Source organism: Saccostrea cucullata, unplaced genomic scaffold (assembly GCF_032062105.1).
Source record: "Saccostrea cucullata isolate Sc308-1 unplaced genomic scaffold, CSIRO_AGI_Scuc_v1 ctg166, whole genome shotgun sequence".
Taxonomy (NCBI): domain Eukaryota; kingdom Metazoa; phylum Mollusca; class Bivalvia; order Ostreida; family Ostreidae; genus Saccostrea; species Saccostrea cuccullata.
In genome coordinates, this window is record NW_026927307.1 from 182,918 (window position 1) to 304,921 (window position 122,004).

Genomic DNA, 122,004 nt, shown 5'->3' on the forward strand with positions numbered 1-122,004 from the left:
GCCAAATTCAAATTTTCCTCAACATTTTTACATATCAGTCATACACCATATATAATTTATTAAAAATTTTACCTAATTATATAAGGGTTACCTCTCTTGAAACTCTTTCAGAACATATTGAACGATTTCCCATCAGTTCTGTAAATTTATATGAGTTGGCATTTAATTTTTTGGCATGTCTGAAGTAATGAAATCAAGATGATGATATTTTTTACCTTTCATTCAATTCAACTTAAAAATGATTCAAATACTTTCAAGAAGGATGGTAAACTCATCAACTGAAAATCCAAAAAAGGCAGACTTTTGGATTGTCCCAAGTTTCCAACCGTTTTATTTTACTCCAAATGTTCTTGAACTCCATTTTCTTGATTTTATGAAGCTTGCTTAGTGTGGAATTTGGCTGATTTTGCTTGATTGTATTATCTTAATGTAGAACGGTGGAATAGAGGGGGACGGCTACAAAGGGACAGCATCACGGGTCGCCAAAATATCACCGCACACTAAACACGAAATATTCGAGGGCTTGACAGTTGGTAGGGCAACGCAGGTTTGTAATTACAGCAAAGATGTCAGGATTATATAATTCACACACCATATTGCTCTTCTAAGGTCTTTCAATCAGTATGACATACATATATATAAATGTTTCGAATGATAGAACTGTACATATGTATTAGTCCTTTAATATAAAAAGTAACAATCTTGCTTTCATTTCATACTTAAATTTATTGAGAGTATTCTTATTGCTAGTACTGTAAATCACTTTTTATTCGCGAGAACTTTATTTTCGCGTAATTACGCGAGACAATGCATTCGCGAAAATTTAATTCTCACGTATAAAAGTATTCCTTACGATTATATAGATGAATAATAACTATTCGTGAAAATTATGTCTCGCTTGCAAAGAGTCAGTGACAATCTCGCGAAAATAAGGTGTCGCGAAAATTTAGTGATCTACACTAACTTATTCTTACATCTATTGAGTCAAATACATTTCTTTTTGTCTTCGTATTGTTTAAAAGTCTGGATATTTAATTTTTTTAAAAATTCCTTATATTAGACAGTATTTTATTTAAAAAAGCGTAAACTGCCCCAAGTTTTGTTATATCGGATAACATAAGTTGAAATAAGCTTCATTCCTTATAATTTAATTTCAGTGTAGACAATCAATATTTTCCGGAAAAAGGTTTCAATTTGAGCATTATTTTAAAAATAACGTCAAGCGCAGTAATATGTTTTTGACGTAAAGCATTGTGACGTAGGCAAGTTATGTTATACAAAATATTATATGTTCCTTAGAATGATTCATAATAGGAAATTAAATTATTTGTGTGTGATTTCTAGATCTTTATAGAAACCACTAATATAACAAGTATTATACTTTCCACTATCAGTTTTATCTGATGTTGTTACTTTTGATAAGTTTTGATAATGAATTTTCAAGAAAATAACCATACTGTAGAGCAAAATGCATGTATTTTAACAGAAATAATAAAGTAGATATTGCATGTGAAGACCCAGCATTCAGAAGATTTAACTGTAAGTTAACTTTTCTTGATATTATAAAACTTATTGTAGCATATATTAGTGAGAAATCAGTACCATTACTACCTTTGAATAATTAAAGATTAAGCATTTCATTTCTACAAAAACAAACAATGTAAAGGAATTTTATAAAAAACCAAGGAATTAAGCTTATTGGAAAATATCATAATGACAATGCGTTTCATATCAAATTTTTTAGCTATTTTGTATGAGAGAAACTAAATTCTACATATTTCATGACTACCTTAGAATGAAGCTAGGAGCAAATTAAGGGTCTAGGCATTTCATTACTGTTTAGGAGTAGAGCTTAGGGCCAAGGTATTTTATAATTAATTAACAAGGAGCATAGCTTACTTAGCTTAGACTTAAGGCATTTCATTACTGCTTAGGATTAAGGCATTTAATAATGTTTAGGAGGGAAGCTTAGGGCTGAGGTATTTCATTACTATCAAAGAGTGTAGGCATTTCATTACTGCCTGGTATTGAAGATAGGATCCAGGCATTTCACAACCCCTGGGGAGTATAGCTTAGAGCTAGGGCATTTCATTACTGCTTACGAGTGAAACTAGAATCAAGGCATTTCATAACCCCCTAGGAGTTAAGCTTAGGGTAAAGGCATTTCATTACTGCCTAGGAGTGAAACTAAGGATCAAAGCATTTCATTTATACCTAGGTATGAAGCTTGAGTGAAGGCATTTTATCACTACATAGTAGTGAAGCTTATGATTAAGGTATTTCAGCTCTACCCAGGTGTGAATCTTAGGATCAAGGCCTGTCATTAATGCAGAGAAGTTAAGCCTAGAGACAAGACATTTCATAACTGCCTAGAAGTGATGCTTAGGATTAAGGTATTTCATTCCTGCTTAGGAGTGAAGCTTAGGGCTAAAGTATTTTATAACTAATGAGGAGCATAGCTTAGAGTTAAGGTATTTCATTACTGCTTAGAAAAAAGACATTTAATAACTGCTTAGGAGGAAAGCTAAAGATTAAGTTATTTCATTGCTTCTCAGGACCTTTATGGTCACAACTGGCTTAAGTTGATAAAAATAGGTTATTAATATGTTCCTTCACCAAGTGCTTGGAACTTGAAGTCTTCCTGATAAGACTTAAAACTGAGACCCAATGACACAATAGGCATTGGCATTATAAAGGACCCTTACTGTCAATGGCCCTGAGTGCATTTTGAGGCCCTTCACCAGTATAAGGTTAGCACCTCTTTATAAATGAGGAATTCTCAAATGGGACATAAAACACCATTCAATTAAAAAATCATTAATTCTCCCTAGGAGTGAATCTAAGAAATCAAGGTATTTCATAACTGCCTACAGTCAAGGCATTTCATTATTATCGAGAAGTGAAGTTAGGGTCAAGGCATTTCATTACTGCCTAGGATCAGGACATTTCATTAATACCTAGAAGTGAAGTTAAGGTCAATGCATTTCATTACTGCCTAGGATCAAGGCATTTCATTAATACCTAGAAATGAAGTTAGGGTCAAGGCATTTCATTACTGCCTAGTAATGATGCTAACGATCAAGGTACAGTGTATTTCAATTCTACCCTGGTGTGAATCTTGGGAACAAGGCATTTCATAACTGCTTAGGTGTGTAGCAAGGTTCAAGGTATAGCATAACTACGGTTTAGTGAAGCTCACAGTCCAGGCATTTCATAAACACATAGTAGTTAAGCTGAGGGTCAAGGATTTTCATTATTGCCTAAGAGTGAAGCTAGGATCAAGGCATTTCATTACTGCCTAGGACTTAAGCTGAGGGTCAAAGTATTTCATTACTGCTTAAAAGTGAAACATCAGATGAAGGTTTTTCCTTATAATGTCAAGCAGCAAAATTTAGGGTCAAGACATGCATTTACAAAATTGTTTAATAATATTACAATGCAAGACAATTTTGTCCCTTTTTAGGAAAAGTTAACAACAAAAATGCCTATGAATTACTCTCATTACTCCTAATACGAGATGTTGAATTTCATTGCTTATGAGTGAAGTTAATTTATACTTCACTACGCCCTGTAGCTAAAATGACTATATGTACCTAGGCATGTTTAGTGTCTTGACATTGTTTCAGCTTAGAACACCCATGCATTTCAATGCTATCAATGAATAAAAGACTTCAAGTTTGGCATTTTGTTCCTACACAAGTTTGAAGTGCCTTCACATTTTGTTTTTCTGAAAGACAAAAAGATGAAAACATACGCATTAATCACTTCCAGTAAATGATAACAGTATTATCAGTTCTTCACTCTTTGATTATTGTTATCAGTTCAGACCTAATTTCTACAGTATTGTATTTTTCTCAAATAAATATTTCATCTTTAAAAGTATAAATCCAAGAGATTATTTTCGTAATGCTCAATATTTATCTCTTAAGTTATTAAACAACATTTTCTCCAAGATACTGTCACCCAGATTTTCTTCCAGAATGTTCGTCCATTGTTATCTTAACCCAGTTTTTCTTTTGCGACGTAAGAATTGAATCCCTGCCAATGTCCTTTTTCTGTGTTAAAAACACACACAAGCAAATACAATGATAAGATTTGTGATGTTTGATTTAAAATGTTACAAGATAACAGCATTGTCAATATTTTACTTTAATAAAGTAGATAACCAAGTTTTCATACAAGTAAATTAAAATTAAAAAAAATTCTGGTTTACTAAGTATCAAGTGACATCAATTTAAATACATAATTTCGATCTAGGAGATTTTATGTTACCAAAACAAAATCAATTAAAACTTAGATCAAACATTTGTATTATACAATTGATACGAAATTTTATATTATTTCAGCTTGCACAATCTGGAGAATTATCCAAAGATTCAGTACAGCTGTACTTGGATGCCAGCGAGCGGGCTCGTCTTCTTGTGGAGAATTTCTTTAACTTGACTCGCCCACTTTATTTTGACTACACCCACTTAGTTTGTCGGAAAGCCATCACAGGTAGAGAATTTATCTGTGGGACTGGCCCACTTTATTTTGACTTTACCCACTTAGTTTTTCAGAAAGCTGTCACAAAGAAAGTTTATTGTTGGACTTGCCCACTATATTTTGACTTTACACACTTTGTCAGAAAGTTGTCACAGGTAGGCAGTTTATCCATTGGACTTGCCCTCTATATTTTGACTCTACCCAACTTGTCAGAAAGCTGTCACAGGAGGAGAGTTTATCCATGGGGTTTACCCACTTTATTTTTACCCACTCTTTCCGAAAGCTGTCAATGGAAAAGAGTTTATCTATTGGACTTGCCCACTTCATTTTCACCATACCTATTTGTCAGAAAGCTTTCACAGGAAGAGTTATTCCATGGGACTCACCTACTATATTTTGACTTTACCCATTTTGTCAGAAAGATGTCACAGGAAGAGAGCTGTTCCCATTGGACCTGCCCACTTTATTTTGACTTTACCCACTTTGTCAGAAAGATGTCAAAGAGTTTATCCCTTGGACTTGTCCACTATATTTGATTTTACCCATTTTGTCCGAAAGCTGTCACAGGAAGAGAGAGTATTTATTGGACTTACCCTCTTAATTTTGACTTGACCTCTTTGTCAGAAATACATATATCAAAGAGTTTATGTTTTGGACTCGCCCACTTTGTTTTGACTTTACCCACTTTGTCAGAAAGTTGCCATGGGTAGGTAGTTTATCCATTGAACTTGCCCACTTTATTTTGACTTTGCCCACCTTGTCAGAAAGCTGTCACAGAAGGAGAGTTTATCCATAAATGTATCTTATTTTCAGGTACAGTTTAGTTGTATTCATTTCTTCAGACTGGGTTAAGTCATGACAAGAATTTAATCTTGATTAACAGCAAAAGCATCAAGTTTAATGCTGCATTAAGATAATCTACCAGGTAGACCTGTATGTAGGGTTGCCTTATTCTAACATATTTAACACAGGGATTAACTTGTTGTGCCAAGATAAGCAAACTCTTGTCAGATAAATTACTGAAAAATAGACCTATTATATGTAAAGCTCCGTAAATTCTTTATTGAAAATAGTAAGCGTATTTTGGACCATGATTTTAGATGATGAGGAGCGATCAGACTTGAGTCACCCTGTTCATGCAGACAACTGTCAGATACAGCCGGACGGATCCTGTCTGAGACAGTTCCCAGCGTACATCGCCAGAGACTACAGGTCCAGTCTTGTTCTATCTCCTTACTGCATTGTATCGTATTATGTAAAAAAAAAAAACTCGAATGTCTTTATCATGGTTTAAAAAGGAAAGGTAAAGATAACAATTTATCAACAGATATCTTAATATTCCTACCCACTTGTGTAGTTTAATAATCAGTTAGAAGATTCCTTTATTACTTATTTAGCTTTACGTTGATTTTTTTCTCTCTCTCTTTCTTTACAGCGCCGTCTTATATCTAAATGGAGAGGAAGACTTTCTGGGTGGGGAATTCTTTTTCGCCCATGACAATAAAACAGAACAGGTTTGTCCTGCTATGTATTTCTTTTGTTTAGTCTTTTATTATTTTTACGTATTACCTGGGTATATAGAAATATATTTGAGTGAGACTGGTTGACAGGGGATGCTCACTCCTCCATGGCACCTGATCCCACCTCTGATGATTTGGAGGTCCGTGTTTGCTCTGCTCCTGTTTTGTATTGTTTTATGGATTTTTTATCTTGAATCTTGTTCGTTATCTCCATACGTTTCATTGAGGAAGTAAAATTTTACAAATGAGAAATGTCCGAGTTATCTGTGGAAGAATTTAAATCTAGATGATAGACTGATTTTGATCACTGTTTAATGTTGATCCTAAATTCGACATCTGAGAAATGTAATCTTTGGTGCGCGTAGTATGGGATGGAATGTGGATGGATTGATTTTTTTTAAGTGGCAGATAATGCAAATTTGTGAGAAAGCCTCCATTTTTTCTACTCTGCGTTGAAAATTTATTTTTGATACATGGTTTAATAAATGTTTCATATATATAAACTGAAGACTGATTAACTAGAACACTTGTTTTTGATCGAGAGAAAGTTATTTCCTTAATCTTTTAAGTAAAGTAAAATTTTGTATAGAAGGTAACCCTTTGAAGGTTAGATATATATAGCGTCATTTTTACATTGCCTGTCATTTTCGTGAAAAATCTTTTTTCAATAGAATTAGGTCTTAAACCTGCAGAGCACACTCTTTATTTTACAAGATTACTCTTCTGAAACGAAAAGTTCGAATCCCACTGTGGGACGTTGAGACCAGTCCTTTGGATGAGACCGTTTAAACTGAGGTCCCGTGTCGCAGTAGGTGCTGGCACGAAAAAGATCCCTCCCTGCTCAATGGCCCTGAGTGCCGAGTAAAGGACAAAATTTGCAGCTCTCCATCGGCAAGTGGTGGCGTCTCCATATGAGTGAAAAATTCTCAAGAGAGACGTTAAACAATATACAATCAATCAATCTTAAACGAAAATACCGGTATATCATAATGGATGCAGACTGAAGTTACAAACATAAATGCACTAAATTCCAAAAGGGAGAAAAAAATAGTCCCTTGAATGTAAAATATTTTATTATTTCAGATTAGCGTATCCCCTAAGTGTGGTAGGATGGTAGGGTTCAATGCAGGGGATTATCACGGAGTGAAGGCAGTACGTAAAGGTCGGCGATGCGCGATAGCCATGTGGTACACAATGGATCCAAACACGCAGGAGCTAGCTCGCCTCCAGGCTCAAAAGAAAATGGCCGACCGAAGTTCTGTTCGAGGGCGAACCCGATCCAGGGAGCAAATGGACATAGAAAGTAATGGCGAGAAGGAGGATCAAAAACGTCATTCAAACAGAAATCAGCATGGGGATCATGATATTGATACAAATAAAAATAAGTTTGATGACAAAGAAATGAATAATTTCGAAGAAGAACATTCTGATGTCATTACTATTCAAGAAGAAATTGAATTGAAAGCGATTGAAAAAGAATCTGAGAGGCAAGAAGAAATTATTTCAGAAATAAAAGAGAATGAAGACCACGAAGAATTATGATATTAAATAATGAAATTAATCAGTTTTGAGTTATTTGTTAATTAGACCTGGATTCTATTTAAGAATTTCTTATAATGAACTTCATTTTTGGCTGAATTTGGGAGAAAGTTCCATGTTTACTATGACCTGTTCTATTGGCTATAAGAAGACATTTTACCTCTTTTACTTTCCAAATCTCTTAATCTTGTTAAAGGTTCAAAATCTCCTACATGTAGTAACATTTTCTCTTCCAATTTAGTCCGAACAATCTTACGTTTTCCAGGCTTTTTTTACGACTTTGATATTTTATGTGCCAGAAAATATCAAAGTCGTAAAAAAAGCTTAGAAAAATCAAATATTTCGGACTACTTCCAATGGAATGCTCTCTTTGTTCTTTGTTTTTGTTTGTTTTTTCTTTACACATTTTTAAGAAGTTATTTAGATCATCGAAGAAAAATGAATATTTCAGGAAACATGGATAGAGTGTAAATTTATCGATGTTTTTCAATATTGTAGCACGTTCTTTTGATTCCAATAACTTGATTAACTGAGAAAACGATTAAATCCAGACATCTTTGTGTTGCCTAAACGGAAAAAATAATCAAGTTAAAATATCAAGAAAATATCGGTCTGTATTTTTATGCTACATTAAAGGCTAGTAATTCGAGAGTTCTTTTTCTGTAAGACTTTTGTATACTTCCGAAGATAAAGGCCAAAGAGTCAAATTCATAATTTATACATGTATACTATTCAGAAAAGTAGGGGATATTGGATTTACAAGGACAATAAATGCAGACCTTGAGGCCAGGAAGGAAACAAATGAGAAACAGAAAAACATTAAGCAAACATTTGTCTATTTGAAACCCTGTGTTCAGTAAGAAAAGGAGAGATTCTCCAGAATATAGATCGACATCAGCACAGGGTCGCACAGTAAACTTACCACCATTGTAAAACAGTCGGTAGCGGGTAAAATCCCCTGGATTGGCCAAACAAGCTAGATTCGGCGTGACATACTCCTAACGAGAAGTTCCAGGTCCATTTGGGGAAGGTCATTCCATTCCTGTTGCAACGAAGCAAGTTCTTGGAAATTTGCAGGAGGTTCTTGACGTTGGCGTAGGCGCTGTCCAAGCATATACTAGACATGCGCGACGGGGCAAAGGTCCCGACTGAGTACGGACCAAGGTATTGTGGGTATATTATGCTGTTGGAGATAATCTGTAACATCCTAACCCTATGAAACCTGGCATCAACATCCATAAAAATGAAACAGCGGCCATAACGACGTGCAAACGGCGCAACATGGGTTGTCAAGATGTTTACCCAAAAGTGCTGCCCTGTAGCACGTCCAGCAACAACAAGCAAGTCTATTCTGCCGGCAACAGTGATGCCTTCCTACACCATTGCGGATCCACCCCCATACCAATCATTTTTAATGACGTTAACGCCATGGAAACGTTCCTTACGTCGGCGTTAAACCCTGCTGCGTCTGTTCAGGAAGTTTTCAATGAACCTCGACTCGTCTGAGAACATTACGTGGTTCCATCGGCGATTATCCCAGCGTTGAAGATGACGACGACACCTTTGAAGCCGTGTCCTAATGTGACGATCCCTCAAACAGGGAATGACACGAGGACATCAAACGTGTAAGTAACATCTCTACAGTCGATTCCTGGCGGTCTTGCTAATATTAATACTAAGCCAGTATCCCTTTGAAGTTAGACCTTATCCGACTTGCTATTAAAAACGGTTTATGTAAATGAATCTGTACTGAGCCTGCGTTGTTGACCGGATCGTGGTTTATCCTGCACAGACCCTGTAGCACGATGTCTGGACCATAATCTGCTGATAACATACTGGGAAACATTTGCCCTAGATACAGTGAACTGTCTTGAACCAACCTGTAGCATGTCAAGGGCACGTATGTAACATCTCATCCTGTGTTAGACGCGATATATGATTTCTCGTATATCGTCGGCTGAAAAACACGACTGGCCAACACTATAGTATCGGGCGAAGTAGAGTATTCACTATTTTTAGGAACATCGATTCCTTTAAAAATTCAAGTCATTTATAAGTTGGCTAGTCGTCGCCCAATCATTTATAAGTTGGCCAGTCGTCGCCCAATCGTTGTCCGCTAATGCCTTGGTCACATTTCAAGGCCGGTGGCCGTAGACCGTTGGTAATCAGTGGTAATCCGTGGTGTGAGCGATGCCCCAACATCGGTCCACATCGGCCTAGTAGTCCTTTAAGTATTAGTCACATTATCCAGGGATGGGGTATACGATGGGCAACCGATGCGTTTTTTGAAAATGGCGTTGTTGCCGGCCGGACTTACAAAGGCCTAGCGATGCAGTGGTAATCATAAAAGTTGTTCCAGGGTAGTCGGCCGATGTATATTACATCGCTCATACATTGGTGAACTTCGTTCGTACGTCGGTCGACTATGGGCCAATGTTTGTTCGAACATCGACCGATGATCGGCCAATGTATGTTGCCCACCACTCAACCCCCAGATGACCTCGGATTCAATGGACACTTGACGATGCTCGGCCATACATCGGCCAATCCTTGAAAGATATGTTGATGGGTTGCCGATGTTAAGCGATGTGGGGATCGATGGAGACAACGCTGATTTTTTACTACAATTTATTTTCTACCGATGACCCCACCGATTCGCCAAATGGCCCCAGTCACCGTCCGATTACTATAGGTGTTCGGCCGGCAACCAAGCCATTTTAATAAAAAAAAAACGCATCGGTTTCTCATATACCCCATCGCTGGATAATATGACTGATACTTAAAGCCTAGGTCACATTTAAGCCGATGGTCGGGCGACCAAATTTTTCTGGTGTTGTCTGCTGAAAGAATATGATCGGCCGAAACAAGTATCGGGCGACACGGAGCAGTCACAGTATGTCATAGGAATTCACCGATAAAGTATCAGTCATAAAGTTCGACCAAACATTGGCCCATAGTCGAAAGACGTACGAAAGAAATTCACCAACGTATGAGCGATGTAATATGCATCGGCCGATTACCCTGGAACATCGTTTTATGATTAGCAATGCATCGCTGGACCTTTGTAAGTCCGGCCGGCAACCACACCATTTTTATAAAAAAAAAAAAAACGTATTGGTTGCCCATCGTATACCCCATCGCTGGATAATGTGACTGATACTTTAAGGACTACTAGGCCGATGTGGACCGATGTTGGGGCATCGTTCACACCACGGATTACCACCGATTATCACCGGTCTACGGCCACCGGCCGGGAAATGTGACCAAGGCATAAATAACAAAAAATCTTTTTTCTTTAGAAATCAGCAATAATTTTCATAGATCTATATTCATCATGGTGTCATGAGTTTTGTTTGGAAGGCAACGTGGCAGAATTTTGTAAAATTGTGACACATTGTTAAAATTGTATGCAGAATTTTTATAGATTTGCGAAGAAAACAACAAAAGGTGCATATCTAAGCAGCAAAGAAAACTAAAGATTTCTTTATATTTTACGGATTTATTATTTATGTCATTTCCATTCAAAAAATATAATTTCAATCCATGAATCAAAATTTTGTTGTTATGTATCCTTAATAGGTTAAATTGCATAAGTCGGCCAATCGTCGCCCGATCATCGAGCTCTGAGCTAGAGTTCGATTTTACCCGTCTTCCGAAAATTTGGAAACCTTTATCTATCGAATGACGGACGACCAACTTTATAAACTGACCGCCGATGGTCGAACGATGATCGAAGATTGGTCGACGGATTGTGTCAACTGAAGAAAACGGCCACCAACGCAGAAAAAATATTATACCTTGGAACGAAAGACACAAAATTGGTCGGCCGACAAAAAGAGGTCAAAATCGGGCAAGACAACGGCAGATGAACTGCCGACTGTCACCCGAAGAATCCAATTTTCGCTCCAAAAACCGTCAGCCGGTTGTCATTTTTGGAAATGTGACTGGGGTTTAAGCAGCATTTCTATTTTCACCGTTGGTCTAGATGAACGAATACTCATTTCCTAAATTTCGACCGACCAACTACCGACTTAAGAAATGGTCGGACGATGATCGAAGGTTTGTCGAAGGTCAATTCAACAACTGCCTCAATTGAAAGAATCGGCAACTGAAGCAGAAAAAATATCATTTGGCGCGACTGACACAAAATTGGTCGGCCGACGAAAAAAGGGGTAAAAATTGCGTGCAATCCCCCCCCCCCCGACGAAAAAAAAGTCGGTCTTCGATCTTTTTTTAAATGTGACTTGTTTTTTGACTGCTTTCTCTCTGTCTAATTTTTACTTTGCTGTCTGTCACTTCTTGTTCTTGCTATTTTGTAATATTTAACTTTTTTCACTTTAAATTCCACAGAAATTGATTAAAGAGATATCTGTTGCTTTGTCCGGGAGCGACATAAACCACTGTTCTTGAAACATCAGGCTACCCCCAGCCATCTCCTTAAGTACATGTATCTACCTTTCGTTGTCCCCATCCTTCCTTTATGTGTACACCGAAAGCGGCCATGGCAAAGCCTGACAGTATCTCATGTTGGTTAACAGTCCCCTTTTATCCACAGTTTTTTTTTCGTTCATCCAGCTATCTACAGGTTTATTTCACATTTTCCCTATCACTTAATGTGTCATTGAGGAATTTCCTGAAATATTTTACTGGTTACAGAAACTGTATTACGTGTACTAAGTATCTCTCCTTCAATCTTGAATCTTTATTCCTTTACTTTTCTTCATTTCCAAACTTCAAGATTTACTTGTTTTTTTTTTTTCATTCTTGTCGAAATGATGGATGATGCTAGCTCTTATGTTCACTTGACTTCTGTGTTGTAACTATCATGTCATCCAAGAACGCTCTGCCAGGTGGTTTCCCCTACTACTACTAGTAAATGGCGTACTTCTGACTTCATCGATGGTCCTCTTAGGTCTCCTCTCTACGGATTTGACTAACATGTCCATAGCTGCCGAGAAAACTTATATGATGTATTCTATGATCAATCAAAGCATTGCCATGCTGTTGTGAAATCCTGTACCGTAAATCTCAGCTAGAGGTGGTCAGAGAAGTCTTTTAAGCCTTGTCTTCTTTGGTACATGGTATCTTTCGAGTGTCAGTTTAACAAGTTTGTGGGATACTGTCCTATAAACATTTGTTAGACTGTACATGTACCTTCCAATTCTCATTTAGACTCGTTGCTTTCCCGGATTATCTGTGTTAATACTTCTATGCCTAATAAATCCTGATACTCTGCATAGGAATATTAATATACTGATTTTCAGACATGTAACAAGACATTTTCAGAGCTAAAATTCCAAGATGTATTTTCCTACTACATTCCTGAAAGATATTGCCATGTATTGTTTTAGTATTTCTGATTTTTCTTCATTGAAATTTTAAATAAACTTCTGTTCCGTATCAACTATCTGCCAATCGTCTTCTCCTCGAAAATCTCTTGGCAGGTTCAGGAGAAGCGTTTCTTGTAATCTTTATATGGCACTACATTTGGTTCCGTTGCTGAAGCAACTCTGGCTTGCTTGATTACACCTTCCACTTCTTTTAGCTTTGGGGTAGTGATTTATATAAATAAACAAGAGGCCCATGGGCCACATCGCTCACCTGAGAAACTTTGGCCATTCCGTTCTTTACCAGATTCCCCCCTTGTAATACATATTGTGACCCCACCCTACCCCAATGATCATAACTTAAACAATTTGAAATCTACACTACCCCAGTATGCTTCCACACAAGTTTCAGCTTTTCTGGCCCAGTGGTTCTTGAGAAGAAGATTTTCAAAGATTTTTTCTATATATTTCTATGTAACACTTTGATTCCCCATTGTGGCCCCGCCCAACCCCCAGGGGTCATGATTTGAACAATTTATAATCTACACTACCCCAGGATGCTTCCACATAAGTTTCAGCTTTTCTGGCCCAGTGGTTCTTGAGAAAAAGATTTTCAAAGATTTTTCCTATATATTTCTATGTAAAACATTGATTCCTCATTGTGGCCCCGCCCTACCCCCGGGGGTCATGATTTGAACAATTTAGAATCTATACTATCCCAGGATGCTTCCACATAAGTTTCAGCTTTTCTGGCCCAGTGGTTCTTGAGAAGAAGATTTTTCCTTTATATTTCTATGTAAAAATTTGATTCCCCAACCCCCGGGGGTCATGATTTGCACAATTCATAATCTACACTACCCCAGGATGCTTCCACATAAGTTTCAGCTTTTCTGGCCCAGTGGTTCTTGAGAAGAAGATTTTCAAAGATTTTTTCTATATATCTTTATGTAAAACATTGATTCCCCATTGTGGCCCTGCCCAACCCCCGGGGGTCATGATTTGAACAATTTAGAATCTACACTACCCCAGGATGCTTCCATATAAGTTTCAGCTTTTCTGACCCAGTGGTTCTTGAGAAGAAGATTTGCAAAGATTTTTTCTATATATTTCTATGTAACACTTTGATTCCCCATTGTGGCCCCGCCCAACCCCCAGGGGTAATGATTTGAACAATTTATAATCTACACTACCCCAGGATGCTTCCACATAAGTTTCAGCTTTTCTGGCCCAGTGGTTCTTGAGAAAAAGATTTTCAAAGATTTTTCCTATATATTTCTATGTAAAACATTGATTCCTCAGTGTGGCCCCGCCCTACCCCCGGGGGTCATGATTTGAACAATTTAGAATCTATACTATCCCAGGATGCTACACATAAGTTTCAGCTTTTCTGGCCCAGTGGTTCTTGAGAAGAAGATTTTTCCTTTATATTTCTATGTAAAAATTTGATTCCCCATTGTGGCCCCGCCCTATCCCCGGGGGTCATGATTTGCACAATTTACAATCTACACTACCCCAGGATGCTTCCACATAAGTTTCAGCTTTTCTGGCCCAGTGGTTCTTGAGAAGAAGATTTTCAAAGATTTTTCCTTTATATTTCTATTTAAAACTTTTATTCCCCATTGTGGCCCCGCCCAACCCCCGGGGGTCATGATTTGAACAATTAAGCATTTACACTACCTCTGGATGCTTACACATAAGTTTCAGCTTTACTGGCCCAGTGGTTCTTGAGAAGAAGATTTTTTAATGACCCAACCCTATTTTTGTCTTTTCTTGATTATCTCCCCTTGTGAGGGGACATGGCCCTTCATTTTTACAATTTAAATTCCCCTTTACCCAAGGATGGTTTGTACCAAGTTTGGTCAAAATTGGCCCAGTGGTTCTTGAGAAGAAGTCGAAAATGTGAAAAGTTTACAGACGGACGGACAGACAGCTAGACGGACGGACGGACGACGGACAAAATGTGATCAGAAAAGCTCACTTGAGCCTTCAGCTCAGGTGAGCTAAAAAAAAATGATTCGGCTCTTCATTGGGTCACTGTGCATCTCCCTCAAATACTTCTCCACGTCCTTCTTTGAATATCGCAATGGTTTGGACCCTTTATTTCCTAGCAATCCTGATGTAAACAAGAATGGGTCTGATGTAAACCTTGTTCTTGCTCTATCCCTCCGTTTCCTTGACGCCTGTTTCTTTCCGCTTTTATTGCTATCTTAAGATGTTTCCTGATGTTAGTTCTTAAATGTGACAATGCTCTTTTCTCGTCATGGGCTGTCTTTATATACCACTTACGAAGCTACCGCAGGTCTTAATGTGCCCTTTCCTTCCCTTTATCTCATGTTATTCCTCCCCTCTTCTCTTGACTTTTCCATTTCATCCGCGCCAAACCTGTCGAGGCCTACATTATACATGTATATACAGCTCAACAAACTTTTTGAGCTCACATGGTTTTACGTACAAATTAAGGTTACATTTTTATAATAAAAATTACTATTTCGATCCTCAGAACGATGACATGGCCCTACGTTACATTACAAATATAATTTCAAGTATAAATGTCCTTTAATATTATTATCTTAAGTTTCCAAAGTGGATGTTTCAGAGGGGAATTTATCAATAAATGGTACGATGTTTCTACTATATAGGCCTCTACCATAGGTTATAATAACCTATGGTAGAGGCCTATATAGTAGAAACATCGTAATATTTACAAATAATGCAAAACGTGCTTTCTTTGATACAATGTAGGTGAAAATTTTTTAAAAATTTCTTCTTAAAGGAGAGGATTTTTTAAAATTCTTTGCTCATTTACCATACTCATCTGGGTTTTGTCGAAATGTAGCACCGAAAAGAGAAAACATTACAGAAAGAAATCATACTACAGGGTAGGATTATGAAGTATTGTTTATTTTTTTAAATAGTAATTTTTTTCTATCTAAAGGAAAATTCTTATGCATTTACAGTTTGAAACGTTAAAATTTTGGTGTGGGGTGAGTCTTTCTTGATTCTAGATTTTAGAAGGTGACTCTGAAAAATGCCACCTTATTAACATACAAAGCAGTAAAACAGATGAAAATACTATTATCACCCTGTGCTAAAGAGTCAGAACGTACAGAAAATACAAGTTACAGTAGCTGTACTGTGCCCGTATCTATGTTTCTGCAAAGAGCTACAATGTACTGCTTTCAAAAGAACGGACAAAAAGACATCTGCAATATGGCAAGAAACCTCAAAAACTCAAATGGAAATAGTTGTTATTATATCAAAGTTCTAGCAATTGATTTGTATGAATTATGTTTTGGTAAATGAAATAAAACTCAAAAAAGTAAACAAATACTTTAAAATGTATTTTGATGTCTCAATAGAACAATATTACATTATAACAATGTGACCTTAATTTGTGCAAAAAACGATGTGAGCTTAAAAAGTTTGTTGAGCTGTATATACAATTGATGTCTTAGTTTCTTTTTCCTGTCAATACCCCCTGTAAAGGTTGTATCCAGAATTGACTCAACCTCAAAGTCAAGCTGTTCCCAGTCACTTTTGTCACAGAGGAAGTTTTATGCCGAATTTGGTTAAAATTGGCCAAGTGGTTTTTAAGAAGAAGTCGAAAATGTAAATTAAAAAGGTCACATATGGTAGACAGACAGACGGATGGACAGACGGAAATGTGCACAGAGTCCATCAAGACCAACTCTCTTATGAAATACTCAGTAGTCTTTACCTTGACCCAGGCTCTTAAGCTTAAGTTGCCAACTTTCAGATATACATTATATATGTTGATATATAGCTCAACTCGTATTCATCTGGTAAATTTTAGAGTAACGGAGGGAGGTCAATTGATATCCTTATGTCGCGGGTTCGAATCCGAATGTGGGACGTCGTGACCGGTCTTATAAACCAAGCTTCCATGTCGCAGAAGATGCTGGCGACAAGATGCGGCGTCTCCATAATAGTGAAAAATTATCCGGAGGGACTTTTAACAAGAAATTACAAACAATCGATCAAGGTTATAATTTCGAGGTGTAAACAATGTTACTAAATCTCGTGCCCTTTGGGTCGTTGAGCTCAGAATCAGAGTTGCGATTGAAATTCAGTAAATTAATAGGCTCGATGGAACTTATATAATAATTTAAAAATCATAAGAAAATAACACTTGCTCAAATATGATGTTTTTAATTGAGTCATGCATGATTATCAGATACAAGACATTTATAATCATATCAGAATTATAAATTTGACATCGTTTAAATTCCCTATGAGGTAACCTAGAAAATTGTCAAATAAACGTATCCGTTTTCAGATTCTTGGTGTTATATTATATGATCTTCTATAGAAAGGGGAATGTCCTCTTTACACAAGAGCCTTGTATCATGTGTCTATCAGTCTATATAGCTTTAAGAGCTGGTCACGCGTGAATGAATACTAAGCAATACAACGTCAACCTAACAGGTACAGAATGAGATTGTCAATAATCATCACATGTAGTCTTACTTATACAGTACAAATAATTTCCATTTTACTATATCAACAAATCAACAAATATGATATACCTTTGCACTTGGTTCTAAATTAACTCAGGTTGGCATCAATGAACCGCTCGCATTTATGTCCGGTACTGGATTCCGTATTTCGTGGTAAGCTACGATAGTAAACAGAGATCGCAGCGAAATCAGTAAGCACATGTTTTCTACGTTCTATCTTTTATTAAAACTTTATTTAAGCTGGTTATTTTTTCTAGGTAAATTTTAGAGAAATTTTTAAAGCTTAATACGTAAAATGAAATTTGATATGCATGGTTTCTTTTTTTGTAATTTGTTTTCTTACATGATTGCAACAACTTACACACGTTTCAGAAAATTAGGTCAGAAGTGTGAAGCAATCACCATTCCTTTCGAAATCAACTTCGTAAAATAAGCTCAGTTTTTAAGGGTTAATTAATTATTGATATATCAATATTCAGGAGTTTTTAGATCAATATCTATCTGATATTATAAGACAATGCACGCTTCCAGCGCGCCGACCTTTAAAAAGTGGTGAAGCATTGAAATTGCTTCTGGTAAACCAACGTAGTTTTTGTTTACTTGTTCCATATCTCTGTAATGGTTTGGAATGAAAATGGCGAAAGACTGGATACTATAGAACATCGCTTGTAGCCATACAAATCCATATTCATTATATCTCGCCCAAGATATTAAACATGTGCAGTTTTAGAGTTTTAGAAAGAAATACATGTACATATCAAAATCATTTTTAATTAAAATGAAATAAATTGATAAACACTGTATATGACGCATTCTGTATAATTTTGAAACAATATTTTACCCATTTTATGAATAAAATTACGATTGTTGGAGATAAGTCAAATTATTTGATGAAAATATACGTATTTTAAATTTGCGAAATTCTTTATTCGCTAGTATTAATAGCATAAGCCTGGTCTCAGGCTGTGCATCTTGGGAGGTTTCACGTGCAAATCTAGGAAAACAAGCCATTTCTGAGAAAATATGTAGAGGAGAAGTTTTAAATAGCACAGATGCCTCCATGTTTTCATTGATAATCTTTAGAGTAAAGGTGTCGGCGAACAACTGTTTCAATTTGTACAGTCATTCATCCAGTCAGTAATATCTTAAATTCCGAACAAAACTTGTCACGACAATATCATTTTTTTTTATACACGGTTGAAAAAACCACAGTGAATGAATGAAAACTGGCTTTCCCATTAATAGCTGAAATAATTAATACTCCAATAAACAGCCCCATCCGTCATGTCTAATGGGTCTTTTTTTTAAGTCTGGTAAAATAGCCTTGTTTCGCAATTTACTTAAATGCTTAATCCACCTACGTTAAAGTAAACATCGAATTTGAAAGCCATTACAAAGAAGTTGAAGAGGTTTCAAAAGGAGGAATTATTGTCATTTGCTTACCGTGGATTAATTGATCGAATTCTGAATTATGATATTTATTTTAGATCAAAGTAAATTATTTTATTTCCGAGATCTTTGTTACGCACTAGTAAGCCGAGCCAACATAATATCTCTGGGTTGAAAGTGCACTAATTGACTTTTTGTATTTTGAAATCTGTTTTAGTAACGCGCGCTTTATTTTGGTTTTTTGTTTGACAAGGGGGATTTAACGCGATCAATTTCATAATTAACACCGGAACAGGGAGAACGCAAAGAAGTTAGAGGTTGGTTAGCCATTTCTTTTCTTTTGGTCAAAACACAGCTTTAAATTATTATTTTTCTAGCAACAATTTGGAACAACATCAAGCATCTTCGCCTTTTTATAAAAATATCCACACGGATTTGCATATAATTGATTTCAGACCCAACTATATACGGGAAAAGAAACATGCGTGAAATTGATTTCACTATCTTTGGATAGTACATAAAAGAGACATTTAACACAAACTGCCCGTGAAGCATTTCCTCTGTGTCCCCAGCCGGGTCGTTCCTCGGACCGCGGCATTGATTATTGACTCCTTTGTAATGTGAGAGTCGTTTTTATCGTGTGACATATTTGAAACCCCACAATTCTCTATTATTGGGCAAACAAAAACTGAAGCGGCGCTTGTATAACGCAGTTAAATCTATAGAAAAATAGAGGCAATATAGAAGATTAGTGTAGGTGTCCTTTTAAAACTAAAATGTAAAAAATCACGAGGTCAAATGTCACGTTTTCAAGACTATTTCGAAAATCGCTTTAAGGGATTAATGATTTAAGCGATTTAACTGAATACAAAAAAGGTAATAATAGTTTGAAATCGATTTTGAACTGTATGTTCAGACACGAGAGCAGAAAATCTGTCGCTTGTGGCAATGCATTATTTACTTTATTTGTCATTGCCATAGAGCCCGTTAGAATGCTTTGCTATTAAGCATCACCTAACGTGACACAGCAGGCATTGATGAATTTTGTATTTTGTGACTAGTTCCTGGTATGTGTTTTCTTCTTTCTTTCAGAAAACGATGAATAACAGCCCGAAAAATTGGCAGGACTACTTTGTAATGCCTGTGCGAATCTGCAACTCTCGGAGGAAACTTTCGCGTGTCATTTGCGGCACATGTCGGGGACGATTTTTGCTGGCCTGTGTGATAATAGTTGGATTGACCTACATAAACATGCTTATTTATATGCCAGTCTTCCAAGTGTTCCGGAACAAAAATATACATGCTCCGTGTCTACTTCCGGTTTTTGACATGTATGACAAATCTATCAATGATCAGTTTTGGTCACAGCAGCCTCTTCCCTGCGAGAATTGGTTAGATTTGTTTTTTGTTTCTCCTTTAGGGAATTTAACGTTGAATCAAACCGCCGTCCAATTGTCAGGACTACGTAACATCCGGTGTCATTATAGGTACATAATACGCAAATCAGAGACGAAATTTGTGTTTTCTGAAAAATTGGAATACATTTCACCCAAGTATTTGGATGGTGATTTTGTTCACGTTGAATGTTTCGACAATCAAAACAAACGAGTGTACAACAACCTTCATTTCAACGTGGACGCCAAACCGATCCTGAAATCAAGAAAACTAGTGAATGAGTCCCTGGACAAACTTAGTGTTATTGCTTTTGGTTTGGATTCTGTTTCCAGACTCATAGCCGAAAGAAAACTTCCAAAAACGATGAAATATCTTCGCCAGTCTTTAGGGGCGTATGTGTTCGCCGGACATACTCGTTTAGGAGACAGTTCCTTTCCAAATTTAAATCCATTATTAACAGGGTTGATATCTGACTACACTACTCCCGTGCCCCCTGTACACGAACTGCCTTTCATATTTAAGAATTTTTCTGATCAAGGGGCCGTCAACGTTTTTGTCGAGGACTGGTATGAAGTCGCTACATTCAAGGGTTTTACTGACCCACCTACCATGCATTATTCACAGCCTCTGATTCAAGCGATGGATCAAGTCAGGCCCTCCTATCTGGCTATTGACAAAAGTTTCCAATTCCTTCAGAGTCATAATATTCCTCTCCGGAAAGTCTCGGCCTTGTGTTTTGGAAACGAAAAAAGATACAAAATTCTTATGAATTATTATAAAAGATTTATTGAGAAATATGGAAATACTAGGAAATTTGCCTTTTCTTGGATTAATGAACTTGCCCATGATTTCTTTAACATGGTGGAATTGGCAGATGAGGATATTCTTAATCTTTTCAAATGGCTAAAAGAATCTGGGAAATTAGAGAATGCGGTTCTTCTGTTTTTTAGTGATCACGGGCCGCGTTACAGTGAGATACAGAATACCGACATTGGCCGGGTGTCAAACCTCCTACCGCTAATGTCTATTGTTCTTCCCAAACGACTGACTGAAAAATATCCGCATATAGCTCATAACATGAAAATGAATACTGAACGACTTACAACAAACCACGACGTGTTTTTAATGCTAAAAGACATATTATACGCTAATTACGAGGAACAGCCCGTGGTGAAACCTGACGAAAACGGCATGCTGCCATATGAAATCAGTTTATTTCGAGAAATTCCACCTTCTCGTAGCTGTGCAGATGCTCGAATTTCAGATGTCTTTTGTCCGTGTTACACATCTGTACGGGTGTCCAACTCCGACGAGAGAATAATTCAGTCAGCGCATATTGTTGTTGATAGAATTAACGATATTCTGAAGAAAGTTCAAACGAAGTGTGCCAAGGTTAAGTTTGTCTCTATACACCATGCTTCCTTAATATTCCCAGATATGCAGCGCGATTTATCGCAAGAGCGCGCCTTCTCATTAAGAGGTTATTTCTTGAAAGTCAAAAGTTCCACGCGTTTTCTAATAAGCTTCAGCACAGAGCCTGGCAATGCTTTATTTGAAGCACGAGTTGATTATAAAGACCCAGGAGACATTAAAATCCTAGGAAATATTCTGAGGACGAACGCGTATGGAAATCAATCGTCATGTATTGCCCACGCTGACAGGATCAGACGACTGTACTGTTACTGCATCTGAGCAGCAGCAGGCGGGAAATTACCTCGAGTAAGGAGACACGCGGAGGAATCGTCTCTGGAGTTCAGAGCCGAGGCACTTCCGGAACGGTGACCTGAACGGTTGACCTCAGATAATGTGCAGGTGAATGACCTCGGGGTCTCGAGAGATGGATATTGTGAATGTAAACACTACCTCCCCAAAGAGATATTATGACAGGGTAGTAGATATTTATTCTGTGAATACATACGCAGTGCATGGACACAATGGGAGGGTCGGGAACATTGCTGCATATGTATTCTGTCAAACAAGCCTACAAATTGATATTTTAGAATAAAAAAAAAACTGAAAATGATCTCAATTTGTGTTCATCACAGATCTAGACGTATTGATATTTTCTGATGATTTATACAAAAGGTTTGGTGTCTGCTGAATAGTCCAATATGTCTCTAATCGATGAAAAGCGAAGAAAGAAATTTTAATTTTGGAAACAAAAGCCTACAGATTGGTGCATTATTTTGAACCTCTAGCTTTTAATTAAGCCTGTGATATACTTGCAGCTTACAATATTCTGTTTCTTAAATATACATTGCCTTATGTATACAAAGTGTCGGCAAAGCTCAATATCAGTTTTCTCTATGAATGTGCTGTATATATTTTTGCTTCGTTTTATTTTTTCTATATTTTACACGTGTATTTTTTATATATATTTTGTACGTAATTAAGCTGAAGATAATTCTGTGATACAAAATTCATACATCATACTCTTGTAATCTGGTCAGTATCGCTTATAACAGTAGAGACCTAGCTTCTGTTTCCATTTAATATTTCTTGTACATGCATAATACTCTCTTTTGCTGATTCATAGTCATCGCTACATCCATTCATGTATTGTTAAGTTATATTTTATAAGTATGAACTCAATAGCTTCTTTTTCATAATTTACTTTCACACATTTTTTCTAAATATAGAAACATAAACTTTACTTTATGATGATATGTTAAATCCATTTGATAGCCATTGAATTTATTCTAGAATACTAATAATATCTTGATCGCTGGTTAGATCTAAATATATATGTATAGATCTTTTTATCTTTAAGTTCATGTACATGTACTGTACGTAATTTTTGTGCGTGCTAGATTTCATATTGTTTCAACGATTTTTTTCCTTCTCATCAACTATCAATCAATGCAACTTGTTATTCACCAATATTTTTTTAATAGTTATACATAGACTATTTATTGTTTATTTATACTTTTTTTTTTCATCCACAACCAATGCAGCTTAGTCGTGTATCGTTGCCTTTTATCAACAACTGTGAGATAAAGGGTATATTAAGTCAATTATTTGCTCTCTCTATGCACATTTTCAGCATTCTTGAATGTCGCATGATTTATCAGTTAATGTATGTTGTTCTTTTTTTTCATAATTATTTTTTAACTCTATTATTAGAGATTACAAATGAATGTACACTTTTCATTGCATGTGAAGTTGTACTGACTGAATTCAGCATTACTATTTTTATGCAATTTGTCAAGCTTTCATGATTAATGCACGTCATATGATTGCAATGCAAGAGATCTTTCCTTTGTGCCATGTGAGATCAAAATGTTGAGCCACGCGGATTTCTCCGTGAAAGGATTCTTTTTTCTATCTTTATTTTTCTCTACCCCTTTTAAGCTTACAGTTATTTTATGATATATAATTATATATATTGGATGGTTTTTGCCTTTGTAATATTCCTTCGAGGAAGTTTTTTTATGTCGTTTTAAATTTCTTTATAAGATAAGTTTGATCATGTCTGACTATTTTCTGTGCGATAATGTGTTCAAATATAACTCTTACGCTTAGGCCATAATTAACAAAAAGATTGTTTCTCTGCTCTCCCGACCGACAAATTGAAAACTTTTTTCTAACCCCCAGGAAAGAAATGTTTTTTTTTTTTGGTTCAAAATTCTGTTTTTTTATTCCATCGATATCTACTTTAACTTCATATTGTAAGTGTTTTTTACACACACACACACCCAATATCTACCTACCCATTTTTTTAATAATGCGTCGAAATAGCCGGACAATAAACAGTTTTTAGAGATGGCCCTACCGTTATGAATGTGTATTTTCAATTCTTCCGATTTCTCCGTTGCTTCATTTTTGTGTCAAGATATTTAAAAGTTAATATGCACCCCACCCCCTCCTGGTTAGAAATCGCATATAGTGTGTTATTGCCATGTTTTATATAATTTGGGAGAAAAGGAGGTTGGGGGTACCTGTAATCCGATACTTATCTGAACCTGACATCCCTAGATACTTGATGTCAAGTTGACAACATTCATCATAACGATTTTTTGTTTTCTTGATTTAAGTGCCGGTATAGACAATACCATTTATTTTTAATTTTGACACTAGCAAATTTATTTCTATCCACTTTCCCCCGATTTTTTTGCCCATAAGAGAGAGAAAAAAAAAATATTGAAACAGTTCCTTTTGTTTATAATTTATACTTTGTCAACTTTTTAAATGGATTGATGAAGTTAATTAGATCAGTTCTGTGTAAGTCCCTGTAAAAAGCCTATCTTCTCACCTGGTCTTCAATCAATGTCACAATGAACGTATTAGTAGATCGCAGGAATCAGACATCGCTGTTAATATGTAATGCATGTAATGCATGTCTTCAAAAACGTTATTGATTGGTGCGTTTCATCTTCCACGATGTTTTAAACTCGTTATATATTTAATGCATTGTGTTGAGATTCAGATCCATGGATGCAATTACACCATTTGTATTTCGAAAAAAGATTTTTTTTTTTTATATACCTATGTCTGTATTTTTGGTTCCAATATGAATAGATTTCAACTAATCGATCACTTCCACTTCAAAACATCATTTATATTTATAAAAAAAAAATCAAGTTAATGTTATATTCAAACCGGTTGTTTACGGTTGAAAATACGGATAAATCATGCTCATTATATTTTGTAAGGATTTTTTTCGCTCTTTGATGGGCAGATGGTTTTTATTACTTTTAAATCAAGTATCAATTTCAATAATATGAAAGGTGCTGCTCTTTCTATAAAATATAATTACCCGTATTTATCTTAAATATGTATGTCGTGTTTTGCCTTCTCTCAATGTGTACTGGCATTATTTTTATATTGAATAAAAACAAGACAATAAAGGAATTCTGTTATGTTGTTGTTTATTAAATTTCTGATTAATCAAACACGTAAAGAAATTAGCTGTTTGACGAAAACCAACAATGTAGACAAAGATGAAAGTTGATGTCCTTTATTCTTCTGCCTAACTTCGTTGTGGTATACTGCTTTAACTGCTATCTAAATCACACTAATTATGTTTATTTTTCATTCAGTCCTTATATAGTTTGAAAGGAAATGTATTTATATTGCATTTCTTGAATACCACCCATTGACTAGACAAAGACTCTGTTCAACTTTTCCAATCGGCACACCTCGGCTGATTCCGCTACACTCCAATTTGCGAGGCACAGCTCCGATTGGCACTTTTCCGCCATTCGACACGGAGCGAAAAAAATCTTGCTTTCTCTCGACAAATCATACTGCTATTCCGTAATAACGTATATTTGATTTTGCTTTTTCCCGACTTATTTTAAAATTTTCTGTTGGCTAGATAAAATCTTATCACTTCTCATTTTGCATCAACTGCAAAATATGGCTTTGGCATATGCTGCCACCACTATTGAAATAACGCCCAATATTGAATATATACATTTGTGGTATCTCTCCATTATATAAACATGCAGAGAGAAAATATCTTCAATTCTGTATGAAGTTTGTCAGAGGTCAGAGGTCAATACGTGACCTAATCACACGGCGCAATAATATCTACCGGTACATAAAATTATAAAATGACCTGCTCTACTTGCTTTTCATGTATAAAAAATGAACAAAATAAGCAAGTAAAATGATACTTATTTTATTTAAAATGTAAAGAAGAATTTCATACAGTTTTGGGGCTATCGATTCAACATGTGTACATAGAGAAAACTAGGGCCTAGCGTTTGTTTACATTTTTTTTCACTTTTGTCAGCTGCACAGTCTCTAACGTTCATCATTATTTTTTGGGTAGACCTTTCGTTAAATTTTCTTGATAAACTATTATTTTATCTTTAAATTCTACTCACGATAAAAGGGTAAATCTGTTGGAAAATATCATTGCAATCATGCCATGAACAGCTGCCAAACACCTCGGTGTTTTCGTAGTTCAATGTAAAGTTGTCGCCAGTGTCCATGTTAATAAGTGTTTTACGATAAGTATTCTTTAGTTACTGAAATCGTAGAATGTTTTGGATCAAATTGCAAATTAACTGGCTCGGACATTTTTATTCATCGGAAATCCATCCATCCCTTTCCGGCGACCGAAATTCCTCCAACTTTTTATCATCAAACCTCGGACGTGTTTCTTGTGAATTTTCAGCATCGATTATCAATTTTCACGAATAATTATATTCCCAAACAACAATCTGTTCACTAATACTGAGCACAAGTAGCCTTTCACAAAATATTCCCTTCGAAATAGATTCCTTAGCCTAATGAATTTGAAGCGTAACCGCCATGCAAGCCGATTGACACCTTGCGTCATTTTTCAAAATGTACGACGGACGGTTAGTGCAATAATTAAATTCGAAAATATTCAATTGTCTGTCTCAAATGTATATATAAGTAATAAATAACAAGTTTATAAACTTCAATGGGAATTGAAGTATGATTCTTCTGAGAAGGCCTTCGGCCTTCACAGGATTTGATTTCGTGAACCCACTTCAATTCCCATTGAAGTTTATAAACTTGTTATTTATTTCTTAAATGAAAAAAGTGGAGATAACAACAGTATTCAAGATCAAAAGTCCATTGAAAACAATACAGAATAGGAGCAGAGCAAACACAGATCTCTAAAACATTGATGATGGGATCAGGTGCCATGGAGGCGTGAGCATACCCTGCCGACTGGTCACGCCCGCCATGTGCTCCCTGTCATGATCGGGAAATAACGCGAAATGAAATCTGTCGTCAATTCAGTGTATAAATAATGGACTAACAATTTGTATATGAAAAACGTCAGTCAGCATTTGACTCAAGGATAAATTGTATTTGCTGACAAGGTCATTGTATCGACCATAGAACTTACGAAATGATGACTTTAAAACAATACTGTTGATATTCTTGTTTCATCAACTTGTTTGACAATAATTTACCTCGTTTTCGAAATTGTTCATACGTAGAGCAAGCTCTTGCGTATCTAATCAAATGAGATCTTATGCAGGCGATGAACGTACATTGCTGCATAAGTATGGAAAGTTGACGATAGAAAAGTTAGTCATCACGTTTATCATAGAGCTTGGTTTTTAGATAACCATTAACGTCTTTCTCGCGTAAAATATCCAAATATAAGAATGGTAATAATTACCATTGTTAATTTATAATACGTCGTTGATATATCTGATTGTCGAGTTGAAGTCACAGCAAGTGTTTTCTTCTTTTCACGCATAAGATTTTGCACAGATTTTGCTTCATATGAATACAAAAAATAGGTCTGCTAATAACTGGGCACCCGTGGGAATTCTAATAGATTGTTGGAAAACCAGGTCTCCAAAAACAACATAGATATTGTCAGTCAGAAACTCAAACATGTTTTAGATGTTAACTTTAGAGTACTTGTGTGTGCAATCAGAATGGTTTTTAACAAAATAATTTTGCAAATGACGAATGACAAAGTAAATAAATTTACGAGTTCCATTTTTATTAAAAAAGCAGCTGTGAAATATGAAAGCTATAGCTCCACCTACTCAAGAGATGTAGCCAAAGTTAAAGTTTTGTGAGCAAACAGTCAAACAGACGGACAAGGTAAAAAATATATACCCCCAGTATTCGATTACGGGGGCATAAAAACTCGTATACGGACAGAGAGACAAATAGCTTATTATAAGGTCTTCTGGTAGCTAACCACTAGAACTAAACATGTGGTCATTTGAGTTTGTTGTTAGTGGTCTGCCCCTCTGTCATTCCTGCTAGCCGTTACTGTGACGACGTGTTGGTAATAAAGCTGTCAGGTTTCCCGCCTGGTTCTATATTGGTCTGCTCCCACGCCCAGTACTGGCCTTACACTGCCGGGAATCGCCCTGTGTCGACAAAGTTCATCTAGATGTCCGTCACAACACGGGATACACAGCACGTAAGTTTACTTCTCTAATATTTCTAGTAAACATTTTTTGTCCTTAAACTTAAGGTAGCGAATTTAATCAGTATTCCCTTGAAAATTGTATAGTATAAGTACACTTTTTAGAAAGAGTTAACTTATGTTCCATGCTGTTTCATAGTAGCTACAATACCGATTCTTTGCCAGAAGTTTATGACAGTGAACTTTAGATTTCGTTCAAGTTAGTTTCAATAGCAACACTCACTGATAAAAATATTTTTAATTGTGTTATTTTAATTTTATCATCACTAGTAGGTTATATATGCTAAATAATATATCATAGAAATTATTTCTTACATATGTATGTGTACCTGCTAATTATTTACGTTCATTCAATTTACCTGCACTATTATTACGAAAAGGACAAACAGATATTTTCATGCATATCTGCATTATCACAACGAATACGATTAAGGTTATGTTAATGCATATCTGTATTATAATTTATGATTGAAAATGCATTGAACAGTCCAAGAAATTTCATCTGATAAACAACAACATCCAGTTAAAAACATATTAAGCTAAGAATATTATCTAAGTTTCATCTTCTAACGACAAGTATCTTTATGAAAGAACCCACCCTTAAATTAGGCCTCCGAAAACATCAGAGGTGGGATCAGGTGCAATGGAAGAGTAAACATCCCGCGTCTATCGCTCACACAGGCCGTGTACCCCTTATCGTGATCGGATTAAATGAATTAAGAAATCAGAAATAGTTTAAGGTAGTCCGGTCCTCAGGTTTATATAATTAGCTATTAAGTAATCGAAAATGCTCATAAAAATATCTCTGAATCCACAATGTTATGTAAATTTATCCACAGTATTTCTTTAAAGTAAAAGATGGAAGTTAATCATATTATAAAGGGGAAATTGTCAAATCTCCAATATTTTTGCAGAAAAGGCAAATTGGAATATCAGCAATGCATTTTCTAATTACAAACTGATCAACAAATAAATTTTAGGTTAAAAAACGATAGGTATCCAGGTATTCAGAAAAAAAAACTGTCATGAATTCTATACGTATGTGGTGTTTTTTTTTTTTTTTTTTTTAATCTATTTCCGTCATGTATTCTATAATACATAGGGTAAAAGGTTTTTGCTATCATTGCAACACACCACAAATCACTTCTTATTTCATATCATGCTAATAAGTATTGGTATCTTAGGCTTAATTCAAGAAAATCTTATTTCTCTAAAACTGTATTATTTTTTTCCTTTTATAGAATACAAATGTCAACTTTTATAAGACCTTTTCTATGACTTCTAAGAACCTTTAACTTATCAAGATGAATAAAATGAAAATTGTTTCATGAAAAATTTTCATTTTCAAGCTTCATTTTGATGCATTTTAAATTAAATATTAATTTTTGGAGTTATCCTTCCTGGCTGAGGATCGGATATCCTTAATATGAGTCTAAAAGACTAACAATTGATGGTTGACGTGCAAAAACTATACATATATACATATATGAACACTTAACCTCTGGAAATGGAATTTTCTTCATTTATTAAATATCTTTAAGTTTTTTGTATCCTGCAACATCTTTGCAGTATTTATTCTAGTTAGCGTTTTATTTTTTTTTTCAGGCACAATGTCTCTGGCATGCGGTAGTACATGTGTGAAATACATTTTATTCATCGCCAACTTCGTTTTCTTCGTAAGTTACTTTTCCTTCTGTTTACCGACGTCATTCCAAGTAGTCCTTGCTTTCAGGAGATAGATATTATTTACTTCTTCGTGTTTGGTCCTTCGTCTTGGAAGACTTTTGTCTTTTGGCAAGTCTGTCTTAAGAATTACTCAGGTCATTCCTGGACTTTAATCTCAGACAATAAAATGTGAAGAAACACTCAGTTGATAACCAAAACAAGCAATATGAATATATAGTTATTAAATTCTACAATAACTTTTTGGAAGCTAAAACTTTTTTATAACTGAAGGAAAATGTATCCTATTTGCATTCAATCAGCTCCTCCTAAAAGTCTCTTTCAAACTCTGAAAATGGCAGAAGATTTATATAACGTCCAGACGATAAATTATGTTTTGTCGTAGTTTGCGACTAGGGCGTCGCTCTGTCCTGTTAAGGGCAAGTCCTTTTATTGTTCGCCATGTTGTGGTCACACTATTATACCGGAGATGTGGTATTAGTTAACTCGTCAACGACAGACCGATTTACTACCACATCAATGACACATTGCATGGTTTCCATCAAAATCGCAGAACAAAACATATGGCAGACGGCATGGAGAACGAGCTTCGATGAACTCCTTTTTATGTTTTGTTTTGTTTTTATGAGGTTTTGTAAGATATAACAACAAGAGGCCCAGGGGCCACATCGCTCACCTGAGCAATTGGCTAGGAAAAAGCACATACCAGATCATATCAGAACTGAAAGTTTACTGAGAGGGGGGCGGAGGGGGGGGGGCTTGGATTTAAACCCTTCAGGGGTCATTATGTACAAACTTGAATCTAATCTATACAACCTAAGGATAATTCCCTATAAATGTCATAAGGTTTCTTTATATATTCCTATGTAAATTTTTTAAAGGTTATTTGCCCAACCCTACCCCTGGGGGTCTTGTTGTGAGTAAACTTGAATCTACACTATCTGGGGATGATTCCACAGGAGTTTCATCTTTCCTGTCTCAATGGTTCTCAAGAAGAAGAAATTTAAAGATTTTTCCTATATATTCCTTTGTAAAACTTTGATCGGCCATTTTGGCCCCACCCTACCCCTGGGTGTCATGATTTAATTGAACAAACTTGAATCTAAACTACCTGAGGATGATTCCACATAAGTTTCATTTTTCCTGGCCCAGTGGTTCTTGAGAAGAAGATGTTTAAAGATTTTTCCGTTACATTCCTATGTTAAACTTTGATCAGGCATTTTGGCCTTACCCTACCCCTGGGTGTCATGATTTGAACAAACTTGAATCTTTATAACCTGAGGATGATTCCACAAAAGTTTTATCATTCCTGGCCCAGTGTTTCTTGAGAAGAAGATTTTAAAAGATTTTTCAACTATATTCCTAAGTAAAACTTTGATCGGCAATTTTAGCCCCGCCCTACCCCAAGGGGTCATGATATGAACAAACTTGAATCTACACTACCTGTGAATGCTTCCATATAAATATGATTAATTGTGGCTTTGCTATTCTCGAGAAGAAAATTTTTAAAGAATTTTCCTATATATTTCTATATAAAACTTTGGTCGGCCATTTTGGCCCCGTCCTACCCCCAGGGGTCATGATATGAACAAACTTGAATCTACACTACCTGTGAATGCTTCCATATAAATATGATTAATTGTGGCTTTGCTATTCTAGAGAAGAAGATTTTTAAAGAATTTTCCTATATATTTTTATGTAAAACTTTGGTCGGCCATTTTGGCCCCGCCCAACCCCCGGGGGTCATGATATGAACAAACTTGGATCTACACTACCTAAGGATGCTTTCATATAAATATGATCAACTATGGCTTTGTTATTCTTGAGAAGAAGATTTTAAAAGATTTTTCCTATATATTTCTATGTAAAACTTTGGTCGGCCATTTTGGCCCCGCCCAACCCCCGGGGGTCATGATATGAACAAACTTGAATCTACACTACCTGAGGATGTTTCCCCAAAAGTTTCATCTTTCCTGGCACAGTGGTTCTTGAGAAGAAGATTTTTAAAATATACCACCATTTTTTCATTAATTCCCAATTATCTCCCCTTGATTGAGGGTGTGGCCCTTCATTTGGACAAACTTGAATCCCCTTCACCCAAGGATGCTTTGTGGCAAGTTTGGTTGAAATTGGCCCAGTGGTTCTTGAGAAGAAGTCGAAAATGTGAAAAGTTTACAACAACGACGACGACGACAACAACGACGACGACGACAACGACAGACAACGGACAAATTGTGATCAGAAAAGCTCACTTGAGCCTTTGGCTCAGGTGAGCTAAAAACCGGGAAACAAAGAGATAGGATGATTATGTCAGTTATGTTATGGTTTAACGTGTTTACACTGAAAGCAATATTGCAAACAAACTAAGTCTATAATTTAAGTTTATGTCCTTTAAGTCATGTAGAAAATTTATTAGAAAAGGCTTATTAATTACAATGAAAAACCAGAAGTCTCTGTCGAGACTGAAGCTCTACTGGTTTGTACTTATAGCAAAGGAAGAGGAAAGTACTTAAGCAGTTGGGAATTGAAACTTTACACTAGCTAAAAAGAGAATAATGATCCTTGAATAAGTTTCTTTATGTTCTTAGTGTAGTCTACTTGCATGCCACATTATATTATAATCAGACTAAAACTGTATTTGAAGTAGCATTTTGAGAGTAACAGAAATTGCTATCTTTATTAACCAAGGTAATAATGTTCATTGAAGTCAAAAACAGATATAAAGAATTATGTACCTTAGTGTAGTCTACTTGTGTGCCAAGTTATATTGAAATCAGAACAAAACTGTAGGAGGAGTAGCATTTTGAAAGAATTTCACAGAAATTTCTATTTTTAGTTACAACGCCTACACCATTCGTCGAAATCAAAAACCGATACACAGAATTATGTATCTTAGTGTAGTCTACTTGTGTGCCAAGTTATATTGAAATCAGACCAAAACTGTACGAGGAGTAGCATTTTGAAAGAATTTCACAGAAATTTCTATTTTTAGTAACAACGCCAACACCGTTCATCGAAATCAAAAACCGATATACAGAATTATGTACCTTAGTGTAGTCTACTTGTGTGCCAAGTTATATTGAAATCAGACCAAAACTGTAGGAGGAGTAGCATTTTGAAAGAATTACATAGAAATTTCTATTTTTAGTAACAACGCCAACACCGTTCGTCGAAATCAAAAACCGATATACAGAATTATGTATCTTAGTGTAGTATACCTGTGTGCCAATTTATATTGAAATCAGAACAAAACTGTAGGAGGAGTAGCATTTTGAAAGAATTTCACAGAAATTTCTATTTTTAGTAACAACGCCAACACCGTTCATCGAAATCAAAAACCGATACACAGAATTATGTATCTTAGTGTAGTCTACTTGTGTGCCAAGTTATATTGAAATCAGATCAAAACTGTAGGAGGAGTAGCATTTTGAAAGAATTTCACAGAAATTTCTAATTTTAGTAACAACGCCAACACCGTTCATCGAAATCAAAAACCGATACACAGAATTATGTATCTTAGTGTAGTCTACTTGTGTGCCAAGTTATATTGAAATCAGACCAAAATGTTTTCCCACTATTGTAGGAGGAGTAGCATTTTGAAAGAATTCCACAGAAATTTCTATTTTTAGTAACAACGCCAACACCGTTCGTCGAAATCAAAATCCGATACACAGAATTATGTATCTTAGTGTAGTCTACTTATATGCCAAGTTATATTGAAATCAGATCAAAACTGTAGGAGGAGTAGCATTTTGAAAAATTGTTTACAGACAGACAGACAGACAGACAGACGGACAGACGGACGGACGCCGGACGCATTACTATCGCATAAGCTCTTCTGGTCTCTGACCAGTAGAGCTAAAAAACAGCACAAAATCTCAAGCAAGCAAGCAACATCCTATAATGCAACCATTAACAGCTAATCAACATCAGTTGTACATGTATCAAAGCCTCCTTTGACTTTCTTTTCAGCTGATTGGTCTGGGGACGGTGGGGCTGGGGGTATGGGCGCTGATTGACGATGATAAGATCCTCATTCTGACGGAGGTGGGAGACGCCGACAATTTCGATGTGGTCTCCCTCATCCGTACGGGGGCCTTGGTCCTGATCGCCAGTGGGGGCGTGGCTGTTCTGATCGGATTCCTGGGCTGCTGCGGAGCCGTCAAAGAGAATAACTGTCTTCTGTTTGCTGTAGGTGATTTTTTTTGCATGCAGTATTTGAAGCATAGAGGTATTCATGGGCATGTTGACCTTTGATGAAATCTTAATCTATATGACTTAATCATATCAAATTTTAAATGAAGTTTGTAAATGGACAGAAATATAAATACGCTGGGAAATTATAAATTGATAGAGAAGAACAATATATTCAATGTAAAATAAGAAAATCCACTATTATGATGGTTTATTTTTTTCATTAAATATATAAAACTTGAAATTTTTTTGGTATTTAATTTAGTAAAAGTTTTCTACAGTTATATTTAATGGGGATGATATTTACTTAGCAACTCTATTGAATTCTTTTTTTCAGTACTGTGTCGTCATGGTGGTAATCCTATTTGTTCAAATAGCAGCAGTTGTTATTGCAGCAATATTTCAAAATAAAGTAAGTAAACATTTATATATCTTAGTTTTCAAGTTTTGAATTCAGACCAAATTCCACATGAATTATAAGTTGATTTTTAAGTCATGAAATATGGGAAGAGGGAACACTATTCATGCTGTAAAATTCATTGAAACAATACAAATCGGGGAAAGAGGATTAAACAAGGACCTCAAAAATCACCAGAAGGGGGGATCAGGTGCCATGGAGGAGTAAGCATTCCCTGTTTACCAGTCACACCCGCTCTTTGTCATCAAACAAACGGGAAAAGTACATAGACAATTCATTAAGATATTCAGCTAACATAGGTAACATGGTCATGTGAAGTGCTAGATATTTATGTGAATAAACGACGAGGTCCCAGATAACCGCAAATATTGTTTTTTGCTCACTAGGGCCAGCAAATTCCAGACATGCAATTACTTTTTCCGCTCGAACATAAGCTGTCGCGTGAGTTGTTATTTCGATCACCTAGCTGCGAAAGTCACAATATATGACATAGCAGATTCATGTTAGTGTTGTAGTCCTATAGTGTCTTTTAAACATAAACAAAGTTTTGAGATTTGAAGTATCTTCAAGTGTTTAAGATAATCTTAGAATGCAGCTCATAGCATTTCAGGAAGTGAAAAAAACATGAATACTGGAAGGTCATACAATTGCGATCTTGATTATTTATTATTTTATCTTTATACTGCAACATGTGGATTTATTTATAGAATATCTGTGTAAACTGTGGCGACATATGAAAATAAAACTGAAAAAGAAAATCAATGAAAAATATTAATACTTCCCCCGCTTATCAAAAATCCACGCGATCATTTTATCCCCAGGGATATTTTTGTCGATGAACCTTTTTCTGGCAGTGACAAAACACTTTCCCCTGGTTATAAAGGAAAATCAATGATTATTTTATATAATATCACTCATAATAAATAATTTCCAGATCACGGCCGACATTTTATGATAAACCAATAGAGAAAAGTTAATCAATGGCGTAACAAAAATTTGCTCACATACAAATGAATTACACAGCAGACATTTCGAAAGTGAGGGGCAATATCATATTATAAACGAATCTACTGGGTGGTGCTTAAAACTATATCTAAGTCGATTTATAAATTATTACTTGATTAACTTTCTCAACGGGAACAGTCTGCGTTCAGTGGGATGAGACAGACACTTTTTAGAACCCCCTAAGAATTTAATTAAAAAAGAATTTTGAGGACTTCTCATATAACTTTATCTTTACTCTTCATGAGCAGCTGCTGTTTTTCTAACGTATCTGCTAAAATTCAAGTCGTGTTTTAAAAGACATCGAATATGTTAACTTTTAACTTAAAAATGAATTGTTAATTCAGTATGACGAAAAATTTCATGTTTTGTTGGGGGTGTTTTATACAGCCATTAACCGTTTTGAAATAACTTCAGTAATCAAATCAACTTTAGCAAGACCCAGTTACTTATAAATCTAATTTTGTAGGTTACAGAGGATTTGAAGGTGTTTTTAAAGTCCCGCCTCAGTGCCCAGTATGAGGGCAGTATAACTACCAAAGACCCCTTCTCCCTGGGATTAGATGTGGCCCAGATTCAGGTAATATCATCCTGACCTATTTATCTCAAATTACGTGTTATATTTTTGTTATAACGAGAGACATAAATCACGTGGTGATAAGAAAAACCCAACATAAAATGGATAACAGAAATATTATATATGTACGTAGCGTATTTATTTATCATCAAATGATAATAAAGCCGGTTAAAGAAGTATGGTGTACCAGTACAATCATAACACCATGTACAATAATGTATATTATACTTCTCTCTAACATCTTACACAGAGGTCATGGTGTGAGTAGCACTTGTAAACAAGATGTGTTTGTGAGACACTGACCCTCCCCCCCCCCACCCCACTGTCTGTCAGCTTATGGTGAGAGTTGAAATTTCTCAAATGACATAATACTCCAAAGTTAAGGTCTAAAGGTCAAAAGTGTTTACTAGTATTTGTTAGTACCCGAAGGAAGGTCCCGTACGAAAGTTTGAGGCGGAATAGGCACGGCTTGGGCACGGTTAAGACACGGAATCCGCACGGGTTTTTAAAAAGCCACACGGGTTCTGCATGTCCAGGACACGGGCACGGATTCTGAGTCTGAAAGTGAGGAATCCTCGCTCACAGAAACCCGTGTTGAGGCACAGAATCCGTGTTCCAGGGAGACGGTTTTTAACTCAGGCGGGTTTTGCTTCAAAGTATTTATTTATATCTCACGGCTTTTTACTGAGCATGCTCAATCATAACTCCCTTTATTTGAAATATTAATAAATTGGAGGGATTCGTGGTCATGAGCTAAGAATGTGTCTTTTTTAGTCTAGTTAAAGGATATTAAACTAATAGATGTCAGTTGGAATTGTATTTATGTCACTCTGGGATGATTTCTTCACTTTTGAACTAAATGCAGTAAGTGTAATATAGAATAAATAAATCAATTTTTCAATTTTCATGATCTTTCTGTATTGCAATGTTGACAATGAACATGATGAAATAGTCTTTGTTTATTTGAATGACTTTAGTGGGACTTTCACTAATCCCTATATTTTTTTTGTGACATTCACTGCTAGTGAAAGTTTTATTTAAACTAAATTCTCAGATTGTGCAAACTTAGCTAGATTATATAACAATTGAGATGTACATTATCAATAAAATTTTAATTAAAAACTTAGTTGGGATTGTAACTGATAAAGTTAATATTTAACAGAACGTAAATGGACACATTCATATAAGACTTAACTTTTAGAATTCTAAAGCTAAGCATTAATGAATGTAAAGCATTGTGTAGTTAGTTTGGTTTCAGTCACCATTTTGGCATCCACAGTTACATCAGGACTTTCTCTAAGTGCCATGACCTAGATCTAGACAAATGCACAGATCCCGTGACTCCTTATATGGTATGTCACACGGCTTTTTTTGACACGGGTTTCCAGAATGCGTGTCTCCATATATGGAAAAGAAGACGGGTTTCAAGAATCCATGTCTCCATATATGGAAAAGGACACGGGTTTACAGAATCCGTGTCTCCGTATGTGGAAAAGGATACGGGTTTCAGACACGGGTTTACAGAATCCGTGAGTCCATATATGGAAACAAGCACGGCTTTCTGACACGGATTTTGTAAATTTAAATAATTCGGCCAATAATCCCATGCCGTACCGTGTGCGTGCCTCGACCACTTTTAGGCACGGCTTTCCATACTTATTTTACATAGAAGCGGGAATGCTAGAAGCACGGGTTTCTGGAAACGGAATCCGTGCCTGAGCCGTGTCTAAGCCGCCTAGACTGTTTCGTACGGGGTCTTGTCACAAGGAATACACCTGTGAAATATGAAAGCTCTATTACTAAAGATTCAAGGATTAAAGTTTTTTTAATTGGTCAAACTCTGAGGCCAAGGCCTAAGATCAAATATTTTTTATACCCAATGAAAGGTCACAGTGAATACTGTACACATGTGAAGTATGAAAGTCCTATCACCAACTACTATAATTCAAAAGTTTTGGTTATGATTAAATATCGAAAAAAAAATTGTGAAATTGTGTTGAACTCCAAGGTCAAGGTCACGAGATCGAATTTGGTGGTGCGAAGAGAAAGCTCTTGTCGCAATAAAGAGAAACGATGTGTTTTAATAACCCCCTGTCCTCACAGTACCCCTCCATAAACATGCACTATCTCACTCCCCTGAGGAATTACCCGACAGACCAGAAACATACCCACTAATGTATATAAAGATTCACAGAAGAGTATTATTCATCAGTACTATTCATTTAAAAAAAAAAAAGATGACAGCCCCCTAGCTGTATACAAACTATTTACATACTGTAAGTCTTTAACTTTTTAGTGAGCCTGAGAACGCTTGTGTCATGTTTCTTGGTTACACAGTGTAGAATAATTTTTACTTTGTAAATGGGAAGGGAGGGGGTATGATATTTTTGTTTTTACTTTGACATACAGTAGCCACGTTCTATTTTTATGTCCCAGTAATCGACTATTCGGGGATTTATAGTTTTTGCCCTGTCCGTTCGCTTGTCTGTCTTGTCTGTTTGTCCACATAAACTTTAACCTTGACCATAACATTTGAGAGGATGGGGCTATTAATAGCTTTCATATTTCACAGGTGTATCCTGGTGACAAGACTTTTCTTTGGATATCACCTAATTTGACCTCCAGACCTTGGAGTTTGACCAACTTTTACAAAACATTATCACAATTTAACCTTGGTCAAAATTTTTGAACAGTTGGTGCTAGGGCTTTCATACTCCACATGTATACTCACCGTCAATGAAAACGCAACACTCTAATTTTAGGGTGAACTATTATATACGGGATATATACTATGTACCAAACAAGTTAGGACATCTTTTACTTTACCAAATCAGTTATTTAATGGTTGAATGGTTTTCATTCCATTACCGAAAGTTGATTTTTTTTGCCCTCTTAACAGATAACATTTAAATAAAACACCCCCCTTCCGACCATTTAATCAAAACATGCTAGTCCGCCATGTACAACATACATGTACGCAGTCCGATTTCTACCATGCATTAGATTTATCAATGTCTTTATCTGAGCGAAATAAATATTCTTGGGCATTTTTAATTGCCTGTTGTTCAGATACTGCGGTCGAATTTTCTCTAACTTGGCGTAGTGTAGTAACTCTTGGACTTCCGGTCAAGAAACTGTTATTTATGCTATTGAAACACAGCCTGATGAGTCGTTAAATAGTGTACATTTGCATCTGCACTTTTGAGAACACATGAGCAATGAAAATCAGTCATTTTGAAGAAATATAGGCATCACATTAAAGAAAGAAATTTTTTTCCCGTTTAGTACAATACTTATGATAAACAGCTACAAAACCTTGAAAACCCAAAATATTGTTAAAAATTTTATTAAAAATGCAAAAATTTGATTTCCGTTAAGAGGGCTAAAAAGCAACTTCCGGTAGAGGAAAGAAATTCATTCAACTGTTAAATAACTGATTTGGCAAAGTAAAAAATGTGCTAACTTGTTTGGTACATAGTTATATCCCGTATACACTTTTCATCCTAAAATTAGAGTGTTGCGTTTTCATTGACGGTGAGTATATATTCTTTGTGACAAGACCTTTCAGTGGGTGTAAATACTTTTGACCTTGACCTTAGAGTTGAACCCGCTAAAAAAATTAAACGTACCTTGGCCATGTCTTCTGAACACATAGAACTAGGGCTTTCATACAATTTTGACCTTGACCATTGGGGTTTGACATACCATTTCGAAATTTCAACCTTCGCCAAAAGCTGCCATACGGGGGCATCAGTGTTTCACAAGCACATCTTGTTATCTACACTAACCAGATAAATTTGATAAGAATATACCATAATACATGTGTAACCGTCCATTTTCTTTCTCAATCCAAATTGCGCAACTTGAAAAAAAATCAACTACCACAATCGTTCTGGATAATATGTGAACCCAAAGATTTAATGAGGACCAAACACGACCAAAAGAGATAACAAATCGTTTAGAACCGTCTAAATTTGTTTTTCCAAACAAATATGAGTCACATCCTTTGGAGGAACACAATTTTTATGCTGTGAACGTGCAGCAAATTCCAATAGCCACAATGACCTGGATCTATTCAGGAATGCAAAAAGCAATATCCTAAACACAATTTCATTGATTACATGACAAAACTACTACCTTAACGTTCCTCATTAAAACGGTATAGAGGCGCATTGAATGGAGAGGACTTGCTATGCTGATCAGATCTATGATGTAGAAGTCTATGCTGATCAGATCTATGATGTAGAAGTCTTATCACGCCATCTAGTGGCATTGTTTTTATTGCACAAATCGGCCCTGTCCTTCTTCATTTCGCAATTACCATTGTTGTGTGACTCATTTCATATAATTAACAGGGTATACGTCCATTATTTCAATCTACAGTTAACAACAATTTGAATTAACATTGGTAATGTATTGAAAACACGGCGCTCAGTTATAATTACTTTGCGTTGAATAAATCTAAGAGAAGCAAATCAAAGAAATAATAAAAAAGTTAAGTTCCACGTTCTAGCAAAATTAATACCCAAGTATTTATTTAAAATGCGAGGAATGTGGGTAACAATATTTATGACAAAATAATAATTAAAACCGAACTCCTTCCCCATGCTCCTCCAACAACGAAATAGTAAACACTCGTACTTAGTATCTCTTTCTTGCCCTTCTTCCGGGGCCAATCACAATGTTACCTCAATATAATAATCATATATATGCACTGTTGTTTTTTTAATCATTAAAAATGCCGTTTCAATTTGATGATAATTTTCACATCAGTTTTTTTTATCCAATACGATTTTCAAATACTCCTTATTTCAGTTTGAATGCTGTGGAATTGACAATTACATGGACTTCCTGTCGGCTACAAAATGGCAGGACCAGAAGAACGCCTCCACGATTATCCCCCTTACATGCTGCAGGTTTTCTAACAAGGACGCTTACTACTCGGATTATAACGGTCTCATTCTAGAAGACCCCTCGTGTGAAACGTCCCCCTCCGACCAGAATTCAAACTTCAGAAAGGCAAGCAAACTCTTGTTATTCAAAGTAGCTACTCAATTTCAGCATGTAACTTTTTTGTTTGTAAGAACGTGATTTTGAGTAATAAGCGAGCTATCGCTGGCTAAAATGTCATTTTCGCGTTTATTTGTATCGTTTGTGCTCTAATAGAAATTTTGAGATAATTGGACCTGAAACTATGTTTCATAATTTTTCTTTGAATATTAGAGAGATTTTTCATCTCCTGATTTTTAATAAAACGCTGGTGATGTATGCTGCTCTTTTGTTCACGAACATCTGCACATGTATATGATTGTACTAAGATTTTGAAAGCAAGAATATTTTCCAAAAATATTCGTTATTAAGACATGTTCAGTTGAAGTACATTGCCTTTGACAATAATTTCTTTTTTTGTAGGGTTGTTGGGATGCCATTCTGGAGTATGCTAATGACAAAGCAATCTACGTTATCGCTATTGGAGTAGCTATTGGTGTCGTTGAGGTAATGGAATTTGTGTCTTATGGATTCCTGAACAAATATCTTTGTTTATTAGCAAAATCAAAAATGATTAAACTTGACCAACTTAAATCCTGCAGGGGTCGAATTACTTTTTGAAAATACAAAGAGACAGCAAAAACGTGAAGTGTGACATTTTTATGTTCCACGTAAGGCTCTAAAAATTAGCAAAAAATGCTGCTTATAAAAACAAACATCAGATTCCTGGATGACTTTACCGATTGATTGAAACTACTTTTTGTTCTTGATGAATTCTGTTTCATAAAAGATGAAGAGAGCTAGAGGATGACAAAATTTTACTGATATATTGTTCTTTCAGTTTTTCTCTACTCTTTATTTTATAGGTGCTTTGCGTAGTAGTGGCGTCCTGTCTCATCCAAGCCATTCGGAAATCTGATGAAGAATCGTCACAATAACACGTGACAGGGCCATTCGGAATACTCTAACAATAATATTGAATATTCGGAGTATTCCTATCCACTGTGGTCACCCAGTATCCTGATTGATTTCAAAAACACTTTTATTGGAGATGAACTTGTCCCATCATCGCCATTATTTATATCATAGTATATAATATTTTAAAATGTTGTAAATGTGCACCTTTATTACTGTAGATTATGTACATGTAACGTTATTCATTTTCATAAGTTCTCATATCTGAATAATATTTTATAAATAAAAATATTTATTTACTTTACATTTCTTTGTTATCTTCTTTCTTCTCTTGTGAATTTCAATGAAATGCATGCATAATGAACACGGTTTAAAATAGTTTATAAATGAATGAAGTATACGGCTATATAACTTCAAATTATAAAAAAAATATTGAATTTAATTCTGTTGGATGCCAAATTTGCATCTAAAACCTCTAATCAAATAGTGAAAAAAATCCAGTTTAAGGCAACAATTTTACCTGCATTGCAGTCCTGAATATTATATGTATGCTCATCTGAGTAGAAGACGGGTTCAGGTGAAATAATTTTTCATAAAAAATAATATCAATTTAAAGTTTCAATCTATATTTAGTCAAATGTAGGAAAATTCGCTACACAGAAGGTCATTTCAAGGTGAATATAACGAAGTATTTTTCTACAATGTTGGATTACAGGCAATCAGAAAGCTAGGAATTATTCTGGTGTGCTTAGATCGAAATAATTAATTTAATTCCAGAAAGATGCACACAAAATAGTTACATGTAGCAACTATTTTTTGCGCAGTGTTTTATTTATTTTTTTATATATATATGTTATTTTGTTTCTTTTAACAAGATAAACCTATAAAAATTTTAAATAATTTGTTATAAGAAATTAAAGGATTGCTAAAGCGTTGTCTTCGTGTATAAATATACATAATGAGAAAGTGGTTATCTTATTTATGATGTTTGAATTGCATGGATAAAATGTAAGTAAAACAACATTCATCTCTCCCAAGGAAACAATAGAGCCATTGACGCTTTTATGAAGCTCACCAACCCTTTCAATTCAGTTTTTTACATGTATCTTACATTCACGTTTTTTAAAATAAAATTTACCCTTTGATTTTAATGAACTTTAAATGCAGTTCTCAGCAATACATGTCACCATTCATCCCCCACATTATGCGGTATTGAATAATGCAAAAGGTGAAAATGGTATTGACAAAACTCTTTAAAGGCTGCCCATTGAAGCGATAACACAAATATTTCTGTGGCTTTGAGAAGCAAACAACCATTTAATCTTCTCGGTTTATACGGAACCCCGTTTCTGACATTCTGAAAACAAGTTAGTAAATACTAGTAAGTTAAATGTACATGTACCATCAATTTTAAATTAGTTTTTCAACACTAACGAGAGAGAGAGAGAGAGAATCTTATTATAAAATTTATTGATGGCATTGTTTCAATAAGTACATGAACTTGTTAAACCCCGTACATCCTTGTTATGGTCAGATCGCATCCGTGTAGCAATAGAATACATCTCTATACTTCACTCACATTTTAATATTAAAGTAGCAATGAGAAATTTGTTCAGGCAACCTGTGTTAAACATTACAGTTGTTGCAAGGAAAAAATCTTTCTAGAACATAAGACAGTTTTCAATTTGTTAAACTTTAACAATGTATAAATTTTTGCAAATTGTGTTTTGTTTTGTTGGTTTGTTTTTTTTTTTATTTCTTTTTAATTTTTACCATGTAAAGGATGCTAGAACACTTCTTAAAAAAACAAATTAAAAAACATAACTTTATCATTGATCAAAGTTTACTTTAGATCCGAGAGTCTGAAACATATGTAATTTACTTTTAATGAAAATTAACGTTATTTATTTGATTCAAACATATCACATTGATTATTTTTTTTATTTTAAAAACACATGAATATGGCTGTGGACGTATTGTTACCAAATATTTTTCAATTGATTATAACATAAAATACAAGAGGCCCATGGGCCTTATAGGTCACCTGAGCATTATTCAACAACTTTCCAGTGATTGAATTTGATCCATGTTTTAAGCCAGATGCTATAGCATTTACAATTTGGTCATCATAACTATACACTTAGCAGTTCCTTAGTTTGGTTACTTAATACCCATAGGCAGGGTAGGGGAACAAAAAATGCATTTCAACAAATCAGTAATATTCAGCAATAATGAGTAGTGCCGCTACCACACATGAACCCTTGACTCTTAGGCCTAGATCCACACATTGTACAATTTATGGAAAGGCATTCATGCTTTTCAAAAATATTTGATTAATACCAAGGAGCACATTTCAAACAATTCATTCATTTTCAGTATAAAAGTACAGCCCCCCTCTCTATGGTACAACTGACCGTGGGGCCTTGAAATTTACAATTCTTGAAGATTAGGGCCCTTGCTCATAACTATATAGGTAGTTCATCTGCTTAAAACCTAGGTGCAAAGAAGAAAATATTCAAAGATTTAATGTTTTTTCACTATACATGTATAATCAATATAGCCCCCCCTAACACCAGAACCCCTGACCCTGGGGCCATAATATTCAAAATTTTGGTAGAGGCACTCTTGCTCATCATAACTATATACTTAGTTAGTTTATATAAAATCTAGGAGCAGAGAAGAAGATTTTCAAAGAATTCATGTATTTTCACCATATAATCAATAGAGCCCCGCCCTAACACCAGAACCCCTGACCCTGGGGCCATAACATTCACAATTTTGGAAGAGGCACTCTTGCTCATCATAACTATGTACTTACTTAGTTTATTTAATACCCAGGAGCAAAGAAGAAGATTTTCAAAGAATTCATGTATTTTCTCTATATAATCAATTGAGTCCCGCCCTAACACAAGAAACCCTGACCCTGGGGCCATAAAATTCACAATTTTGGTAGAGGCACCCTTGCTCATCATAACTATGTACTTAGTTAGTTTATTTAATACCCAGGAGCAAAGAAGAAGATTTTCAAAGAATTCATGTATTTTCTCTATATAATCAATAGTGCCCCGCCCTAACACAAGAACCCCTGACCCTGGGGCCATAAAATTCACAATTTTGGTAGAGGCACTCATGCTCATCATAACTATGTACTTAATTAGTTTATTTAATACCCGGGAGCAGAGAAGAAGATTTTCAAAGAAATAATGCATTTTCACTATATACTTATTTAGCCCCACCCTAGCACAAGTACCCCTGACCCCAGGGCCATGAATTTCACAATTTTGGTAAAGGACTCAATGCTGATTACAATCATGCAAACAGTTTGATTGCTTGATGTCCAGGAGTAAAGAAGAAGATTTTTAAAGATTGCATTAATTTTAGTGCTTTTGGCCCCACCCCCAGGCCCCAGGGGGGTAGGGATCATGAAATTCACAATTTTGTTCCCCTTCACCCATAGATGCTTTGTGCCAAATTTGGTTGAAATTGGTTCAGTGGTTGCAGTGAAGAAGCTGAAAATGTTCAAATGTTAACACACGACGCACGACGACAGACGAAAACAGATGGCAATAGGTCACCTGAGTTTACTCAGGTGACCTAATAATACAATACTAAAATGACTTCGTGAATTCTAAAGATTCAATTAATGATTTTTTTCATACAAGTAGCATATTTCTAAAATTAAAATCAAAATAAAAAAAGGACATCCCTATAGTTTTAGTTTTCAATCAGTAAAGAATAGAAAAAACATTAGAGTTTAAATTAACTTGCTTGCCAGATGCAGAAAACAAGAATAATACAAACATAAACTTATTACAACATTTTTTTTAATATAACGTTTAAATTGAATTTATACTTGCAAAGAAAAAGCAACAAACCTTTTGGATAGAGCTATTAATCCAAGAGCTACAACTCTCAGAGGAAATATATGAGTGATCTTCCGGGAAAATGAATTAGAGGTTGCAACTTTTTTTTCTTTTTCATATACTAGACTCGCAATTAAAAAAAATACATATTTCAAATCTACACAATTTAATTTCAACTTCTGGGAGTTTTGGTGCAGAATCTGAAATAATTTTTGAATCTGATGGAGTTCCGCATTGACATCATTTACAATGTATGTAGTCTTGAGAGACCAAGTCCTCCGATTCTGTTAGAACTCTGACAGGCCTCAGTTATATGTCAGCACGTTCCTTGATTTCCCCGACCTGTTTTTATGTTCTTATGAAGCAGAATTTATTGAAACTTCTACACGAGAAGACATCTCTAACCATGGCCATACATTCACCATTAAGATCAATTGGTTGTAGTATATGAATAAATGGAGATAACGAACAACATTCAAGCTAAAAAGTCTATTAAAGGATAAAACATTTTGGAGCAGAGCTAACATGGACCATTAAAACAACAGAGGTGGGATCTGGTGACATGGAGGAGTGAGCATCCCCTACTGACAGGTCACAACCGCTGTGTCCTCCTTGTCATGATCAGAACGGGAGAATCCGTTGACAATTCAGTGTGTAAATATTACTGGTAATCACTCAGCATTTGACTTAATGAAAGATTGCACTTGCTGACAAGATCATTGTTCGACTACAGGACTTATAAAAATAATGACTTAAAACGAGACTGCTGATATTCTTGTTTCACTATCTTTTTTGTCAATAACTTGCCCTGTTTTAGAAATTGTTTAATATGTTAGTAGAACATACTCTTGTTTATCCTATGTTTAACCCTTTATAATTTAATTTTACTTGTAACACGCCATTTCATTGGATAAAAGATTTTATCCATTTTGTATAACATAAGTTGCCTACGTCACAATGAGTTACGTCAAAAAACGTATCACTCCGCTTGACGTTCCTTTTAAAATTTAATCAATGTGAAGCCTTATTCTGGGGAGAAATTTATCTCATTGTCTGCACTGAAATTAAATTATAAGGAATGAAGCTTATTTCAACTTATATTACACGATATAACAAAACTTGGGGCAGTTTACGCTTTTTATAAACCGCTTCGCGGTTTATAAAGCGTAAACTGCCCCAAGTTATGTTATATCGTAAAATATATAGAGAATAACACTTACCCTTTTCCATATCACATCCTGTATCAGCCCGAGACACCAATATCAGCCCTCGGGCCTTCGGCCCTCTGGCTGATATTGGTCGAGGGCTGATACAGGATGTGATGTGGAAAAGGGTATGTATTAATATGTTTATTACCTACTTAGTAATAAAATACAGCATACATTAAGTTGAGAAGAAAATAAGTAAATAATCATGTATATGGTCTATTGTCTCATACCGTTTAGGTCTGTTTCTACTTCTATTTCAATGCACTAGATCCGTAATTTGACATTAATCTAACTTACTAAGGGTGTGATATTTGACGTCACAATAGCCGTATCAGCCATGCAAGGCTGATATGGATTTGCGGGGCTGATATAGGTTATCAAGCCCTGCAAATCCATATCAGCCCTGCAGGGCTGATACGGCTATTGTGACGTCAGCCATATCGCATATGCAAAAAACCTGTATTTATTACTAAGTGTGTAATAAAAGTTGAAATAAGCTTCATTCCTTAAATACTGTTGATATAGCTCATATGATATCATTTTCATATCACACAGTTGTGACGTCACAATTAATTTTGCGTTAGAGTGATGAAGTAAAATGAAATGGAGTCCTATATAAAAACAGTGTCAAACATTGTTCGTGGTGTAAAAAACATGGGATAAAAAGAATCTCACATGATTTGTAGTTGGGTATGATTTTTATCCAACTCGTTGTGTGTTTTTATCCCCTCGCCATGGCTCGGGGATAAAATCCACACAACTCGTTGGATAAAAATCATATCCAACTACAAATCATGTGAGATCCTATATTTATCAAATCAACTGAGAGATATAAACCCAGCATGCAGGTGATGAACCCGTAATAAGTATATATAACCCGTAATAACTATATATTTTTCAGTGTTACATAACCCTACAGGTGTTGCGAATCTAATGATACTCTGTTAAAAAGGTGACGATTGTCAATTTACAGTGTTAATTAATTACTGTACCTCAAGCCAGAATTATAGTCAAATCTAATCTTAAATACAAGAACTATGAAAATTCTTATGTATGGTATTTTACTTTCCACAAAGTAAAAACTTTTTAAAATAGATACAGGTTGTTTATTTAGTAACAGATTAAAGTTTCTCATTCATTTCTCTCATTAAAAAATTATTTGATATAAACAATATTTTCTAGGCATAATTTAAAAAAAAATATATTTTTTTGGAAACCAGGTTTTCCAACTATCTATTTGAACTCCCACGTGTACCAATTGAGCCACGTTATTAGCAGACCTATTTTTGTATTCATATGAAGCAGAATTTGTCCAAAAACTTACAAGTGAAAAGAAGAAAACACTTGCTGGCCTTCAACTCGACATTGAAATACATGTATATGGACGACGTATTCTCAATTAACAATGGTTATTGCCATTCTTAGGGCAATACGATATATCCTGGTGAGCTTGAGATAAAAGATACCACAGAGTCTGATACTTGTTTCATATTCGGATATTTTACTTGAAAACGACTTTAATTGTAATCTAACAACCACGTTTATGATAAACGTGAAATAACTTTTCAATCGTTAACTTCCCTTACTTATGCAGCAATATATATACGTTCATCACCTGCACTCGGAGTTTATATCTCTCAGTTGATTTGATACGCAAGAGCTTGCTCTACATATGAAGAATTTCTAAAACGAGGCGAATGATAGACAAGTTGATGTAAAAGAATTTCAGCGGTCTCGTTTAAAGTCATTATTCCGTAAGTTTCATAGTCGATACACTAATCCTGTCAGCAAATACAATCTTTCATTAAGTGGGATGCTGACTGGCGTATTTCATACTAATTATTAGGCAATTATTTACACATTGGATTGTCAACGGATTTTCCCGTTATTTCCCGAACATGACAAGGAGCACACGGCGGGTGTGACTAGTTGGCAGGAAATGTTCACTCCTCAATGACACCTGATCCCACCTCTGATGTTTTGGAGGTTTATTTTTGCTCTGCTCCAATCTTCTATTGTTTAATGGACTTTTGAACTTATCATAAAGCTAGGTTTTTCGATTACAAAGTCTTTTCAAGTAAAATACCCAAATATGAAACAGATATGTCAAACTCTGTGGTATATTTAATAATTCAAGCTCATCAGGATAGATCGTATCGACATAAGAATGGCAATAACCATTGTTAATGGACCATACGTCGTCGATAAGTCTAAATGTCCACGCGAGTGCATTCTTCTTTTCACAATTTTGGACAAATTCTGCTTCATGTGAATACAAAAATAGTCCTGCGAACAATAATGGAGCTGAAATTGATACTGAAAGCAACGGAAGTGATAAAATTTAACTGTGCAACATGCCCGCCGAGAGTCTTAGAATTGCAGGGAAAGTCTAGAGAGAACGTTTGGCGTCGTTTCTGACGCAAATCCGCGATGACAAATGTCGAGCTTCTCTCTTTCACGAAAAATATGGAGATAACGAACATTATTCGAGCTCAAAATTCCATAGAATACAAATCAGGAACAGAACGAACAAAGACCTCTAAAACATAAGAGGTGGGATCAGGTGCCATGGAGGAAAGAGCATCCCTTTCCGAAGGATCACTCCCGTTTGGCTCCTTGTCATGATCGCGAAATCACGGACAAATCCATTGTCAATTCAGTGTGTAAATAATAGATTAACAAGTAGTATGAAAAACGTCAGTCAGCATTTACCGGCATTGTATGATACCTTGATACGCTTCCTCTATGTGAATCAGACACTAAAATAAATCTTCTATATATTCCTTTGAATTGTTGCAGGATGCTTCCACATAAGTTTCAGCTTTTTTGGTCCAGTGGTTCATGAGATGAAGATTTTCAAAGATTTTTCCTATAGATTTCTATGTAAAACTTTGATTCTCTATAATGGCCCTGCCCTTCCCCCGGGGGTCATGATTCCTATAATTTAGAATTTACACTACCCCAGAACTTCCACTTTTTCTGGCCCAGTGGTTCTTGAGAAGAAGATTTTCAAAGATTTTTCCTATATATTTCTATATAAAACTTTGATTCCCCATTGTCGGGGGTCATTATTTGAACAATTTAGAATCTACATTATAGGATTTTTCCACATAAGTTTCAGCTTTTCTGGCCCAGTGGTTCTTGAGAAGAAATCATGATTTGAACAATTTAGAATCTACACTACACCAGAATGCTTCCACATAAGTTTGCTTTTCTGGCCCTTCTTGAGAAGAAGATTTTCAAAGAATTTTCCTATATAATATATCACACTCATTTTTCTCTAATAATAAAATATGTAGTATTTGCTGGCCATAACAAAAGTAATACCGGTATACTGTTTCCTAAAATAAAATGAAAAAAACTATAAATAATTGTTCATTTAAAGTTTGCTAAAATTGTTATATAGCAAACTTTAAATGAACAATTATTTATATTTTTTACAATACTTTTTTTTTGGCGAAGAAGTAGAGGTAGGTACAAGTATTTGTGTTTTGACAAATAAGAAATTTTAATTAAAATGACAAAAGGACAAATAAGTGTTAAAGTATTCCAGACACTCATCAACGCAATTTACCGCCCCTGCAATCAGTATTGTGCTTTTAACAGATCAATTGAGTTTTACGTCATGAAGGTTCTCTGTAGGTGAAAACTGTCACAGAAACGTCCGCCATTTTAAAATTTTCTGGGTTTTCAAAGTTGTATCCAAACGTCTCCAACCTATCTGTAACTTCTTTTGACACCTGGTGAAAAAAGTAAATTAAGACAATTGTTAAAGGTTTTTACACTGCAAAATATACGATAAGACACATGTTCCAAAATGCTCACCTTTTCATTTTGGCGTTGCTGTTTTTCATCAGATTTTAAAAGAAATTGTTTTTCATGGAAACTTTTGCCTACATACTGTTAAAACATGTCAGTGAATTTTCCGAACACGAAATACCTTAATCGTGTTTGGTGTTGATATTGAGTGAATTTCATTTGCAGTATCTATCGTTGTTCCCCAGACACCCCATCGAGCCCTGGATCCGCCTACAATACTGGATAAAGTGGATCCAAAGTGCACACCTAAAGATATCAAACACAAATACTTTAATGCTGAGAACAAGTAGAGAGAAAAAAAGAACAATTAAAGCTAAAACGCTGTGACAGAATTATTAGAGATAAGTCTCATTCTCTTAAATTATTTACCTGCTTTCATATTTTCAACATTCATATCTGAGCAAATCTTTTGAATTTGATGCACAAAACTCATCAATTGATCTAGATGTCTGTAATCCTTAACATCTTGATTATCCTACAATTATTGAAATTATTTTAAAGTACAATATAACAATCTAATTATTATAAAAATATGTTCCTCGATTCAAGGTCAAATAAAGAATATTATATCATATACACTATATGTGTATATGAATGATTTGTTTATCTTTTTGTTTTAAAACCAGAGTTGTTTTGTGTTTATTGTAATTGACTTGAACACACCAGCTGCAACTGAGGTCCTGTTCAATAAACATGAAAATTAAATGTACCTATTTGGATAGCCTGACTCTTTATGTCAACAATAACAGTTTTTTAAGATTAACAAGAGGCCCACGGGGCTTACAGGTCACCTGAGTATTGTGTTACAACTTTCAAACAATTAAATTTGGTTCGTGTTTTAAACCAGAGGCCATGAAATTCACAATTCACAATTTTGAAAGAGTCACCATTTCTCATCATAAAAATTAACTTAGCATGCTTACTCTATTTACATAATACCCAGAGGTAGATGAAAGTAACAAAGAGAAAATGCACTTCCATTTTATACCAAGTTGTGCACCTCACCCCAAAGGAACCACTGACCCAGGGGCCACAAATTTCAAAATCTTGCAAATTTTATCATAAAATGGTTGATTAATACCAAAGAGCAGATTTCAAAGCATTAATTTATTTTCAGACTATGTACCCCCCCCTCTCTGACCCAGGTGGCATAAAAAACCATTTTGCTAGATGCACCTTTCTTAATCATAGATATATATACTTGGATCATTGGCATTAAACCCAGAAGCAAAGGAAAATATTTTCAAAGAATTACTGTATTTTTACTATATAATCAACAGAGCCCCGCCCTAACAACAGAACCCCTAACCTTGGGGCCATAAAATTCACAATTTTGGAAGAGGCACTCTTGCTCATCATAACTATGTACTTAGCTAGTTTATTTAATACCCAGAAGCAGAGAAAAAGATTTTCAAAGAATAATGCATTTTCACTATATAATCAATAGAGCCCTGCCCTAACACCAGAACCCCTGACCATGGGGCCATAAAATTCTCAATTTTAGAAGAGTCACTCTAGCTCATCATAACGATGTGCTTAGTTAGTTTATTTAATAACCAGAAGCAGAGAAGAAGATTTTCGAAGAATTAATGCATTTTCACTATATGATCAATAGAGCCCCACCCTAACACCAGAACCCTGACCCTGGGTCCGTAAAATTAACAATTTTGGAAGAGGCACTCTTGCTCATCATAACTATGTATTAGCTAGTTTATTTAATACCCAGAAGCAGAGAAGAAGATTTTCAAAGAATAATGCATTTTCACTATATAATCAATAGAGCCCTGCCCTAACACCACCCTAAGAAAAAAATAGTATAGTTAACTATAGTTAACTATAGTTTACTATAGTTAACTATGGTTATAACTTTGACACTTTGAAAACTTTGATTTACTATAGTGATAACTTTGACACTTTGAAAAACTTTGACAGAAACTTTGAAGAACTTTGACGACAACTTTGACACTTTGTAAAACTTTGACACTTTGAAGAACTTTGACGAAAACTTTGACACTTTGAAAAACTTTGACAAAAACTTTGACACTTTGAAAAACTTTGACGAAAACTTTGACACTTTGAAACACTTCGGCGAAAACTTTGACACTTTGAAAAACTTTGGCGAAAACTTTGACACTTTGAAAAACTTTGGCAAAAACTTTGACACTTTGAAAAACTTTGGCAAAAACTTTGGCGAAAACTTTGACAATTTGAAAAACTTTGACACTTTGAAAAACTTTGGTGAAAACTTTGACACTTTGAAAAACTTTGATGAAAACTTTGACACTTTGATTTACTATAGTTAACTATAGTATTTTTTTGTTAGGGATGATGAAACTTTATTCCGTGATGACACTAAATTATCGAAAACTTTGACACTTTGAAAAACTTTATCGAAAACATTGATACTTTGAAAAACTTTGGCGAAAACTTTGACACTTTGAAAAACTTTGGCGAAAACTTTGACACTTTGAAAAACTTTGGCGAAAACTTTAACACTTTGAAAAACTTTGGCGAAAACTTTGACACTTTGAAAAACTTTGGCGAAAACTTTGACACTTTGAAAAACTTTGGAGAAAACTTTGACACTTTGAAAAACTTCGGCGAAAACTTTGACACTTTGATGAAAACTTTGATGAAAACTTTGACACTTTGATTTACTATAGTTAACTATTGTTAACTATAGTATTTTTTTGTTAGGGCAGAACCCCTGACCCTGGGGCCATAAAATTCTCAATTTTAGAAGAGTCGCTCTAGCTCATCATAACGATGTACTTAGTTAGTTTATTTAATAACCAGAAGCAGAGAAGAAGATTTTCGAAGAATTAATGCATTTTCACTATATGATCAATAGAGCCCCATCCTAACACCAGAACCCTGACCCTGGGTTCATAAAGTTCACAATTTTAGAGGAGGCACACTTGTTCATCATAACTATGTGCTTATTTAGTTTATTTAATACCCAGAAGCAGAGAAGAAGTTTTTCAAAGAATAAATGCATTTTCACTATATAATCAATAGAGCCCCATCCAAACACCAGAACCCCTGACCCTGGGGCCATAAAATTAACAAATCTTGAAGAGGCACTCTTGCTCATCATAACTATGTTCTTAGTTAGTTTATTTATTACCCAGATGCAGAGAAGAAGATTTTCAAAGAAATAATGCATTTTCACTACATAATCTATATAGCCCCGCCCTAGCACTAGAACCCCTGACCCTGGGGCCATGAATTTCACAATTTTGGTAGAGGACTCAATGCTCATTACATTCATGCCAACAGTTTGCCTGCTTAATGTCCAGGAGTAAAGAAGATTTTAAAGATTGCAATAATTTTAGTGGTTTTGGCCCCACCCTCAGGCCCGGGGGGGGGGGGGGGGAGGGACAATGCAATTCATAATTTTTGTTCCCTTTCACCCATAGATGCTGTATACCAAATTGGTTGAAATTGGTTTAGTGGTTTTAGAGAAGAAGCTGAAAATGTTCAAATGTTAACACACGACACACGACGCACGACGACGAACGAAAACGGATAGCAATAGGTAATCTGAGTTACTCAGGTTACCTAAAAATTCTTTAACCTCCAGCGTCATAATTTACTTAGTGTATATTCATGTTGATAGAGAAATGGTGTAAAATTGCTTTGCTGAAAAGCTATACTGAATTAAATTACTGGTACATTCATACAAGAGTCAGTAGTATTCAGTCGAAGTGATTTCCTGATACTTCTTGTGAAGCATTTCAGAACGCCTTCATTAATCATATACGGCAGTTGCTTTGAACATTATCAGATAAATAATTGATATCATAATGACGATTTGTTTTATTTTATACAGGAAAACACACCTGAGCACCGTAACACACTCCACTGATAAAGGTGTGTGACGTCACAGACGAGGATACCCGGTACACCATGTTATACGAGAACTGTAGCATCTGCAAAATCGATAAAAAGTAATTAAACTGACACAGCCTTGAAAAATGATACTAAATGATTGTAATTAGTAGAAACCTTTTATAGAAAGGGCAAACCTTTTATCTACTAGCAAAATACTGATTGATAGAAAAAATAACGAAAGATCAAGGGTAAAATAATTCTAACAAGAGTACATTTAATCATTTACAGGAATGTGCTTTGAGGAATGGAGAAAATGTCGGGATATTACTTAGTGAATGTAAATAATTACTCGATTTAACGTATGCTCATTGATACAAGTATCTTAAAGTCAAATAATTTCAAAGAATAGACTAATTATTCTAAAATTTTGCTTATAGGAACTAAATAGCAACTTTGATCTACTATCCAATATAACACTTTTCCTTCATGGTCTTTATTTTGAATTAAATAATGCTAAAAAAAAAGGTGGATTTACACTAAATGCTAAAGATCTAATTCAGTTTCTATTTCTATTTGCTTTATTTTGTTCTTATTTCAAGCAAAATCTTGTCAAACCGATTTCACCCATACGACATAAGAGTAAACTTTTGAAATAAAAATAATTTTCATCCAAATGAGGACTCCATCACTTCTACTCAGTTAAACATAGTTCAATAACTTGTGAAAATTAAGAAATGGTCTTGTCACTAAAAACATGGAACCAGCACCTTGTCCATTTTTTCAACAATCTGTAATATTTTGTCATCGATTTCAGATGTTTCATTGTCCGGATCTTCAGCGTCGTCATCGGACGACAACGAAAGAACAGCAACACCGACATCATTGACTGTTCCCTCAAACACGCTCTATACAGAGAAACGAAACAGTGACATACATATGTATGGAGAATATACATACCTAGATTTGACATAGTCATTTAGTCGGAAAGATTTTAAATTACGTTCATATACCAGGCATATTCTAAAATGAATCAAACTTTAAAAATACATTTAACAAATTATAATTTTTTTGACACTTTAACCCACAATAAAATATATAATATGTATCTAATATATGTATCGTGCTCAGCAACGAATAAGAATGTGATCTGCAGGTCCTGAGACCTAATATTCCAGTATATTTAACCTTCACAATTTTCAGGTTTAGCAGTATGTTTATAACTATTTCCTTTTTAAAACACATGCATATTTTACCTTATGATGGTCAATAAAGCTAAGAAAGGCGGTAGCTACTTCAAATGGAAACGAGTCTAGCACCAGTAACCTGTATTTCTGCTTGCAGTCTAAAAGCTGTTGGTTTTTACGTCTATTTCTGAACGTTAAAGCCACCAGTCCGCTAGAAAGGCTAGAGATCTACAACGAAGGCATCCAATTAATGCAGACATCCAAATAATTTCTTTACGGGGAACCGAAATTGAACTTATTGGCTTCGGTTGTCTCCTATTCAAAATCGGTCCAGTCAGGTCTTGAAGTGACCCTGTAGTGAGTGTTAATAGTGACAAATTAAGCAAAGTTTCGTACAAAATTGTTTCAAATTAAAGACACGTGAAGAAAGCAGTAAGAACATTATCCAAGATTGCAACTTAGAAGAAGCAACCTTGCTGATATAACCATATACTTTAGTTAGTATGCTTATCGATAATACCTAGGAACAGAAAAAAAAGTTTAGAAGAATCTTATATAGATGCATTTAATCTGATCAATAGTTTTTCTGCTTTACACCACAATTCTCTTCTCCATGGTCATATATATCACAATTTTGGAAGAGGCAACCTTGATCTTCAAAATCATGCAATTGGTTCTTTGCTCAAAGAGGTTATTGTATTATACGAAAATAAAATTTTCAGATTCGTGAGAAAAGCATCACTGATATGTATCAATTGATATTAATTTAACCGTTTAAAAGCTTAATTCTATTTCAGAAGATTTAACAGGTTTTTGGATGCATAAAACTCAAGTCAGTAATCTAAATCATTATATGGGCTAACCAAAATTTCATCAATTTTATTAAATTGGTACGAATATTAGTTTTTTTTAAAGTATGCTTCGTATATTTAATCTTTTCTTACTTACACATATGGTAAATTAAGAATATAAAGATACAAAATTATTTAAAAACGAAAACTTTTGACCATCTAAAACACTTTTTTTCTGCTAAAATTTGAAATCAAAACCATGAAAGATATATTTGTTTGGAAAATCATATTTATTTGATATACATGTATGTTTGTAGATTGCAATCCTTAATTATCAATATCAGTAACAAAATCATAGGCTAGAAAAAATTAATTTTTGAATTAAACAAGTCTTACCAGCCTTTGAAAAGTTAACGTTTATTCAAAGAGAATTGTGCAGATATTAGTATAAAAAAGTTTTATCTCTTTTATGGTCAAACTTTTAGCAACCATTTTGTATCTTGATACAACTATTTCACTATATATGAAAAATCTCAAAATAACTAATATAATTCCCCTAAAAAAGAAAGAAAAATAAAAAAAATCAACCAAAATCTTTTTAAAACACTTTTGGAAAACAGGCTTATGTTTATTATTATTCCCTGCTTAAATCTCTTTTTTTCCAGAATGAAAGCGTTGAAATCAAAACCTTGAAAGATATTCTTTGGAAAATCATATTTATTTGATATATGAAAGTTTTTGAATTTTAAAAATAATTAAATATTTTAGAAGTCGTGCAATCCTTAATTATCTTAAAAATATCAGTTCATTCAAAAACAAAATTAGCTCTTTTTATATCTTTTTTTGTCTTTTAACAAAAAATTATCATTTTTGCACTTTTAAAACTATTTCAAACATTTTAGTATCCCTTAAAATTGACCTATTAAAAGTTATTGCCTTTGCAAAAAAAGTTAAACGTTTATGTTTTTTCCAAAGAGAAAATATTTGGTGACCCCTTCAGAAAATCTTTATTGTACAAATAATTAAAAATTTTCAAAATGAGAAGTCGTAAAGACATGGGACTAAAAAAAACCTTTGCTCATAAAATTTTTATCTCTTCAAAAATTATGCTCTTTTTATATCTTTTTTGTCTTTTAACATAAATGTCTTTGCATCAGCAACCATTTTGATTTCATTCTTGTCTTAAGATTGACCCTATTAAAAGTTATTGCCCCTTTTGCGAAAAACCTTGTAATTGCTACTATATATGAAAAAATACTTTAGGCACAACTTTCTAAATAACTAATACAATTCTCTTTGAAACCTTAAACTTTAAAAATAAAGAAAAATTTAAAAAATCAATTTTTTTCCTTCAAAACCTTTTAAAGAGATAAATATTACATGAAATTTTAATGTGGTTGAATCATATTGCTTAATTCATAATTTTAAAAAATCTATGGCAGCGGTGGGATTCGAACCCACGCCTCAATGAGACTGGTGCCTAAAACCAGCGCCTTAGACCGCTCGGCCACGCTACCTTATATCACTCAAAAAATTAATTACATTTCATAAAAGATAGGCAACAAAACACTATATTTAAATAAAAAGAGATCATAGATTAATATTTTAAAAGGTAATTAAAATTCCTACTTATATAGGTCGACAAAATCTACCTGACAATTAAGGTTATTCTGTTCTGAAAATCAGGCATTGAGTAATTGAAAATGCTCACAAAGATGTCTCTAAATTCTGAAATTAAAATGCACTATATTAAATTTAATCAATGTGAAAAAGAGAATCAGGAAATGTTTCATAACTATTTTTCAAAATCAATAAATACATTTTAGAATAAATATTTTAAAAGGTAATTAAAACTTCCATTGTTTCATAATACATAGTGTATATAAAGAATACACTGTAAATCACTTCTAATTTCAAATCATGCACATAAACAAATAGGCTAGATTAAAAGAAATTTGATTTTTTTTAAAATACAAGTTTTTCTTTATTTTATGAGGTAGAAATGAACTTTTTAAATCCATTCAAAATAAAGAACATTGAATCATACGTGGAGGCATAAAATGAAAATTGTTCATGAAAAAATTTCACTTTCAAGCAACTTTTTGAATTAAATTATAAATTAAACAGTTATCCTTCCTGGCTGAGGATCGTATATCCTTAATCTTAAGTCTTATCATTCCATCTTGAGTAAACATTAATTTAAAAAAAAACAGTTTATTAATTTTCTCACAAAATTTCAAACAGGTAATAGAGGATATAAATTGAAGGATTTATTCAAATATCTTTGCATAGTTTTCTTTTATATTTTTTCAAAGTTAAAAAGTGCGGTGATGTTTAACTTATTTAAAAAAAATTCATCATTTTTTGTGAACATGGAATCGGAGAGTCTATATACTTGTATGTATACTCCAATTATAGAAAATTCTCTGATGAAATACACGTGTGTTAGTTAAAAGAGAGACGATGTTCAGATGAAGATTAGATATGAAGAAACTTAATAGTTAGGCTAGCAGAAAAAGAGAATTCCATTCCCTTAAAGATAACTCGGCGTTAATTAATTTGGATTGGAGATTTAATGCGAAGTGTAATCAATACTATACAATTATTTTGAATGACCATAAATAAAAAAAATAATTGGAGAATAAATCATAAATCTTTAGCTTGAAATAACCAAGAAGACTAATTAATAAAAATTCCAAGTGAAAATACCAGATAAAAGGACTAATTTTTTATTAAAAGGGATTGCAAAGAGATTTCAGATGTGAAATTTTTTAAAAGCCTTAGAGATTTAATAATAATTCAGACAATATCGATATGTTGTAAATGAGTCATATTATACCTGTATATTGAGAAGGAGAACACAGACACAAATTCCGCCGAAGTGTACTGTCAGGTCGTCCTTTGGTACCGAGGATCTGTAATCAAACATTGTCACGTGACTTATTCACAGTTTTTTGGGTTTTTTTTTTTTTTTACACTTGACATTTTTTTTAAATTGGGGAATAGCACACATGGCAGCTTGTTAAATTTTCTGAAAGTGTATATTAATTATAATTCATTTATAATACAATGTATGTCATGGAAGAGGTCGGATCCAGATTTTAGATGTTTCTCGAGACAAGGCCAAAATCATAAACCCAAACCTCTAAATACTTTAAAAATGTTGTATTTTAAAGGTACCCTAGCAAAAATTATGTAGTTAACTAATAATTTACTTTGGTTAACTGTGGTTAACTTTAGTAAATCAAAGTTTTCAAAGTTATCACTATAGTAAATCAAAATTTTCACCATAGTAAATCAAAGTTAACATTATAGTAAATCAAAGTTAACATTATAGTAAATCAAAGTTATCACTATAGTAAATCAAAGTTTTCATACATTGTAGTGATCACTTTAGTTACTCGTAATCAAAGTGTAAAAGGTATCAATATAGTAAATCAAAGTTTTACTATAGTTAACTATAGAAGGTATAGTAAGTTTTTGTTAGGGAAGCACCTGGAGATATAATTTGTTCAATATGGATACGGCATGTCAATCAAACAAACACATACATCAGAATAAAGGTACAGACAGGAACTCACCCCGGATAATCAAAAAACCAATCAGAATAAAGGTAAAGACAGGAACTCACCCCGGATAATCAAAAAACCAATCAGAATAAAGGTAAAGACAGGAACTCACCCCGGATAATCAAAAAACCAATCAGAGAAGGAGGGAAAAATACTGAAATTTATCAGATAGTGCAGTGCCGCAATAATCGTGATAAAACAAAGCTTGCTGGCCAGTCCGATCACACTGCAGGTGGACAGGGCGACCAACAGGATACTGGCCGCTACAGTAAGAAAGGACGGAAATGAGCACACGTCATCACTGAGCTGAGAATTGGCGGGAGTCGTTGTGTCGTTGTTTGATAAAAAAGCTGTTTTACAATCTACCTGGAAAGAAATAAAGGACGGAGATACAAGTAAAGTGGAATGAAAAACATTTCAAGTTAATGCTTGATTTTACCGAAACAACAAAAAAAATATATTATCAAGAATTATAAACATACCAGTAATATCACAGTTGAGCAAATAAAGGAAGCAACCACTCCAATCAAGAACAAGTGACCAAATATCAAAGTTAGAATGGACTTGTGATGCTGGAATAATGAAACAAACAAGTGACCAAATATCAAAGTAAGAATGGATTTGTGATGCTGGAATAATAAAGTAAATACAAGTGACCAAATATCAAAGTTAGAATGGACTTTTGATACGAAGGATATATAGATAACGAACAGTATTCAATCTCAAAGCCCATAAAACAATACAAAATAAGAGCAGAGCAAACACGGACCCCCTAAATATCAGAGATGGGATCAGGTGCCATGGAGGAGTGAGCATCCCCTGCCGACCGGTCACACCCGCCGTGTGCTCCTTGTCATGATCAGGAAATAACGGAAAAAATCCGTTGTCAATTCAGTGTATAAATAATGGACTAACAATTGGTATGAAAAACGTCAGTCAGCATTTGACTCAATGATAAATTGTATTTGCTGACAAGGTCATTGTATCGACCATAGAACTTACGAAATGATGACTTTAAACGAGACTGCTGATATTCTTGTTTCATCAACTTGCTTGTCAATAATTTACCTCGTTTCAGAAATTGTTCATACGTAGAGCATGCTCTTGCTTATCGAATCAACTGAGATATATATACTCTGTATGCAGGTGATGAAGGTATATTGCTGCATAAGTAAGGAGAAGTTGACGATAGAAAAGTTAAAGTCATCACGTTTATCATATAGTTTGGTTGTTAGATTACCATTAGCGTCTTTTTCAAGTAAAATATCCAAGTATGAAACAGAAGTGTCAGACTCTGTGGTATCTTTCATCTCAAGCTCACCAGGATATATCGTATCGACTTAGGAATGGAAATTACCATTGTTAATTGATAATACGTCGTCGATATATCTAAATGTCGAGTTGAAGGCCACAGCAAGTGTTTTCTTCTTTTCACGCATAAGATTTTGCATAAATTCTGCTTCATATGAATATAAAAATAAGTCTGCCAATAACGGAACGCAGTTTTTAAATTAAACTAAAAATGTTCCTTTCGAACGAAAAAAAAAACGAGAAAGGCGTTAAAATGTCAAAGAGGGTTAAACGGCATTTGATTCTGAATAAATGAATAAACACATATCCCAATCACCCCCAGAAGTCGAAGTGCTGAAATTCCCAGAAAAAATAAAGGAATGGGAGTTTTCTGGTAATATGCACATCTACACATTGTGTCCTAAATATCTGCAAAGTTTGACGAAATTGTGTGCAGCTTTTATGAGGAGTTGTACTGACAAACTGTTCATCTCTATATTCAAGATAGCCAAAAATATAAGTTTAAAAGTGCGGAAATTCCCAGAAAAAATAAAGGAGTCGGATTTTTCTGGTAATATGCACATCTACACATTATGTTCTAAATATCTGCAAAGTTTGACGAAATTGTGTGAAGCGGTTTATGAGTAGTTGTGCTGACAAACTGTTCATCTCTATATTAAAGTTATGGCCAAAAATCTAAGTTTAAAAATGCGGAAATGCCCAGAAAAAATTAAGGAATCGGAATTTCCTGGTAATATGCACATCTACACATTGTGTCCTAAATATCTGCAAAGTTGGACGAAATTGTGTGCAGTAGATTATGTGGAGTTGCGCTGACCAAAAAACAGGACTGACTGACCGACACTGTGACTGATTGACTGACGGACGGGTCAAAAGCATTATACCTCACGCAACTTGTTGCGTAGGATATAATAACACAGAAACCCGTGGTCCGAATATCAAAATCTAAAGTAAATAAATTCAATTTCCATTTTGTATTAAATGGGGTAACTACTACATTCTAAAACAGAAATGTATAACAACTATAAGTTGTAAAAGAATTGTTAAATTTAAGACATACTTGACAAATGTACACGTATACAGCCTTAAAAATACATTTTCCGGTTGATATGAAAAACTGTCGTTAAAAAATACAACATTTGCAAAGTTATAAATTTTGTTCTAATTTTTTTTAATTCCAGTAGTTGAAAATCTTACCTCTATTTTACTAATGACGAAATTAAAGGGGATAAAACTCAGAAGAAACAGTACTGAAATGGCTAGAAGTATGAAGTCTGAGGATGAACTGAAAAAAAGTGACACATTACACAGCTCCAGCTAATAGTGAAAGATTAATCACAACTGGTACAGGTTGAACTTATTGAATTCTGACTAGAAGCAAAAACATTTCTTTAAAAATGCTGCAGTGTGTTTCAATTTTAAGCAAGATTTTCTTACTTTCTCAGAAAATGTCATGTTTAGAATCATGTTTAGAAATTTTACCCTAACCAAATGTTATTTCATGTATATAAATTATTTTTACATGATATAATTAAAATTAAAATAAGCAATCTTCATAAAAATTAAAAATACTAAAATTCTTAGAATAACGGAACTTCTAAGAATTTATAAAGTTTCCTGTCAGACAGGTCAAAGCAACAAAGGATGCTCATATTTCCATGAATATTTACACATTGTTATGTACATATGTATATATATTTTGAAAACAAAAAAGAAACACGATTTGTATTGAAGATATGTCGAGTTTTTTATGGGGTGTAACTGACTTACATGTTAGAGATGACAGCGTTGATGTAAAAGTTAGTGAGAATAAAGCCGACACAGAGGCAAATATAGGCCACACTCAGACCTTCCTTTTTTCTGTCACATACGTGTTTAATGGAGTTCTGGTAAAAAGTCTGCATACTGGATCGCTTCCTGCAAAAATGTTGTTTTTTTGTTTAAATTTGATTTTATGTTATCACACTAAAACAAAATAAATGTAATGAAATAAGGAAACAACGAACAGCACCCAAGCCCAAAAGTCCATTAAACAATACAAATCAGATGCAGAGCAATCATGGACCTCTAAAACATCAGAAGTGGGATCAGGTGCCATTGAGGAGTGAGCATCCCCTGCCCACCGGTCACACCTGCCGCGTGCTCCTTGTCAAGACGAGAAATCCGTTGACAATTCCGTGTGTACATGTATATAATGGCCTAACAATTAATATAAAAAACGACAGTCAGCATTTGACTTAATGACAAATTGTATTTGTTTACGAGGTCATTGTATAGCCCATAAAACTCAGGTGACTTAAGATGAGATTGCTGATATTCTTGTTTCATAAACTAATTTGTCAATAAACCTCGTCTTGGAAATACTTCATACTCCGATCATGCTCTTGTGCAACGAATTAACTGAGAGATATGAACCCCGTACGCAGGTGATAAGGGTATTGAAACGGAAATTGGTTTTTGTGATTTAGTTTCGTATAAAACGTTAGACCTATGTTTTCGTCTAATTTCTTAAACACTAAAAAATATTAATTTTACAATCATTTAAGTAGTTTGTAACTGTCTATGTACTGGGACTGCACTGAGGTAATACATGCCGTGTTACAGAATCTCAGGATACCTCTCTGGTGACAAGCTTATTGAGGCTTGACTGTCTATTCTCTTGAACTTGTGATAAGACCTGAATAAGGCAAACAGTTTCGGGGAATGGGCAGTGAGTGGTCACCAATATTAGCTAATACGTAAGACGTGTATAAGACAGCAGGCTGATGGAGAGAGAGGTGGCATACCACAGAAGTGGGCGAAGTGCCAAGATGCAGCAGTACATTTAGAGTGGCAGGACCAGAGAAATTCATCGCGGAAGACACCCGTCGACCACAGTAAGTGGTTGTCCAATCAAGAAGAAACCCATTGTATTTGTACATATTTGATTATAATTCTATTTGGTCAACAAAAACCTGAGTTAACCCTAACAAAAAAATACCATAGTAAACTATAGTTAACTATAGTTTACTATAGTTAACTATAGTACCAAAGTTAAAACTTTGGAACTTTGATTTACTATGGTGAAAACTTTGGAACTTTGATTAACTATGGCGAAAACTTTGGAACTTTGAGTTACTATAGTAATAACTTTGGAACTTTGATTTACTATAGTAAAAACTTTGGAACTTTGATTTACTATTGGAATAACTTTGGAACTTTGATTTACTATGGCGAAAACTTTGGAACTTTGATTTACTATGGTGAAAACTTTGGAACTTTGATTTACTATGGCGAAAACTTTGGAACTTTGAATAACTATGTTATAAACTTCGATTTACTATGGCGAAAACTCTGGAGATTTTATTAAGTACCATAAAACCGTTGGAATTTTGATTTTTCTTCCCATTCAGTACATTTTATGAAATTTACAGAATAAGATTCATTAAAGTTTCAGAGAACGTTTTAAAAGCCCGACCTGTCCCCTAAAAGAACAAAGTACAAGAAATGAGTTTTAACGTAAAATTTGTCTCATGAACAGATAAATAAGCAATATATATTATTATTAATGGAGAAAAATATATAACATCATTTAGAATCAAAATGTTTGCTTCCTTAATTTCAGATAACATTTTTTTACTTTTGAATGTAAATATTGCATTTAAATAAATTACTTTGCCTATTTAAATTAAGATGAACAACAAAACCAGCCTAAAAACCAATACCATCCCCTTTAAACAGACTAATCATAAAAAAAAACATAATAAAACAAAATACAAACTTTAATACTTTGATTTACTATAGTAAAAACTTTGGAACTTTGATTTACTATTGGAATAACTTTGGAACTTTGATTTACTATGGCAAAAACTTTGGAACTTTGATTTACTACATTGAAAACTTTGGAACTTTGATTTACTAAGGTGAAAACTTTGGAACTTTGATTTGCTATGGTGAAAACTTTGGAACTTTGATTTACTATAGTTATAACTTTGGAACTTTGATTTACTATAGTAATAACTCTGGAACTTTGATTTACTATCGGAAAACTTTGGAACTTTCATTTACTATAGTAAACTATAGTTTACTATAGTATTTTTTGTTAGGGTTAACAGGTTAACGAACCTAAGTGTAACGCCTCGGTGATACAAACCATATCATCAAATACCAAGCTCGGCCGCGTTACACGTTACATTATATTGCTGCCCAAGTAAGGGAAGTTGACGATAGAAAAGTTAAAGTAATCTTGTTTATCATAAGGTTGGTTGTTAGATTACCAGTAACGTCTTTTTCAAGTAAACTATCCAAATATGAAACAGATGTGTCAGACTCTATAGTATCTTTTATCTCAAGCTCACCAGGATATATCGCTTTTATTTTACTGAAATGTAAATTAAATTCATCGACTGCATATCGATCGATTTTGGAAATAGTTGATAATTTATAGTGGAGAAAAATGGAGAACTTAATTAAACTAAAGCAAACTTTAATTTACAGGATTTAAAAAAAATCCGTTTTCTTTAATGATTTCAATTTTCAACGTTTGCAATGAACAAACGACTCTGTGGGTTATCTAGATGAAAGTTGAAGATAAGATAATTTTTTTTGCTTGTAAATTCCGTTGAAACAATGCAAATGGTGCACAGAAAAAGCCGACTTTCAGGAATTTCAACAAACAAACTTGTTTAAAGTCATCATTTAGCAATTTCTATGGTCGCTATGAACACCCTTTCTTCAATTACAATCTATCATTAAACGTTTTTCAATAAACAAGTAAATTGTTACATCATTTTTATCTCCCTGAGTTGTTTACGGATTTCTCCGTTTTCTCGGTCAAGACAAGGAGTATATGACAGGTGTGACTTGTCAACAGGGCATGCTTACTCCCTGATATGACAGGTGCGACTTGTCAATAGGGCATGCTTACTCCCTGATCCCACCTTTGATGTTCTTAGAAGTCCACGTTTGCTCTTCTTCCGATCTGTATTGTTTCAGTAAACTTTTGAGTTTGAGTACTATTTGTGATCTTAAAGAAAAGATTTGTAGCCCCACTGATGCTTTTGTCTATTTTTGTGTAGGCTATTATGACAAACTTTTGATGTGCATTTTGTGATTTGATTTCAAATAACCACCAACCTTTTCAATTCTCTGATTTTTATGCTCCTATCTCGTAGCTTTTGGACATCCTCTTCTAGTCGCTAAAATATTTTTAACTAAATTTATAAAATTCAAACAAACTTTTCTGATAAAAATATTCATAAGGATAAACTTGAGTAAAATTCTGTCAAAATACAATTTTTTCATAAACAATCCTTGAATCAAGCAAGCGTTTCCAATGAATCTACATTGTATAAAAGCCACGGTCTGTTTGTTTGTTTTTTCTGTTTTCTGTAGGTATAAAAGGTATGTGAAGGAATCACTTACGGATGTCAATTGGCAAATCTCACCTTTCTGTGAATTCTGCGAGCCGCTATCCCCATTTCGTAATCAGAGGCACTGAACTAAAAAAATAAATGATTTCCCATCCGCTATGTATTCTCATTAGCACCCCCTAGCTATGAATTCTCATTAGCTAATTTTCAATCAGAGCTGAGTGATTAATTTCGGAATAATTACCCTTTTGATGACGTATTTTACAGAGAAGGCTGATTCTGAGATCGTCTCTATGATGAATTCGTCATGCAGGGTTGATCTAGTAGCACCTGAGATTAGGACCTGCCTGTACAATCAATGTATATAATTATATTTTGAAAAGTCGCCGGATTAAAAAAAAAAGATTCGTGTTTAAATTAACGTTCTTCTATTCAGGATTTTTTAGAGATGCAAATGAAAGACTATCATTGTTTTCAATGATCAGGAATTATGATGGGATATATGGTATTATTGTTTACTGTTATTTTTTTTTTTGGTGCATTCTCTATATCTTACGAACGAAAATCTAATTTTAGTCAGGAAACTTAAAAGAATATCAATGTATCAAAAAAAACATACTTATTTGCAGTAAAATAATTAAATATGCAAAGGCATATTCAAGAGGGAATATGACACAAAATTAGACTTAAAGTTCATATTTAGAAGAATCAATTTCAAAAATAACATCTATGACTCTTGCATACTATTTTGATTCTCCTATTTGTTTTAAAATGTCATTTCAACCTGAATAAGCATTGTCCTTTGCGTCAGCCAATTAAAGGTCTCTGATAGCACCACTTTTTACAAGAATCTGATATGAAAACCACAGTACTTCTCTACCATTTCTATAGAAATCATGAAAGACAATATTGAATATAGAACAAATGAATCTTTTCCGTTACCCGTTCTGAGTCTGCTTTAATAGGGCTTTGGCTTTGATGACGTCATTTCCAAGAAGGTTATATTTCCAATTACGAGTCCCCAGGACAGCTGTACTGATATCCCCAGTATGGACGGCGATCTTTAGATGGACATTGGGAATCTTTACCTTCTGCTTCAGTTCTCTGAAAATTGTCAATATCTTTTGTTGTATTAACAACTTTTATTGTAAAGATAAATATACACTACCCGAAATTTTAGTATAGTTTAAAGCAAAAGTACCTAGATTTCAAGCACGCATTTGACAATGACAACACTGGTAACGATAAATTTTGTCGACTTCACTGCCAAGAAAAAGAGGATACAGCATTCTAGAATTGATGGATGAAAACGCACAGAAGCTCGCAATTTATTATCAATGAAGTCAATATAAAGTCACTCGATTGACCAATACCAATGTCATCGACAACAGATATGGAATACAGGGAAATTTTCGCCCTTGCAAACAATTTTGCCCCGTTTTAAATTCGCCCAGTTACATTTCTGTTGAAGAAATCATACTGTTTTCTTTGAATTTCGCCCCGCTTTAAATTCGCCCACCTTTAAATAGGGCAAAAATAAAACGGAGTCGAAAATTTCCCTGAATACAGTAGATATTTTTATTTAAATTGAATATGCCTCCTTAACCACTTCATTTTGTGAAAAGGTTAGCTTATACCGTATAAGAGGAAATTTTAGCGAGACGCAAATTTAGCGATTTAACCTTAAAAATCGGTAATTTTATTTTAGCGAGAAGCAATTTTAGCGAATTTGAAATGCTTACTTAAGCAGGTATAGCAACTTCAACGCAATTAATTTTTAGGATACCTAATTCTAACGATCTCAGCACCCTATAATAATGCCAAAATTAAATCCTCTACTTATACGGTATTTGATTAAGGGGGCTGGGGGTTGTGGCATTTTTAGACTATATTTATCTCCTTTAGAAGAAGAGCTCCAGATGAAGATAAAGAAAATGATAAATTTTAAAACTAAAATTTTTGAAATTTTTCTTTGCCAAATGATAGTTGACAGCTTAAGATATCATATCTAAGAAATTAAGTTAAATCTGGTGGTTAATTTGCGGTTAATTTGTTGACCCCCAGCCTCCTTAAAGATTATTCCACATACCTAAAATAATCCAGCATAGCCATGGCCATGTACACCGTCAGGATGGGGTGGTCTGCCCTTGTCTCCATCGCCCCGCAGACGACACTGTACTCACTAAGAGACCAACCCACCTCCTCCATAAAATGCTTCTGTAACAAACAGAACAACGTGTGTTCTTTTGAAATGATGACTTTAGGAGTCTGTTGATATTCTCGTTTCAGCAACATTTTTGTTTGTAACTTACCTAATTCAAAAAAGTGCAGATAAAAGCCTTAGGATATATTGCTATTTGGGGGAAGTTGGCGACTGAGTAGTTTTAAGTCAAGACGTCTAATATAAGGTTTTGTTATCGTCGCCGCGTGGCGCAGTGGTTAGAGCGTCTGCTCTAGAGTCGCGAAGTAAGGAGTTGATCCTTACGTTGCGGGTTCGAATCCCACTGTGGGACGTGGAGAACGGTCCTTCGGATGAGACCGTATAAACCGAGGCCCCGAATCGCAGTAGGTGCTGGCACGAAAAAGATCCCTCCCTGCTCAAAGGACCTGAGTGCCGGGTATAGGACAAAAAATTTGCAGCTCTCCACCGGCAAGTGGTGGCGTCTCCATGAGTGAAAAATTCTCGAGAGGGACGTTACACAATACACAATCAATCAACATATTTATCTAGTAAAATATCCATTTGAAACAGATGTTTCATATTTTGTTACTAGTACCTGGGCATATATTTTTTTAATTTAAGCCCAGTGGGTTGTACTGAGTCGTCACCTGAATAGTTCTAAGTAACCTTATATATATATGATAATGCATCGTCGAGTTGAAGGTCACAACAAGTGTTTCTACATCTCATGTATAAGGTTTTGAATAATTTCGGCTTTATGTGGATATAAAAATAGGTATGCTTACATTGGGGTCCAAAAACTATACTGTTAGTGATAAATATTGTGAATAAATGTCGCCTACTTTTCTTAGGTAGACTCCATAGGTCAGAACAAACCTCTGTACATCATCAGATCTATAAGTTTATTTCTGATATTCAAGTATCTGAAAAAAATTTTGCAACCAAAAACATATTACAAACTGCTAGCAAATACAAGCTCTTAGATATGTTTGAAAACAATTGTAGCATTATATACAGTAAAAAGGAATTTTCAAAAATGATTATCAAAACAATATGGGCAGCAGAGGAAAATCAATGTCTGTAGTTTAAATGTCTGTCTGTAGATCCTGATATGTCTTTTTTCAGTAAAATGCATACTACGTTGAACCCAAATAAATTGTGGCAGATTGCTAGAGAAGATCCCTCAACAAGATTATTAATCAATTTTTTTTATTCAGGTTTCATCGATGAAAATTGTTTGTCAAGTTTGTCAATTTTGTAATAAGGTAACAAGTAACTATAATATGCACTTGATGTTAAGCTGTTTTACACTACTAGACGACAGAGAAAATATGCTTGAGGACATTTTAGATATACGTACTTGATGTAAATGAGTATGTTTTGTTTGAGGATCAAGATCCTAAATTACAGTTATTATCTTTAATGGGGTGTGTTCAAGGCACAAGTTTTGAAAACATATCTTTTACAAAATGGAAATGTATAATGATAATCGTTGCCTCAACAGTGTATAAAAACAAAAGTCTTTTTGCCATAGACTGTCGAAACCTGTAATGTTCTAGTAGAAAATTGTACATATATAAATATGTTTTCTTTTTGCATTGTGTTGTTAGTTAGTTAATTTCCTGTTCATACAAACTCTTCATTAATTTGGAGGAAATAAAGAATATCTTATCTTATCTTATCATAGTGGGTTCCAGTAAATGTTCAACCAAGCCTCTTTCTTTACTCCTCACTAAGATATTAACAGTAGTGAAGGAGAAACTTCTAGAGTACTGTGCAACAAATTGTTTGATATATTCAAGAAGTGGTGTAAATCAGATGTGGATACTTAAAAAATTCCAAGGAACTTTTGGACAATTTGAAATCACAAGATTTTACCAAAAGCAACAGCTTAAAAAATTACGACTTTTCAACTTTATACACCATTCCCCTTGAAAAATTAAAGTCTAGGCTTTTTTATATCATTAACAGCTGCTTTTTCCATAAAAATGGAAGTCGAAAATTTACTGACATTGTCATTGGTCATTTGCAAAATTATTTTGTTAAAAAACATTCTGATTCTCCACACAAGTACTCTGAAGATGCTTGAGTTTCTGATTGACAATATCTATGTTGTTTTTGGAGACTAGGTATTCCAACAATCTATTAGAATTTCCATGGCTACTGATGCATGAAAATAAGAAAACACTTGCTGTGGCCTTCAGTTCGACATTTAGATATATCGACTAAGTACCATCAATTAACAATGGTAATTTCCTTTATTATTTCGATACGATATATTCTGGTGAGCTTGATATAAAAGATACCACAGAGTCTGAGACATCTGTGTCATATTTGGATATTTTACTTGAAAAAGACGTTAATGGAAATCTAACAACCAAGCTATATGATAAACGTGATGACTTTAACTCTTCTATCGTAAACTTCCCTTACGTATGCAGCAATATATTTTCATCACCTGCATACAGAGTTTATATATCTCATTTAATTAGATACGTAAGAGCATGTTCTTTGTATGAACAATTTCGAAAACGAGGTAAGTTATTGACAAACAAGTTGATGAAACAAGAATATCAGCAGTCTCGTTTAAAGTCATCATTTCATAAGTTCTATGGTCGATACAATGACCTTGTCAGCAAATACAATTTATCATTGAGTCAAATGCTAACTGACGTTTTTCATACTAATTGTTAGACCAATATTTATACACTGAATTGACGAAAAACAAACCTTGACTATAACTTTTAAAGGGTTAGGGCTAGTGCTTTCATACTTTTCATATTTAATCCATGTGACAAGACCTTTCATTTGATACCAAGAACATTGACTGTTTAACCTTGACCTTGGAGTTTGACCCACTTTTTAAAATTTTTAACCATTGCCATAACTTTGGAAGGGTTTGGACTGGGGATTCCATACTTCATATATGCATTCTTTGTGACAAGACTATCAATTTCTTTGACCTTGGACTTATGAAAAAACTTTAACTTTGGCCATAAATTTTGAACGCTAAGAGCCAGTGCTCTCATATTTCACATATGTAATCCTTGTGAGAAGATCCTTCATTGGATACCAAGAACTTTGACTCTTAGCCTTGACCTTGGAGTTTGACCTACTTTTAATAAACAAGCCTTGACCATAACTTTTGAAGGGTTACGGTTAGTGCTTTCATACTTTTCATATTTAATCCTTGTAACAAGACCTTTAATTATATATCAAGAATTTTGACCCTTTGACCTTGACCTTGGAGTTTGACCTCTTTTTTATTTTTTTTAATCTTTGACTTCTGAAGGGTTAGGGCTACGGCTTCAATACTTCATAAATGTATATTTTGTGGCAAAACCTTTCACTGGATACCAATTACCTTCACCTTGGCTTACTTTCATATTTCACAATTGTATTTCCAGTGAAAATACCCTACTTTGGGTACCAATATATTAAATTTCGTTTAAGAAAAGTTTAATCTTTGCTGTTTTGCCATACGGGGCATCAGTGTTTTACAAACACATCTTGTTGAATATTTGCAAACATCCTAATATGAAACAAACGTGTCAGGTTGTGGTAACGTGTATTCAGAAATTCAAACAGATATATCGAATCAGCAAAGGGATGAAAATTATTATTCGAAAAATTAATTGATAAAATGTCGTCAGTATATCTAAATGTTTAAAGCACAAAAGGATACTTCTTTTCATGTAAAAGTCTTGAATAAAATGTTCTATAAGAGCAGAGATAGCTCCGTGAAAATGTAGTGATATTTTGTACCTTTTGGTCACTGTATATTTTTGTATCATGCGCACCTCATTGCATAAAATTGTGAACTTAAGAATTTATGATTGTTTTTGCTAAATGTGTTTGTTTCTATTTCATTATGTCTTAAATTGTTTTGGTAATGTCAATTATACTTGAAGTTGACATATTTGGGTTGCTTTGTCATTGATTGTTTTTATTTAAAAAAAATGACTGACCATTCCCACTTTCCATTTTCATTTGTGTCAAATAGAGCACGCCATATCAGGTATCCATAAAAATAATGTAGCTTCCGTGAAACTCATTAAGATTTCTTATAAGAAATGATTATTATGAACTCTAAACGTGGGTGTTTTTGTACATAGTTTCTTATACAAATTAGAAGTTAACACATTAAGGGACTCCGACCCTCAGCCAGGAAGGACAACTCTTTAATTTATAACTTAATTCAAAGAGTCTTAAAATGAAGCTTGAAAATTAAATCTTTTCATGCAACAATTTTCATTATATGCCTCTCAATGTGTTTCAAGGTTCTTTGCAAAGCTCCATAAATTACTTCTAATTTCATATCATGTTAATAAACATTGGTATCTAAAAATGCTTTCTCGGGATGAAAATTTCTACTTTTAATTAGGCCTTTCTGAGAAGTTTAAAGAACGCTGAAGCACATTGAGAGGCATATAATGAAAATTGTTGCATGGAAAGATTTAATTTTCAAGCTTCATTCAAAGACTTTTTGAATTAAATTATAAATTAAAGAGTTGTCCTTCCTGGCTGAGGGTCGGAGTCCCTTAACGTGATCTTATTTGGACAAAACCTGTAGAAGGTAATGTAATGCTGAATACATGTAGAGTTATGAGTTATGGGTTGAACTCGGTAATTTTATGTTTGGGTAAATGTCATAGCAACCACCCGAGAATCTCAATCAAGGCTTGGCACTGGTTTTGTAAGATTGTAGTTTACCCAACAGGTAATACATTAATTAAAAATCATGATACTGACCGATTTCCTATTGATTTCCCCTCACATCAGACCCTACCTTTGCAAGGACAGTGTACTGTGCCATCAGGTCGTTGATCAGCGCTAAGCAAGACTGAGGAGATCTATCGGCAAGGTCACCTATTCCCACAACGTGACAGAACAGCATACTGAAATCAGAAATACAATCTCAAACAGAACAGCATACTGAAATCACAAATACAAATGCAAACAGAACAGCATACTGAAATCACAAATACAAATACAAACAGAACAGCATACTGAAATCACAAATACAAACTCAGAGAGAACAGCATACTGATTACAAATACAAAGTCAAACAGAACAGCATACTGAAATCACAAATATAAAGAAGGATATGAATATATATAGAACAGTATTCAAATTATCAAAGGTCCATTAAACAATACAAAAAAGGGACAGAGCAAACACGGATCTCCAAAACATCAGAGATGGGATCAGGTGCCATGGAGGAGTGAGCATCCCCTGCTGACTGGTCACACCCGCCGTGTGCTCCTTGTCATGATCGGGAAATAAGTGAAAAATCCGTTGTCAATTCAGTGTATAAATAATGGACTAACAACTAGTATGAAAAACGTCAGTTAGCATTTGACTCAATGATAAATTGTATTTGCTGACAAGGTCATTGTATCGACCATAGAACTTATGAAATGATGACTTTAAACGAGACTGCTGATATTCTTGTTTTATCAACTTGCTTGTCAATAATTAATCTCGTTTTAGAAATTGTTCATACGTAGAGCATGCTCTTGCGTATCGAATCAACTAATATATATATGCACTCCGTATGCAGGTGATGAAGGTATACTGCTGCATAAGTAAGGAAAGTTGACGATAGAAAAGTTAAAGTCATCACATTTATCATATAGCTTGGTTGTTAGATTACCATTAATGTCTTTTTTAAGAAACATATCCAAATATGAAACAGATGTGTCAGCCTCTGTGGTATCTTTTATCTCAAGCTCACCAGGATATATCGTATCGACGTAGGAATGGAAATTACCATTGTTAATTGAAAATACGTCGTCGATATATTTAAATGTCGAGTTGAAGTGTTTTATTCTTTTCACGTATAAGATTTTGCACAAATTCTGCTTCATATGAAGATAAAGTTAGGTCTGCTAATAACGGAGCGCAATTGGTACCCATGGGAATTCCAATAGATTGTTAGAATACCTGGTCTTCAAAAACCACATACTTAGTAAATATTGTCAATCAGAAATTCAAGCATCTCTTTGATGTCTACTTCAGAATACTTGTGTGTGCAATCAGAATGTGTTTTTACAAAATAATTTTGCAAATGACCAATGTAAATTTACGAGTTCCATTTTTATTGAAAAAGCAGCTGTCAATGATATAAAAAAAAACCTGGACTTTAATTTATCATGGGGAATGGTTGTATATAAAGTTGAAAAGTCGTAAGTTTTTAAGCTGTTGATTTTGGTAAAATCTTGTGATTTCAATTTGTCCAAAAGTTCCTAGGAATTTTTTAGTCTCCACATCTGATCAACACCACTTCTTGAATTATTATTGCACAGTACTCTTGAGGTTCTTCCTTCTCTTCTGTCAAACAGAACAGCATACTGAATTATCGCAAATACTAATCAAACAGAACAGCATACAAAAATCAGAAATACAAAGTCAAACCGAACAGCATACTGTAATCACAAATGTAAACTCAAACAGAACAGCAAACGGAAAGCAGAAATACAAACTCAAACAGAACAGCATACTGAAATCACAAATAAAAATACAAACAGAACAGCATACTGAAAGCAGAAATACAAACTCAAACAAAACAGCATACTGAAATCACAAATACAAACTCAAACAGAACAGCATATTGAAATCAGAAAAAACAAACTCAAACAGAACAGCATACGGAAAGCAGAAATACAAACTCAAACAGAACAATAGTCTGAAATCACAAATATATAATCAAACAGAACAGCATACTGAAAGCAGAAATTTAAACTCAAACAAAACAGCATTCTGAAATCACAAATGCAAAGTCAAAAAGAACAGCATACGGAAAGCAGAAATACAAACTCAAACAGAACAATAGTCTGAAATCACAAACGCAAACAGAATAGCATACTGAAATACAAATTCAATCTCTTCTGACTTGTATTAGTTCTTTATTAAAAAAAAAAAGAAAAAGGGTGGCTGATAAGTATAATTGATTTCCACAAATCGACAAAGAAAACTAATGAGACTGTTTTAAACAAATGGTGTGTTGGAGCATGTCTGTTTATTCTAGTATATCCTGTTATGACTTATTTTTTCTATCGTCCACTTTACTTATTTATGTTGCAATATACCAACATCACCTTTCATCAAATTTTTGAAGCCAAGTTCATTCGATATGCATGCAAGAACATGACCTTCGTTCTATGAATTTCTAAAACGGGGCAGAAGTAAATTGATGATACAAAGTTTTTATTTATTTCGTTTTAAGTCAACGATACCCAAATAAATTGGTTCATTCAATGACTCTGTATATATAAATCTAATACAATTTGTAGTTGGATCGAATTTTTATTGATGTCTTTAACACTGAATTGACAACAGATTTATTTTCCCGTTTGTCCTTATTTGGAACACACGGCGGGTGTGACGGGTCGCCAGGTTCTCCATGGCACCTGATCCCACCTCTATTTTTCATGGCCCATGTTTGCTCTGCTTATAATTTCATTGGAGTTTTATGAAGAAGCTTTCTTTTACATTTGACAGCTGACTTTTACATTCTAGTAATTAGAGTTTGTCTAATTTATGTTTAAATTGTAGAAGTCAGTCGTCGATTGTAAAAGTAAGTCTCTTCATAAAACTCCATTGATTGCACATAAAACTCCATTGATTGCACTGAAAATAAACTTTTGAGATTTCAAACTTAATTTGGCAAAATGTGCAGTGGGAGACGCTTTTTGACAAGCTGATAAAGATATGGACATGCAGAAAATGATTATCGTTTGCTAAGATCTTTGACGGTGGAACCAAGGACAGATAAGAGACTCTCTTCATTAACATCGCTTTAACTTTCTTACAAATAAAACTGCATTGAAGATTCAGTCAGATCTGAACTTTAACGAAAGCCAATAGACTTGATTTTCTCCCTATTTTTTCTATGAGGACGGTAGCCTATCCATTTCAAACCTCTTTATAATCATTATAAAGTTCCTATTCATATATCTGTCTTCTAGACGTAGACTCTTCTTATCTTAAATCCATGCTTAATTCCAGGCAAAATAGTACATGTACGTAGATAGTGTAAAATCAATAACCATTATGTTACAAAATGAAGTGAAGTCTTAATACATGCTCACTGAATAAGTATAAAGAAATTTAGAAAATGAGAAGAAAATACAGAATGATCTGTGTATACTGTATTGAGATAATGATATTTATTATACATCTACTGTAATTACTCTATATAAAATTAATACTATAAAACTGTCCATTTCCCCGAGAAGAGACTAAGAAAATACTTTTTAAAAATAATTTAATTGTATTAGAACATGATGCATTACTTGTTATACAATGTGTTAAACCGCATGCATTTGTAATTATGCCTCTACAGTGCTTTTTTTTTCAAATGTCGGAATATCTGGTAAAAAAATTACATTGCCTATGATTGTTTCGGTATAATGCCAACAGTTATGGAAAATCAATTTATGGTTCCCCATGTCCAAGGATATTTTTTATTTCTCTTCGGCTTTGCCGCTAGTATTATATTCATTTACAATGTATTCGATGTGAAAAATCATATTCATGGTATATATATATATTAGAGCTTCAATCTCTATTTCATAAAACCGCAAGTATGAATTTCAAAATAAAACGTTAATTCTACGTTATCTTTTGTGGAAATTGTAAATTTTGAAATATGGGGGAAGTAATTCGAATATTGGGTTCATTATAGGACAATGAGATCTACTTGTGAAACAATACGTGAGAGTATGCTGATCATAGAAATGGCACAGGTGCTTGTGGACAGGAACCACCCCCATCTTCACTACAACAGCTTTTGGCAAAGTGGAGGAAAGTAGATTTTTCTGAAATATAAATAATGAATATCTTTCGTTATTCACTTTGATTTAAATTCATCCATCTTAGTATTCATTTACAATTGTTATTCGATGTGAAAAATAAACACACATATTCATATTTGTATGGCAATATTAGAGCATATTTTCAATCTACCTAGTGAGGCAAATGCCTCATAAAACCGAAAGTTTTTCACATTGAATTTCAAAATAATTTTTTAACTTTTGTTCAATTTCTGTAAATCGTTCATCTTTTGTTTTCATTTACAAAGCATTTAAAATATAATTTTGTAAATTTTGAAATACTTGCCGGTGGAGGACTGCAAGTTTTAAATCAATATTAGGCTTTCAGGGTCACTGAAGATGATTTAACATTGTTTTTGTGTCATAGGACCTCGGTTTTTGTGAAACAATACGTGACGCTACGTAAGGACAATTACCTGATACTGTCATCATGACAATTCAAAAGGTAAAAAAAAGTTTCTAAAAGTAAATCTTTTATTTTCTAATATCCATGTATATCTGGAAACATCATCACTTGCCATATCTTCACTACAACAGCTTTTGGCAAAGTGGAGGAAAACTTACATTCAAAATCTTCGACCCAGCAAATGGTAGCTGACTCTTGAAACATTTCAGATCTCAGTTAATATACATAAAGTTCATAATGTTATATCTTGTAATATCTTACATATAATATTGTACAAACATACATGTAGAATCCAGGAGCTGTCTGAAGATGTACAAAAGGAGAGACCTGTAGGTGTTCATTGTACTTACCTGTAAAATTTGATACCTTTCAGTCAGTACTCCCGTGGAATCTGAGAGCTTTCAGTTAGTACTTATTCCCGTAGGATCTGAGAAGTTTCAGTCAGTACTTATTCCTGTAGGATCTGAGAGATTAAGCTTTAATTATTCCTGTAGGACCTGAGCTTTCAGTCAGTACTTATCCTCGTAGGATCAAAGAGCTTTTATTAAGTTATTATTCCTGAAGGATCCAAGACCTTTCAGTCGACACTTATTCCTGTAGGATCCAAGATCTCTCAGTAAGTATTTCTGTAGGATCTGAGAGCTTACGACCAGTACTTATTTCTGTATGAACTGTGTGCTTTCACATGTATTGTTGTACCTCAGAGTTTTCCGTTTGTGTACAAGCCTTTAGGGTTTTGTGTACATGCCTTTAGGATGTGATATCTTTAACTCAGTATATATTCCTATTGGATCTGTGAGTTTTCCGTATACGCACATCTACCTGTAGAACCTAGTTCCTTCAAAGCATATAACCTGAAGGATCTGAGAGCGTTCAGTGCGTTTACTTACCTTCTGATTTTGAGAGACTCACACAAGTGTACATACTTGTAAGGTCTTAGCACAATGGATATTTACGTACCTGCAGGGTTTGGGTGCGTTCTATTGCAATGTTAGTGAAGAAAGAGTCCTTCATCACAAAGAACGCATTCCTAAGGTACATGTCCATCTGATGATACATGTAGGTTCCAAAAGCACAGGTACAGAAATATATCGTTGCATTTAAAGATATCTGCATAAAAAATACATGTTCATGTTAGGAACTTGTAATTTTTACGATAAAATTATATAGACAATATTGCATGTTTGTAAATACATATATATAAATATATATTGTATTTTATTTGATTAAAAAGGCATACATAAAATCACCTTGTGACTTCAATATTTTAAAGTTATACATATTACAAGTTATACATATATAAAAATAAAGTACTTTCTTTCGTTTGCAAGGGATTTATTGTACAGAGAAACGTGGCAGTTGAGTCACACAGTTTTCTTTACGTTAATGATAACATAACAAGTCCATTTTATTTCAATGTATTGAAAATAAAATGGAAACAGAAGCTGATTTGAGACGATGGCAGTTGATATGTTCTCATTTTTTATTGCCATGCAAAGACAATTTTCTTCATCCAAAAGCTAATCACTTTTATATTAAAATAATTTTATTCGTTTTATTGCAGATTTCTGGCTTTGAGTTGTTCATATGGTACACAGCATGTTGGATTTTTTCGTGGTTTTATTTCCTTGCTACGATGTCGTTTTTAATACAGTCGAGCGTTGAGAAAAGTTGGAAATTTCCGGATCAATGTGACAAATGACAGTTTCTTGGTAACGGAAGCCAATGTTGGCATTTCTGAAGAACAAACCTCGACCAAAGACTCAATAAAAACTGCCATGACTTCTAAAAATTCGAAATCACGCATGATAAAAAATAAATAAATTGAATCCAAACACAAACATAGAAATTCCTTTTTCTTTATAGAAATTAAATCTTTTTCATAACATATATATTTTTATCCTTCAGTGAAATTATATTTCCTTAATATAGGAAAGGAAAATTCGATATTTTTAATTTTCTGTTGTAGTTTCATACACGCAGATGCTTTGTATTAGATCCTTATCAATCAACATTACCTTATTCAATTAAAAACAATCAATGAAAAAGATCTGTTAATCGCGATCGACAAAAAAAAAGTAATCTATTGTTCACATAAAGGATTTTATTGCATACAGACACTGTATCCACTCGGAAGTGTTTATGCGCATGCGCCATTGCTGCGGGACATTAAATGAGCTGATAGGGCCTAAAATAAGAAATGGTTTGTTTGCAGTTGCCTATCGACCCAATGAAATGCACCCGACTCAAACTTTTTTTCATTCTTTATTTGAGAATTTTTTTGGGGGGGGGGTTCAATTTTTATGATAATGAAACTTATTTAATTTTCTAATTTTTTAATTTTTTGTTTCTGTCGATGATTGTATGTAATTCAACGTCCCTGTCGAGAATTTTTCACTCAGATGGAGACGCCACTTGGCGGTGGAGAGCTACTTTTGTCCTATAGCGGGTACTCAGTGCCATGAGCAGTGAGGGATCTTTTTCATGCCAGCAGTTACTGCGACACGGGACCTCATTTTATACGGTCTCATCCGAAGGACCGGTCTCCACGTCCTACAGTGGAATTCCAATCCGCGACGTATGAGGATTAACTCTCTACTTTGCGACTCTAGGGCAGATGCTCTAGATACCACTTCGCCACGCGGACGAATTTTGGCATAATATAAGATAAGCTTTATTAACATAAAAATAACCCTACGAAAATCTCTGATTTGTAATCCAACAAAAACTTGATAGCTAAATCTATTTAAAAAAAAACACACCTACCGACCCACTCCAAAAATTATAGGTCGGTAACTGCAAACAAAGAATTCTTTACGCTTCGCCTAGGTATTTTGTAAAATATCTTGGCAATATTTGATGATGTATTTCTAATATGATACTGAATTTAGACCCAGAATCAGGTGAGTATTAAACATGATACGGAGTCCTATGTTGAAATGGACAGTACACAGCAGATGTCTGACAGAAAAATAAAACCTTGAGAGAATGCAGAGGTAAATGGAAGTATTTTATTGATTTATCATTAAGAGAGTCGTGGATGTAGATAAGGATAATGGAATCCGTCTCCGATATACATATAACGGTAGGGATACCCGGCACCACCTGCCATTAGAATCTCGTATAAACTATAATTCCAATAAATGGAAAAGCAAATCCAACATTGTCGTCAAGGTAAACATTCACACGATCACCTCATACACAAGCGCGCGCAAAAAGCTACACACAAAAGTGCATACAGAAAGAGGGAAAGAGAACAATCTGTGTTCCCCGCATATGGAAAAAGAGGGCATGCGCGAATCTAGATTGGGGGGGGGGGTCGGGGCTCTTTAAGAGAGGTGAACAGGGCCATTGGGAGTTAAAGTTTAAAATCATAAAATTTCATTGCAAAAGCTCAAAGGTTTCTAGAGATTTCTCCTGGTAATGAAAGTTTCACACAAAGACAGAAAATATGAATTACCGACCTAAAAATATGAATTACCGACCTTGAACTTTGGACCTCATCATAAATTTGGGTCTTAAGCCATATGAAGTTGTGATATAAAATTCCATTGCAAAAGCTAAAAGGCTTCTCAAGATATCGCACGGAAATAAAAGTGTTACAACAAATGAAAATTATTTTATTACCTTGACCTTTTGGCCTCAAATTATTAGAGGTCTTCTTCAGGCCATAGCAGTTATGTAAAATTTCATTGCAAAATCTCAAAGGCTTCATGAGATATCGAGCGAAAACTGAAGTGTTACACACAGAAATATATCAAGACAGACAGACGGACAGATAGAACGAATTGATATCCCCCAATTTCAGTGGAAAGGGGGACAAAAAGTTTAAACATCGGTCAGAAATAAATCAGAAGATCACAATACTTTAATACAAAGTTACTGAATGCTGATGAGTACAGGGTATATCAATATTTTCTGTTTGATAAAGATCCCATGTCTATTGTATCGATATTCAAATGTGACCAATTTAAATTTTACAAAGACCTCATTCAATGCTATACAGAACAAAGAAATGATCAGAATAATGATTTTTATGCTTTCACCTGTCTCAGTGAACATGGCTGTTTTCTCGGTAGATAGGAAATGTCTGCTTTTGAGACTGTAAATCCGTTTTACATAATTTTATTATGAAAAGCTTGTATAAAGCCTTTTACTGCAATTATATTTTTCAGAAAAAAGTGTGTATTAGAATAATGAGGACTTAAAATTTTCGGTTCATCTATCGAACATTCTTAAATATCAATAAAACGTATTATATTGTTCTTGAACACAGGATTTTTGAATCTCTGATTTGAACACATGTACAGACACGTGCCCCCCTCCTTTTTTTAAAAAAATCCCTTAATCAATTAAGGACTTTTGATGATGCTTTCTGGTGACTATACGGATCTGGTCAGGTATTAGTTGACCAAGGCCAAAGACCAAGGTTAACCAATGAATGACGAATGTTAAATCACCTTAAAATGAATATAGGAGTTTTGTTTCCCCTATTGTATAAGCAAATCTTGAGTTGGTTTAATGGTAGAACAAACGTCTGGAACTTCAATTTGAGGTGAATTCACTCTAAGGAACAGATCAATCAGAGAGCACCGTCGTGTTGTAAAGTTTAAATTTACAGCGTAGAAGTAAATAAAAATTTACAGCATGAGTTGACAACTAGTAAATTTTTTATTTACTGCCACCCATCTTCGCTAGCCAAGGGTTTCTGATACCCTTCTCTCCTCATAAACCCTTGGCCTACGGTGAAATCAAAAGACGGGATTGTTTTCCGTCACGTGATCTCGATACGCACAGATTGCGTCATCGCCATAAATAAAGACACGTGTTAAAAAAAATTAAATCAAAGTTTGTTCAAGAATAATTAAGAAGCAATAATTGAGTTAATAGAACAAATCTGAAGCTTCAACATAGATTCTTAATCACATATTTAGAAGATATTGGATGACACCATGGCTATTCATAGAATTAAATGTTATATTACGGATCGTTGTTTTCTTGCGTTTTTCATTTCCGAGATTAAAGAGTGAAGATGTATCCCGAACGCAAATATCGTCATTTACAAAAAACAATTGCTGATTGGTCGACCTGGGTGTACTGAAATCCAATCAGAACTCGGTTAATTCAGATTTTATTAGGCCAAAGGTTTTTACCTGACTCCACGCTCCATTCAAACCTCGGATGTGATTAGTTATGCATCAGATCCTTACATTTCTCCGCCGGAAAATGCCTTATCACTCCTTTCATATTTCGCTCTGCATAACGTTCTTCGAAAATGTTTCTTAATTTGTGCAATTCTTTATCGTAAACAGGTTTTGATTACAACCTCATGTAAGTAGGCTTTGAAAGCAAGAACAAACTGTAGAGTGTGCCACAAAATAACCCCGATTTCAAATGTATGACACATGAAAGAAATTCAAAAAAGATCACATGACTGAATCAGCAAGATGGTAGAACACCTTTGACGTCCGAGGTTATGTGCGAGGTACGAGTCATCCGAGGAACTCCGAGTGAAGGTTTATGAGGAGAGTAGCGTATCAGAAACCCTTGGCTAGCGAAGATGACTGCCACCCGGTTAATTCAGAATTTATTTTTTACCAGCACAGTATTTCCTGATCATTTAATAACGCCCATTATTTAACTCTATCGCTCCTTTTATTCCTATTACATCTTTCCAAAACATCTCTGTACTAAATCCATTTAGATAACCTCGGATCCTTTCATGTCATTAAATGTCATATTTATTCAAACAGAATATTTTTTTTTGGTTTTTATCACTCAGTTTGTGTTGCCTTAAAATAGTCCAAAATTCTATGACCTTCGGCCCTTGGGCTGATATTGGAGTTGATATGGGGCGTGATTCAAATTTTCGTCATTTAGTATTCTCTATTATATTGAATAAATATCTTAAGTGGCTTCGCATTTACGTTTATCTTTATATACATTATGCCGTATTCTTAAGCTCACAAACATAATCGTATTCGCGACTAGCATAATGTACAGCAATACAGCATTGTTTTCGCGGTAAAAATTGTCGCGTTGAGAAATATAGACTTGATTAAGTTGATGGCAATGGACATGTAAAGAAAATCAGCTTATTCTAATCTATACGGGGAAAACGGTGCTTAAAACCACAAACGGGCTTGTCTAAACATTACCAAAATTTCAATCTGCTGAAAAATTACAATAACTTTTTTGTGGAATGTACAGGCGTTTAATGGATGTTGAAACTCACCTGATAAATAAGTTCAGTAGAAGAAGTCCCCCTTTTGAGCAATTTAAAAACAATAGCTGATATTTGTCCAAAAAACAACACGAAAATCCACCCGCAGCAAACCCAGTATCTCACGGGAAGGGTGACAAACGCTAGAAAGACTAAGAACACGACCCACTCCATCCGGGTCCCTGTTAGTGAAATATCCTGTAGATCCGAGATCTGGAGAAACACCAAAAGGAAAAAGGGCAAAATGTTGACAAATTGTGATACGATGTGCGAAGTGTTAGTCTGAATTTCCTTCGCGCAGTACAGACTGAGAACGGCAATATTTACCAGGAGAAAGATACAGGTAGACAATATGACCGGTACCTTCTCCTCTTCAAAATGGAAAATACTGAGCGCAAAAATTATGCCTCCGAATACAACAGACGATAAAGGTAGGTGTTTGGAAATACACAACATTTTCTCCTTCCTGAATAGTATGTACTTCTGCTCTATGGTCTCTGATTTGTAGCGTTTCCACGGGAATCTGTCGTGAAGAATTGTCCATTCATCCTCGCCATCCATCGCGTGTTCGTCTGCTACACTAAGCTTAGCGGTCAGTTTGCGATTGTCTGCAAGCATCGGGTAGACTCGCGCGCTTACAGATGACATTTTTTTTTTATCAGAGTGTATGTTTTTTGAGATAATCACTTTAAATACATGTATTAACAGTACATTATACCTTCTTATCCCATTATACAGAATCTGAATCGCACATCACATAATCAATGCATCGTTAATTTGTGCCTTTGACAAAAGTCTGCTCTTTTTTCTATATTTATTATAATGAGCCAATCAGGCACGAATCACAAAATCTTCAGCATTCATCTTCCTATCACGGGCACAATACAATTGCTATATTTACACTTTAATTAGCGAAATCAAGAAAGCTGTGAGTTTTTACAGTTCACACAATAAACGTCGTTGCTACGTCGTACACTCTTACAAACATTCATTGCTTTTCCTATTTCAGACATGTTGTCCATTTATCACTTTGGGATATTTTTTCCAGATTTCTTTCCAAGTTTCCGTTATTTTTAATTTTCCGGTACCCCTCATCCCAGTGTTCCCTCCATCCTATCGGTGTATCCATCTCTCAGTGTCTTAAAAGTGATAACCGTCCTGGTGTATAGATAGATATACTCGCAGTTCCAGAGTCGGACCAACCATTGATTAACTTTTCAGGAGACAATGGCATTGTCTGAGAAGCAGGGTACCTTTAATCAGAGGAACGAGGGATTTCCCTCTGTATAAACACAGAGATTATTAAAATAATTTTAATCACATTTTATACAGGTAAAATAAATCCTTTTTCCTGTGAGAGATCAATTCGCGTAATTCAAAGGGAGAAAGCGTAAAACACAGAGACCAATAGTATCGCTCTCTGATTTGCTTCGTGTGATATGAAACCTGAAGGAAACTCAGGCTGGAAATTATCACTAAGTATACACGGTCAGTTGTCAACATATCATCATATATGTATGGCCACAGAAATGTCAATGGAAATGAGCAGAGATGAAAATTATTAAAACGCTTTTGCTCTCTGAGAGTATTTAAAATATCTCATTAACACAAATGGTTCGTCTTTATGCAAGAAATGCTCAGATATATCTATAAATTTCTTCCAGAAAAAGTTTTAAACGTTGTGTTTGATTTAAAAAAAAATTACATACTTGCTAAAGATAACTTAAGACAAATGTATAATTAAACAACTTTTCTGTTTCTATAAGGGCTATTAAAATCAAACTCTGTCGAAGAAATATGGGTAATTAGGCAAAAAAAATGCGTAAAATTAAACACAATGTTTAAAATCCGGAAAAGGCTTCATTATGCATTTTTAAATGATCAGGAATTTAATGCTTTCTGGTGTTTTTGGACAAGCTCTCATGTCTATGCCAGGAGCAGATAATAATAGAATAAGAAAAATGGTGCTTCATCCGTTTAATATTTGGATGTTTAACTGTCTAACGACGACAAAACCGGGCAACTTAACTGTATAATAAGGGAGAAGACTTCAGCTTTTTTTTTTATCATCTTTCCTTATCTTATGAAGTGATGCTAGAAACTCACCTTCTTATGATGTCTATGTATCCAAACTTATTCACTTCTAAGACCTTGTTCTGTATGTGTACGATCATTGTAAAGCCAGGCTACTCACCGATACGTTGGTCTTACAGGGATATCAGCAATGCCGTTTAAATTCGGCATTTCGTAAATTCTATCGTCACTATAATGACCTTGTTAGCAAATATATATAACCTATCATTGGATTGTATTATTACTGACTTTTTTCATACCAGTTGTTAGGTTTTTGTTCTAAACTGAATTTAACTACGAAAAACTCCGACTATCTAATCGATAGATGTGACCGGTTAACAGGGGATGCTTTCTCCTCCTAGACAACTGATCCCACGTCTGGAATTTTCAGGCGTTCATGTTTTATACTCTGTAGTATTTATAAATTAATATTTTTTAGATTTGATGAGTTCGATCCCGGTTCGTTATTTACCCCTTTCACATTGTCTACATTTACCCAGCTCCGATAGAACTGCAATGTTGGCCTCCTGATCATATGATAAACACAAAATTTCTAAAGAAAATGGTCAATTTACCAATTTAAACTTTTCATATTATTATATTGTATAATTTAATATGCATAAAGATCTGAAAGAATGGATTTTCGGGACGATTTGAAAGCTTGCTTCAGTACTCTTTGTATGTTGTGAACTACTTTAAGTTAATGAAGATTAAATGCTCACACAATTTGTAGTCACTTGAAAGCTTTTGCGAAACATTTTTTTCATCCAATAAAATGCATAATACAAGATATTTGAATATTAAATCTCATTTACTTCTTGGTATAAAAAACATTCATACATGTAAGAAAATCAATCGTTAAATAAAAATTAATGAAATGCTACATGTATATGCTTATTGCTCAACATTCACTCTCACACTTCATTAGCACAAGATATCACACAATGAAAACTAAGTAAAATATGATAGTATTATGCTGAATAATCATGAATAGAATGACGATATAAACAAAATATTGTAAATAACGCCAATGGGTTAAAAAAGGCTTCAAAAATAAAATCTCTAACATTCATTTTCTCATAAACAAACATATAGTTCATATAACATTTATACCCAAATATTCATATAAAAAAATATTGATCCTTAAATGTATCTATAAACAACAATAAAATACGATTTCTTTTCTTTAAGACAGATATAATTCATGGATTTCATTGAACTAGTTTAACTAGTACATGTAAAATTAAATTGTTATTATGACAACTTTTGAGTAACCACTCCTAATTTATTTGAGATTCCATCCTAATAATACGAATCCATTGCGTATCAATGAATAAATCGCACTATTGTCCATATAAGGAGTGATAAAGCGATTGTATAGATGGCGCTCTGAATTCTGGGAGATGTATCTGCCAGAAGTTGTTGCGTAATAGTTCTATCAATAGGCACACGTGAACCAGCTGCAAAGAAAAAAAAAACGTGATGTTATTATTTTTTTATCTGATAATTTTCGTATTTAGTTCCAAACTCGTTTTAAGAAAATTTAATGTACATTAATACATATATGCATCCATTAAATAAAAGTTCAACAAACATAAAAATTGCTTAGTTTAGATTTGATTGGATTATTAGTTTTTTTAAACAAACTACCTAGAGTGAAGTATAATGTTGGTGATTTTCTCCCGATCCCCCCGAAGCTATAGCCGGAGACCCTGACGGCGTACACATAGTCCTTCTCGATCCCCGTGATGGTATACTCCGTCGGGTGCTTGGCGACATCGATAGGGTCCGCCGTACGGAAATGCTCATTAGCTTTCCAAATAAAGATCTGGAAAAGCAGAAATATATCTGCCATTAGTGTTAATAACGTCTGAGAGCTCAGCAAAAGAATTCTGTTATTGTCATTATATTATGTGTATCCATAAACCATCAGCAGCTAATGGCTTCGATACCCAGCTACAAAGACAGACATTTTCAATAGCTATACTATTCCATTAGCGCTTCCATTTTTCTTCCTCTGTCTTGCTGACAGATTCTTACCTATATTTAGCTATTTCACGATATAAAAAAGAAATCAAAATCATATGCAATGTACCTTTCGTAATAAGACTTTAAAATAGTTTATTTTTTAAAATGCCTCATCAGATTTTTTGCATACCCTGTAACCCTTCAGTGAGTCTTCGGCCTGCGATGTGCTAACCCCTCGCCATGAGAGAATGACGGAAGAAGCGTCCTTGGAAACCACGTCTACTTCCTGTGGATAGAGGGCCGGAGCTACAACCGAAAAAAAATACACATGGTCACAAACCTTACAGTGTCATTTAGTATCTATAATAGGTCGGGTGGATAGAGAATTTCAATGACAGATTAATATGTATCTGAGCATTCTCCTTTACATACTTAATGTAGTAATTTCAAGATTAACGAAAGAAAAAAAATGTTTGGGGTAGGTGGTGATGATCAATACTGAACTGAAGAAATACCGTATTACGATTTTTTTCTGGTTGATTCGTGCGTTCTGGTGTAAATATAAACCCATGTCTTACATATCCAGCTATTAATTTTATCATTACTAGCTGGAAATGTCCATGATTTTCTTTTTCTGTATTTTATCCAGTAAAATGATTATTACGGTGAGGTATACCTGGATTCATGGTTTCCGCCGGATATGGCTCTCCGAGTGGACCGAGTCCGGCATCAGTGAAGACCTGGGCCTCCACGATATAGTACGTGTCCGGTTCTAATCCTATAATCACCCCGGAATCCCTCTGGCCGTGGAATCTTATAGACTGCTTATACTTATAATCCTTTGTGTCGTCATCACCTTGCTCTCGTAGGTAGTAATTTACCTGGAAAAAAATCAATCTTATAGGAACGGGGCTCAAAACAGCATCGTTATTAGTAAATTTATTATTGTATGTGGTAAGCATATTTACATGTATTTTATACAGTAAAAGAAAATGCTGATTTTACAGTTTTTGTGTACAAGCCGCTTTCTTTCGTACACATATTTATGACTTATGAGGTTTCTTTAAGTTAGTTGTCTAAAAAGGGACCGACAGTGAATTTATTGTTTCCTTTACTGTTTAAAAAACTACTGAAAAAAAATTAGGAAATACCGTGGGAAACGGGGGACGGGGGGATCCCATCATGGATCCCCTAATGTACCTTAACACTGAATGAAAATAAAAATGTTGGTGTTTTCCCTCATGTAGTCGTACCTGGTAGCCTCCTAGCTTGCCTTTAATTTCCTCCCGAGTGTCTGACACCGGGTTCCAGGTCACCAATAGAGCTGTGGAGTTGTAGCCCTCGCCTCTGATTTCGGTGGGCACCGCTATGGGCACTGAAAAAAAAATGGACAGTTGACAAAAGGAAGGAGATAGATAACGCGCATTGTTCAAATAACAAAATGACCAGATGTGAAAAGTACATGTAGACCTAGAGAAGGTGGGGACGCGTTTGAGAAAGTTATGTTGAGCATACGCGTCGGAACCCGGGAAGGGGGGCCTTAGCCCCCCCCCCCCACTTTTTCTGCAAAGATAGACATAATATAGGGATTGAAGATTGAGGCGTAAGTTTAGCCCCCCACCCCAATTCTGACAGGCACGTTGAAGTTTAGCTCAAAAAGGGGTGAGTGGAAGTGTACACATTTCCTTTTTTATGCTTGTCAAGTTTTTTTGTAGGTTTGATTTTTTTTCTTTTCACTTAGCCCCCCCCCTTTCAATTTCCTTCCGACGCCAATGTTTAGTGCATCAATGTCTGTTCATCATGCATTAATACACGGTACAAGTATTGTGGAAAACATAAGGTTTTCTTGATTTTCATTTCATTAATAGTGCAAATAACGGTTGCACAAATAAAATCGTTTGTTTGCGTTGAATTCAAGTTTCGTTCGCTTGCCCTTTATGTTTACCCATAACGTTAGGTTTTGGTTTTGATTTGCAAGAGTCCGTTGATTTATTTTCGTCAAGACCATCAGGCGAAAGAATCTTTGCAATAATGATATACCATCAGTCGGGTAAGTAAAAAGGACTGGTTGCCTATAGACATGACAATATTACACAGTCACTATAGTACATTCCATTTGCGTTTTTCTCAGCAAGATCCAAGAAATTGTGACCGATATTTTTCCCAAAAGCACACAACTACTTATAAATAACTTTCTTCTCTTCTAGACTCTGGGGATCCGGGTTAGAATAGGTCCTCAGTACCCCCTTGCTTGTCGTAAAAGGCGACTAAATGGGGCGGTCCTTCGGATGAGACCGTATAAACCGAGGCCCCGTGTCACAGCAGGTGTGGCACGATAAAGATCCCTCCCTGCTCAAAGGCCGTAAGTGCCGAGCATAGGCCTAAATTTGCAGCCCTTCACCGGCAATGGTGACGTCTCCATATGAGTGAAATATTCTAGAGAGGGACGTTAAACATTATACAATCAATCAATCAATCTAGACTCTAACTAAATTCGCATGATGTCACGGTATGTATAGAATTTGTTTATTATATTCACCACTGAATGCAAAATATATTAAAGTATTTAAAAGGTATGTTAGTTTTACACTATAGTACATACTGCCCATTGCGGAGTAGACAGTGGCAATAGACGTGTTTTGACTGGTTCCCAATCTGATTTTGTTAAGTTAACACTATAATAGCACTTAATGTCCATTGTTGAGCAGACACTGACTATAGAAGTTTTGACTACATTCCCATTTTTTTGGGGTACGTTTACACTATAGTACTTACTGTGCACTGCTGAGTAGATAATAACTATGCAGGTGTTTTGACTGGTTCCCACTCTGTTTTTATTAAGTTTACACTTTAATAGTACTTACCAATACCTATTGCTAAGTAGATAATAACTATCCAGATTTTTTGACTGGTTCCCCGTCTGTTTTTTGTTTAGTCTACACTATAGTACTTACTGCCCATTGCGGAGTAGACAATGGCTATAGAGGTGTTTTGACTGGTTCCCAGACTATTTTTAGCCTGCATTTTGGTCTCGTACTGCGTCCAGTAGAAGTCCTCCCCCACTTGTACCACCAGCTGCTCCTGTTCCCAGTTTGTTATAATTCTCTGCAAATGACACGGATATTTTGATAATATACTATTTAATGTGGTGTGTATTTTTTCCCTACAACTTGATTTTATATGAATAACAAGGCCGTAACTAGGCTCAAATATTTAGTAAGGCAAAGGTGATGGGCATTTTAGTCCCAGACGGGGTATAAGGGTAGTAAATGATGATAAGTGATGGGGGTTTCCAGGGGGAGGGGGATCCTGAAACCTGGGTATTAGAAAACCTTGTTCCACAGTGGTTATAGTATGCTGTTCGCAGACTAAGGAATTCATCGCGGGTTCGCACTACAGGAGACACGTTTAAACCGAGGTCCTATTTTGAGTAATAGTTCTCTACTCTTCCATATCTTCAATAAGCCCTCCACCGGCAAGTAGTAGTGTCTCAATATGAATGATAAAATCTTAGAAGGGATGTTAAACAATCAAACAATTTACAAAACAAACGTTTTGAATTATATTTTACATGCGTTCTAAATGGAAAACTGGTGAGATGAACGATTTGGAGAAATTGAAACAAAAGTTAAAAATATTTATTTACTATGAAGATACATAATTTTATGTTTCATATTAGTTCAATGTAAAACTTTTTCACTTTTTAGAAAACTGTAAAATATTAATGAGGCATTTGCCTCACTTGCCTCAGTGGTAGTTACGGCCTTGAATAATTTACCTTATTCCACAAGGAATCCGTGGCGGAGTTTGGTTTAAACAATCTGAAGTAGACTATGTACGTCAAACCTTTGGCGCCGTGGTACTTCAGAGGTAATTTCTATAACAACCAAAAGAAATAATATCAATACCAATATAATATTTAAAGTCAAGAAAAAGTAATATGTTATGATGCATATTGTAAAGGTAAGGGATCTTTATATTGATAATTAAACATCTCCTAAATATAAATATAAATACCACAGAATTCTAACATAATTTGCTAGAAGTGGATATTGACTTAACTGCTTTTAAGTACTTATTTACATTCCTTTATTTGATAAATTTTTGGTCGCATTGTACAACGTTGACCTTCCTTCATAAGCATTGACTATAAATAACGTCTGCAATTCGTGCATTATTTTGACTATTTAGTTGAAGTATGAATCAGCTGTGCATGTTTAATGAATTCTTAAACTTCCGCCTAGACATCAATTGTAGATCCATACGAGCAATGATTACCGATTCATATATACGAATATCGATTCATACGAGACATCGATTGCTGAAGCATATATATGAGGCATCGATCGCTGATTCAAACGAGGCATCGATTACCGATTCATATGAACGTCGATTGATGATTTATGCGAGCATAGTGCCGACTCATAAGAAATTTTTACTTCTGGTGCAAGTGATAAGTGATTGGTGGTGCTTAAAATTTCCAACGAATTGAAAAAGATCGAGGACCTTGAGAGGGTTTGAATATATCATTAAAAAAACCTCGTCTGGTATGTCCGTACGTAGTTTGATTATTAAAGTTGGCGTGAAATGGCACCTGGCACTTCCGTGAAATAATCCAGTCTAACTGATGGAACATCACAATAAGCATTGTCAATAAATTACAGATGTTTCATATATATATTTCGTATCTGAGTATTTTAATTTGAACGGACACAGGTGAAATGATAGTTTTAAAAAAGAACTTAAGGGTTGACTAGTGTTGTTCTCTACTGGCGACACATAATTTTTTTTTTTTACATCTTGTATTTGGAATCGTATCCAATGTTGGAGACTTACGACAGCTTCTCTTTATCACTTTCAGTACTTTGATTTACATGTAACTACACTGACCTTCCACGAGATCATCAGCTGACCTACTTCCACGCCCTCTGTCCGACTACTGAGGTTGCTAGGGGGCTCAGCAGGGGCAGCTTCTAATGTGTTCACAGGACCTTAAAATCAAATGTTAAGCTTGATTACAGTTTTACTGAAACACTCCCCATCTCTTATAATTTTTTCAGGGTATTAACTCTCTAGAAGTTTGAGTTACACTGTATAGAGATGTGTTTCTCTGTATTCCTCGTCGCAATTATAAAATGTCTTTTATTAAGCTATTTAAAGTAAATAAAGTTTCACATAATAATAAATGATAAATCTCATTGGAGCCTCACTTGATGGTATACAGGGTGGGCCGACTCCTTGTACATTAACTGCCTTTATCCGGAAGCTGTATCCATTTCCCGGATGTAGTCCTCGCACTGTAATGGTGCGCATGTCACGGTCGTTACCGTTAATAACAGTTACAGGTGCAAAAACAGCTTTAAAAAAAAAGAGAAGAAAAATGTGTTCAATTTCTATTATGAATTCATACCATTCCTAGTTGGTGACAAAGTGTACCTAAACAAAAAAATAATTTAGATGCTTTTTACTTTTAAAAAATATTTACTTACTGTGTGTTTCGTTGCTGAAATACCAAGTATCTTTCTCCGATTGAATTTCATATTCTACTATAAAGTATTCGATGGGGAACCCGTGACTTGAGCCAGGGAAGAAAAAGATGTCGATGGAGGTGGTAGTAGGGGTTCCTGGGTCCGCGTAAAGACCGCCCACCACTCCAGGGGGTCCTAAGAGAGAAACCACAAGTCCCGACTAAAGATTTCATGTATAGTAACCAAATAATCATTTTCCTTTTTAAACTGTTGAAATATAGCGCTTACCATACACAGCCAGTTCGCCTACCGCTCTAGCTTCATTGAGCGGCGTTCGTGCAATACATTCATACTTCCCTGCGTGATAAAACTGTGCCATTTTGATGTATAAACCCTTGCCTGATGGCAAGTTTGCCTGTTGCAAAAAAAATACATACATGTAATGGCTGACACAGAAGGAATTTACATGTTCTATATGAAGCATGTTACTATAGTCTGTTACGACTAGTTTCTTCAGATGAGCCTGCATCTAATTTTATGTCAATCTCAAGAGAAAAAACAAAGATGATTGTAGAAACATTGGATACCCTTTAATAAAAGAGAGAAACAGTAAAATGATTGTAGAATCCTACCATTTCATAGTGAGCGTTTCTCTGAAGGTCTATGATCTTCCCGCTGAAGGTCCAGACATACACTAAGTCTAGGGAGACGTCGTAGGACGCCGTGCAGTAGATCAGAGCCGTCTTGTTTTGGTAAACCTCCGTCTTAGGAGCCGGGGGGTAAGTTATTGTAGTGGCAACTGTCAAGGAAAAAAAACATTTCAAATCCAGTATTTTCTCCCTTTGTTTTAATTCTCTTGTAGGTCACGCAAGTAACATTATTTGATCTGTTACCGGGTAGACAAAATGTTTTTAAATTTAAAAAAAATCATTTTATAAATTTCATTTTTGTATGGAGAGAACTTTTATTATGCCATTTATGTTTCCATATTTACTTTTGTCAATACTTATCTTATAGTACTATTACGCTAAAAAGATTGCGTAACATAAGAATTGGATATTTCATATACCTTTAATATTCAATTTGCAAAAACTTGAAGCACTTCCGTAAATATTCTTTGCTCTACATTCATAGAAGCCTTGGTCTCCGTAGTTAAGGTTTGTTATTTTCAGAAAATTATTAGGCATAATTTTAACGCGCGAGTCTCCGCCAACTGCTGCGCCATTTCTTAACCACGTGATTTCCGGTTTGGGTGCCCCTTCCGGTTCACAAGGAATGATGATTTCTCCGTTAAGAGCTGCGTCAATACTTTCTGGGAGTTGCTTTTTCTTAAAGCTTGGTTCGAATGCTAAAATGAAAATAACAAATGTAGAATCAATAGGGTGGTGAATACATGTATTTAATACAATCGTTAAAAGAAAGTAGATGCGACTTATATAATTGTTTAGAGTGTTGACAGTGCATTACCGTACAGCTGGTGAAAATCTTTTATAAATCAAGTAAGGTTTCGATATATAATTTATTCGACCGATGTGCCAAGTTCAAAGCTTGTGATGCATTTCGGCAAAGCAATAATATATATTTAATATAATTATAAATATTTCTTACCCAGCACCCGAACTTGAGCGGCGCTGAATGACGTTCCGTGCACGTTAGTGGCGGCACACTGGTACATCCCGTTATGTTTGACGGCATTAGCGTTCCTTATGGTCATAGTATTCCGATTAACCTACGAGAAACATTATATTTTGCTTCACTGTTGGTTTTTTTTTCTTCAAATAATGCTTTGATTCAGCTAATCGAGGACTGCTATATTCACTGAGCCCCAAGGGGGCTGTGTATATACTTGTATACACCCACATGCAGGTTATAGCAGGATATTACTACATGAATAAACAAGCTAATTCAGAGAATTCGTGTCCCCCGCTTAGGGAAAAAGTCGGATCCCCCTGACTGAATTTGTAGAATTATTAAATGTATACATGTATACTGAGGCAAATAAAATACATGTATGTCAATATGCATATACAGATTTGATTGCTTATTCTTTATTATGTGTATAGAAGATTCTTTTTATATGGAATATTTATCACACTGTAATGATGATTTTATAACCTCATAAATTTTTCATTTCACATGCTGAATACTATCATTCAGTAAAAAAAGGAAAAGTACATGTATTTAAAAAAAAAAGAAAAGAAAATATAGAAAGGTTCGACCGGGATTCGATCCCGGGACCTCTCGCATGTGAAGCGAGAGACATGACCACTCGGCCACAGAATCGCTTTACTTAGTGTGAAGTATATGCAGAACGGAAGTCACATACATGTATATATTCATGTTCGGTATTCTCAAAATTTTACACAATCCATGGTGTTTGATTTATTTAGCCTTTATTAAACAGTTCTAATAGATGTAACAAGAACATAAAGTCCGCCGAGAACCTGTTTCATACGCAATAACTCGCCTCATGCCCCTGCGCTAAAAATAGCGACATGTAATACTATAAATACTAATAAAACAAACGGGGCGGGGCATTTTGAGAGGGGCGAGAGAGGTCCTAGGGAGTTTTGGTATAAAATTACATTGCATAAAATAAGCTCAAAATCTTCCTGAAATATCGCCCGGAAATGATAGTGTTACACACAGACAGAATGTATAAATTTTCGACCTTGAACTTTGACCTTTTGACCTCAAAATCAATAGGGGTCTTCACTAGGCCACAGGGAGTTGTTATGTAAAATTTCATTGCAATAGCTCAAACGGTTCTAGAGATATCGTGTGGAAACGAAAGTGTTTTAACAGACAGAATTTGCTTATTTATGACCTTGACCTTTGACTTTTTGACCTCAAAATCAATAGGGGTCTTCTTTAGTCCATAGGAAGTTGCTATGCTAAATTTCATTGCAAAAGCTCAAAGGGTTCTCGAGATATGGAAACGAAAGCGTTACAGACAGACAGAAAGACGGACGGACGGACGGACGGACAAACCCAAATTAATATCCCCCACTTTTCAAGCGGGGGACAAAAAGGTTGGCTAGGATATACTTACTGTTACGTCGTTATTGCTGTTGGGATCAAATAGTGTGCCGTTGATATACCAGGAGTAGGTGGGATTAGGTTTACCGTAGGCCAGACACCGCCAGGAAGTCTCCACCCCTTCGTCCAGGTGTTTGTGGTCCAAGGGAATCAGAAAATATGGCTTAGCTGTAAGTAAATATCATTTTGAAATCTATATTATAAGCTAAATCTGCACATGCATACCACTTTCCAATAAAGTATAGGCAGAATTTTTAGCGAGGATTTAATTTTGGCATTATAAGCGAGGGTGCCAAGATCGCTAAAATTGAATATCGCTAAAAATTAATGGCGCTTTATTTGTAATAACTGCTTACATTCTACAGCCAGCAGGACCTCCTTGGTGGCGATAGAGCTCTTCCTCTTGACGATACATTGATACATCCCCTCGTCCTCATACTGAAGGTCATCGATCTCCACCACTCGGTTAAAGTCGTGGTACTTCGCCCTGTCCGGCATTCTCCCGCCCACTTTACTCCAACCATAGGACCACGTCTGCTCGTATTCTACAGCCCTGTCAGTAAGCAGTTTACAGAGTTAATTATATGCCTTACTTGAATACTTCACTTTCTGACAGAATTTTTAGCTCACCTGAGCCAAAGTTACAGCAGTGTAACTTATACGAGCATTGTAGCCCGCGAGAATCTTGATTATCTGTATACAAATAATTTCCATATTATTGTGAAGACTTACGTGCCGTAAGCGAAGCACTCCATTCTGACCTTGTGACCTCTCATAGGGGGGCTGGGGGAGACTTCGATAAAATCAGGATGGATGACCGGGCCCCATTCTGTCTTAGCAGCTGAAAGGTAATTTATCGTAAATAATTAAAAATGAAGGCATGGTCGACTTTCCTCATTACAACCCCTTTCTAATCAAGTTCAGCGAAAGACGTATCATACAATTTGAAGATTTTATTAAACATTATCATGGTTGATAGACTCACCTTGATTGAGAATCTCTAGGGGGATCTTTTTGCTCATTCTACTGGGGGCCTGACTAGAGCCGACCACATTCTGTTTGCTAGGGACGTTTAACGTCACCTGTCAAGATATAACACAAGGCGCGTGGGAAACAATGCTCACCTTCGTAATATACTCTTCAAGTGAATTCTATTTCAACTTTTAGTGAACCCAAATTAAGTTTAACACAGTTTTAACTTCAGCTTCATTTTTGTCATAAATTTACTTTAGAAAGCCAATTTTGATATATACGGAAGTACTAACAGAATAATTGGATATCTACATGTAAATATATAATACTTCAAGGTGTAGTGTTCTAGGATACGGGCCTTTATTTTACCTCGCAGTAATAATCAGTGGCGTCGGCGTAAGTGGCCTCAGTGAAGTAAAGTTTGCCGTTACCGGAGATGAAGATGTACGGTAACTTTTCCGTCTCAATGATGTGTATCTCTTCATGTCCATGACCGTTGTGTACATTGTCGTTTTTCGTACTCCGTCTTCGCCAGGTATACGTCGCCGCTGAAACATAAATAAAACAGTAATGTAATGATACAAATACTTGGTTAATTTTCAATAATGTTGCTGTAAAGTTTTCTTATAATAACTGCAATGAGGACATTGTTAAGCAATGTTAAGAAAATATTGACATTTAAAGAATGGTTGTGATAAAAACATAAGAAAGCCCCCCCCCCCATTTTTTTTTTATTAAACCGTTGCCACGGGCCAGGTGACTCGGTTTGATCTCACTTTGTCCCAGTTCAGTTTCTTCTTACTTGACTCGTTATGAATCCCCGAGTAATAAATGGCCGCTCCCTTGAGCTCCAGAGATTGAATTCTTACCTGGCTTATAATTAATCTGTGAGCATTCAATGACTGCTCCCTCATACGCCAGTGATCGTGTGGGCGCATTTTCGACATTGGAGAATTCTCCAAGATCTAAAAATAGAAATTGAAAGTCTTTGTTACATGAAAAGGAGTTAAATGTCACGATTTCTCCAATACACTTTTGTTTTCGGTGATTATCGTATGTGGAAAAAAAATCCGTCAATTATCTCGTTCAAATAATACGCGAAAATCATTGTATTTAATACGTCATATCCGGTGTGAAGGACTTACATCCGAAGTCGATGTTGATTGGGTTACTGACGATGGTTCCGTACTGGTTGTGGGCCCTACACTGGTATTGACCCTCGTCATCCTCCACGGGGTTTTGGATTGACAGCTTACCATTGGTCAACGTGTACCGGACGTTTGTTTGGGGGCTTATCTGGAAAAGGGGGGAAACGGACATGAAAATGGCAGGAGATTCCACAATTAACACGTGGGTAGATACATGTACTTTTTGGTGTGGTTGGTTAGGTAAGAAAAAGTAAGGAAACAAAAACTAAAATGGTTCAAATGGAGTTCGCTTAATCTTTTTTAAAAATATAGTATGGAAGACATTTTTTTTTTTAAAAATTCAGTTCCCACAGTGGGGTTTATTACAGGCACCATGGCGTTTAGAAATAGAGATATCTTTGAAATTCTTTTAAAATGCTACTCCTTCTTACGTTTTTTTAAATTCAGAAAGCTTCGTATAAAGACTACACTTTGGTACGTAAAACATAATTCTGAATATCGGGGTTTTTTTTTTCGACAAACGATTTTGCCGCAGATACTAAAAATAGACATTTCATTTTAATCCTTTCCAAATGCTTCTTCTTTGAGTTTCTTGTCTATTACACAATATAAGTAGATTATATACCGCGGTATTGCATTTAGGACACCAGTAGAGCTATAGCCTTGTCAGCTGGTGGTACACCCTGTAAGATTTTCCTCCGTGTATAAGACGTTAGTTTTCTATACTATATATACATAAGAGTTTAGTTTTGTCCTGATATTGACTCGGCTTACCTCCTGCTGAGTAACCTGTTAAACATTTTGTATCAAGTGCAATGTGGAAAAAAAAAAGTTCTTTATCACTGAAGAAAAATATAACAAAGTAAAAAGTCAGTATTTTTGTAAAATTAAAATAAGGTTTTAAAATTGAATTTATATGTAGAACAAAGTTGTGGTTAAGGAATGTTGAAATACAAGAATTAACCGTTCACAAGTTCTACCAATGATTTGATCAGTCCCCTACTTCTATGAAGTGAATTGTAAGACTAGTGTACAGTCAGTTGATTTTTACCAGTGTTTGATTGGTCTTAGGTCCGCGGTACCACTGGTACGTGGAGGGAGGATTGGACGACGCCCGACACTCGATGAACAGGGAGGGCGTTTTGGCAATCATTGTGACGTCAGTCGGAACCACGGTAAAGGTGGGGCCGTATTTAATGTCCATCTTGTCTGTGGACTGCACCCCAAAGCCTACAAAGGTTATTTGAAAGTACATATCATATACTAGATTAATGTGCATAATTTGTATATATTTCTAAAATCTTGTCAATACTTTAAGACTGTATATACAGATCATGTTTACAATTACATTTTTTGAAAACACGTTTCAAATTAAATGAACATATTTTATTTCAAATAAAAATTATTTGTGAACATATTTTTGAAATATACTCACTGAAATCCCGTTTTTGTGTCAGAATTGTGTATGCATCTTGTTGACTGATTTCGCAAATGTAGGACAAGCTAGTGTTGGATGAGACGTCTGAAACTGAAATCCCGTTTTTGTTGCCATCCATAGGCAATACCATAAAACCTAAAACCACAACAAAACACACGATGGTTAAGATTAATACTATTCTCAAACACATTTGGGTCATTTTTTTCAAACAGACATTATATTGTAACATTAAAAATTGACTTCTTGTGATGTTGGTTTCTATTGTTTGCATGAACATGCATGTGCGACAGCAATTTTTGTGCCCTGTTCACAGAGTTGTTATTTTTTGTAGATTTTTTTCCTTCAGATTTATCACTGTTTTTTTTTTGTCTTCATCCTTTTCATTTCAAACTTGATATTTCACCGTGTTTTGTGTTTAATTAGATTTTCTTAGTTTGAGCAAGGAAGTTTTTTTACATGTCTACTGAGTATTTCTAAGAAGAATTGTCGTTCCTTTAATCAGAAGAAATCTGTGTAGAATCTGGTAAGGCAAAATATATTTTTCCCCAGAAATTTGCTGTTATTATTTTTTTTTAATGTAAAATATACTTTTGATTTTATGGACATAGATTTATCATTGGTTTACAGAGCCACCTACCGTTGAAGGCGTAACCAATCATATTTCCTGGAAGATTCTGCCCATTATCATTCCAGAAGTTCAGATCGAACCTGAGGTTCGTGTTATCCCCGTCCCATCTGTATTGGCTAGGGTTGGACGGGTTTTTAATTCCACTGGTGTACCAAACACGCCTATAAATAGATAATCATATAAGCTATACCAAACACGCCTATAAATAGAAAAAAATATATTGGCTATACCAAACTAAACACGCCTATAAATAGATAAAGTTACATCGGCTATACCAAAACACGCCTATAAATAGATAAAGTTACATCGGCTATACCAAAACGCGCCCATAAATAGATAAAGTTATATCGGCTATACCAAACACGCCTATAAATAGATAAAGTTATATCCGCTATACCAAACACGCCTATAAATAGATAAAGTTATATCGGCTAAACCAAAATACGCCTATAAATAGATAAAAACGACTACAAAGTTTTTACGACTATAATACATGTTGTATTTACATTTTTTAAGTACATATTTTGTTTTTTTTTTCTCTTTCTACATATTTAGCATAATAAATATGACTGCAAAATTGACCAAATACGCTGTACACTTGTAAATTCGGAGGTCCGTTAGATATAAATTACCTTTGCTCACATTTAAATTTATAATGTCTTATTTTTCGACCAGATTTTAAAAGAGCAAGGGACATGGACTTAGATGTAAAGTTGTTGGAAGATGAGTGATACATTATTATTTATTTCTGAGGATAATTCGCGGTTCTTGTTTACATTTTGAGGTTTACAGCAGTCCCGATTCCTCAGTGTTTGCTATTGGTAAACAGACCCATCTTATCTCTCTTTGATCTTGTGTTGACTAGTAATTCATTTCTGTAAGTTTAAATTATAACAAATTCAAGATTTTGATACTACATAAACGAGAATATCAAATTCAAGTTCTTCTTGAAATGATGTCGATACTGAGTTAGGTGAGATTATAAGCGTGTTTCTCTATGTTATCTGTAGATTTGGGAAAAAAAATCTGTCACTGATTACACGTTTCATTTTTTGATTACAAAATTCTTAAGCATGGTTATGATTGGCTAATTTACCTGACTGTGTCATGGTTTGTCAACCAATCGCTGATGAAGTTGTGCTCTTGGGCGTCATTGATGGCTAAAACATAGGCACTGCTGGCTTCCTCCTACAAAAGCGGAAGTTGTTACGGTCAAGACAGAGTAACATTCATTTAAAGTTGTGTACGAAATCTATATTTATATTCAATTATATGGTAAAAATATATTTTTTATTTTAACAAGAGGCCCATGGGCAACATTGCTCACCTGAGCACTAAAGGTAGGAAAAAGTAGAAAATGGCTTTTTATTGTGAAGTTTAAATCCAAAAGTAGTCCCTTGACCAATCATGGATTTGCTATTTTTTAGAAAATGATTTTTAAAGAATTTTCCTATATATATCTTTAAAAACTTTGGTCGGCCATTAAATAGATGAAGTTGTATTTTTGGCCCCGCCCTACCCCTGTTGGGGTCATTTTTTAAAAGAACAAATTTGTTTTTTTTTACACTACCTGAGCATGCTTCCATATAAATATGATGAATTATGGCTTTGTCATTCTTGAGAAGAAGATGTTTAAAGAATTTTCCTATATATTTCTTAATGTAAAACTTTGGTCGGCCATTTTAAAAGAGCAAGGGTCATGATTTGAACAAACTTGAATTAACTACCTGAACATGCTCCATATAAATATGATGAATTATGGCTTTGTCATTCTTGAGAAGAAGATTTTTAAAGAATTTTCCTATATATTTCTATGTAAAACTTTATCTCTCCATTTTGGCCCCGCCCTATCCCCTGGGTCATGATTTGAACAAATTTGAATCTACACTACCTGAGGATGAACATCAAATTAAGTTTTATCTTTCCTGGCACAGTGGTTCTTGAGAAGAAAATTTTTAAAATATGCCACCAAATTTTCATTAATTCCCAATTATCTCCCCTTGCATGAGGGCGTGGCCCTTACATTTTTTGAACAAATTTGAATCCCCTTCACCCTGTGATACTTTGTGGCAAGCTTGATGAAATTGGCCCAGCGGTTCATTGAGAAGAAGTCGAAAATGTGAAAAGTTTACAGACAGACGGACAGACAGACATTCATTTAAAGTTGTGTACGAAATCTATATTTATATTCAATGTATAGAAAAGCTATATTTTTTAGGTGAGCTAAAAATGCAGTGGCGAAATCTTTGCAAGCCACTTTCACCAAACCCTTGAAGCCAAAAATTTTCAGTCCGCTGCCCACCCACAAAAGAGTTTGTTGGAAAGGAGTAGACCAGAGACATTGGATGCAGGGAGTAATGGTATGATTGGTTAGTGGTATCACAAAAGGGTTTTTTGAGGGGAGGATGGAGCGATCTGAAAATTTTGCATAACAAGGAGAAGTTAATAACTGAATTTTAATGTGAATACTAACCACACAGTGAGCCACCGCCACCTCATATCGGGCGGTAGGTACCGCCTTAAACTTGTAACATCTCTGACCTACATCGTACGACACCCAGTCATCAGGACATTCTGAAACAGGAGTATAGAGAGCAGTGAACAAATTATTAATAAAACACAGTAATGTTGCATAAAAGATTTGCAATTCATTTCAGAACAAAATCAACCAAAAATGGTTGAAAAGTACGTTATGTACATGTAGCTAATTTGTGTATCATGCAGTTTCAAAACTCGTGCTTAGATCTATTTCGACATGCAGGAGACATTTTCTGATCACATTTTGTCCGTCGTCCGTCCGTCTGTTAACTTTTCATATTTTTGACTTCTTCTCAAGAACCACTGGGCCAATTTTAACCAAACTTGGTACAAAGCATTCTTAACTAAAGGGAATTTCGAATTATTAAAATAAAGGGCCAAGATCTCTCACAAGGGGAGATAATAAAGAAAATACAAAAATAGGGTGGGGTCATTAAAAAATCTTCTTCTCAAGAACCACTGGGCCAGAAAAGCTGAAACTTATGTGGGAGCATTCTGGGGTTGTGTAGATTCTAAATTGTTCAAATCATGACCCCCGGGGGTTGGGCGGGGCCGCAATAGGGAATCCAAGTTTTACATAGAAATATATAGGAACAAACTTTAAAAACCTTCTTCTCAAGAACCACTAGGCCAGAAAAGCTGAAACTTATGTGGAAGCATCCTTGGATAGTGTAGAATCTAAATTGTTCAAATCATTACCCCCGGGGGTTGGGCGGGGCCACAATAGAGAATCCAAGTTTTACATAGAAATATATAGTAACAAACTTTAAAAATCGTCTTCTCAAGAACCACTGGGCCAGAAAAGCTGAAACTTATATGGAAGCATCCTTGGGTAGTGTAGAATCTAAATTGTTCAAATCATGACCCCTGGGGGTTGGGCGGGGCCACAATAAAGAATCCAAGTTTTACATAGAAATATATGGGAACAAACTTTAAAAATCTTCTTCTCAAGAACCACTGGGCCAGAAAAGCTGAAACTTGTGTGGAAGCTTCCTTGGGTAGTGTAGAATCTAAATTCTTCAAATCATGACCCCTGGGGGTTGAGTGGGGCCACAATAGAGAATCCAAGTTTTACATAGAAATATATATAGAGACAAACTTTAAAAATCTTCTTCTCAAGAACCACTGGGCCAGAAAATCTGAAACTTATGTGGAAGCATCCTGGGGTAGTGTCTAAATTGTTCAAATCATGACCCCCGGGGGTTGGGCGGGGCCACAATAGAGAATCTGTAGATTCTAAATTGTTAAAATTGTGACCCGGGGGGCATCTTAGTAAAGAACAACATCATATGCTACTCAGGTGAGCGTTGTGGCCCATGGGCCTCTTGTTTTCAATACATGAAGAGTTGTTCACTAAACTTTATTGACTTTCTCTCTTGTGGCATGTGTCACTTTTACTTAAAATGTATTTTCTTTTTAGACAAGACTAATTTTTTTAAAAATTTTGGTTCAAATTGACCTAGTGGTTCTGGAGAGCAAGATAAAATTGCAAACAGACAGTCAACGGATAAAGTTTGCCTCAGCCTTTGGTTCATTACTCTATGCATCATCCATGCAACTTTGGTAAAGGCAGAGTTTAAAGTAACTAAAGGGGATGGGCCTGCTCCAAAATCTTAATCTGTAATTAATCTTATCCAGATAATTATTTCCAAAGCATGCTTGATTGTCATCATTCATACATAAATTTGATGCAAATTTGGTTGGCATGACTTTGAATGGACCTATCAAAAACAATTAAGCAATATATTTGTATATCTTTGTATATTTTTAAAAGCAACACATGGCTATATATGGCATGGACCATCCTCACAATGTCAAGGGTTTGTGATCTCTCGAACTCCGGAGTTCGAGAAATCACAAACACTTGACATTGTGATGATGGGCATGGACCTATAACCCAAACATTTTAAAAGCAACAGGACAATGCATTGGGGAAAATAAAATTAAGGTCAGACACAATACCCAAAGGATGATTAAAGTAAGAAGCTGCAGAAAGCTACTTGACAATGGTCCCTCTCTAGAACCTTAATCCTGGAACATTAAGAATTAGAGTAAAAACATAGTATTCCCAAATTAAACTTCACCGAGATGAGCTTAACCAGTCTAACATTACATAACAAAGGAATAGATGTGTACAGAGCATTTACCAAAGATCAATGTAGAATTGAAAAACTCTAAAAAGTACACTTCACTAAAGGAGAAGTTAAGATAAAGAAGCATTGGTAAAATCATTTTGTTTTTGACAGACCTGCGCATAGTGTCAATCTCTGAACCAGGTTGCTCTGCAATCATCCTAAATAATGTCACAGTAGAAAGCCACCACTGTTTGCACATTTTCTTTAACTTGCATATTTAAGAAATACATTTTTAAAATCTTACCATAGAACTGTGAGTGCGTAGTCCTGAAGCAGAAAGTCAGAACAGAGAGCAATAGGACCCTAGACATGGCTCATCTCTGAATGTCTCCTTAACCTGCAATAAAACAGTTAATTCCATTCTTATATTTCTACAGTTTGTTCTCTCACTGGTTTGCTCTTTTGTGAGATGATCAATTGCACGTTGAAGACATTCTATGACGCAAAGTCACTATACATTACTGATCTTAAGGTGGCACGAGACTTGGGCACCATGTGCGACATTCGTCATTAAGGGCAAAGAGCAATGTAGCATTCCAAAAGAAAAATCTCCTTGAAACATTACTAAAAAGTCGTTGCGTCTATTAACCCCATTGAAATTTTAAAAAATTTTTAGCATTTGTGACCTTTAGTTTAATATGTTAACCCTAGGGTATTTTTGTGAGAGAAAAATTATGTACATATTGTTTTACGCTTATGTTTATCAACTAAGTCCCAGGCGATAAACTGAAGAACTGCACATTTCTAGTGAATATTAGATTGAAATAGAATAAAAGTGAGGAATTGGTGTCATTAAGGCTTATGGTTAGTTTGGTACTGAGTGACTGTGATGACATGGGTATACAATATAAAGCTTAAGATGTATATAGTATACCTAGTTAATTCTGAATAAGTGACTTCAGTTACAAAGGGATAACAATGCTTCTCCTACAACTTCATAAAACGTTAGATTTATTACATAGGAACATGTAAATTGAGAAATTGTGTTACCGATATTGTCTGGACTGTATTTTTTCAGTGCATGTAATGTAGTACCTGTATATAAATGCACTGAGCTTATCTCTGTTTATTAACTTAGGCGGGCGTGTTTTACTTTGGGGAAATGGTTTCAAATTATGCAGCATCACACGTTGTCGTCGTTTTATTGCCGAGTGTAAAATCATTGACACATGACGCTGCATTATCTGATCAACGCACGCCCGACTTTCTCTCCTCTCTATTGCATAACCAAAGGTGTAACAATTAAACTTTATTTTGTTTAGATTGTTGTACGCTTCTTGTAAAAGATTTAACAAGGAATTGCATGTTCTTTGTTAGACTTCGTTGTCTAACACTGTTTAACATTGTTGCGACTTATCCATATTGAACCGGAAGTTAAGTGTTTGCCATTACAGTCATGGCGTTAATTGCATGAATGCTTTGAATGTGATGCCAGATCGTCACATTCTATCTAAATTGAGTGCAAAGTCAAACTGTTTTTGCTTTACTAAACGTGTAAGATTAATTTTAAGTAGTCTTTAAACATCCATTTGAAATACATGGAATTATCTAATTCTTTTGTCCTTTTTACATAATCTCTTACTTTTGTTCAGATTTCTATCAATAGGAAATAAATAGAATAGTTAATTTTGGAATAAGACATTTAAAGTAGGTGTTTTCTTTTCTCCTCTCCATTCTAAATTATATTTAGAAGTTCAACCCGAAGACGCCATAACTGTTCAGTTGCATTTTAGAGAGTACATTGTTACAAAACACAGTATAATTGTGTTTTCATTTACAAGTCTATCTTCTTAAAATGAGATTTTTGGTGTTATTTTTCCTCTCGGTGACCAGGGTAGGGTAAGGTATGGCTAACTCACCTGTCCATGTGTGATGCTGATGTTTACATCCGCTCAGAATAAATCGATACACAACATTTACGTATATGTTTAGCCATCTTGAAATTTCCTATGAATCATTTATATTTAGTCATACTACACCCGAAATAGAAAAACAATACTTTGTGTAAGTAGGAATATGGTATTTATAAACCCATAACCTCTATCTAGAGCTTATTTAGTCTTGTTGTAGATCATAAAAGGTAAAATTAACATTTCCCCTACCTTCCTTATATGTAAATAAAATCCAGTTATATTTGAACTTAAATCTATGATTGGCCCTCTTACTCCAGTTTCACAATTCACTGCGTCTTGAGCTTTAAACCGAATGCATACCTGGCTTTTGTATTGGATAAGGTTCAGTGAATTCGGGTAAAAATCTATTGATCCGCGCTAATTTGGTGCGCGGATTTAACAGCTTTCTCTGCTATGATTCAGTGTGTCAGCGGGTGGCATTGAAATGACGCAGTGAATAACTTAATTTCTTAAAACAACAGGATTTAATTGTACTGACTATATGGCATTCACTCATTTCACTGTCATCTTTAATTTCGACGCGAGTGATGCGGTATATGGGTGAATGATTTGTCCTTTGAAATGATTCAAGGTTGTCTTAAAGGGCATACAAAAATCTGAAGGCCGACACACACACAAGATTTGTATAATAATACAAATTTTATAATGATTCTATACGAAACTGCTCTACCTTACTAAAAGAAAACTGCGCGCACTGTTTGTACACTTTGTGCGGAACGTTTTTCAATGTACTCATTTTTAGCCCAGTTCTCTACTGTAACAGTTCAAATATATATTTTGTTTTAATGATATGATCTGAGTAACTTAGATAAAAGAAAGATATTATTGATATATTCTATGATATACTAAATAAAATTATTTGTGTAAGTTGTCAATTTCCTTTTTTAAACTTTTTATTTATTCTTAAAAAGAATAGAGATATGATAAAGTATTTTTTTGAATTTTCCCCATATGTCCTTTTATTTTTAGTAGCTGCGTTTGTCTGCATGCAATTTGTAATTTTTAATCAATTATCATTGTTTACTTTATTGTTAATTGGTAAGCTATCGAAATCTATGAACGTACGACAAAATTAATCTTATTTGAATGAATATAGAACAATCTGTCATATCACTTGCTGAGTATATATCGGTCTATTATCTTAATATTGTAACAACATCAACATTGCTGTTTGGACTTGGTTTAAACTTTTCTAATTATCATGAAGTGTTTGTCACACCCCGCGGGGATGGTCATGTTGTCACAAGATCGTTCGTTCGTTCATTCATTCATTCATTTTAATATTCATTCTCTCAAAAAATCAACTAAATGGTACAAGAGATACATATAAACATACTGACAACAATATTAGAAGAGCAGATACGAGTTCGATAAAGGACAGTGTCGAGCATATGAAATTATTTCCTGACTATAATATAAGGATAATAAAAACTTTTAAAAGAACATATCGATAACAACTTTTTGTGAAACACATTTATGCACTGGTCACATTATAAAATCTGTCACGCTCATTCGGTAGAGCGCCCTCTCTGTGATCGGAAATTCGTGAGTTCGAATCACAGGCACTTGTTTCGATAATAAACTTTTAACCCATAGTGTAATGATATTATACTATTAGGGTTAAAAATTTATGATCGAAACAAGTGCCTGTGGTTCGAATCTCGAGCTCGACCTTCGCAATGCGCTCGGCACTCTAAAATGAAAGTTGCTTATCCCTCTAGATTAAAAATAGAGGCCGCTTGTAACCAAAAGCGTTGGCACCATGAAAATGATCGAATTATAAGACCACTTTCTGCTCAATGGGCCTGAGTGCCGAGTAAAGGTCTAAAGAGCCTCGAATCCTTTCACCGGTATACGATGACGTCTCTAGATATTTGAGTAATAAATTCTCGGTTGGGCATATATCCACAGAAGACAACATTCAATCAAGCAAGCAAGCACATTATAAAATATGAACGATTTATTAAATTTATATACATATAACGATTGCACTGTATAATTATATGTGTTTAATAATCTTTTATTTTTAGATATTTATTATTTAATGCAAAGTTGTATTCTGAATAAACTATGTCATCACCTAACAAAACAACGTGTCCAGGTCTGCACGTGGTAAACAAAATGGATTCTAAAAATAAAAGATTAACACATATAATTATACAATGCTATATCAATGACCTGTGTCTGGGAATCCTTTTTGGGAAAAAAAAAATCAACAGGTTTGTTTCCCAACAAATATATTCTTGAGCATATTTCACTTTGCAACAAAAATTATAAGAAGAAAAAATGATATATATGTCAAACTGTGACATGTGGTTTAATCATCACAGAATTAGTGAAAGGTCACGGTATCTAAACTTCTCACTTCTAACTCTCGCCATGGTTCCACACCCTAATTTCAAACACAAATTCTATTTATGTTACTAGTACAAGATAAGTAAACATATACACTTTCCCCCTCCCTTTTGCTATTTTTTATCAAATATATGGACATCTCCTGAAATATTAATTCACCTGTTGTATTTCTGTTCATTTGTTCAATTTTCATCACTCAGGTTCAACTGCTGCCCATGCAAGAGAGTAGACGTAATCCTTACTCTCCATCCAGGGGCGGAAGTGGGTATTCATATAAAAGTGAATTTCTTTCTACTTTCTCATGAATTTTTACAAAAATAGTATAATAAAATCAGACCAAACTGTTGGAAGGGTAGTGCTTTGAAAGTATTTCACATAAATTTCTATTTTTAGTAGCCATGGCAACACTGTTCACTGAAATCTAAAAATGAATTAAAGAAATATGAACCTAAGAGTTGTTTACTTGTGTACCAAGTTGCAGACCAGAACTGTAGGAGGAATAACATTTTGAAAGTAGTTCACAGAAATTTCTATATTTTGATAACCATGGTAGCATCATACATTTAAATCAAAACTTATAAAAAGAAATACTGATAAGTATCTTAGTGTAGTCTACTTGTGTATCAAGCTAATCATAAGTTGAAATCAAACCAAAACTTAGGAGGAGACAGATGGACGGACAGCTAGACAGACGGATGGACGTACAGCTTACGATCGCATAAGCTTTCTGACCAGTAGAGTACATGACATGACGTTACTTGTTTTTCTTTGAATAAAAAATATATACCCCTACCTAATAGGTTACAATTGGGGTATATCTTTTCAATTAAGAGAAAAATAAGTCACCTCAGGTGCCTGTGCAGTAGGACTAAAAATTGTACGTGCAAGTTTCAAATTTGTAACTTCCTTAATTTAACGCTATGCAGGTTTCGCTAATTTTCAAAGCTTATTATTTTACGACCAAAATTATAGTTATAACCATATTGCAAAGTATTTTTACCAAACTCAAAAATGATGCAGATAAAAAAATGCAATTTGGAAATACTGTAAATTCAAGTTTAAAATTTTTAACTGCTTTAATGTTATGCTGTTTAACTTTCTTCAATTTTCAGAACAGATCATACTCTTTTTTTAACTCATGTCGTTAAACATTCCAAGCTCGACCATGTACGTCTCCACCATCCCTCAGGCTAAACATTAACAAAATATTTTCTAGTTTATAAACGTTAGTTTTTTCACCAAAAATAAACAAATATCTTTTGAATTTTTTCTCTCACCAGCTGAATGAAAGGTGAGAATATAAAATAAACCTAGCTTCAATGCATATTTTACAAACAATCTTACAAATTTGCAAAAATTTACTTTAAAACGTTAGTTATCTATGTGATATAATTATATCCTCACGTAAAATTCAAATTGAATAATTTTTTTAAAAAATGAAAAGAAACAAAGTTAATTCATTCGTATGACGTAAATTACAAAAACATCGGTCTGTGAAATCCGACAGGAACTGGATTCCATCTGATTATCCTAGGAAATAAAAGGTTTAGATTTTTTTGTGAACTTTTATTGTTCTATTTTCTTCAAACTAAAATGATTTTTTAGTGGATCAACGCATTTAATTATTAGAAAAATAAATAAGTACAGACCTCAATAAATATAGAAGCTTCTCCAAGCAATATTAAGTCGACACCAAAAAAAAAAAAAAAAAAAAGATTGTTGATATTACGAAAATCTTTTACAATTATTTATAATGTTTTCACAATTATGCATTTGTCATCGAAGTCTCAATCTGTAACGCCCCATGTGCATGATGTAAAAAAACCGACATGTTAGTTTTCGAGTTTCAAAAAATTGCACTCCATTCCGATATAAGCACGTGTTCAATTGTCAAAGTCAATGAAGTCACGTGCATCGTAAACAAAAATCACCATTGATATGTAAAAGTGCTGTTGGTAAGCGCTAAAATACTTTGTACTTTAGGTCGATAAAGACAGTTATTAATGCCAAAACTGACTTCAAAAACATTACATGCCATTAGTAGGTGAATATGTGATCATTTGTTGGTGCATCTTCTAAAAGTACATGGAGGGACATAAAGCAGCTAAATGGTAGGCGTCCTGTTAACAGTTCAAAACTAGTCCTACGTTCTGTTGTAAAAACAACCAGGCCTGTGAGAAGCAATTTCAGGAATTATTTTAGGTGAAAAGACCCTCCCTTAGAATCAGGTGTTATTATTGTGGGAGAAAATTCGCAAATTTACTTTTGTATTGGGCAAAAGTTCTAAAAACTAAATACGCCGTTTCCCTACATATGAATTATACCAAACATATTTACATACATGTACATGTATGGTTTTCAGCTTAAATTGAACACAGAAAAGCATAATACATGTATGTAATCAGAGCAACACACATACAATTGAATATATTCCTTATGTAATACACATGCTGTTTTAAATTTACAAGAAGTAATTACTGTATCTACCAAATAGTCCGGACTTTTTAATAAAATATTGTACAAAAGAAAATACGTACTAGAATTCATTTTCAACATCATATTCATTTTCAACATTTAACGTTTCATCTCCCCAGAGTAAAGTGAAAGTATCGGCAGTATGTACTTTACCCATTCGCAAAAAATTGTCAAAAAAGTCTTTTCTAGCTTCTGTACATTTTTTGCCTGAGAAGAAATAATGATTAGTATCCTCCACTCTTCCACAAGAACATTTATTTTGAGGGGTGAGGCACGTGCATACCATATATTAGTGCGTACAGGTCTGGAAAGATCACTAAAATTATTTCAAACTCTTCTATATAATTCAATTAATGCAACATGAGAATTTAACAAGAGGCCCATGGGCCACATCGCTCTCCTGAGCACTAAGGGTAGGAAAAAGTAGAAAATGGCTTTTTATTGTAAAGTTTAAATCCAAAAGTAGTCCCATGACCAATCATGGATTTGCTATTTTTAGAAAATGATTTTTAAAGAATTTTCCTATATATATCTTTAAAAACTTTGGTCGGCCATTTTGGACTCGCCCTACCCCTGGGGGTCATGATTTGAACAAATTTGAATCTACACTACTTGAGCATGCTTCCATATATTATGATGAATTATGGCTTTGTCATTCTTGAGAAGAAGATGTTTAAAGAATTTTCCTATATATTTCTATGTAAAACTTTGGTCGGCCGTTTTGGCCCCGCCCTACCCCAGGGGGTCATGATTTGAACAAACTTGAATCTACACTACCTGAACATGCTTCCATATATATATATGATGAATTATGGCTTTGTCATTCTTTAAAAGAAGAATTTAAAAGAATTTTCCTATATATTTCTATGTAAAACTTTGGTCGGCCATTTTGGCCCCGCCCTACCCCCGGGGGTCATGATTTGAACAAACTTGAATCTACACTATCTGAGCATGCTTCCATGCAAATATGATAAATTATGGCTTTGCCATCCTTGAGAAGAAGATTTTTAAAGAATTTTCCTATATATTTCCATGTAAAACTTTGGTCGGCCATTTTGGCCCCGCCCTACCCCCAGGGGTCATGATTTGAACAAACTTGAATCTACACTACCTAAGGATGTTTCCCCATAAGTTTCATCTTTCCTGGCACAGTGGTTCTTGAGAAGAAGATTTTTAAAATATGCCACCAAATTTTCATTAATTCCCAATTATCTCCCCTTGAATGAGGGCTTGGCCCTTCATTTGAACAAACTTGAATCCCCTTTACCCAAGGATGCTTTGTGGCAAGTTTGGTTGAAATTGGCCCAGCGGTTCTTGAGAAGAAGTCGAAAATGTGAAAAGTTGACAGACAGACAGACAGACGGACAGACGGACGCCGGACAAAATGTGATCAGAAAAGCTCACTTGAGCCTTCGGCTCAGGAGAGCTAAAAACTGAAATATTGTTTGATCTGTTACCGGGTAGACAAAATGTTTTTAAATTAAAAAAAATCATTTTATAAATTTCATTTTTGTATGGAGAAAGAATTTTTATTATGCCATTTATGTTTCCATATTTACTTTTGTAAATACTTATCCTATAGTACTACTTTTACGCTAAAAAGATTGCGTAACTTAAGAATTGGATATTTCATATACCTTTAATATTCAATTTGCAAAAACTTGCAGCACTTCCGTAAATATTCTTTGCTCTACATTCATAGAAGCCTTGGTCTCCGTAGTTAAGGTTTGTTATTTTTAGAAAATTATTAGGCATAATTTTAACGCGCGAGTCTCCGCCAACTGCTGCGCCATTTCTTAACCACATGATTTCCGGTTTGGGTGCCCCTTCCGGTTCACAAGGAATGATGATTTCTCCGTTAAGAGCTGCGTCAATACTTTCTGGGAGTTGCTTTTTCTTAAAGCTTGGTTCGAATGCTAAAATGAAAATAACAAATGTAGAATCAATAGGGTGTTGAATACATGTATTTAATACAATCGCTAAAAGAAAGTAGATGCAACTTATAAAATTGTTTAGAGTGTAGACAGTGCATTACCGTACAGCTGGTGAATATCTTTTATAAATCAAGTAAGGTTCCAATATATAATTTATTCGACCGATGCGCCAAGTTCAAAGCTTGTGATGCATTTCGGCAAAGCAATAATATATATTTAATATACAGTGGACCTTCAGATATCCGGACGCCAGATATCCGGACGCTTCACCTTCCGGACGATTTTTCTCGGGAACGGATTTTTTCAACGTAATTTTGACTCATTTATCCGGAATTCCGCGTTCCGTATCCGGACGGCTCTTTTTTACTACAAAATGTATTTTTACATTATAAATTGATTCATTTATCCGGACGGTAAATTTTAATTTGTACTTCCATTCTTGTCAACATTCACGCCTGAACTGGGTGATAATTGTTATCAAAACACTGGTCGGATTGATTGTTTTTACAAGACGATCACCTATGCCAGTGTTATGATTGACTTACGATGATTACTCCACAGATTAAGCATGCTAAGTGGGTATGGTCATAATATACGAGAGATCGATACACAAATGAAAATAAACAATTAACTGTGTTGGTAACAGAAAAAAAATATTCATTTATTTGTTTATATCTAGAGATATTTATAATTTTAGTACAGATATGGTTTTAAATATTTTTCTATTTATAGACGGGACCACATACCGTATAGCGGGTTATTTTAGCGGGGTGCTAATTTTGGCTTATTTTGGCGTTTTGATGGCAGCCCGCTAAAATTTTAATCGCTAAAATAGTCAGTTCACATTTAACTTAGTCTACTTAGTATACATCTACAAAAAGATGAAAACTGTGTCCGCTAAAATAAATTACGCCAAAATTATTGACATACCTTTCAGCAGGCAAAACGCCAAATTTTACACCCGCCAAGAAAACCCGCTATACGGTAGTTTCATAATCTCGTAGTCTACACATGGCACACACACATCTGTATATTGTGTAATATTCATCCGAAGATTAGTGGCAGTTATCATCGAAAAAGAACCTAAAACATTTAATCAAATTTGAATAATTTTTGACAATCAATGATTTTACTTTGGATGAATACTGCGTGAATTTTTATTATGTCAGATTTAGCGTGGATGAGTGATCAAATTAAAATTAGACTCGATACTGACAGCTCGCTTGGGTGTAATCAAAGCTGCACTTGAGAGAATTTGCTTGGTTTTGTTCATCAATTTTTAGGAAATAGAGAGTAAAAACTAAGCTGGGTAATGAAAAATCTGCCCATATAAGAAGCGTTATCATGGTTATATCCAGTGTTTGTCATTCTGCTCTCCAGCTAGAGTCATGTCTATACAACCGACAAAGAGAGCGCGAGTCGGCATCTAGTTTTTAGCTATAAAAATATTTATTATATTTGAAAAAAAAGTGTAAAAGTAGTGCTGATGTATACTAAAGATAAGTGTTTAAAAAAATAATTAATTATTTCTAAATGATAGCATTTTATTTATTATCTTTCTTTGTATATAAGATTTACAATACAAATACAGTATATCTGGAAGAGAAATCAATAGAATTCAGATATCCGGACGCTTCACTTATCCGGACAATTTGCCTGGGAACCAAAGCGTCCGGATAAATGAGGCGCCACTGTAATTATAAATATTTCTTACCCAGCACCCGAACTTGAGCGGCGCTGAATGACGTTCCGTGCACGTTAGTGGCGGCACACTGGTACATCCCGTTATGTTTGACGACATTAGCGTTCCTTATGGTCATAGTATTCCGATTAACCTACGAGAAACATTATATTTTGCATCACTGTTGGGTTTTTTTTCTTCAAATAATGCTTTGATTCAGCTAATCGAGGACTGCTATATTCACTGAGCCCCAAGGGGGCTGTGTATATACTTGTATACACCCACATGCAGGTTATAGCAGGATCCGATATTACTACATGAATAAAAAAAGGTTGGCTAGGATATACTTACTGTTACGTCGTTATTGCTGTTGGGATCAAATAGTGTGCCGTTGATATACCAGGAGTAGGTGGGATTAGGTTTACCGTAAGCCAGACACCGCCAGGAAGTCTCCACTCCTTCATCCAGATATTTGTGGTCCAAGGGAATCAGAAAATATGGCTTAGCTGTAAGTAAGTATCATTTTGAAAACTATATTATAAGCTAAATCTGAACATGCATACCACTTTCCAATAAAGTATAGGCAGAATTTTTAGCGAGGATTTAATTTTGGCATTATAAGCGAGGGTGCCAAGATCGCTAAAATTGAATATCGCTAAAAATTAATGGCGCTTTATTTGTAATAACTACTTACATTCTACAGCCAGTAAGACCTCCTTGGTGGCGATAGAGCTCTTCCTCTTGACGATACATTGATACATCCCCTCGTCCTCATACTGAAGGTCATCGATCTCCACCACTCGGTTAAAGTCGTGGTACTTCGCCCTGTCTGGCATTCTCCCGCCCACTTTACTCCAACCATAGGACCACGTCTGCTCGTATTCTACAGCCCTGTCAGTAAGCAGTTACAGAGTTAATTATATGCCTTACTTGAATACTTCACTTTCTGACAGAATTTTTAGCTCACCTGAGCCCAAGTTACAGCAGTGTAACTTATACGAGCATTGTAGCCCGCGAGAATCTTGATTATCTGTATACAAATAATTTCCATATTATTGTGAAGACTTACGTGCCGTAAGCGAAGCACTCCATTCTGACCTTGTGACCTCTCATAGGGGGGCTGGGGGAGACTTCGATAAAATCAGGATGGATGACCGGGCCCCATTCTGTCTTAGCAGCTGAAAGGTAATTTATCGTAAATAATTAAAAATGAAGGCATGGTCGACTTTCCTCATTACAACCCCTTTCTAATCAAGTTCAGCGAAAGACGTATCATACAATTTGAAGATTTTATTAAACATTATCATGGTTGATAGACTCACCTTGATTGAGAATCTCTAGGGGGATCTTTTTGCTCATTCTACTGGGGGCCTGACTAGAGCCGACCACATTCTGTTTGCTAGGGACGTTTAACGTCACCTGTCAAGATATAACACAAGGCGCGTGGGAAACAATGCTCACCTTCGTAATATACTCTTCAAGTGAATTCTATTTCAACTTTTAGTGAACCCAAATTAAGTTTAACACAGTTTTAACTTCAGCTTCATTTTTGTCATAAATTTACTTGAGAAAGCCAATTTTATTATATACGGAAGTACTAACAGAATAATTGGATATCTACATGTAAATATATAATACTTCAAGGTGTAGTGTTCTAGGATACGGGCCTTTATTTTACCTCGCAGTAATAATCAGTGGCGTCGGCGTAAGTGGCCTCAGTGAAGTAAAGTTTGCCGTTACCGGAGATGAAGATGTACGGTAACTTTTCCGTCTCAATGATGTGTATCTCTTCATGTCCATGGCCGTTGTGTACATTGTCGTTTTTCGTACTCCGTCTTCGCCAGGTATACGTCGCCGCTGAAACATAAATAAAACAGTAATGTAATGATACAAATACTTGGTTAATTTTCAATAATGTTGCTGTAAAGTTTTCTTATAATAACTGCAATGAGGACATTGTTAAGCAATGTTAAGAAAATATTGACATTTAAAGAATGGTTGTGATAAAAACATAAGAAAGCCCTCCCCCCATTTTTTTTTTATTAAACCGTAGCCACGGGCCAGGTGACTCGGTTTGATCTCACTTTGTCCCAGTTCAGTTTCTTCTTACTTGACTCGTTATTAATCCCCGAGTAATAAATGGCCGCTCCCTTGAGCTCCATTGAGTGAATTTTTACCTGGCTTATAATTAATCTGTGAGCATTCAATGACTGCTCCCTCATATGCCAGTGATCGTGTGGGCGCATTTTCGACATTGGAGAATTCTCCAAGATCTAAAAATAGAAATTGAAAGTCTTTGTTACATGTAAAGGAGTTAAATGTCACGATTTCTCCAATACACTTTTGTTTTCAGTGATTATCGTATGTGGAAAAAAATCCTTCAATTATCTCGTTCAAATAATACGCGAAAATCATTGTATTTAATACGTCATATCCGGTGTGAAGGACTTACATCCGAAGTCGATGTTGATTGGGTTACTGACGATGGTTCCGTACTGGTTGTGGGCCCTACACTGGTATTGACCCTCGTCATCCTCCACGGGGTTCTGAATGGACAGCTTACCATTGGTCAACGTGTACCGGACGTTTGTCTTGGGGCTTATCTGGAAAAGGGGGGAAACGGACATGAAAATGGCGGGAGATTCCACAATTAACACGTGGGTAGATACATGTACGTTTTGGTGTGGTTGGTTAGGTAAGAAAAAGTAAGGAAACAAAAACTAAAAATGGTTCAAATGGAGTTCGCTTAATCTTTTTAAAAAATATAGTATGGAAGACATTTTTTTTTAAAAATTCAGTTCCCACAGTGGGGTTTATTACAGGTACCATGGCGTTTAGAAATAGAGATATCTTTGAAATTCTTTTAAAATGCTACTCCTTCTTACGTTTTTTTAAATTCAGAAAGCTTCGTATAAAGACTACACTTTGGTACGTAAAACATAATTCTGAATATCGGGGTTTTTTTTTCGACAAACGATTTTGCCGCAGATACTAAAAATAGATATTTCATTTTAATCCTTTCCAAATGCTTCTTCTTTGAGTTTCTTGTCTGTTACACAATATAAGTAGATTATATACCGCGGTATTGCATTTAGGACACCAGTAGAGCTATAGCCTTGTCAGCTGGTGGTACACCCTGTAAGATTTTCCTCCGTGTATAAGACGTTAGTTTTCTATACTATATATACATAAGAGTTAAGTTTTGTCCTGATATTGACTCGGCTTACCTCCTGCTGAGTAACCTGTTAAACATTTTGTATCAAGTGCAATGTGAAAAATGTTCTTTATCACTGAAGAAAAACATAACAAAGTAAAAAGTCAGTATTTTTGTAAAATTAAAATAAGGTTTTAAAATTGAATTTATATGTAGAACAAAGTTGTGGTTAAGGAATGTTGAAATACAAGAATTAACCGTTCACAAGTTCTACCAATGATTTGATCAGTCCCCTACTTCTATGAAGAGAATTGTAAGACTAGTGTACAGTCAGTTGATTTTTACCAGTGTTTGATTGGTCTTAGGTCCGCGGTACCACTGGTACGTGGAGGGAGGATTGGACGACGCCCGACACTCGATGAACAGGGAGGGCGTTTTGGCAATCATTGTGACGTCAGTCGGAACTACGGTAAAGGTGGGGCCGTATTTAATGTCCATCTTGTCTGTGGACTGCACCCCAAAGCCTACAAAGGTTATTTGAAAGTACATATTATCATATACTAGATTAATGTGCATAATTTGTATATATTTCTAAAATCTTGTCAATACTTTAAGACTGTATATACAAATCATGTTTACAATTACATGTTTTGAAAACACGTTTCAAATTAAATGGACATATTTTATTTCAAATAAAAATTATTTGTGGAACATATTTTTGAAATATACTTACTGAAATCCCGTTTTTGTGTCAGAATTGTGTATGCATCTTGTTGACTGATTTCACAAATGTAGGACAAGCTAGTGTTGGATGAGACGTGTTGCCATCCATAGGCAATACCTAAAACCACAACAAAACACACGATGGTTAAGATTAATACTATTCTCAAACACATTTGGGTCATTTTTTTCCAAACAGACATTATATTGTAACATTAAATTAACTTCTTGTGGTGTTGGTTTCTATTGTTTGCATAAACATGCATGTGCGACAGCAATTTTTGTGCCCTGTTCACAGAGTTGTTATTTTTTGTAGATTTTTTCCTTCAGATTTATCACTGTTTTTTTTTTGTCTTCATCCTTTTCAATTCAAACTTGATATTTCACCGTGTTTTGTGTTTAATTAGATTTTCTTAGTTTGAGCAAGGAAGTTGTTTTTACATGTCTACTGAGTATTTCTAAGAAGAATTGTCGTTCCTTTAATCAGAAGAAATCTGTGTAGAATCTGGTAAGGCAAAATATATTTTTCCCCAGAAATTTGCTGTTATTATTTTTTTTTTAATGTAAAATATACTTTTGATTTTATGGACATAGATTTATCATTGGTTTACAGAGCCACCTACCGTTGAAGGCGTAACCAATCATATTTCCTGGAAGATTCTGCCCATTATCATTCCAGAAGTTCAGATCGAACCTGAGGTTCGTGTTATCCCCGTCCCATCTGTATTGGCTAGGGTTGGACGGGTTCTTAATTCCACTGGTGTACCAAACACGCCTATAAATAGATAATCATATAAGCTACACCAAACACGCCTATTTATAAATAGAAAAAAATATATTGGCTATACCAAACTAAACACGCCTATGAATAGATAAAGTTACATCGGCTATACCAAAACACGCCTATAAATAGATAAAGTTACATCGGCTATACCAAAACGCGCCCATAAATAGATAAAGTTACATCGGCTATACCAAACACGCCTATAAATAGATAAAGTTATATCGGCTATACCAAACACGCCTATAAATAGATAAAGTTATATCGGCTAAACCAAAATACGCCTATAAATAGATAACAAGAGGCCCATGGGCCACATCGCTCACCTGAGTACTGTAGCTTAGAAAAAGTAGAAATTGGTTTATTATTGAAAAGTTAAAATCCAAAAGTAATCCCATGATCAATCATGGATTTGCTATTCTTCAAAGAATTTTCCCATATATTTCTATGTAAAACTTTGGTCGGCCATTTTGGCCCCGCCCTACCCCCTGGGGTCATGATTTGAACAAATTTGAATCTACACTACCTGCAGATGCTTCCATATAAATTTGATGAATTACGGCTTTGTCATTCTTGAGAAGAAGATTTTTAAAGAATTTTCCCATTAATTTCTATGTAAAACTTTGGTCGGCCATTTTGGCCCCGCCCAACCCCCGGGGGTCATGATTTGAACAAACTTGAATCTTCACTACCTGAGGATACTTCCATATAAATTTGATGAATTATGGCTTTGTCATTCTTGAGCAGAAGATTTTTAAAGAATTTTCCTATATATTTCTATGTAAAACTTTGGTCGGCCATTTTGGCCCCGCCCTACCCCCGGGGGTCATGATTTGAACAAACTTGAATCTTCACTACCTGAGGATGCTTCCATATAAATTTGATGAATTATGGCTCTGTCATTCTTGAGAAGAAGATGTTTAAAGAATTTTCCTATATATTTCTATGTAAAACTTTGGTCGACCATTTTGGCCCCGCCCTACCCCTGGGGGTCATGATTTGAACAAACTTCAATCTACACTATCTGAGGATGTTACCCCATAAGTTTCATCTTTCCTGGCACAGTGGTTCTTGAGAAGAAGATTTTTAAAGAATTTTCCAATATATTTCTATGTAAAACTTTGGTCGACCATTTTGGCCCCGCCCTACCCCCAGGGGTCATGATTTGAACAAACTTAAATCTATACTACCTGAGGATGTTACCCCATAAGTT

At 34.8% G+C, this 122,004-nt stretch overlaps 5 protein-coding genes and 1 non-coding gene across 9 annotated transcripts in view; 3 read left to right on the forward strand and 3 right to left on the reverse strand.

Moving 5' to 3' along the window:
- Positions 1 to 7,566, forward strand: part of LOC134274027 (prolyl 3-hydroxylase 1-like) — a 25,376-nt gene extending 17,810 nt beyond the window's left edge. For 2 of the 3 annotated variants that reach the window (XM_062756255.1, XM_062756256.1), the window contains 5 exons: positions 434 to 547; positions 4,347 to 4,497; positions 5,586 to 5,697; positions 5,921 to 5,999; positions 7,089 to 7,566. In XM_062756255.1, coding sequence (XP_062612239.1) covers positions 434 to 547; positions 4,347 to 4,497; positions 5,586 to 5,697; positions 5,921 to 5,999; positions 7,089 to 7,547 — 915 coding nt within the window. In that variant the 3' untranslated portion in view covers positions 7,548 to 7,566. The remainder of the gene's footprint in view (positions 1 to 433; positions 548 to 4,346; positions 4,498 to 5,585; positions 5,698 to 5,920; positions 6,000 to 7,088) is intronic. The other variant, XM_062756257.1, reaches the window with a different exon arrangement.
- A 9,797-nt stretch (positions 7,567 to 17,363) lies between these two features.
- On the forward strand, positions 17,364 to 24,013 carry LOC134274032 (uncharacterized). The gene is made up of 2 exons (XM_062756272.1): positions 17,364 to 17,540; positions 19,831 to 24,013. Exon 2 carries the CDS (start codon positions 19,837 to 19,839, stop codon positions 21,823 to 21,825), a length of 1,989 nt encoding a protein of 662 aa, XP_062612256.1. The 5' UTR covers positions 17,364 to 17,540; positions 19,831 to 19,836; the 3' UTR covers positions 21,826 to 24,013.
- A 3,353-nt stretch (positions 24,014 to 27,366) lies between these two features.
- LOC134274022 (tetraspanin-18-like) lies at positions 27,367 to 42,097 on the forward strand. The gene is made up of 8 exons (XM_062756246.1): positions 27,367 to 28,009; positions 29,621 to 29,691; positions 33,671 to 33,889; positions 34,230 to 34,304; positions 35,782 to 35,892; positions 40,705 to 40,908; positions 41,302 to 41,385; positions 41,745 to 42,097. The coding sequence occupies exons 2-8, from the start codon at positions 29,626 to 29,628 to the stop codon at positions 41,814 to 41,816; spliced, it is 831 nt and encodes a 276-aa protein (XP_062612230.1). The 5' UTR covers positions 27,367 to 28,009; positions 29,621 to 29,625; the 3' UTR covers positions 41,817 to 42,097.
- An 8,232-nt stretch (positions 42,098 to 50,329) lies between these two features.
- LOC134274023 (adenylate cyclase type 6-like) lies at positions 50,330 to 85,019 on the reverse strand. Its single transcript, XM_062756247.1, has 20 exons — positions 84,486 to 85,019; positions 79,109 to 79,258; positions 77,624 to 77,727; positions 73,695 to 73,803; positions 68,813 to 68,940; positions 67,666 to 67,827; positions 66,968 to 67,070; positions 66,799 to 66,852; positions 66,488 to 66,549; positions 63,143 to 63,289; positions 62,570 to 62,657; positions 60,544 to 60,633; positions 60,174 to 60,427; positions 59,332 to 59,407; positions 55,771 to 55,929; positions 55,285 to 55,422; positions 54,526 to 54,615; positions 51,053 to 51,158; positions 50,805 to 50,929; positions 50,330 to 50,604 (listed from the first exon to the last, which is right to left on the reverse strand). Exons 1-20 carry the CDS (start codon positions 85,017 to 85,019, stop codon positions 50,488 to 50,490), a joined length of 2,796 nt encoding a protein of 931 aa, XP_062612231.1. The 3' UTR covers positions 50,330 to 50,487.
- On the reverse strand, positions 57,929 to 58,009 carry Trnal-uag (transfer RNA leucine (anticodon UAG)). Its single transcript has one exon. It is a non-coding gene; the product is annotated as a tRNA-Leu (tRNA).
- A 2,217-nt stretch (positions 85,020 to 87,236) lies between the features above and the next one.
- LOC134274033 (contactin-5-like) lies at positions 87,237 to 120,802 on the reverse strand. 2 transcript variants are annotated; one of them, XM_062756274.1, is made up of 28 exons: positions 107,881 to 108,026; positions 106,023 to 106,115; positions 103,579 to 103,679; positions 102,202 to 102,293; positions 101,103 to 101,266; positions 100,475 to 100,561; positions 100,091 to 100,269; positions 99,037 to 99,187; positions 98,761 to 98,856; positions 98,261 to 98,439; positions 97,905 to 98,001; positions 97,652 to 97,760; positions 97,276 to 97,472; positions 96,933 to 97,087; positions 95,489 to 95,609; positions 94,950 to 95,228; positions 94,513 to 94,679; positions 94,169 to 94,295; positions 93,902 to 94,075; positions 93,623 to 93,769; positions 93,303 to 93,403; positions 92,191 to 92,289; positions 91,367 to 91,517; positions 89,666 to 89,787; positions 89,089 to 89,293; positions 88,603 to 88,718; positions 88,095 to 88,272; positions 87,237 to 87,904 (listed from the first exon to the last, which is right to left on the reverse strand). In XM_062756274.1, the coding sequence occupies exons 2-28, from the start codon at positions 106,087 to 106,089 to the stop codon at positions 87,771 to 87,773; spliced, it is 3,795 nt and encodes a 1,264-aa protein (XP_062612258.1). In that variant the 5' UTR covers positions 106,090 to 106,115; positions 107,881 to 108,026; the 3' UTR covers positions 87,237 to 87,770. The 2 variants fall into 2 exon arrangements, with proteins under 2 accessions (XP_062612258.1, XP_062612257.1); XM_062756273.1 differs by lacking the exons at positions 94,950 to 95,228; positions 95,489 to 95,609; positions 96,933 to 97,087; ... (11 more) ...; positions 106,023 to 106,115; positions 107,881 to 108,026 and adding exons at positions 114,159 to 114,437; positions 116,170 to 116,290; positions 116,488 to 116,642; ... (7 more) ...; positions 120,024 to 120,131; positions 120,634 to 120,802.
- Between the last annotated feature and the right edge of the window lie 1,202 nt (positions 120,803 to 122,004).

Excerpts from the sequence above, each read along its gene's own strand:
- LOC134274033 (XM_062756274.1), bottom strand. The coding sequence starts at position 106,089 with ATGTCTAGGGTCCTATTGCTCTCTGTTCTGACTTTCTGCTTCAGGACT. Across the intron at positions 97,088-97,275 it reads GGTCCTGCTGGCTGTAGAAT|CTAAGCCATATTTTCTGATT; the intron begins GTAAGCAGTTAT and ends ATTTACTTACAG. Across the intron at positions 94,680-94,949 it reads TTGCAAATTGAATATTAAAG|TTGCCACTACAATAACTTAC; the intron begins GTATATGAAATA and ends TTTCCTTGACAG.
- LOC134274032 (XM_062756272.1), top strand. The coding sequence starts at position 19,837 with ATGAATAACAGCCCGAAAAATTGGCAGGACTACTTTGTAATGCCTGTG.
- LOC134274022 (XM_062756246.1), top strand. The coding sequence starts at position 29,626 with ATGTCTCTGGCATGCGGTAGTACATGTGTGAAATACATTTTATTCATC. Across the intron at positions 29,692-33,670 it reads TCGCCAACTTCGTTTTCTTC|CTGATTGGTCTGGGGACGGT; the intron begins GTAAGTTACTTT and ends CTTTCTTTTCAG. Across the intron at positions 33,890-34,229 it reads ATAACTGTCTTCTGTTTGCT|TACTGTGTCGTCATGGTGGT; the intron begins GTAGGTGATTTT and ends TCTTTTTTTCAG.
- LOC134274023 (XM_062756247.1), bottom strand. The coding sequence starts at position 85,019 with ATGTCATCTGTAAGCGCGCGAGTCTACCCGATGCTTGCAGACAATCGC. Across the intron at positions 66,853-66,967 it reads TAAAATACGTCATCAAAAGG|TTCAGTGCCTCTGATTACGA; the intron begins GTAATTATTCCG and ends TTATTTTTTTAG. Across the intron at positions 62,658-63,142 it reads AACGCTGTCATCTCTAACAT|TTCATCCTCAGACTTCATAC; the intron begins GTAAGTCAGTTA and ends ACTTTTTTTCAG.